Here is a 144179-nt window from a genome sequence, read left to right as displayed (position 1 = left end):
ACATACATTTGTCTCTTGTGATTGAGACAATATGCTAGCTGCCAGTAGTGCAATGCTGCTCCTTCAGCAAGTGAATTAAGTACATTTAAAAGTAGTTTTTAAAAATTGTATGTTCTATCTGAATTATGAAAGAAAAATGTGGGGCTTCCTGTCCTTTTAATGTCCTTTCTTATTCTTTAAAATCTGATGATGTGAACATAATCACTTAACCTATATTATATAAATATTAATTTCTTAAATAATTCACTAATTAATTCCTTTTTAACTTTTGTTGAACTCCCCAGTGATTGTGGTTGATAGTTTATTATTCTTTATATTCAATCCATTTTAGTATTCTAGATAAAATGAGTGGGACTTTATTTCATGAGAAATAAGCTATTAAGCTACAGGACAAGCAAGGGAGCTTAAGAATAACATTTGAAGAGCTGTTCATGCCCAGTTAATGAATAAAAAGGTCACTGTACATAAATAATAATCATAATCATAGTAGTTGTCAAAAGGCCAAACCAATCTTTACCTACAATTTTAAATGTAAATATTGCAACAAGTTGAAGGGGTTGATTTAGCAATGTGTGGGCGGACATGATCCTCTGCAGCGGATCACATCCGCCGCACATCAATAAATGCCAATGATTTGAACAGCTGATAGAATTCAAGCTCAATCCTATTGGCTGATTGGATCAGCCAATAGGATTGAAGCTCAATCCTATTGGCTGTTTGCATCAGCCAATAGGATGTTTTCACCTTTAATTCCGATTGGCTGATAGAATTCTATTAGCCAATCGGAATTCAAAGGACACCAACTCGAATGACGTCATTTAAAGGAAACTTCAGTGTACGACTGGGGCCTTATGAAGAGGATGCTCCGCGCCAGATGTCTTGAAGATGGAGCCGCTTCGCGTCGGAAGGATGAAGATAGAAGATGCCGTCTGGATGAAGACTTCTGTCCGCCTGGAGGATGACTTCTTGCCGCTTGGATGAAGACTTCTCCCGGCTTTGTTGAGGACTTCTGCCCGCTTGGATGAAGACTTCTCCTGGCTTGATGAGGATGGATATTCGGTCTTCAAAAACTGTAAGTAGTTTTTTTTAAGGGTTTATTGGGTGGGTTTTATTTTTAGATTAGGGGTTTGGGCAAAGAAAAAGAGCTAAATGCCCTTTTAAGGGCAATGCCCATCCAAATGCCCTTTTCTGGGCAATGGGGAGCTTAGGTTTTTTAAATAGGATTTTATTTGGGGGGTTTGGTTGTGTGGGTGGTGGGTTTTACTGTTGGGTGGGTTGTTTGTATTTTTTTTTACTGGTAAAAGAGCTGATTTCTTTGGGGCAATGCCCCGCAAAAAGGCCCTTTTAAGGGCTATTGGCAGTTTAGTTTAAGCTAGGAGTTTGTTTTTTTATTGGGGGGGGGGGGGCTTTTTATTTTGATAGGGCTATTAGATTATGTGTAATTAGTTTAAATATTTGATCATTTCTTTTTTATTTTGTGTAATTTAGTGTTTGTTTTTTTGGGGGAATTTAGTTAATTGTATTTAATTAATGTAATTTATTTAATTGTAGTGTAATGTTATGTGTTAGTGTAAGACAGGTTAGGTTTTATTTTACAGGTACAGTTGTATTTATTTTAACTAGGTAGTTAGTAAATAGTTAATAACTATTTACTAACTAGTCTACCTAGTTAAAATAAATACAAACTTAGCTGTGAAATAACAATAAAACCTAAGATAGCTACAATGTAACTATTAGTTATATTGTAGCTAGCTTAGGGTTTATTTTATAGATAAGTATTTAGTTTTAAATAGGAATTAGTTAGGTAATGATAGTAATTTTTATTTAGATTTATTTTAATTATATTAAAGTAAGGGTTAGGGTTAGACTTAGGTTTAGGGGTTAATATATTTATTTAGTGTTAGTGATGTAGGAGGCCAGAGGTTTAGGGGTTAATAACTTTAGTATAGTTGTGGCGGCGATGCTGGAGGCGGCAGATTAGGGGTTAATAAATTTATGTAGGTTGTGGCGACATTGGGGGCTGCAGATTAGGGGTTAATAAGTGTAGGTAAGTGGTGGCGATGTTGGGGGCGGCATATTAGGGGTTAATAAGTGTAATGTAGGTGCCGGGGATGTCGGGGACAGCAGATTAGGGGCGTTTAGACTCGGGGTTTATGTTAGGGTGTTAGGTGTAAACATAACTTTTCTTTCCCCATAGGAATCAAATGGGCTGCCTTACGGGGATTTACCCTAGTTAACTGCAGGTGTTAGGCCTTTTTTTTAGCCAGCTCTCCCCATTGATGTCTATGGGGAAATCGTGCTTGAGCATGTAAAACCAGCTCAAAGCAGCACTGGTATTTGTGTGCAGTGTGGAACTCAACGCAACCATATTGCCCGCTAACGCAGGTTTTTGGAAAACCTGTAATAGCAGCGCTATTAAAGCTGAGCGGAGGAAATAACTTGTAAGTTATTACCGAGCCAGCCATAACGCAAAACTCGCAATCTGGCAGTAAGTTAATAAATAAGTTGTAAATTAAAAGTCTTGCAAAACTAGTGATGATTTTGTCCCTCATAAATAATCTGCAATGAAGAATACCAATGGAAACAGAAACAAACTCAGAAGATTGAAATGTAAAGGTTTCTATAATATCTTCATCGTTTTAAGTACACTTGTTTTATCAACTTCAGTTTCCAGATAAGCCTTTATTAAAATATAAATATACAAAGTGAGCCTGGGGAAATCTATCTTGTAAGTGTCACATTTAAGTTGAATTATCATCTGCTTTCATTTTCTAAGTAAGAACATTACTCATCTGTCATCTAGCTACAGACAAAAGCTAAAGAATTCAAATTATAGTCAGTAGAACATATGATATAAAGACTTCTACTGAAAAGATTTAGTGACCGCACTAATTGTTGGTTATGGCGAAATGTAACAACTTCTTACATTAATAAAGAAAACATAATATTGTCATTCTCTCACTATGTATGAATACTGCAATGAATTATTTAATATATTTTGCAGTGTTTCACTGAGAATGTTGTGGCATTTAACATATTAACTATCATTATTTTTTATTATCATTGATTTTTAAAGCACTGCCAAATTTCATAGCATTGGGTACATAAACAGTGGTTAAAACAACAATAAATCATTGATAAAAAATATAAAGATTCATTAAACAGGGTAAACAAAACAAAATAATAGTGATGTTAGGCTTAATAGGGCAAAGGAGATTATAGTTAGCATAAAATAATAGGATGGTCTAGAAGGTAATTAATTGAATGTCATTGAGGTGTGGTTATGGGTAATAAGATACTAACTTCTTGTATTGATAGCTTTCTGGATATCAATTTGTTTGTAAAACTATAAGCGGCACTTATTAAGAGACAGATTACGAGTGGAGTGTAAAATATTGTTTACATGAGCACCATATTTGCGTTCCACTCAGTAATACCAGTGCCCGCAAATGCATGCAGGTATTACAAGTTAGGTGCAATGAGAACGCGACCTCGCATTTGCATTGCACAGATGCTTTGGGTTAACAAGAGCGTGCTTCCATAGGCTCCAACGGGAGCCTCATTCTCATGCCATCATACACGGCATGAGAACCTAGTGCAGCCAAGGCGGTAAGTCATGCAGTGATGGACAGCAGATTTAAATATATATACTGTATACACATATTAACACATAAACATATCTGTAAATTAGCATATACATATATATTTATAGCGAACACACAGTTCCACACAACCATTGACTATAACCCCTAAAAATACTTCATTGCGTGCCCGTAAACAGGCGAATTTGCCCATTTACGGGCATTCGATAAATTAGCGTTCCACTTGTGATCAAGCCCTAAGTCTTTACTTTAGCTTATAGGTGGTTTATTGCCCATCACAATTCATTTTAAACTGTTTATAATATGGGCAGTAAAGGGATATTGCAGCTTTCATTGAAAATACTTTCACCCACAAATAAATGTGATTTGTCAGTATGTGGCTGACGGTATTTTTCTTAAAGGGACAGTAAAGTCAAAATATTTATTTCATGATTCAGAAAAAACATTCTATTTTAAACAGCTTCCCAATTTATTTCTGTTATCATATTTGCTTTGTTCACTTGATATCATTTGTGCCGAGGTAGGCTCAGAAGCAGCAAGGCACTACTGGGAGCTAGCTGCTGATTGGTGGTTACACATAAATGCCTCTTGTCATTGACTCACCAGATGTGATCAGCTAGCTCCCAGTAGTCCATTGCTGCTCCTTCAACAAAGGATAACAAAGAATGAAGCAGAAAGTTGTATATTCTATCTGCATCATGAAAGAAAAATATTGTGTTCCAGGTCCCTTTAACATCTTTAATTGAATGGCTTGTGAGGTTAATTTGTTGCTGTGGCTGGTGTATTTTTTTGTAATTGTGGCTCACAGGCTCCCATTAGCTAAAAGATACTACATTCCAACTACTAAATACTATCATTCCATTGAAAATATTTCTATTAAGCTTTTTTTTTTTTAATAAAAAAATTAGCAGACATTATGTTATTCACAATGTATTATTGGACTCAAGTGAACATCTAATAATATCTTAACACTTTTTAAAATAAATAATGTAAATTAGGCCGCAATTTACGTTCACAGAAAAAAAACATAGGAAGGCGTCCTCAACCGTGGAAAAGCGTTTCTTGAAACCTTAAAAAAACAGGTGCTACATGCATCTTCAAAGGTGTTATATGCCAGCATTAAATTACCTGTCTGTGCTCATAGACAATTTAACTTACAACATTAATATTTTATCAAAAATGGAACTGAAATTAATAAAAGTGACATTGCCATTTTTATATAATAAGGTGCTACATTTTTTCTTGACAGACCTGTGATGTCTGGCCCTCTCCTGAAATCCTGCTTTAGTGTTGTATCTTTCAGCCAATGACAGTAGTTACAGCAGTACATAAAACATAACTACTTAATCCTTTTCCTGAAAAAAAGAAAAATAGATTTTGAAAGATAAATGTTTAAATTTTGCCCAATAAGAGCACATGAAAAAGCACTATCCAGGATTTAAAGTGATGGTAAACTTGAGACATCAGAAAAGCAGCATGTTAAAAATCTCTTTAAATTAAGTGGACTTTAACTCATATTTTTTATTTTTTTATCTATACACATTACTAATGTTACAGCTGTTCCGTGTAAATTGTTGTCTCAGTTTATCCTCCCGGTTTTGTACCAGCTTTTTTTATACTGTTTCTGCTCAGACCCAATTGAAATAAGGGCCGCTAGGCATCCATGAATGAAGCTAATATGCCCTTTTGTTAAATTGTGCATGCGCTGGTTACAGACCAGCATGGCCAAGTAAGTGCTTGTTCATGTGTGATGCATGCGTGTTGAGGTAACCTGGGAATTCCCATCTTACATCACTCTCAGCTTTACCATCATTTTTTGCCCCTAAATTGATTATAAATACATTTTAAGAAATGTAACTTTTAATTAAATGCTTGTTTAGTCATGGGGAATCACGATCACATAAACGGATTCTAAAACGTACTGATTCACAGGTTTTTTGCTCCAGCAGTAAGCAATGAATATCGTGACTCATTGTTTACATTGGAGCATATAACAGAGAATTCTGCATGTGCAAATACATACCAATGTCATACATATATTTTGGTGCCTAAATATATTTGTATATACAAGCAATATTTAATTGCAATATAATGCAACTACATAACTGCTGTACTATGTAACAGATAGTTAATCAGCTACTGTGAAAAAAATAAAATAACTCATGCTGATTCAGATAAAGAATACAATTTTAAACAGCATTCCAGTTTACTTCTATTATCTAATTTGTTTCATTCTTTAGATATCCTTTGTTGAAGAAATAGTAATGCACATGGGTGAGCCAATCACATGAGGCATCTATGGGCAGCCACCAATCAGCCGCTACTGAGCCTATTTAGATATGCTTTTCCAACAAAGAATATCAAGAGAATGAAGCAAATAAGATAATAGATAATAGAAGTACTTTGGAAAGTTGTTTAAAATTGCGTGCTCTTCCTAAATCATGGAAGAAAAAATGTGTGTTTTATGTCCCTTTAAAGCAGCATACTATGTTAAAATCTTTATTGAAAAAAATATTCACAGTAGACTAGTCTTAAAAATATTGGTTAGACATTTCATATAGATCATTTTGATTAGAGACATCATATAAACTATTGTATCTCTAAGAACAAGAAACCCCCAGCTCCTTATTAGAGGTATCAGTGTGTACTTTCCTTTACTATATTTTATGTAAAGAGCAGAATACATGGTTTTACCCAATACATATTAACTAGCTATTATTCATCAGGTTGACAACTATCTCTAAAGCCCAATAATGATCAGCAATAACAATATTTATAAAATATACAATATTTACAAGACAACAATGCCAGTCCAGATAAAAATGAAGACCTTTGGGTTACAACGTTTCCAGTGTTTAAATCCATTTGAATTAAAATTGAAGCATCATTTTTTACCTAATCTGCCCTGAAGGTGGTAGAATATGGTGAATTATCATGTATCTCAGATCAGAAAACTGGTGTCCCATATTGTTTAAATGTCATACAACAAGCGGAAGTTCCTTTTGTAATGACTGCTTTTATTGCAGCCTGGGATGTCAAGACATCCACTGTTTTCTCAACCTAGTACAGTGTAAAAGATACACTTTATTTGGTAGCATATGTTACTATATGTTGGATCCAAATGTTGCCTTTTCCCTTTTCCAGTGTTCCCAAATATGACTTGTTTCCAATGAGCCCTAAATCTTATGCAAAAATATAGTCCTCTGGTGGTAGTGCATTTTATTCAAACATATATGTCACATCATGTTATGTCCTTTTCTGCACTGAAATAGGTTCCGTGTCCTGCAAAGGGATTGATTATTTATCCATATGTAGTTAGCTTTAACCTTGAATGTTATAAAGAACTGCCTTGTGTTTTAAAGTTTGCCCTCCAATGGCATTCATGTACTAGCAACATTACTGAAACAATAATTTCCACATGACATTGTGACCAACATTATTAATGAAAATCTGCTTCTTATTTGAGAGGCATTTCATCTTTTAAATGAGGAGTATCATGTAACTTTTTATATTGTGATGAGTGAGAGATGGAATACCCATATACAATATGTTGATCTATACACATACAGTATGTAGAAGATTATTATTCTCGCTATGATTATTTGCCTAATTTTGGTGCAGAAATGGGTTCTTTTACACTTTTTTTTTATAAAAGTGTAAAATTAATTTAGTAAATATGTGATTGAGATTTTTATAATCTGAAGGCATTAGATCCTTTATCTGTAAGATGGTTACCCCCTCTTCCATATTAGAAGTGTTATGTATGCTGTATATTGTCCTTAGATGATAAAGATGCCTTTGGTGCCACTATTCCAATAATAACCCCAATAAGCCCTGAGCTCAGCTTATCCATTTCTGATCTACACACTCAAACCATTCTCTGCACACCTGAATTCCAAAAACAACAAATTCAGCACTATGTAAATATTTACAATAACATGTACACTTTTGTAAAACATATTGTTTTTATATATATATATATTTTTTTTTGTTTTGTTTTTGAGATATGTGAGAAAATAACATTTGTGTGTCATAGATTCACATCTTTCTCTTATCTCCTCACGCTAATATACTCACATATATACACCTTATCCACTGACACAAATCCAAACTCACTCCTTAATTATCAACCTTGACCACAGTTAGCATGTGCCAGGACAGTAGGAAGTGGTGCTGTATTCTTATTAATTAACATTTTCCCTACTCCTCCCATATTAATACCCAGGGCTACAGCAGTGTGTAGATTTTAAGTTTAACAGAGACAGTGGCCATTACAGCCTTGAGATTCTCTTGTTGTGTTAGCAACCTATAAGCAAAACATAATCAGTATCTAAAGGTTGTCTTCTAGATGGCTTAAGAAGAGGCTAAGAAGAAGATGATACAAGCAGCGAGCAAGGGCAGCTTACTCAAAACATGACCAGGGGAGTTGTGATGTGTTGAGAATGCCAGTCTGAAGCTGCTGTTTATATTTTAATGAATGTCTGCCAGCTTGACTCCTGTTTCGTCTTACTTAGGGCTAGGTTGCAAGTGACTTCAGTAATTGACGTGCATATTACAAGTTGAAAGTAAAGGGATTAGCACGCCTGAAGACCTAGCGTAAAGTGAAAAGGTTATAAAGGGATATGGAATATAACAATGTATTTGACTGGGAAGGGTTATAAATAAACATAAATATATATATATATATATACTGTATGTATATGTTTAAATATGTGTATGAGTAAATATATATATATATATATATATATATATACTGTATATACATGTTTGTGTATTTATATGTGTAAAAGTGTATATATATATATATACACATATAATAAATATATACACATATAAACACATATATATATATATATATATATATATATACACATGTATGAATATACTACCATAGTGGTAAAGTGTATGTATGTGTGTGTGTGTTTTATGGTGTAATGAATCAAAATATTTTACAATCCAGTGTTCTTCATTTAGAAGAAAAAGTTCTTTGTATTTTAAATATATATTTCTATATAACTGTATATATCTATACCTGTATATATTCATACAGATATATAGGTATAGGTATATATTTTAGATAAAAATACTCAGATATATATAGAAATATCTATTTAAAAATAAAATGTGAAGAACATTGGAATGTAAAATATTCATAACTGCCTTTGGCTTTAGCGCATTTGGTCTAATGCGGTGTTGGGTTAGTGTGTGAGCGATAAGTGTTTTTTTAACAGGACTCTCCACTGAAATCTATGGGAGAAAAAGTTAACATGGTCGTAATATCCAAAGTCCTGAAGTTAGCGTGCATCAAACTTTATACTTTCAACTTATAATATGCATGATAAACCGGCTATGTTAAAATTGAACTGTTAGCGCACAAGTGAAAACATTTTGTTAGCGTGCCACTTGTAATCTGGCCCTTAATGTTTATTGCACCAATGCCTACAATTTTTGTACGTAAATTAAGGAATACTTTTTTTAGTTAGTCTGTGGAACTCTTATTGCAGAGTAAAGAGGTTGTTTTTAACTTTGTGGTTCATGACCAGTGACTGAAATCATTCTCGCCTGATAGGTAGTTCCAAAATTTGTTTGCTATTAGGAAACAAGTAACTTGAACTGATCCTACTAAACATCTTTGAGAATTATTAGATGTCAAAGGAAGCTCTGTTATACACACACTTTAATATAAAACACATTGTATTGCTTTATTTACTTAGAGAAAAAGTGGCCTGTGTGTCTTAAAAAATAACCTACAATTCTCAGCAGCCATAAACAAACACCAATAATTCTCACTTCAAACAATAAATACACATCCTGAATACTTTTCTTAGTGAACACTGCAGATTTTCTCCTTCAGAGGTTTTACTTGAAGCTCATTTTATTTACACAAGGAGGTTTTATTTAGAAAGCTTGTCTAAGTAACCTCACAGTAAAAAATATATAGAGCACAAAGACTAATGGATAAATTCATCTCTCGATTTACAGGGACAACACAGGTAATATTAAGGATTTTTCAATTTATTTATTCATGTACTGTGAATCTGTGCTTATTGTTTATATGAAGCTGTTTGTACAAGATTACGTGTGCAAGATGAGTATTGAGTTTTTATCTTCTCTGTGTACCTTCCCATACACATTGTTTGTAAGAGATATTAGTTCTATATATAATAGTTAAATATCTTCTGGTTCCCTACGCTTCTCTCTTAGAGCCTAGGGATCAAAAACTTGCTGGCATGAAGAGAAATCACCATTTTTGGGGACTTTATTTTAGCTTTAAATTATAATATATCTGTCTCTCCTTCACAGCCAGAATCCTGCATATCAGGATAAACTTCTGTCAAGATAAAATGAGCATTTATAAAATTGTTTGCAGGACATTACAGTATTCATAAGACTTTTTAGATAATCTTGACACACCTGAACTTTTGTTTATCAGGCCCTAAGTCATCTAAATTGTACCAAGAAACCTTTTGATGAAAATGATTGATTGATTTAAATGAAAGATGTATAGTCTGAAATATATTATACCTGTATGCCCACTCTTCTAAATGGCTTCCCAAATAATAAACTGCTATATTAGGATATAATAATTTATAATTAGATACAACTTTTTTCTTGATGAATAACTCATGCAAAAACATTAAACCTATTTAAAGGGACACTGAACCCAAATTTTTTCTTTTAAGATTTAGAAAGAGCATGCAATTTTAAGCAATTTTCTAATTTACTCCTACTATCAAATTGTCTTCATTCTCTTGGTATCGTTATTTGAAAAAGCAAGAATGTAAGATTAGATGCTGGCCCATTTTTGGTGAACAACCTGGGTTGTCCTTGCTGATTGGACAGCACCAATAAACACGTGTTGTCCAAGGTTCTGAACCAACAATTGGCTGGCTCCTTAGCTTAGATGTCTTCTTTTTCAAATAAAGATAGCAAGAGAACAAAGAAAATTTGATAATAGGAGTAAATTAGAAAGTTATTTAAAATTTCATGCTCTATATCAATCACAAAAGAAAAAAATTGAGTTCAGTGTCCCTTTAATTCTATGAGGAATCAGAATATATATATATATATATATATATATATATATATATATATATATATATATATATATATATATATATATATATATATATATATATATATACACACACAGTATATGTGGGTAAAATATATACGGTATGTGTGTGAGTATATAACACCTCTGATAATATTTTTATTTATAACATTAGGAGGAGCAATACAAAAAACACATTAATAATTTAAATAATGAATTAATGACTTACACCTAGATTTAGAGTTTTGCGTTAGCCTTAAAAAGCAGCGTTAAGGGGTCCTAACGCTGCTTTTTAATGCCCGCTGGTATTACTAGTTTGGCAGGTACAGGTGTACCGCTCACTTTTCTTCTGCGACTCGAGGCTACCGCAAATCCCCTATCCTATCTTTTTAATGATATTTGCCTAATGCTGGTATTACAAGTCTTGGAAGAAGGGAGCGGTACAGCCTCTACCTCCAAGACTCCTACCGCATAAAAAAGTCAGTAGTTAAGAGTTTTATGGGCTAACACCGGAACATAAAGCTCTTAACTACAGTGCTACAAAGTACACTAACACCCATAAACTACCTATGAACCCCTAAACCGAGGCCCCCTCACATCGCAAACCCTTTAATAAAATTATTAAACCCCTAATCTGCCGACCGGACATCGCCGCCACCTACATTATAGCTATGAACCCCTAATCTGCTGCCCCTAACATCGCCGACACCTACCTACACTTATTAACCCCTAATCTATTTTTTAATAGCTACCTAGTTAAAATAATTACAAAATTACCTGTAAAATAAATCCTAACCTAAGTTACAAATACACCTAACACTACACTATCAATAAATTAAATAAATAAATTACCTACAATGATCTAAAATAAAATACAATTAAATAAACTAAACTATATTACAAAAAAAAAACAATCTAAGCCCCGTAATAAAATAAAAAAGCCCCCCAAAATAATAAAATTCCCTACCCTATACTAAATTACAAAAGTAATCAGCTCTTTTACCAGCCCTTAAAAGGGCTTTTTGCGGGGCATTGCCCCAAAGTAATCTACTCTTTTACCTGTAAAAAAAAATACAAGACCCCCCCAACTTTGCAACCCACCACCCACACACCCCTACTCTAAAACCCACCCGATCCCCCCTTAAAAAACCTAACACTACCCCATTGAATATCACCCTACCTTGAGCCGTCTTCAGCCAGCCGGGCACCGATGGGACAGAAGAAGACATCTGGACCAGCACAAGTCCGATTGGGGCAGAAGAGGTCCTCCATCCAGCAGAAGTCTTCATTCAGGCGGCATCTTCTATCTTTATCCATCCGGCACGGAGCGGGTCCATCTTCAAGACATCCGACGCGGAGCATCCTCTTCTGACGACGGCTAACACTGAATGAAGGTTCCTTTAAATGACGTCATCCAAGATGGCGTCCCTCGAATTCCGATTGGCTGATAGGATTCTATCAGCCAATCGGATGAAGACTTGTGCCGGTCCGTATGTCCTTTTCTGTCCAATCGGTGCCTGGCTGGCTGAAGACGGCTCAAGGTAGGGTGATCTTCAATGGGGTAGTGTTAGGTTTTTTTAAGGGGGGGATCGGGTGGATTTTAGAGTAGGGGTGTGTGGGTGGTGTTTTTTTTTTGTAATATAGTTTAGTTTATTTAATTGTATTTTATTTTAGATCATTGTAGGTAATTTATTTAATTAATTTATTGATAGTGTAGTGTTAGGTGTATTTGTAACTTAGGTTAGGATTTATTTTACAGGTAATTTTGTAATTATTTTAACTAGGTAGCTATTAAATAGTTCATAGCTATAATGTAGGTGGTGGTAGTGTCCGGAGCGGCAGATTAGGTTAATAATAAAATATAGGTGTCAGCGATAGCGGGGGCGGCAGATTAGGGGTTCATAAGTGTAAGGTTAGGGGTGTTTAGACTCAGGGTTCATGTTAGGGTGTTAGGTGTAGACTTAGAAAGTATTTCCCCATAGGAAACAATGGGGCTGCGTTAGGAGCTGAACGCTGCTTTTTTGCAGGTGTAAGTTTTTTTTTCAGCAAGCTCAGCCCCATTGTATCCTATGGGGAAATCGTGCATGAGCATGTTTTTTCACCTTACGGCTACCGTAAGCAGCGCTGGTATTGAGGGTTGAAGTGGAGCTAAATTTGCTCAACGCTCACTTTTCTGAGGCTAACGCAGCTATTTAGAAAACTCGTAATACCAGCGTTGACTTAAGGGAGCGCTGGAAAAAAAGGAGCGTTAGCCCCGCAAGTTTTTACTGACAGAACTCCAAATCTAGCAGTTAATTAATAAAAATAATTGATTAACTAACACCTAGATTACGATTTTTGCATTACGGTGGAGTGGCCAAGAATGCATATTAGGAGTCGTTTCGGTATAGCTGTATGCAAGCATTTTAGCAAGTAACACAACATCCATTCTGCACTCAAAAAGGACGTTTTTATATGGGATTTTCATAGCTACGGTATTACAGGTTTTGCGTTCAGGCTAAAAAGCTTGCATTACAGCCTATACAAACACGAGGCATACCGCCATCTGAGACCAGTAGTTATGGATTTTGTGTAACAAAAATGTTTCACAAAACTCATAACTAAACTGTTACAAAGTACACTAACACCCATAAACTACCTATTAACCCCTAAACCGCCACCCTCCCACATCGCCAACACTATATTAAACCTATTAACCCCTAATCTGCCGACCACATCACCAACACTATTTAATTATATTAACCCCTAAACTGCCGCTCCCAGACATCTCCAACACTAATAAAAGTTATTAACACCTAATCCACCGCTCTTCAATCAATGTATGTAAAAAGTCAAATTAAGGAAAGAACTGTGGGGGAGAGTAACCAATGGCGTGGCGTGCTAGCACCAATTGTTTGCTCACAAACTGTGTAAGAATATGCAGCTTGCATATATGCAGTGTTCTTTTAAAACAGTCCTGAGCTCAATTAGTAGGAGGAGTGAGGTTCCGTCCGTTCCCTTATCAGACCGGTGCCTCGTTACAACTTTCACACCGCCAAATGAGAAATGTATACATGCACAAAAGTTCACAACGAATTTGCCAAATGCAGAACTGTGGGATAAGAAGCAAACTTGTACCTTTAATCCTGTTGTTACCCACCGGGAACCGTCCTCTGTCTGCCAATTGCTGCCGTGTGATTTGTGTCTCTGCTGGTGAGAGGTGCCGTGTAGCTCCCAAGGCAACTTCCTCTATCGATGCGGTGTGCAACACCTCCTCTCCAAACGTCCCTAACAACGAGCAGGCTGTGCGGTCAGAGTATTGCGCTCACTTCCTGCCTGTGCTCTCTCCGGGAGGCCAATAGGAACAAAGTGAAAGAATATGAGGAGCACAGGTGCGAATGAGTTGCAACAAAAAGGTTTATTTGAAAAGACTTATAAAGTTACAACGCAAATGAGTGAAATAAACACACAAAGGTAAGTCAATGACTAACCAAAACAAACAGTGTGAGGGGAGAGTAGGAACATGCTCCCCAGGGTTAATACATGACAGAAAGAATCTACTGTTAGGAAGCAGACTGCAAAAATAGACAGGTATACGCGTTTCAGCAGATTGCCTTACTCATTACCTGGTTAAAAGTGTTTGTGTGTGCTCTTTAAAAAGGCTAGCAGTCAGCTTCCCATTGGTTGCTAGGGACCCACCCCTTATTGCTAAATACCAAAAGGGACCAATCAAGAAGTTCTGTTAATACACAGAAAATCAATTACAGTGTTTACATTGAAACTCCTAATGTGTTAAGTAACATACTAATAAACTAACCTCCACTGCATGAATTAAAGGGGCACAAATTTATCTGTGTTTTGTCAACTACCTAGATATAAGTAACCATATGCAGTGAGATAGAGTTGTAGGTATACAATCTTGCTATGTCTTGTGTTTCATGGATAATGCGCAGCTCACCAGTTCTCTTTCATTCTAAGTAGAACTTCTGCTTCCATGTACTCTGAAACATAATATGAAAAATTGTATAAGACATGCTATAAAGGACATTATAAAACAAGATAAAGATCATTATAAAGCAAGATAAAGAATATATACACAATGAATACACAGATTGAAAACAACATCAACAAATTATTCAAAAAATGCATGAAATTAAATTCCTATAGAGACATGAATATGTCTACACACTGATCTAACAGACAGTTGGTACTGCGTCTATAGCTTGTATACTTTATGTTACCTAGCTAATAGGATATTATTAGGGAGCTAGGAATAAAAAAGGAATGATGGTAGGAAGACATGTGAGCAATGAACCATTAAGTATTACTCCTATTCTTTCTTTCCATAGGCAAGGGTATTACTTGCTCAGATTCAGATAAGGAAACAGGGAAGGAGGAGAGGAACAGGACCTTAGGCTAGAGGAGAAAAAAGTTCAAAAAAAAGAATATGACGTTACCAAAAATTTATCAAATCATATTCAGAATTAAGGCCTTCAGGGACCCTTGTCCTCAATTTGAAGATCCAAAACACTTCTCTCTCCCCCAGCCTTCGGTTCCTGTCCTGTCCTCTTTTGAGTGGGGGAACCTTTTCTATGATGGTCCAAGAGAAGGTAGAAGTATCTTTAGAATGTGTACCCGCAAAGTGTTGTACCAGGGGGGTGGATAATACTCCAGCCCTAATATCTGCTAGATGTTCTTTTATACGGACCCTGGCCTCCCTGGTCGTGAGACCCACATATTGGAGGGAGCAGTTCCTGCAGCTGATGACATATACCACATAGGTAGATCTACAGTTGAGACATGTATCTATTTCAAATACCTGGCCAGTTGTTAATGAATTGAACTGATTTCCTATCGTCACCTTCTCGCATGCCACACAGGTGCGATGGTGGCAGCGAAAGGTGCCCTTGCAGCTCAACCATGATGACACATTTTGGCTTTGTTTTCTCAACCTGGTGGGTGCTATTAAGTTACCTATAGTTTTATTTTTCTTATAGGATACTCTCAGACCTTTCTCTACTACCTCCTTCAATCTGTCATCAGCAGACAACATACTGAAGTTTCTTTTTAAGATTTGACAAATATCATCATATTGTTTGGAGTATTCCGTTAGGAAAGTGATCTTATCATCTGCCCTCTTTTGTGGGCTCTGTCTCCCTCTTGAAGTTCTAGAGGGTCCAAGGAGTCTGTTCCTAGGTATACCCTCAACAACATTCCTAGGCTTGGAGATAACTGAATTCCTATAGCCTCTCTCTCTGAGCCTTCTCTCAAGGTCATCTGCCTGTTTACTATAAACTGCTGCATCACTGCAGTTTCTCTTAAGGCGGATGAACTGCCCTTTTGCAACTCCCCTGAATACTCCTTGCGGGTGGCAACTTTTTGCATGCAAGAGGGAATTGCCCGAGATTGGCTTTCGATAGGTTTCCGAGGCTATAGTCTGTCCTGGCTTGCCTATCAATGTTACATCTAGAAAGTTAATACTCCTACTCTGCACTTCGTGGGTAAAGTGGATTCCCATGGCCTCATCATCTAGGCTATCCAAAAAGATCTGTAAATCTGGTCTGTTGCCCCTCCATATGAACAGGAGGTCATCTATAAACCGGCCATACCAAATAATACATCCTTTGTGGGGATTGCTATCTCCAAAGACGTGGGACAGCTCCCACCAACCCATAAACAGGTTGGCATAGGAGGGGGCAAACTTCGCCCCCATCGCTGTCCCACATCTCTGGAGAAAGAAATCCCCCTCGAATTCAAAATAATTATGGCTCAGTAAAAAATGTGTGACCTCTACTACATAGTCCACAAAGGAAGAGTCTGACCCCCAGTGTCTTTCCATAAAGAAGCGGATGGCCTCCAATCCCCTCTCATGTGGGATGGAGGTATAGAGTGACTTGACGTCAGCAGTTACCCATACAAAATCTTCACCCCACTCCACACGTGAGAGGAGATTGAGAACATGCTTGGTGTCTGAGAGGAAGCTCCACAGTGAGCTCACCATTGGCTGGAGCACCTGATCAAGCCACTCTGACAGGTGCTCCAAGAGAGAGCCAATACCACTAACAATAGGCCTCCCCTGCACATTCTGGACAGACTTGTGGACTTTAGGCAGGTGATTAAAAGTAGGTATTGCTGGGTTAGACACCATCAGATAATCCCTTGTATTGTCATCTATAATACCCATTTCTACTCAATTATCTACAAGGGAGGCCAACTGCCGCCGGTATAGCCTAGTAGGGTCACCTGCCAGAGTGGCATAATCATCCGGATTACCCAGTTGTCTATATGCCTCTTCTTTGAACTTCTCTGTGTTTAGTACCACTATGGTGCCCCCCTTGTCGGCGGCCCTCACCACAATACTATCATTGTTAGCCAAGCTATCCAACGCTTTCTTGTGGTTGATAGAAATGTTACGTTTTTGACCTCTTTCAGAGCTTTAATATAACCTGGTAAGATCTTGCTCTACCCTTTGTTGGAACTTCTCAAGAATTAAACCCCTATTGTGTAGAGGATAAAAAGTTGACTTGCATTTGAGAGATGGTGCTCGTACCACCCTCCCAATAATGTGATCTCTCCCTGCTGCCCCCAATGATTCCAGGGCTCTAATGTCACAGTACTCCTGAAAATCTAGATCCCCTCCATCCCCATCCCCCCTTATTTCCAGGGGCCTATATATAGGAATGGAATCGGGACTACCATGGTCTCCAGCCTGTTGGGAGTGGTAGAACTTTTTTAATGTTAATTTTCTTATTAACTTGTTCACATCAAGCAAAGTTCTGAATAGATCAAAGTCCGCAGATGGCGTGAATGATAGTCCCAGACTGAGTACCTCCAGTTCATACTTATTTAATACCTGGTCTGACAGATTCAGAACATTCTGTAGTTGCCCCTCCATCGGCCCTTTCTCTGGGGGTACCTCCTTTGGTCTTTGAACTGGACGCTTGGTTCCATTCTTTCTCCTCCCCCCCCGTCTGGTGTTCTTTGGGGGGTCCGAAAAACCTGTTCCAATTGGGCATTCTCTGTCTCCCTGGTATCCCTTGAGGTCGCACCTGCACACCCTGGTTCTTCTCTATAGTGTGAATGTGACTGGACTGTCTGGGTCTTGAGTATAGGAGGTGGGAGTGCCGTTGCTATTGTGCTCTCTTTAGGTCTTGTTGCCTGTTCTTTGGGTGGTAGCTCTTCCCCACCTGATCCAGAGCCCTCGTCGTATGACTCCCCCTCACTCTCGTAGAAATTGACCCTTCTTCCTCTGTTTTGCCTCTGCTTATTTCTTCCCCTCTGTTGATTTGGAAAGTAAGTGTTCTTGTTATGATCCTTTTTCAATAAGTACCTGTCCCTCTTGTTCCAAATATATACCCGATTCAAGTCATAATCTGATTGATCACGCAGGTATTTGTTGTGTTTCACTTCAAGAAGTAAGGTCTTGGCCTCAGCTATAATTTGTTGTAATGTCGTATCAAACTTAATATAGCTTGTCTCTTTGCTTCTGTTATTAAGTTCCCTTTGAACTTCCTTTATTTTAGTTGCTAGTTCATCCAGTGACTTCCTCTTAAACTTACAGATCAAGTTCATCAATTTCAGTGAGCAAGTGGTCAAATGGCCATTCCAGAGGTCAATAAATACCTTATCATCCGTTACAAATGTGGGGAATTTATTTAAACGTAACCCCCTAGGAATAATACCCAGTTCTTGATATTTTATCAGGGTTTTTATGTCCCAGCTCAGTTTGTTCTCTTTAAGTAGAAGGAACTCTAATTCTTCAAACAGAGCAGCTAAGCTATAGTGAGATTTATCAGTAGAGAAAACTTTATTGTAATCCCCTTGAATGGTATCTCTTTCCTGTGCATTCCTTAGAGAAAATAACAACATTGGAGTTTCATCATTATTAACCCCTTCACTCATGCTTGACCGCTACAGCCGCTGCAATTATTGCAAAAATAGTATTCAAAAATAGATATGTAGAGACTGTGGTTACACTCCCAGGGCCCGGCCTAGACCCTTCAATCAATGTATGTAAAAAGTCAAATTAAGGAAAGAACTGTGGGGGAGAGTAACCAATGGCGTGGCGTGCTAGCACCAATTGTTTGCTCACAAACTGTGTAAGAATATGCAGCTTGCATATATGCAGTGCTCTTTTAAAACAGTCCTGAGCTCAATTAGTAGGAGGAGTGAGGTTCCGTCCGTTCCCTTATCAGACCGGTGCCTCGTTACAACTTTCACATCGCCAAATGAGAAATGTATACATGCACAAAAGTTCACAACGAATTTGCCAAATGCAGAACTGTGGGATAAGAAGCAAACTTGTACCTTTAATCCTGCTGTTACCCACCGGGAACCGTCCTCTGTCTGCCAATTGCTGCCGTGTGATTTGTGTCTCCGCTGGTGAGAGGTGCCGTGTAGCTCCCAAGGCAACTTCCTCTATCGATGCGGTGTGCAACACCTCCTCTCCAAACGTCCCTAACAACGAGCAGGCTGTGCGGTCAGAGTATTGCGCTCACTTCCTGCCTGTGCTCTCTCCGGGAGGCCAATAGGAACAAAGTGAAAGAATATGAGGAGCACAGGTGCGAATGAGTTGCAACAAAAAGGTTTATTTGAAAAGACTTATAAAGTTACAACGCAAATTAGTGAAATAAACACACAAAGGTAAGTCAATGACTAACCAAAACAAACAGTGTGAGGGGAGAGTAGGAACATGCTCCCCAGGGTTAATACATGACAGAAAGAATCTACTGTTAGGAAGCAGACTGCAAAAATAGACAGGTATACGCGTTTCAGCAGATTGCCTTACTCATTACCTGGTTAAAAGTGTTTGTGTGTGCTCTTTAAAAAGGCTAGCAGTCAGCTTTCCATTGGTTGCTAGGGACCCACCCCTTATTGCTAAATACCAAAAGGGACCAATCAAGAAGTTCTGTTAATACACAGAAAATCAATTACAGTGTTTACATTGAAACTCCTAATGTGTTAAGTAACATACTAATAAACTAACCTCCACTGCATGAATTAAAGGGGCACAAATTTATCTGTGTTTTGTCAACTACCTAGATATAAGTAACTATATGCAGTGAGATAGAGTTGTAGGTATACAATCTTGCTATGTCTTGTGTTTCATGGATAATGCGCAGTTCACCAGTTCTCTTTCATTCTAAGTAGAACTTCTGCTTCCATGTACTCTGAAACATAATATGAAAAATTGTATAAGACATGCTATAAAGGACATTATAAAACAAGATAAAGATCATTATAAAGCAAGATAAAGAATATATACACAATGAATACACAGATTGAAAACAACATCAACAAATTATTGAAAAAATGCATGAAATTAAATTCCTATAGAGACATGAATATGTCTACACAGTGTTGATGTTGTTTTCAATCTGTGTATTCATTGTGTATATATTCTTTATCTTGCTTTATAATGATCTTTATCTTGTTTTATAATGTCCTTTATAGCATGTCTTATACAATTTTTCATATTATGTTTCAGAGTACATGGAAGCAGAAGTTCTACTTAGAATGAAAGAGAACTGGTGAACTGCGCATTATCCATGAAACACAAGACATAGCAAGATTGTATACCTACAACTCTATCTCACTGCATATGGTTACTTATATCTAGGTAGTTGACAAAACACAGATACATTTGTGCCCCTTTAATTCATGCAGTGGAGGTTAGTTTATTAGTATGTTACTTAACACATTAGGAGTTTCAATGTAAACACTGTAATTGATTGTCTGTGTATTAACAGAACTTCTTGATTGGTCCCTTTTGGTATTTAGCAATAAGGGGTGGCTCCCTAGCAACCAATGGGAAGCTGACTGCTAGCCTTTTTAAAGAGCACACACAAACACTTTTAACCAGGTAATGAGTAAGGCAATCTGCTGAAACGCGTATATCTGTCTATTTTTGCAGTCTGCTTCCTAACAGTAGATTCTTTCTGTCATGTATTAACCCTGGGGAGCATGTTCCTACTCTCCCCTCACACTGTTTGTTTTGGTTAGTCATTGACTTACCTTTGTGTGTTTATTTCACTCATTTGCGTTGTAACTTTATAAGTCTTTTCAAATAAACCTTTTTGTTGCAACTTATTCGCACCTGTGCTCCTCATATTCTTTCATTTTGTTCCTATTGGCCTCCCGGAGAGAGCACAGGCAGGAAGTGAGCGCAATACTCTGACCGCACAGCCTGCTCGTTGTTAGGGATGTTTGGAGAGGAGGTGTTGCACACCGCATCGATAGAGGAAGTGTCCTTGGGAGCTACACGGCACCTCTCACCAGCGGAGACACAAATCACACGGCAGCAATTGGCAGACAGAGGACGGTTCCCGGTGGGTAACAGCAGGATTAAAGGTACAAGTTTGCTTCTTATCCCACAGTTCTGCATTTGGCAAATTCGTTGTGAACTTTTGTGCATGTATACATTTCTCTTTTTGCAGTGTGAAAGTTGTAACGAGGCACCGGTCTGATAAGGGAACGGACGGAACCTCACTCCTCCTACTAATTGAGCTCAGGACTGTTTTAAAAGAGCACTGCATATATGCAAGCTGCATATTCTTACACAGTTTGTGAGCAAACAATTGGTGCTAGCACGCCACGCCATTGGTTACTCTCCCCCACAGTTCTTTCCTTAATTTGACTTTTTACATACATTGATTGAAGGGTCTAGGCCGGGCCCTGGGAGTGTAACCACAGTCTCTACATATCTATTTTTGAATACTATTTTTACAATAATTGCAGCGGCTGTAGCGGTCAGGCATGAGTGAAGGGGTTAATAATGATGAAACTCCAATGTTGTTATTTTCTCTAAGGAATGCACAGGAAAGAGATACCATTCAAGGGGATTACAATAAAGTTTTCTCTACTGATAAATCTCACTATAGCTTAGCTGCTCTGTTTGAAGAATTAGAGTTCCTTCTACTTAAAGAGAACAAACTGAGCTGGGACATAAAAACCCTGATAAAATATCAAGAACTGGGTATTATTCCTAGGGGGTTACGTTTAAATAAATTCCCCACATTTGTAACGGATGATAAGGTATTTATTGACCTCTGGAATGGCCATTTGACCACTTGCTCACTGAAATTGATGAACTTGATCTGTGAGTTTAAGAGGAAGTCACTGGATGAACTAGCAACTAAAATAAAGGAAGTTCAAAGGGAACTTAATAACAGAAGCAAAGAGACAAGCTATATTAAGTTTGATACGACATTACAACAAATTATAGCTGAGGCCAAGACCTTACTTCTTGAAGTGAAACACAACAAATACCTGCGTGATCAATCAGATTATGACTTGAATCGGGTATATATTTGGAACAAGAGGGACAGGTACTTATTGAAAAAGGATCATAACAAGAACACTTACTTTCCGAATCAACAGAGGGGAAGAAATAAGCAGAGGCAAAACAGAGGAAGACGGGTCAATTTCTACGAGAGTGAGGGGGAGTCATACGACGAGGGCTCTGGATCAGGTGGGGAAGAGCTACCACCCAAAGAACAGGCAACAAGACCTAAAGAGAGCACAATAGCAACGGCACTCCCACCTCCTATACTCAAGACCCAGACAGTCCAGTCACATTCACACTATAGAGAAGAACCAGGGTGTGCAGGTGCGACCTCAAGGGATACCAGGGAGACAGAGAATGCCCAATTGGAACAGGTTTTTCGGACCCCCCAAAGAACACCAGACGGGGGGGGGGGAGGAGAAAGAATGGAACCAAGCGTCCAGTTCAAAGACCAAAGGAGGTACCCCCAGAGAAAGGGCCGACGGAGGGGCAACTACAGAATGTTCTGAATCTGTCAGACCAGGTATTAAATAAGTATGAACTGGAGGTACTCAGTCTGGGACTATCATTCACACCATCTGCGGACTTTGATCTATTCAGAACTTTGCTTGATGTGAACAAGTTAATAAGAAAATTAACATTAAAAAAGTTCTACCACTCCCAACAGGCTGGAGACCATGAGTGTCCCGATTCCATTCCTATATATAGGCCCCTGGAAATAAGGGGGGATGGGGATGGAGGGGATCTAGATTTTCAGGAGTACTGTGACATTAGAGCCCTGGAAACATTGGGGGCAGCAGGGGGAGATCACATTATTGGGAGGGTGGTACGAGCACCATCTCTCAAATGCAAGTCAACTTTTTATCCTCTACACAATAGGGGTTCAATTCTTGAGAAGTTCTAACAAAGGGTAGAGCAAGATCTTACCAGGTTATATTACAGCTCTGAAAGAGGTCAAAAACGTAACATTTCTATCAACCACAAGAAAGCGTTGGATAGCTTGGCTAACAATGATAGTATTGTGGTGAGGGCCGCCGACAAGGGGGGCACCATAGTGGTACTAAACACAGAGAAGTTCAAAGAAGAGGCATATAGACAACTGGGTAATCCGGATGATTATGCCACTCTGGCAGGTGACCCTACTAGGCTATACCGGCGGCAGTTGGCCTCCCTTGTAGATAATGGAGTAGAAATGGGTATTATAGATGACAATACGAGGGATTATCTGATGGTGTCTAACCCAGCAATACCTACTTTTAATCACCTGCCTAAAGTCCACAAGTCTGTCCAGAATGTGCAGGGGAGGCCTATTGTTAGTGGTATTGGCTCTCTCTTGGAGCACCTGTCAGAGTGGCTTGATCAGGTGCTCCAGCCAATGGTGAGCTCACTGTGGAGCTTCCTCTCAGACACCAAGCATGTTCTCAATCTCCTCTCACGTGTGGAGTGGGGTGAAGATTTTGTATGGGTAACTGCTGACGTCAAGTCACTCTATACCTCCATCCCACATGAGAGGGGATTGGAGGCCATCCGCTTCTTTATGGAAAGACACTGGGGGTCAGACTCTTCCTTTGTGGACTATGTAGTAGAGGTCACACATTTTTTACTGAGCCATAATTATTTTGAATTCGAGGGGGATTTCTTTCTCCAGAGATGTGGGACAGCGATGGGGGCGAAGTTTGCCCCCTCCTATGCCAACCTGTTTATGGGTTGGTGGGAGCTGTCCCACGTCTTTGGAGATAGCAATCTCCACAAAGGATGTATTATTTGGTATGGCCGGTTTATAGATGACCTCCTGTTCATATGGAGGGGCAACAGACCAGATTTACAGATCTTTTTGGATAGCCTAGATGATGAGGCCATGGGAATCCACTTTACCCACGAAGTGCAGAGTAGGAGTATTAACTTTCTAGATGTAACATTGATAGGCAAGCCAGGACAGACTATAGCCTCGGAAACCTATCGAAAGCCAATCTCGGGCAATTCCCTCTTGCATGCAAAAAGTTGCCACCCGCAAGGAGTATTCAGGGGAGTTGCAAAAGGGCAGTTCATCCGCCTTAAGAGAAACTGCAGTGATGCAGCAGTTTATAGTAAACAGGCAGATGACCTTGAGAGAAGGCTCAGAGAGAGAGGCTATAGGAATTCAGTTATCTCCAAGCCTAGGAATGTTGTTGAGGGTATACCTAGGAACAGACTCCTTGGACCCTCTAGAACTTCAAGAGGGAGACAGAGCCCACAAAAGAGGGCAGATGATAAGATCACTTTCCTAACGGAATACTCCAAACAATATGATGATATTTGTCAAATCTTAAAAAGAAACTTCAGTATGTTGTCTGCTGATGACAGATTGAAGGAGGTAGTAGAGAAAGGTCTGAGAGTATCCTATAAGAAAAATAAAACTATAGGTAACTTAATAGCACCCACCAGGTTGAGAAAACAAAGCCAAAATGTGTCATCATGGTTGAGCTGCAAGGGCACCTTTCGCTGCCACCATCGCACCTGTGTGGCATGCGAGAAGGTGACGATAGGAAATCAGTTCAATTCATTAACAACTGGCCAGGTATTTGAAATAGATACATGTCTCAACTGTAGATCTACCTATGTGGTATATGTCATCAGCTGCAGGAACTGCTCCCTCCAATATGTGGGTCTCACGACCAGGGAGGCCAGGGTCCGTATAAAAGAACATCTAGCAGATATTAGGGCTGGAGTATTATCCACCCCCCTGGTACAACACTTTGCGGGTACACATTCTAAAGATACTTCTACCTTCTCTTGGACCATCATAGAAAAGGTTCCCCCACTCAAAAGAGGACAGGACAGGAACCGAAGGCTGGGGGAGAGAGAAGTGTTTTGGATCTTCAAATTGAGGACAAGGGTCCCTGAAGGCCTTAATTCTGAATATGATTTGATAAATTTTTGGTAACGTCATATTCTTTTTTTTTAACTTATTTCTCCTCTAGCCTAAGGTCCTGTTCCTCTCCTCCTTCCCTGTTTCCTTATCTGAATCTGAGCAAGTAATACCCTTGCCTATGGAAAGAAAGAATAGGAGTAATACTTAATGGTTCATTGCTCACATGTCTTCCTATCATCATTCCTTTTTTATTCCTAGCTCCCTAATAATATCCTATTAGCTAGGTAACATAAAGTATACAAGCTATAGACGAAGTACCAACTGTCTGTTAGATCAGTGTGTAGACATATTCATGTCTCTATAGGAATTTAATTTCATGCATTTTTTCAATAATTTGTTGATGTTGTTTTCAATCTGTGTATTCATTGTGTATATATTCTTTATCTTGCTTTATAATGATCTTTATCTTGTTTTATAATGTCCTTTATAGCATGTCTTATACAATTTTTCATATTATGTTTCAGAGTACATGGAAGCAGAAGTTCTACTTAGAATGAAAGAGAACTGGTGAACTGCGCATTATCCATGAAACACAAGACATAGCAAGATTGTATACCTACAACTCTATCTCACTGCATATGGTTACTTATATCTAGGTAGTTGACAAAACACAGATACATTTGAGCCCCTTTAATTCATGCAGTGGAGGTTAGTTTATTAGTATGTTACTTAACACATTAGGAGTTTCAATGTAAACACTGTAATTGATTTTCTGTGTATTAACAGAACTTCTTGATTGGTCCCTTTTGGTATTTAGCAATAAGGGGTGGGTCCCTAGCAACCAATGGGAAGCTGACTGCTAGCCTTTTTAAAGAGCACACACAAACACTTTTAACCAGGTAATGAGTAAGGCAATCTGCTGAAACGCGTATACCTGTCTATTTTTGCAGTCTGCTTCCTAACAGTAGATTCTTTCTGTCATGTATTAACCCTGGGGAGCATGTTCCTACTCTCCCCTCACACTGTTTGTTTTGGTTAGTCATTGACTTACCTTTGTGTGTTTATTTCACTCATTTGCGTTGTAACTTTATAAGTCTTTTCAAATAAACCTTTTTGTTGCAACTCATTCGCACCTGTGCTCCTCATATTCTTTCACTTTAATCCACCGCTCCCCGACATCGCTAAACACCTCACCGACACCTAAATAAACCTATTAACCCCTAAACCGCCGGCCCCCCACATCGTCAACACTATAATAAAGTATTAACCCCTACACCTCCAGCCCCCCACTACTAAACTAAACCTATTAACCCCTAGACTTCTGGCCCCCCCAAATTGCAAAACACTAAACTATTAACCCCTAAACCTAACACCCCCCCTAACTTTAAATAAAAATTACAATATAACTATATTTAAAACTTACCTGTGAAATAAAAATAAACCTAACATTAAACTATAAATTAACCTAACATAGCTATTCTAATAAAATAGAAAAATACTACCAATTAAAAACCTAAATTACAAATTTAAAAAAACAAAGCAAAACAAATATTAAGCGCTATCTATCTAATGAGGAATTCAATATATATAATAATATAGTATATATATATATATATATATATATATACAAATACTACTTGTTTGCATATATAGCACCTGTATAATTTTAAATTACAAACTTAATAGGAAAAAAAAAACGATCCACCAGTAAATTTAGAACTGTAGCAAAAAAGAGAAGCGCAAGACACAAGATCTCTGTGCAGCGTTAAAAACACTTTTAATCAACACCTAACATAAAGTAATACACTCACAAGATAAAAAAAAATATATGTGCTTTTAGTGCATTGATGTCACAAACATATATCACCATGTATCTCGTTCTCATCCGTTCTTTTCTGGTTCTCAAAGGACCTCCAGAGTATTCCAATGGTGTCCACAATTGAATTACAGATGATAATGTTTATAAATCCCAAATGTAACAAATTATTATTATTATACTTTATTTATTAAGCGCCAACATATTCCACAGCGCTGTCCATGGATACAATTCATTTAAATAAAACAATACAAGACTTGTAAGAGACAGGACAAAATTTACAAACACATACAGGAGGGATTGAGGGCCCTATTCCCGTGGAAACTTACAATCTAGAAAGTAATACACTCACAAGATAAAAAACATATATGTGCTTTTAGTGCATTGAAGTGCACAAACATATATCACCATGTATCTGTAATTGTTCCGTAATCAGCAGAACTTTTTCAAGAGTCTGCAACTTGTAGCGTGTGCTGTGCTTTTATACCTTAGGCTCATCTTTAACACTCCCCTATCAGGTGCAAAAGAAGGTCGTCAAATTCACTATATCAAATTGGACCATGATTCACAATGTTAAAACTCTGACTCATTTGATAATAGCTCTTTTCAAAACTATCCTTATTTGTAAATAAATACTAGTATAAATATATATTAAGAGTTCTTAACTACTAGCTAAATAATTTACATCATATTTCAATTGTTACACTAGTGACTAGTAAGTAAAAAATGTATATGTAACAATGCATCCCTTCATATAAAAACATATTAAAATTTCATATTTTAAAATACAATATAAAATAAATATATATATATATACATAAAAAGTTATATCTAGGGGGCGGAGCCAACTGCCAAAGCCATTGGTTGCACATTGATGGAGCTCCTGAGCTATAATCTAATATAGTGTCATTATATGTGCATTGGAGACCTCTTTTCAGATGCTATTCTGGATTTTCACTTAGTCTATATGACTATCTATATACCGTGAGAGCAGGATTTGAGCTTCACTAATAAACAGCACCTAAAGCTGGTAACAAATATCTCAATGTAAGAGCACGAATCGCCATTTTGGAGCAGTATGGAGTCCCTATGCCGATGGGGAGATAGGACTGAACAACTACTGCAAGATTTTTTCGGGGAGTTGCAGAAGGATCTGATCGCTATAAGGGACAAGCTGGAAGCACTATTACCTCGCCGAGCACAGACGGAGGAGGCATTTGAGAAAGCAGTCCCCCCTCCTCTAAAAAGCATCATCGATGATGAGCCGGGCACTGCAATTGGGCTCATGTCTGGATCTGACCTTTGCTGGCTGGAGGAACCACTTGCACGCATAGGCAATGATCTGTTGGTCTCAGGTGAATTTGGGGAATGTACAGCAGCCCCACGCTGGCCGACCGGTGTCTGGTCTGGGATCTCCTGCGCAGAGCAGCCCGAGCGGTTCGGGTGCATCACAAAGCCACCAGGTATTCAGCTGTTCGTCAGACACTTCCACAGCCCTTATCTCTTACACAAACATGATTCCCTAGAACAGTCACTAGACCTTTGGGCCAGGAAATACTTACCTTTTGCCTACTCCCAAGATGTGTTACTTCAGAGTGCTTCCCATGCTGTCTGCCGCTTCACAGGCAATTTGAAAAAACTATGGCGGTCACTATGGGACCCAGGAAAAGATTGACATACTGGCCTCCTCCTATCTAAGTAAGCTCTACCTGTTCCTATAGCCTTCTAAGCGGCACTTTGTGGGCTTCTGTGCAACTCTCAAAACTGGAATGGACACTAGTCGGATGTCTGATTACCTTGAGAAACATGTTGGGGACCTGCAGGCTTTTAGACCCCCTAACCGCTTACACCCTTCTTTGAGCAAGCTATAGTCATCTATTACAGTCTTACGCAGAAGTATAGATTAGTAGAGGAACGGAAGCTTTTCACTGCACTAGACTTTGGGGCATCACTGTCGAAGGTAGCTCGATACCTAAACCCCTAACTTGGAACCAACATGCTATTTGTAATCTCCATTTTTATGTTCTATCTATGTAGCGCTAGGTCTGTTATATAATCTGTTCTTATAAGACTAAGTTCTCAGTTGTTATTATATGTAGTATTTAACCTAGTCAATTTTGGAAACAGCTTACTGTTTGCTGATTTAGAATTGGTCTACTTGTTCTTACATATATCCTATATTACATCCTTAATATATGCCAGTAACTTTAAACTTAAAATTTCATGCTGTTATGTACCAGGTTTATATCATATGTACTTGCATATTTATTTAGTGGACTGGAATGTAATGCAGAGTACCTCTAAAGTTTTATGTGACCTCTAAGTTACTTTAATATATATATCCAGCTTAAACCCCCTCATACGATTATGGTATAAATATATCCATAAATTATGCCCTATATCCACAAAAGATCGAGCATAGGCTAAAAAACTTTGCAGACAGCCTTCAACGATGTTGTACCCTTGGACTAGTTTTTAAAAGGGGAAACCTGCTGCACATATCAAGATTGAAGCAAGTATTGCAGAATAGACCCTGGCTGGTCAGAGACGCTCTCACTAAAGTTTTTTTTTCTTTATTGTTGACTTTATTACCTCTGTTACTGTCTCATATTGATAATGTTAAATAAGTAGTATTTTATAAGAGTAGTTTTGGATGCCTGGCATTCTTCCAAGGCGGATGACTATGTTTTGCCTTTATATACTTTTAATATTACTAACGAAAGGTACCTGCTGCGGAGGTCTTAGTTCTCACTAATATAGCCTGAAAGTTATATGTTCTTACTTGCAGACAAGCTCTCTATTCCTCTATTCCTTCTATTACCCGCTGATGCTGGTCAAACGAAGATACCTTGTTATAAGAAATAAACGGCTAGATTTAGAGTTTGGCGTTAGCCGTCAAAACCAGCGTTAGAGGCTCCTAACGCTGGTTTTGGGCTACCGCTGGTATTTAGAGTCAGTCAGGAAAGGGTCTAACGCTCACTTTGCAGCCGCGACTTTTCCATACCGCAGATCCCCTTACGTCAATTGCGTATCCTATCTTTTCAATGGGATCTTTCTAACGCCGGTATTTAGAGTCGTGGCTGAAGTGAGCGTTAGAAATCTAGTAGTTAAGAGCTTTTTGGGCTAACGCCGGTTTATAAAGCTCTTAACTACTGTGCTCTAAAGTACACTAACACCCATAAACTACCTATGTACCCCTAAACCGAGGCCCCCCCACATCGCCGCCACTCTATTAAAAATGTTTAACCCCTAATCTGCCGACCGCACACCGCCGCCACCTACGTTATCCCTATGTACCCCTAATCTGCTGCCCCTAATACCGCCGACACCTACATAATATTTATTAACCCCTAATCTGCCGCCCCCAACGTCGCCTCCACCTACCTACACTTATTAACCCCTAATCTGTCGAACGGACCTCACCGCTACTATAATAAATGTATTAACCCCTAATCCGCCTCACTCCCACCTCAATAACCCTATAAGAAATAGTATTAACCCCTAATCTGCCCTCCCTAACATCGCCGACACCTAACTTAAATTATTAACCCCTAATCTGCCGACCGGATCTCGCCGCTGCTCTAATAAATGGATTAACCCCTAAAGCTAAGTCTAACCGTAACACTAACACCCCCCTAAGTTAAATATAATTTAAATCTAACAAAATAATTTAACTCTTATTAAATAAATTATTCCTATTTAAAGCTAAATACTTACCTGTAAAATAAACCCTAATATAGCTACAATATAACGAATAATTATATTGTAGCTATTTTAGGATTAATATTTATCTTACAGGCAACTTTGTATTTATTTTAACCAGGTACAATAGCTATTAAATAGTTAAGAACTATTTAATAGCTAAAATAGTTAAAATAATTACAAAATTACCTGTAAAATAAATCCTAACCTAAGTTACAATTAAACCTAACACTACACTATCAATAAATTAATTAATTAAATACAATAGCTACAAATAACTACAATTAAATAAACTAACTAAAGTACAAAAAATAAAAAAGAACTAAGTTACAAAAATAAAAAAATATTTACAAACATTAGAAAAATATTACAACAATTTTAAACTAATTACACCTACTCTAAGCCCCCTAATAAAATAACAAAGACCCCCAAAATAAAAAAATGCCCTATCCTATTCTAAATTAAAAAAGTTCAAAGCTCTTTTACCTTACCAGCCCTGAAAAGGGCCATTTGCGGGGCATGCCCCAAATAATTCAGCTCTTTTGCCTGTAAAAAAAACATACAATACCCCCCCAACATTACAACCCACCACCCACATACCCCTAATCTAACCCAAACCCCCCTTAAATAAACCTAACACTAAGCCCCTGAAGATTTTCCTACCTTATCTTCACCATGCCAGGTTCACTGATCCGTCCTCCGAAGTCTTGATCCAAGCCTCCGAAGTCTTCATCCAAGCCCAAGCGGGGGCTGGCGATCCATAATCCGGCTGAAGTCTTCTATCAAGCGGCGGCTGAAGAGGTCCAGAAGAGGCTCCAAAGTCTTCATCCTATCCGGGAAGAAGAGGAGATCCGGACCGGCAACCATCTTGATCCAAGCGGCATCTTCTATCTTCATCTGATGACGAACGGCTCCATCTTGAAGACCTCCAGCGCGGATCCATCCTCTTCTTCCGACGTCCAACTGAAGAATGAAGGTTCCTTTAAGGGACGTGATCCAAGATGGCGTCCCTCGAATTCCGATTGGCTGATAGGATTCTATCAGCCAATCGGAATTAAGGTAGGAAAATTCAGATCAGCCAATAGAATGCGAGCTCAATCTGATTGGCTGATCCAATCAGCCAATCTGATTGAACTTGAATCTGATTGGCTGATTCCATCAGCCAATCAGAATTTTCCTACCTTAATTCCGATTGGCTGATAGAATCCTATCAGCCAATCGGAATTCGAGGGACGCCATCTCGGATCACGTCCCTTAAAGGAACCTTCATTCTTCAGTTGGACGTCGGAAAAAGAGGATGGATCCGCGCTGGAGGTCTTCAAGATGGAGCCGTTCGTCATCAGATGAAGATAAAAGATGCCGCTTGGATCAAGATGGTTGCCGGTCCGGATCTCCTCTTCTTCCCGGATAGGATGAAGACTTTGGAGCCTCTTCTGGACCTCTTCAGCCGCCGCTTGATAGAAGACTTCAGCCGGATTATGGATCGCCAGCCCCCGCTTGGGCTTGGATGAAGACTTCGGAGGCTTGGATCAAGACTTCGGAGGACGGATTGGTGAACCTCGCATGGTGAAGATAAGGTAGGAAGATCTTCAGGGGCTTAGTGTTAGGTTTATTTAAGGGGGGTTTGGGTTAGATTAGGGGTATGGGTTGTAATGTTGGGGGGGGTATTGTATGTTTTTTTTACAGGCAAAAGAGCTGAATTATTTGGGGCACCCCGCAAATGGCCCTTTTCAGGGCTGGTAAGGTAAAAGAGCTTTGAACTTTTTTAATTTAGAATAGGGTAGGGCATTTTTTTATTTTGGGGGTCTTTGTTATTTTATTAGGGGGCTTAGAGTAGGTGTAATTAGTTTAAAATTGTTGTAATATTTTTCTAATGTTTGTAAATATTTTTTTATTTTTTGTAACTTAGTTCTTTTTTATTTTTTGTACTTTAGTTAGTTTATTTAATTGTAGTTATTTGTAGGTGTTGTATTTAATTAATTTATTGATAGTGTAGTGTTAGGTTTAATTGTAACTTAGGTTAGGATTTATTTTACAGGTAATTTTGTAATTATTTTAACTATTTTAGCTATTAAATAGTTCTTAACTATTTAATAGCTATTGCACCTAGTTAAAATAAATACAACGTTGCCTGTAAAATAAATATTAATCCTAAAATAGCTACAATATAATTATTCGTTATATTGTAGCTATATTAGGGTTTATTTTACAGGTAAGTATTTAGCTTTAAATAGGAATAATTTATTTAATAAGAGTTAATTTATTTCGTTAGATTTAAATTATATTTAACTTAGGGGGGTGTTAGTGTTAGGGTTAGACTTAGCTTTAGGGGTTAATCCATTTATTAGAGTAGCGGCGAGATCCGGTCGGCAGATTAGGGGTTAATAATTGAAGTTAGGTGTCGGCGATGTTAGGGAGGGCAGATTAGGGGTTAATACTATTTCTTATAGGGTTATTGAGGCGGGAGTGAGGCGGATTAGGGGTTAATAACTTTATTATAGTAGCGGTTAGGTCCGGTCGGCAGATTAGGGGTTAATTATTGTAGGTAGCTGGCGGTGACGTTGTGGGGGGCAGATTAGGGGTTAACAAATATAATATAGGGGTTGGCGGTGTTAGGGGCAGCAGATTAGGGGTACATAGGGATAACGTAGGTTGCGGCGGTGTACGGAGCGGCAGATTAGGGGTTAATAATAAAATGCAGGGGTCAGCGATAGCGGCGGCGGCAGAATAGGGGTTAATAAGTGTAAGGTTAGGGGTGTTTAGACTCGGGGTACATGTTAGGGTGTTAGGTGCAGACTTAGGAAGTGTTTCCCCATAGGAAACAATGGGGCTGCATTAGGAGCTGAACGCTACTTTTTTGCAGGTGTTAGGTTTTTTTTTCAGCTCAATCTGTCCCATTGTTTCCTATGGGGGAATCGTGCACAAGCACGTTTTTGAAGCTGGCCGCGTCCGTAAGCACCGCTGGTATTGAGAGTTGCAGTTGCGGTAAATATGCCTGTACGCTCCTTTTTTGGAGCCTAACGCAGCCCTTCTGTGAACTCTAAATACCAGCTGTATTTAAAAGGTGCGGGGAAAAAAAAGCATGCATAGCTAACGCACCCCTTTGGCCGCAGAACTCTAAATCTAGCCGAAAGACAGAAGGCTTAGACATTAATTATTTTATTTATTCCATTTCTTTTATTATTCTCCTCCCTGAGGAACACCCAAATGTCTTGAGATGGAGATGTCAAATACTTACAAATGACCTTTTTTATTAGCGCAATGTTCTCATTCTAAAACATATCACTAGAATTGTATAATTTGTGTGGTTATCATTACAGGTGCTGTATGGTTTCCTATATGAATTGGCTCATGAGTAGCCATCGAACTAACCACTGTTAAATGCTATTAAATAAGGTATAAAACGAGATTCTCAAGCTATGGATAACTAAGTATAGTACAATTTTCACTTGCTATTATAGGTGATATAACTGTCAATTGTGTATTCACTGTGTTGTAACTGCCTACCTTGTTTGCGTATAGTACTTGTTATGCTATTTTGTTGACTCCTTTTTTGTCTCAAGAATCTCAATAAAAGATTATATATATAAAAAAAAAAGTTATATCTAAAAGTGAAAGTGATATATTCATAGAGAGATGGTTTGATGAAAATATTATAGAATAACAATAATTTATATAGATTCAAAGAGACATTGCATACGATATATAGATACCTAGAAAGACCAGTCATAGTATCCCTAACCTATATGTCCATATATCCCATTGCTTAAAAAATTAATTAAACTATTTTTTTAAAAACTCTCTAAAAATCTTTTTATATGTAAAAATAATTATTATTTCAGGTTTCCATTTATAAAATATGCACTAATCCAATTGAATTAAAACTACCCTAAAAAGCTTGTATATCTATATAAATGTTCAATCCCCTAGGAAATAGGGAATCCGATTTTTTAGATCTAAAAAGTCAATTGAAATTTTGAAGCAATTATGGGTAAATTTCAGATTATAATCATTATTAATGATTGCTCCAAAATTTCAATTGACTTTTTAGATCTAACCCTTTTTAGGAACAAGAATTTAGATAACATCGATAGCAGCAGTGAAGAATTATAGGAAAAAAACTGACCGCAATGGCTTATTGAATGCTAATAGTGAGCATCTCAAACAATGGAAGAGTAACATACCCCTAGGCCAATATCAGCTAGTAAAACGTAACTGCACTGAAAAAGATGATTATGATAAGGAGGCAGAAATTTTAATAAATACATTTAAAGAAAATTGATATGATGAGGAATTACTCAAAAACATGAAAGAAAAAGTAGATAATATGGCAAGAGCAAACCTCATCAAAAATTCAGATAAGAAGAAAAATAAGCCCCTGGAAAATAAATATGTAACTAAATTTGTAACAACATACAATGCCCAACATTATCAGATAAAAAATAAACTTAAAAAACACTGGCAGGTTTTAAGTTTTAGACCCTATCCTCAAGAAAAATCTAGGACCCCAACCAGAAATTAGATTCAGAAAAAATAAGTATATTAATTTTTTTTTAAGCACCCACGAAACTAAGGGGACTCAAAAAGGCTAAAGAACCATTACAATGGCTGGGTGCACCCCCAGGCCTTTATAAATGTAAGGTCAAGAATTGTGTTATGTGTCCTCATATTAGTAAGGATCATAAAGTTTTTAGGAATGCAGATAGATCAAAAAGTTTCCAATGTAAAAATAGATGTACCTGCACTTCCACATATGTGGTGTATCAGTTAAGCTGCTCCTACGATCTAAGTTACATAGGCAGGACTAAACGCAAGTTAAAATATAGATTGAGGGAACATCTTACAAACATCAAAAAATTGGATTCCCTATTTCCTAGGGGATTGGACATTGATATAGATATACAAGCTTTTTTAGGGTAGTTTTAATTCAATTTGATTAGTGCGTATTATATAAATGGAAACCTGAAATAATAATTATTTTTACATATAAAAAGATTTTTAGGGAGTTTTTAAAAAAAATGTTTAATTAAATTTTTAAGCAATGGGATATATGGACATACAGGTTAGGAATACTATGATTGATTTTTCTAAGTATCTATATATCTTATGCCATGTCTCTTTAAATCTATATAAATTATTGTTATTCTATAATATTTTCATCAAACCATCTCTCTATGAATAAATCACTTTTACTTTTATATATAACTTTTTATGTATATATATTTATTTTATATTGTATTTTAAAATATGAAATTTTAATATGTTTTTATATGAAGGGATGCATTGTTACATATACATTTTTTACTTACTAGTCACTAGTGCAACAATTGAAATATGATGTAAATTATTTAGCTAGTAGTTAAGAACTCTTAATATATATTTATACCAGTATTTATTTACAAATAAGGATAGTTTTGAAAAGAGCTATTATCAAATGAGTCAGAGTTTTAACATTGTGAATCATGGTCCAATTTGATATAGTGAATTTGACGACCTTCTTTTGCACCTGATAGGGGATTGTTAAAGATAAGTCTAAGGTATAAAAGCACAGCACATGCTACAAGTTGCAGACTCTTGAAAAAGTTCCGCCGATTACTGAACGAAACGCTCGTCGAGTTACAGTCAGCTGTTTCTCGGCTGTCAGGCGGAATATCTGCTTTAGGAGGAATTAGGTCCCAGTGAGGCTTCCGTACCCTACCAGTTGAATACACAGGGCACGATAAAGCTGAGGGTTACCTCTCCTCAGGAAATATATCAGTAAGTCTTTTTATTTGTTACATTTGGGACTTATAAACATTATCATCTGTAATTCAATTGTGGACACCATTGGAATACTCTGGAGGTCCTTTGAGAATCAGAAAAGAACGGATGAGAATGAGATACATGGTGATATATATTTGTGCACTTCAATGCACTAAAAGCACATATATGTTTTTTATCTTGTGAGTGTATTACTTTATGTTAGGAGTTGATTAAAAGCGTTTAACGCTGCACAGAGATCTGGTGTCTTGAGCTTCTCTTTTTTGCTACAGTTAAAAAAAACTAACACTACGAAAAAAAATAAAAAATCTAAAATTCCAAAAAATAATAAACACTAAAATACGAAGAAAAAAAAAACACTAAGCTTACAAAAAATAAACGAAATTATCAAAAATAAAAACAATTACACCTAATCTAATAGCCCTATAAAAATAAAAAATAAACCCCAAAATAAAAACACCTCAACCTACAATAAACTACCAATAGCCCTTAAAAGGGCCTTTTGTAGAGTATTGCCCTAAGTTAAACAGTTTTTTTACCTTAAAAAAATTACTAAGTCCTCCTAAAAATAACCCCCCACCAAACCAACCCCCCAAAATAAAAAAAACCTTACTCTAAAAAATCTTAAACTACCCATTGCCCCTAAAGGGGCATTTGTATGGGCATTGTCCATAAAAGGGCATTCAGCTCTTTTACAAGTGCCCATCCCTAATCTAAAATACCCCCCACAAAAAATTAACATTAACCCCATAAAATCTACTCACGGTTCCTGAAGTCCGGACATTCATCTTTATTCTGGCGGTGAGAAGTCTTCATGCAGGCGGTGACACCTTCATCCATCTCGGCGATGTCTCCTATAAGCCAATAGGATGAGAGCTACTGAAATCCTATTGGCTGATTGGAACAGCCAATATGATTTCAGTAGCTATCATCCTATTGGCTGTTTTGAACAGCCAATAGGATTTCTGAAGCTCTCATCCTATTGACTGATTTGAATTAGAAGAATCAAATCAGCCAACAGGAATGCAAGGTACGCCATTTTGAAATGGCTACCTTGCATTCAACTTCAGTGTATGGCAGTGACAGTATGAAGAGGACGCTCCATGTCGGGATGAAGATAGAAGACGCCCCCGCAATGGATGAAGACTTCTCGCTGCTTCGAAGGAGATGGATTTCTGGACTTCAGGAACTGTGAGTAGATATTCTGGGGTTAGTGTTAGTTTTTTTGAGTGGGTTTGTTTTTAGATTATGGGTGGGCACTTGTAAAAGAGCTGAATGCCCTATTAAGGAGAGTGAACAAGAGCTGAATGCCTTTTTAAAGGCAATGCCTATACAAATGGCCTTTTAAGGGCAATGGGTAGTTTAGGATTTTTTAGAGTTAGGTTTTTTTTATTTTGGGGGGTTGGGTGGGTGGTGGGTTTTACTGTTGGGGGGACTTTATATTTTTTTACAGGTAAAAGAGCTGTTTAACTTAGGGCAATGCCCTACAAAATGCCCTTTTAAGGGCTATTGGTAGTTTATTGTAGGTTAGGGGTGTTTTAATTTGGGGGGGCTTTTTATTTTTGTAGGGCTATTAGATTAGGTGTAATTGTTTTTATTTTTGATAATTTTGTTTATTATTTTTTTGTAAGCTTAGTGTTTTTAATTTTTTGTAATTGAGTGTTTAATATTTTTTGCAATTTTAATTTTTTTAAAATTTTCTGTATTAGGTTTTTTTAAATTTGTTATTTAGGTTTTTAATTGGTAGTTTTTATTTTATTTTATTAGAATAGTTATCTTAGGTTAATTTATAGTTTAATGTTAGGTTTATTTTTATTTCACAGGTACGTTTTTATTTATTTAAATATAGTTATATTGTAATTTTAATTTAAAGTTAGGGGGGTGTTAGGTTTAGGGGTTAATCGTTTAATTTAGTGTTTTGTGATGTGGGTGGTGGTAGTTTAGGGGTTAATAGGTTTATTTAGTGGAGGCAATGTGGGGGCCGGAGGTTTAGGGTTAATAGGTTTATTTAGTAGCAGCGATATGGGAGGCCAGAGGTTTAGGAGTTAATCATTTAATTTAGTGGCAGCGATGTTGAGGAGCAGCAGTTTAGGGGTTAATTGTTTTTTTTTAGTGCAACTTTTTTGGTGTTAGTTTCACACCCTGTTTAGAGCAAAGCTCGTAATTTAGGCGTAATTAATAAGACAACAGCAAATAAGCAACAAAAAATATAGAAATTAAAAGGCAATTTATGCACAAAAAGTCACTTTTACCAACATATATCTGTGAATGATACTGGTGTTATAAAAATACTTACAAAATCTTATAAAACAAATTAATACACTAACAATTGCATAATAATAAACAATGCAATAACACTGAATTTTAAATAAGCAGTAGTTTTTTTTTTATTTCAAAATGTACTTTAGTCGGCTCTCTGTATCATGTGACAGCCATCAGTCAATCATATATCTCAGAAAGTGTGCATATAAAAAGCCTGCATCATTTGATAGTGGAAGTATATTGGATAGACGCTTATAACTGCTTAATCTGAATCATTAAAGTTTAAAGGGACATTATACTGTTTGGTACATCTGCAGTAGCTGCTCACCATGCTATTGTATTTTCTTGTGTGCCTGCAACTCTCTTCAAAGCTATTCTCTTATGTTATCCCTTCAAAAGTGCTGTTAAGTGACATTCTGCTTCTTCACAATGGGCACCACCATTTTGAAATGTAAGTATCTTTGTACCTGTTGCAAAAGTGTGCACAGATCTTCTGTTTAACATGCATAATAATGAGTGGGAGCTGTACATTTAAAGTGGCTGCATTTATATTATTCCTTTTTTATATTTTGTTTTATTTGTTATGTAACATTTTACCTGTTTAAAAAAAAAAAACTACAAAAATGTAACTCTTCTGCTTTCTGTTGTGTAAGTTAATCTAAAGTGCATTGCTTCTATCCAATGATGTAACAATACGTGTGCACCAAGATGGTGGCGCCAAGTATAAAGATGCAAAGCTTTACCTACTGGCTTCTGTAAGAAAACAGCTTTCAAGGGAGATCTACGTACAGGACATGGTGAGAAGTAACTATTTTACTTTTGTACTCAGCAGTTTAATGTCCCTTTAATTTTGGTTTTAGTGTCCCTTTAATTTAGTAGAGGCAAGACCACGATATGAGATGCTTCACATAGGAAATAGGGCATTTATACATTTTGTGTGATGGTTCCAAGGATTAGGTGAAAAACCCTGAAGCCCAAGGTCAGTCACACATTGCATCACAATTTGAGATACCTCTTGTTCTATCCAGCAAGACTTCTTTTCTATAGTAAAACTGATATGAAAATATTAACAATTACAGACAATAATATTTACCTTGTTTCAAGCATGGATGGCTGGAGCCAAAGAGATATTTTATAAATGTCCATAAAGAGAGAATATTAACCATACTCTTTTACACCTGAACTTAAATTGTGGTATTAATTAAAGTAATGATAGACAGATAGGAGATAGAGAGAGAGAGAGAGAGAGAGAGAAAGAGAGAGAGAGAGAGAGAGAGATAACTAGATAGAGATAACTAGATATATTACGTTTTGAAATAGAATAAAATAATACAAACACACTGTATATAATGATAGATTAAAATTTTAAAATTATGGTTTCTTGTAAAATGTGCTAGTATAGGTTTACTAAAAGCCTTTCCAGTCTCAACAAATATATTTTTTTTTATCTATGGTACTCATTCAATAAAGAAACATAGGATTTTTTTTTTTTTTTTACTGAATATATGAGTGGATGGGAAAACATAAACATTTCCAGTGCATCTTGCTCAATGTACTTTTTTTTTGCAGAGATTTGCACATATTCCTGCAGTGCAGTCCTGTATCTTCTGCGTTTCTTAAATACATTGAAAGTATTTAATTTCAATAGGGAATTGTGGAGCCATATGCCCTTCATTAACCTTTTAACGCCGTTATGCCGTTCTATTCCGTCATATTTACACTGGGCTTTAAAGCCGTTATGACGGAATAGAACGTCATATCAAACGGCTGTCCTGAAGCCTTCTGCGCTTCAAGGACTTGATCGCGGTCTGGAGGGCGTTCCTAGGGTTGTAGGGACGCCCCCCAGATGCGATCCAATAATTGAAATCTCGCGATCGTATGCACGATCGCGTAGTTTCAATTTGTCTACATCGGAACAGGTGTTCCGATGTAGACACTTTAACCCTGTCACGAAAGGGTTAAAGTGCATATGGCAACAGTAAATACACGCTAGAAATAATGATGCATTCAAAGCAAAGATTAGCCTAGAATAATATGTATTTTTTTAGAATTATATTAGTTGTTTGAATATTGCAAGTATAAGTATAACGTTTTAGTTTCAATAGGTAAATAGTTTCAAGTACTTTATTTTCTATAAATTAATGGGCACAACCATGTTTGAACTAGTTTAATATTTATCTCTGTTTGTGCAAACAAGGCTATGTGGAAACCTTTTTAGATAACCCTATGTTCCACATAGCCTTGTGTTAACAATCTCTTTTATTTTCAATATACTATGATACCTTGTGCTAAAAAGCTTAGATTAGCAACACATAAACAGGCATTCTAAAAAACTTGTAAATATAGCGCTAAATCAAACAGATATCATGGGTGCACCAAAAAAGGTTTAATGCAACAGCATAAAATAAATAAAATATGTAAATTTACAATATATTTTTAATTAATCACAAGCAGATTCTTAATAAAATCAATGTCTTATAAAAGCCTAAATATCATGCATGATATTAAAAAATCTTTTGAAAAATGTCCAAAAACAGTTACTCATCCAAAAAAAAGCTTTCTTAACAATATCCTTTCAAGTAAAATAATGAATCCAGCAGTAAACTGGTTAAATGGTCCAGAAATGGTTATAAAAAATCAAGCGCTGCTTTGACGTAAATGTGCGCAATTTCCCCATAGACATCAATGGGGAGAGCCAGCAAAAAAAAGCCTAACACCTGCGATCGTGGAAACAAATGCTCCGTAATGCAGCCCCATTGATGTCTATGGGGAAAGAAAAAGTTATGTTTAAGCTTAACACCCTAACATAAACCACATGTCTAAACACCCCTAATCTGCTGCCCCTACATCGCCGCCACCTACATACAGTTATTAACCCCTAATCTGCTGCCCCTAACATCGCCGCCACTTACATTACAGTTATTAACCCCTAATCTGCTGCACCTAACATCGCCAATACCTAGATTACAATTATTAACCCCTAATCTGCTGCCCCTAACATCGTCACTACCTACATACACTTATTAACCCCTAATCTGCCGCCCCAATGTCGCCGCCACTATAATAAAGTTATTAACCCCTAAATCTAACCCTAACGTAAACCTAACCCTAAGCATAACCCTAACCCTAACGTAACCCTAAGCCTAAATCTAACCCTAACTCCCCCTAACTTAAATATAATTAAAATATTTAATTTAAATTTGAAGGGGCTTTTTTATTTTGATAGGGCTATTAGATTAGGAGTAATTTGTTTTTATTTTTGATAATTTCGTTTTTTATTTTTTGTAATTTAGTGTTTATTTTTTTTTGTAAGTTAGTAAATTGCATTTTATTAATTGAATTTATTTCATTTTATTGTAATGTTAGGTTTTAGTGTAAGGCAGGTTAGGTACAGGTAACTTTGTATTTATTTTAACTAGGTAGCTAGTGAAATAATAGTCTACCTAGTTAAAATAAATACAAAATTACCTGTGAAATAAAAATAAAACCTAAGATAGCTACAATATAACAGTTATATTGTAACTAGCTTAGGTTTTTTTTACAGGTAAGTTTGTATTTAGTTTTAAATAGGAATTATTTAGTTAATAATTGTAAGGTTTATTTAGATTTATTTTAATTATATTTAAGTTAGGAGGTGTTAGACTTAGGGTTACGTTTAGATTTAGGTTTAGGGTTACGTTAAGGTTAGGATTAGGGGTTAATATATTTATGTAGAGTTAGTAATGTGAGAGGTCAGAGGTTTAGTGGTTAATAATTTATTTTAATATATTTCGTTGTGGGGGGCTTGCGGTTTAGTGGTTAATAGGTTTATTAACCCCTTAATGACCACAATGTACACTGTATGTCACTGGTCGTTAAGGGTTTTTTCAGGACATAATAGCACAAGTCTAGCAAGAACACACTATTAATGCACTCCCTCCAGCAGGCTTTGTGGAATAGAGCAGTCTCAACGCTGGTGGCAAGACCGCGCTATAAAACAATCAAGTCCCAAAAAAAGGCCAGTGACATAGGGTACATTGCTGGTCCTTAAGGGGTTAAAGTGGCGGTGTGGGCGGATGGCAGATTAGGGGTTAATAATCTTTAAATAGTGTTTGCGATGCGGGAGGGCAGTGGTTTAGGAGTTAATAGGTTTATTATAGTGGCAACGATGTCGGGGAGCAGCGGAATAGGGATTAAAAAAAATGTAATAGTGGGGGCGAGGTCCGGAGCGGCAGATTAGGAGTTAATAAATTTATGATAGTGTTTGCGATGCGGGGGGGCTCGGTTTAGGGGTTAATAGGTAGTTTATGGGTGTTAGTGTACTTTTTAACACTTTAGTTATGAGTTTTATGCTACAGCTTTTTAACGTAAAACTCATAACTACTGATTTTAGATGGCTGTACGGATCTTGTCAGTATAGGGTGTACTGCTCACTTTTTGGCCTCCCAGGCAAACTCATAATACCGGCGCTATGGGAGTCCCATTGAAAAAGGACTTTTTAAAAAGTGCGGTACTGATGTTGCGTGACGGCCAAAAAGGTGTGTGGTACACCTATACCTACAAGACTTGTAATAGCAGTGTTAGGGAAAAAGCAGCGTTATGAAGCATAACGCTGCTTTTTCACTCATAACGCAAAACTCGTAATCTAGCTGATAGTGCAGTACAATCGACCAAGGGGATGCACTAAATGGAAAATACTCACAAGCAGGTGTAATAAAATGTGCCTTTATAAAAAGACAGCTGGAATCTTCTGCATGTAAAAAGACTTCCAATTAAATAAAATATTCACAAAATTGCTGAATGCAATAAAGACACTCAACCGGTTTCAGTGGACAAACCACCATTCTCAAGAGTGAATAAAATACAATTGGAACAAGTCTTTATATACCCTCCTAAAAGTCTTCCATTTAACATGGGATTTTTTTAAAATTTATTTTGTCTTTCTCACATCACATTGTCTGACATGTGTGTGTGTATATATATATATATATATATATATATATATATATATATATATATATATATATATATACATACACACAGTTGTTATCAAAATTATTCAACCCCATTGCAAATCAGGTTTATAGTCAAAATTTACAGACTTTCAGCTGTTTGCAATGGACAAATCAAACAAAGGCAATTGAAATAGCTCAACACCGCGAATGCTTCAAGTGGCTTCTCCAATTTCAACTGCAAATGCAACTTTTAATAAATTCTGTAGTCTCAAAATTATTCAACCCCCTGAATAGAATCCCTCACAACAGCACAAATATGCAAAAGAGGTGTTGTCTCAAGCAAACCTGATGCAACTAATCAAGGGCTTCATTAGATGCACCAGGTGTGCTTGAGCTAGAATGCATGAAATACCTGAACTGGCTAGGGGTTTGTTGAGTGTCACATTTGATTGCACATAAGAAATATGGCTAAATCAAAAGAATGGTCCAAAAAGTTAAGAGAAGAGATCATCGCCCTTTACAAACAAAGAACAGGGTACAAAAAGATAGCGAAGGCACTGGTTGTTCCTAGAGACACCATTGGAAGTATAGTTCGTAAGTTCAAATTTAAAGGAGTGGTTACACTACCTGGACAGGGCAGAAAAAGGAAGCTATCAACAGCTGCAACCAGATTTCTGCAACCAGATTTCTGCTAAAGCAGGTTGAAAAAAAACCTTGAGTGACTGCAAAAGACCTGCAGCAAGACTTAGTGGCAACAGGCACTGAAGTTTCAGGTAGCATAGTAAGGAGCATATAAAATGCAGAACGTTTCCATGCCAGAACTACAAAATGTACAACACTACTGAGCCCAAAGCACAAGAAAATGTGGCTCAAAATGCTCAATAAGCCACAGAAGTTTTAAGATTCTGTTCTGTGGAGCGATGAAACAAAACTGGAATTTTCCAGCCCGATGGATCAGCAGTATGTCTGTAGGAAGAAGAATGAAGCATATGCTGAAAAGAACACTCTACCAACTGTTAAGCATGGTGGTGGCTCAGTGATGCTCTGGGGCTGCTTTGCAAGATGCATTAATTGAAGTATCAAGAAATTCTAGGAAAAAAATGTCATGCCGTCTGTAAGGAAGCTGAAGCTTGGGTATCATTGGACCTTCCAACAGGACAATAAACCCAAGCATACCTCAAATTCCACCAAGGCTTGGTTGCAGAAGATGTCCTGGAAGATACTACAGTGGCCATCACAGTCACCTGACTTGAACCCCATAGAAAATCTCTGGTGGGATTTGAAGAAGGCGGTTGCAGCACACAAGCCCAAGAATATTACTGAACTGGAGGCCATTTCGCATGAGGAATGGGCTAAGCTTCGCCAGGAAGCTGGTGTCTGGCTATGTATTTTGTTTGCTATCTTGAGAAAGCCAGAGTTTGCGGGTGAAACGTGTTGATCTTTAGCCAGCTGAAGCTGTACTGCTACTTTTTATTCTTTATTGACTGAGTTTGTGGAGTTTGGCCAAACCGGTAAGAACTTGTATCATCATCTTGGAACTTTCATACCAAGCAACCCTGCGTACGTCATATACTAAGTGCAGGCAACATCACACAGGTGCAGGAATATCACGTGACGTGCACTCACATGATTGCGCATCAGAAGCAGATCGTCGGAATTCGTCCTAGGAGAAGGATGTAGGAATCTATTCGGAAGCTCATTGCTCCGGAAGGACACTGAGGCTGACAATATCAGAAAGCACAGGTAAACCGTACAAAGGTTTTTCAAGAACCAGAGGGTGAATACCGCCCATCCCTTTGCAACATTAAGACACTAAATAACCAGACATAGGTAAATGTAACATCTCACTAGGAATGGTAGTTTTGAAATTTTAACATAAGTACCCTACACATTGTGGACAAAACGACATACTACATCTGAAGAACCATTGTTCTTAGAACCTTATATCTTAGACTTTATAGGATTTGCTGTTTGGAAGTATACATTGTAATAAATCCTTTTTGGACCTTCTATATTCACAACGAGAGTATGTATTTTGGGAGACGTCCCTATTGAATCATCATATTTCCAATTGGCCCCTGGAATTAGGCTTCATTATTTTTGATCGGCTAAGTTTTTTATGGCTAGATTTAGAGTTGGGCGGTAGCCGTGAAAACCAGTGTTAGAGGCTCCTAACGCTGGTTTTTACCGCCCTCTTTTCAATGGGATCTTTCTAACGCTGGTATTTAGAGTCTTGGCTGAAGTGAGCGTTAGAAATCTAACGACAAAACTCCAGCCGCAGAAAAAAGTCAGTAGTTAGGAGCTTTCTGGGCTAACGCCGGTTTATAAAGCTCTTAACTACTGTGCTCTAAAGTACACTAACACCCATAAACTAACTATGTACCCCTAAACCGAGGTCCCCCCACATCGCCGCCACTCTATTAAAAATTTTTAACCCCTAATCTGCTGACCGCACGCCGCTGCCACCTACGTTATCCCTATGAACCCCTAATCTGCTGCCCCTAACACCGCCGACCCCTATATTATATTTATTAACCCCTAATCTGCCCCCCTCAACGTCGCCTCCACCTGCCTACACTTATTAACCCCTAATCTGCCGACCGGACCGCACCGCTATTATAACCCCTAATCCTCCTCACTCCCGCCTCAATAACCCTATAATAAATAGTATTAACCCCTAATCTGCCCTCCCTAACATCGCTGACACCTAACTTCAAGCATTAACCCCTAATCTGCCGACTGGAGCTCACCGCTACTATAATAAATGTATTAACGCTTAAAGCTAAGTCTAACCCTAACCCTAACACCCCCCTAACTTAAATATAATTTAAATCTAATTAAATAAATTAACTATTATTAAATAAATTATTCCTATTTAAAGCTAAATACTTACCTGTAAAATAAACCCTAATATAGCTACAATATAAATTATAATTATATTGTAGCTATTTTAGGATTTATATTTATTTTACAGGTAACTTTGTAATTATTTTAACCAGGTACAATAGCTATTAAATAGTTAATAACTATTTAATAGCTACCTAGTTAAAATAATTACAAAATTACCTGTAAAATAAATCCTAACCTAAGTTACAATTAAACCTAACACTACACTATCAATAAATAAATTAAATAAAATACCTACAATTACCTACAATTAAACCTAACACTACACTATCAATAAATTAATTAAATACAATACCTACAAATAAATACATTTAAATAAACTAACTAAAGTACAAAAAATAAAAAAGAACTAAGTTACAAAAAATAAAAAAATATTTACAAACATTAGAAAAATATTACAACAATTTTAAACTAATTACACCTACTCTAAGCCCCCTAATAAAATAACAAAGCCCCCAAAATAATAAAATGCCCTACCCTATTCTAAATTAAAAAAGTTCAAAGCTCTTTTACCATACCAGCCCTTAAAAGGGCCCTTTGTGGGGCATGCCCCAAAGAATTCAGCTCTTTTGCCTGTAAAAGAAAAATACAACCCCCCCCAACATTAAAACCCACCACCCACATACCCCTAATCTAACCCAAACCCCCCTTAAATAAACCTAACACTATCCCCCTGAAGATCATCCTACCTTGTCTTCACCACACCGGGTATCACACCGATCCGTCCTGGCTCCAAAGTCTTCATCCAAGCCCAAGCAGGGGCTGGCGATCCATAATCCGGCTAAAGTCTTCTATCAAGTGTCGGCTGAAGAGGTCCAGAAGAGGCTCCAAAGTCTTCATCCTATCCGGGAAGAAGAGGAGATCCGGACCGGCAACCATCTTGATCCAAGCTGCATCTTCTATCTTCATCCGATGAACGGCTCCATCCTGAAGACCTCCAGCGCGGATCTATCCTCTTCTCCCGGCGTCCAACTGAAGAATGAATGCTCCTTTAAGGGACATCATCCAAGATGGCGTCCCTCGAATTCCGATTGGCTGATAGGATTCTATCAGCCAATCGGAATTAAGGTAGGAAAATTCTGATTGGCTGATGGAATCAGCCAATCAGATTCAAGTTCAATCCGATTGGCTGATTGGATCAGCCAATCAGATTGAGCTCGCATTCTATTGGCTGTTCCGATCAGCCAATAGAATGCAAGCTCAATCTGATTGGCTGATTGGATCAGCCAATCGGATTGAACTTGAATCTGATTGGCTGATTCCATCAGCCAATCAGAATATTCCTACCTTAATTCCAATTGGCTGATAGAATCCTATCAGCCAATCGGAATTCGAGGGAAGCCATCTTGGATGACGTCATTTAAAGGAACCGTCATTCGGCGAGTAGGCGTCGCTTGAAGAGGTTGGATCCGCATCGGCTGGGAAGAAGATGGCTCCGCTCTGCTCCGGAAGAAAGAAGATTGAAGATGCGGTTTGATAGAAGACTTCATCCCGATGATGGACTTCTGACTTCAGCCCGATGATGGAGTTCTTCAGTTGCCGCTTGGATCAAGACTTCGGACCCTCTTCTGGGCCGATCGCTGAACCCGGTGAGGTGAAGACAAGGTAGGGAGATCTTCAGGGGCTTAGTGTTAGGTTTATTTAAGGGGGGTTTGGGTTAGATTAGGGGTATGTGGGTGGTGGGTTGTAATGTTGGGGGGGGTATTGTATGTTTTTTTTTACAGGCAAAAGAGCTGAATTCTTTGGGGCATGCCCCGCAAAGGGCCCTTTTCAGGGCTGGTAAGGTAAAAGAGCTTTTCTATTTTAATTTTAGAATAGGGTAGGGCATTTTTTTATTTTAGAGGCTTTGTTATTTTATTAGGGGGCTTAGAGTAGGTGTAATTAGTTTAAAATTGTTGTAATATTTTTCTAATCTTTGTAAATATTTTTTTATTTTTTGTAACTTAGTTCTTTTTTATTTTTTGTACTTTAGTTAGTTTATTTCATTGTAGTTATTTGTAGGAATTTTATTTAATTAATTTATTGATAGTGTAGTGTTAGGTTTAATTGTAACTTAGGTTAGGATTTATTTTACAGGTAATTTTGTAATTATTTTAACTATTTTAGCTATTAAATAGTTATTAACTATTTAATAGCTATTGTACCTGTTTAAAATAATTACAAAGTTGCCTGTAAAATAAATATTAATCCTAAAATAGCTACAATATAATTATTATTTATATTGTAGCTATATTAGGGTTTATTTTACAGGTAAGTATTTAGCTTTAAATAGGAATAATTTATTTAATAAGAGTTAATTTATTTAGTTAGATTTAAATTATATTTAACTTAGGGGGTGTTAGTGTTAGGGTTAGACTTAGCTTTAGGGGTTAATCCATTTATTAGACTAGCGGCGAGATCCGATCAGCAGATTAGGGGTTAATTATTGTAGGTAGCTGGCGGCGACGTTGTGGGGGGCAGATTAGGGGTTAATAAATATAATATAGGGGGTCGGCGGTGTTAGGGGCAGCAGATTAGGGGTACATAACTATAATGTATGTTGCGGCGGTATACGGAGCGGCAGATTAGGGGTTAAAAATAATATGCAGGGGTCAGCGATAGTGGGGGCGGCATATTAGGGGTTAATAAGTGTAAGGTTAGGGGTGTTTAGACTCAGGGTACATGTTAGGGTGTTAGGTGCAGACGTAGGAAGTGTTTCCCCATAGAAAACAATGTAGCTGCGTTAGAAGCTGAACGCTGCTTTTTTGCAGGTGTTAGGTTTTTTTTCAGCTCAAACTGCCCCATTGTTTTCTATGGGGGAATCGTGCATGAGCACGTTTTTGAAGCTGTCCGTGTCCGTAAGCAACGCTGGTATTTAGAGTTGCAGTGGCGGTAAATATCCTCTACGCTCCTTTTTTGGAGCCTAACGCAGCCATTCTGCGAACTCTAAATACCAGCAGCCCTTTGGCCGCAGAACTCTAAATCTAGCCGTTAGTTTTTTAAATTTGCTTTTACAAATTTTATATTGTTGCATCTTCTATTTGTGTCGCATTGTTGTAGTTTAACCATGATGTTTAGAACAGAGTAACTGGGTCCTATAACATTATTGCAGCCATTATATAATTGCTGCTCTAGTGATATAGTTTATTGATTCACTCCAAGTGCGCAAATTTATTTACTCTTATTGTGCTATATTATTTCTTGGCTCATTGATATTTATTAATGTCTCTTATATGTGTTCGTATAACTTGTATCTATTAGTGATATTATTAATTTGATATATAAGAAAATATACCATTGTGTTCCTTATTTATAAATAAATTGTACTGATTTTTTAACCAATAAGTTGCTCTTTATTCATTTTTAATTGGTACATATATATACTCCGCTTTTAGTGCCCTCCTATATATTTTCTCTTTTTGTATCTCACTTTTTGGTGTTTCACGTGGAAGGTAACACTAAGGAGAGGCAGTGAATCTTGTGGTCCAGCGATACACATCTTTTTTATTTTTATGTATTTTGTTTGCAGCAGGTCATAACAGAAAAAGGGTGCTAAGTACTAAATATGATTACCATGAAGGGGTTGAATAATTTTAAAACTGCAGAATTCATTAAAAGTTGCATTTTCAGTTGAATTTGGGGAAAGCACTTGTCGTGTTGAGCTATTTTAATTGCTTTTGTTTGATTTGTTCATTGCAAACACTGAAATTCTGTACATTTTGACAATAAATCTGATTTGCAATGAGGGTTGAATATTTTTAATTACAACTGTCTGTGTGTATATATATTTATCAAATGTTTCTCTACATACACTCTTTAATAAAAAATATATTTTTAATTCTTTGTACCTGATATTGTATAAATTCTAATACATTGCCTATTAAAACAGAAATCTGTTTTTAATATAAAAGGATCAATTAAAATATGTATACATTATTGAAACTGCATTATTATACGCACTTAAAATTTACTGCCTTAACAATTTCATATATTGAAGAACAAAATGTAAAAAGTTTTTCTTTAAAAAGGTTTTTATTTTAGATAATCTAAAAGAAATAATGTATTTCATAGGAACCTCTCATTCATAGTCTAAAGGTGATAAGTCATGTAGATAGGTTATTCTAAGAGCAATTCAAAGAAAATTAGTTAGTCTAGTCTGGGGAGTAACTAGAAACCACAGGGCCCAGATGCAAGAATCTAAGATAAACCCCCCACCCACCCCCCAAAACTTGATACATTTTTTTTCTCTCTCAACATAATAATGTCAAAATTAAACTTTCATGTTTTAGATAAAGCATGCAATTTTAAACAAATTTCTAATTTACATCTATTATCTAATTGGATTTGTTCTCTTGGCATCCTTTATTGAAAAGGCTTAGAAGCAGCAGCAGTGCACTGCTGGAACCTATGTGCTGATTGGCGGCTGTGCATATATGCCTATCATCATTGGCTCACCCAATGTGTTTATCGAGCTCACAGTAGTGCATTGCTGCTCCTTAAACAAAGGATACAAAGAGAAACAAGCAAATTTGCACTCTCACTTCCACAGAGTCAGCGACCATTGTGCCAGATCTATATATATATGTATATATATATATATATATATTTAAAACAAAGTGTATAGATATAGATATATGTATGTATAAATAGATAGATAGATGTATTTATTTTGGTTTATATTCTATATATCTATATATATATATATATATATATATATATATTTCTCTGTGTGCTGTATTAATTTGTTTTGTAATTTTCCCTATGGACCTTGCACCCAGACCTGTCTGGGTTTAACTGCCTGTGACTCTTGGGACAGTGCAGCTTCCTGAGAGTGCTATTGTGCACTCAGGGCTGTGCATTTTGCAGGGTTATGGGATGTGTACCCAGTCCGGTCTGAGAGTGCAGTCCCCTTCCATGTTTTGTATATGTCTAGGGTGACTACATAAGCCTGTGCCCCCTTCACTAGTTCCCAGTTTGTTGGATTGAGAGCTTGCATTTTGTGGCTGTTTAGGGACTCAGGTTTTGGAAGAGACCTTGACGTGGTACCTGGACTTATCCCTTTGGCCAGATGCAATAACTAACTCTTCCATTTTTGCTTTTAATCTTAGCTGTAATCTTATAAGTGAGTGCTGGACTTTCTTTGTGTGCTGTATTAATTTGTTTTGTAATTTTCCCTATGGGCCTTGCACCCAGACATGTCTGGGGTTAACTGCCTGTGACTCTGGGGACAGTGCAGCTTCCTGAGAGTGCTATTGTGCACCCAGGGCTGTGCATGTTGCAGGGTTATGGGATGTGTACCCAGTCCGGTCTGAGAGTGCAGTCCCCTTCCGTGTTTTGTATATGTCTGGGGTGATTACATAATCCTGTGCACCCTTCTCTTGTTCCCAGTTGGTTGGATTGAGAGTTTGTATTTTGTGGCATTTTAGAGACTCGAGTTTTGGAAGAGACCTTGACATGGTACCTGAGCTTGTCCCATTTGGCCAGATGCGGTAACTAACTCTTCCATTTTTGCTTTTAATCTTAGATTTGAGCTTGTAAGTGAGTGCTGGACTTTCTCTGTGTGCTGTATTAATTTTCTTTTGTAAATTTCCCTATGGGCCTTGCACCCAGACCTGTCTGGGGTTAACTGCCTGTGACTCTGACAGTGCTGCTTCCTGTGCATGTTGCAGGGTTATGGGATGTTAACCCAGTCCGGTCTGAGAGTGTAGCCCCTTTCCGTGTTTTGTATATATATACTGTATATAAATGAAAAACGGAGACGCACTCGCCAGGGTCTTATCAAATCAAGTGTTTAATACACCATACAAAGTGACATTTCGGGGTAGTTAGCCCCGTCCTCAGACCAATATATATATGGAAAAGAAGAGCACTCCACGTTTACGGACAAAAATGTCCGTCCTCAGACAAAACTTTGTCTGAGGATGGACATTTTTGTCCGAAAATGCTCACATTACAGTAAACATTATTATTGCCAAGACCTGTGGAATGCTCTTCTTTTCCATTTATATTCACATGTTTTTTGCAATCTGGGCATCAACTTAGATTCTGGAGTGCGGTCTGTATCTTATTTTATATATATATATATAAATAATATTATATCAGTCTTCTGTAACGATTCTAGAGACTAGAGTTGAAAAAAATTAGTTGCATCCGTCTAGGTTTTTTTCACATTGAACTTAGTTTTACCTTAGTGCTACTCACTGGGCATCCATGCAGGAGTACTAGGTGGCTGGCTACCTCCATGCTGACAATGTGAGTGTCTCTCCGAATTGACTAGATTCAGCATGGTCCCACTCACACAGGACCCCCAGACAGCCCTGATTCTCCACCTGGCCCACCCAGGTAGCTGCCAATATTGCCAGTGGCGTGCCTGAAAAGAGACCTGCCTCTCTGTAAAAGCCCATACTCACTGTACTACATCTGCGCCAGGCTTTTAGAATTTAAAATAAATAATAATAATATATTATGATGTGTACTGTGATGGGGGCGGGGCAGATATGGCAGCAGAGGTAGCAGAACAGCAGCATCAGCAGCCACCAGCTCTGCAAGTAAAATGTACTCACAAGCATCTCACTACTTGTCTAGCTGCTGCAACTGACTGCTGAAAGTTCTTCATGTCTGCTGCTGTGCGATGCCTGTGACTTCTGAATTCTGGGGATGGGTGGGTCCCCCTGTGTGACAGGCACGGATGATCTTCTTGTAGCATTGTGCTATAGCCTGGCTGTGTATGACTCTGATCAAGGCCTGTGCTGGAAGATCAGAGTCGCACACAGCCAGGCTATATTGTGCAAGGCTGAGTGCGCTTCACCCCCCGAGAGCCAGCCCTGCCCAGTGCCCACACTTGTACTCCTTATCCAGGTGGCAGCCTTGCAAGGTAGGACAGGGATCCTGATGTAGCCATGTAAATATGACTGCAGCAGAGCAGCATCCCATGAAGAAAAAATATGCGACCTCTGCATCCCTGGAATTTCCGGCCCTGAGTCTAGTTCATATTATAAGCACAATTCAAATTCTATTTTCTGTGTCACAAGAGCAATCAATATATTATTCTCTTATGTCACACTGCTCTCTGCTCTGCTGTGGCTGTTGCCATGGACACAGGCACTCCTCCTGTTGCTAGGGATATGGCAGTGTAACTGCAGCACAGTGATGACATCATCACCGACTACCCTGTCTTCCCTATGTAAAGGCCTCAGTCTCTCTCACCTGTGCCCAAGTATAGGTGTTACTTATTGTGCTTCTGGGTGCTGTATATCTGTATGCTAAATTGCTGTATTGATTCACTGTTGCTGAACTCTGCCTGTTTGACTATGCTGCTTGCCTTAACCCCTGAATTGCTGGACTGCTTAACTGTTGATGAACTCTGCCTGTTTTACTACGATGCTTGCCTTAACCCCTGAATTGCTGGATTGCTTTACCGTTGATGAACTCTGCCTGTTTGACTACTCTGCTTGCCTTAACCCTAAAATATTGGATTGGCATTCTGTTGCCGAACTCTGCCTGTCTGACCATTTTATTGATTTACCCTTGAACTGCCTTACCACTGGATTCCCTACCTATTGCCGTCAGAGACTATCCTGTCTGTTTCCAGTCCATCAAGTGGTTTACCCTTAAATCTATTTCCAAATATAAATCATTAGGGGTGAGCATATCCAGGTTAAAAATACATTTACTCTCCAGTTGTAACAATTGTTTCTGTATAATACCACCTCTCTATTTATCCTGTAATTTAGCAATTCCAATGTAATTGAAATGTTTCAAATTGTCCTATTACAATTTAAAAAATGTTTAGAGATAGGCAAATCTTTAGTTATCTCTTGCTCAGCATTTCCCATAGTTCACACATCTTTTCTCTTAGTGGTCTCTCTGATTCGCCTACATATTGGACCTCACATTTAATTGGATAACAGACACAACATTCTTATCAGAACAACTATGCAGTCTTTTATTTCATATAGAATAAGGGATACAAGAGAACAGAGCAAAACCAGATTCAAGGTAGATTTATTAACAATAAAAACCTACTTACTAGACATAAGTTCTTTAAAGCATTTTAAAAAACTCAAAAAGTCCCGCTTCCGATTACACCACCAACTTCCAAACGGCTGATTGATTCCATCCTTCTCAAGACATCAATACGACACCTGTAGTTGAGGACGTCTACGGAAGCCCAAACAGAACAAAAGTAGCTCAACGCGTTTCTCCCTACTATCATTTAGTAACCTGCACAGGATAGGCAGATTCTTGACACCTCCTCCACATGGGCAAGGATAACATAGGGCAGATTGACTGCTCTTGAAAAAGCCCGGGCGAATATATATATATATATATATATACGTCAGACGATGTGATATTTGAGAGACAAAAGGACTTTTAAACCTGTGGGTGTGGCTATACCGGCAAGTGGTCCGGTAGTAATCATGGAGCGGAGCACTAGAGACCGCTAAGATACAGGGTAGTAGCTGTGTGACTGTCATCTCTGCAGCTGTTAGGCTTTTGTAAGTTGTATGGAAATTCAGCTGCAGATCTGTACTGTGTATTATTTTGACACAAAAAGTGTTATTTGTTTCACTGTGACTTGTATATCTCACTGTATACGAAATACACAATAGTCAGGATGTGAGTTAATACAGAATGATGGATACGCCATCCCACAGCAGTTTGATTATGATGGTGGTGAATGTGTTAATACAACACTGGAATTGGAGTTCAACTTGTAACAATGTGACAACTTACTACCGTAAGATTGAATATGATTCTAAAGAAAAGAGGCTCTGTCTTAGCTTGCGGTAGCAGAGAATGTCGCCACCTGCATTATACTATTAACCCCTAATCTGCCGCTCCAGACACCGCCGCCACCTACATTATCCCTATGAACCCCTAATCTGTTGCCCATAACATCGCCAACACCTATATTATATTTATTAACCCCTAATCTGCCGCCAACAACGTCGCTACAACCTACCTACATTTAGTAACCCCTAATCTGCCGACCGGACATCGCCGCCACTATAATAAATGTATTAACTCCTAAACCACCGCACTCCCGCCTCGCGAACACTATAATAAATTTTATTAACCCCTAATCTGCCCTCCCTAACATCGCCGCCACCTACCTACAATTATTAACCCCTAATCTGCCTCCCCCAACGTCGCCACTACTATAATAAAGTTGTTAACCCCTAAACCTAAGTCTAACCCTAACACCCCCCCTAAGTTAAATCTATTTTTAATAAATCTAAATAAAATTACTATAATTAAAAAAAAATATTCCTATTTAAAAATAAATACTTACCTATAAAACAAACCATAAGATAGCTACAATATAACTAATAGTTACATTGTAGCTATTTTAGGATTTATATTTATTTTACAGGAACTTTGTATTTATTTTAACTAGGTACAATAGTTATTAAATAGTTAATAACTATTTAATAGCTACCTAGTTAAAATAATTACAAAATTACCTGTAAAATAAATCCTAGCCTAAGTTACAAATACACCTAACACTACACTATCAATAAATTAATTAAATAAATTAACTACAATTATCTAAACTAAAATACAATTAAATAAACTAAACTATATTACAAAAAAAACAAACAGTAAATTACACAAAATAAAAAAATATTACAAGAAGTTCTAATTACACCTAATCTAATCCCCCTAATAAAATAAAAAAGCCCCCCCCCAAAATAATAAAATTCCCTATCCTAAACTAAATTACAAATAGCCCTTAAAAGGGCCTTTTGCGGGGCATTGCCCCAAAGTAGTCAGCTCTTTTACCAGCCCTTAAAAGGGCTTTTTGCGGGGCATTGCCCCAAAGTAATCAGCTCTTTTACCTGTAAAAAAAAGAAATACAATACCCCCCCAACATTACAACCCACCACCCACATGCCTCTACTCTAAAACCCACCCGATCCCCCCTTAAAAAAACCTAACACTACCCCATTGAAGATCACCCTACCTTGAGCCGTGTTCACCCAGCCGGGCACCAATGGGGCAGAAGAGAACATCATTAATAGGAATTAACGTAGGAAAAATACGATTGGTTGATTTAATCAACCAATCAGATTGAAGTTCATCAACCAATCGGATTGAACTTCAATCCGATTGGCTTATTAAATCAACCAATCAGATTTTTCCTACCTTAATTCCGATTGGCTGATAGAATACTATCAGCCAATCGGAATTCGAGGGACGCCATCTTGGATGACGTCATTTAAAGGAACCTTCATTCAGTCATCGGCCGTGGAAAGAAGAGGATGCTCCGTGTCGGATGTCTTGAAAATGGACCCGCTCCGCGCCGGATGGATGAAGATAGAAGATGCCGATCACTTTTGTAATTTAGTATTGGGTAGGGAATTTTATTATTTTCGGGGCTTTTTATTTTATTAGGTGCTTAGATTAGGTGTAATTAGATTAAAATTCTTGTAATATTTTTTTATTTTTTGTAATTTAGTGTTTTGTTTTTTTGTAATATAGTTTAGTTTATTTAATTGTATTTTAGTTTAAATCATTGTAGGTAATTTATTTAATTAATTTATTGATAGTGTAGTGTTAGGTGTATTTGTAACTTAAGTTAGGATTAATTTTACAGGTAATTTTGTAATTATTTTAACTAGGTAGCTATTAAATAGTTATTAACTATTTAATAGATATTGTACCTAGTTAAAATAAATACAAAGTTGCCTGTAAAATAAATATAAATCCTAAAATAGCTGCAATGTAATTATTAGTTATATTGTAGCTATCTTATGGTTTATTTTACAGGTAAGTATTTATTTTTAAATAGGAATAATTTATTTAATTATAGTAAATTTATTTAGATTTATTAAAATTATATTTAAGTTAGGGAGGTGTTAGGGTTAGGGTTAGACTTAGGTTTAGGGGTTAATAACTTTATTATAGTAGCGGCGACGTTGGGGGTGGCAGATTAGGGGTTAATAAGTGTAGGTAGGTGGCGGCGATGTGGGGGGGCAGATTAGGGGTTAATAAATATAATATAGGTGTAGGCGATGTTGGGGGCAGCAGATTAGCGGTTCATAGGGATAATGTAGGTGGCTGCGGTGTCCAGAGCAGCAGATTAGGGGTTAATAATATAATGTAGGTGTCAACGACAGCGGGGGGCGGCAGATTAGAGGTTAATAAGTGTAAGGTTAGGGGTGTTTAGACTCGGGGTTCATGTTAGGGTGTTAGGTGTAGACTTAGAAAGTGTTTCCCCATAGGAAACAATGGGGCTGCGTTAAGAGCTGAACGCTGCTTTTTTGCAGGTGTTAGGTTTTTTTTCAGCCACCTCAGCCCCATTGTATCCTATGGGGAAATCGTGCACGAGCACGTTTTTCCATCTTACCGCTACCGTAAGCAACGCTGGTATTGAGGTGAGAAGTGGAGCTAAATTTTGCTCAACGCTCACTTTTCTGAGGCTAACGCAGCCATTCAGAAAACTCGTAATACCAGCGTTGTTTACTGTAAGCGCTGGAAAAAAAAGGAACGTTAGCTCCGCAGGTTTTTACCGACATAACTCGTAATCTAGCCGACTGAGTTTACAGACCCTGAATAATATAGTCTGTCCAACTTTCACACAGTAAAATACTTCAAGTGATCAGAGCAGCAGATGAGAGAAAAAGTTCACAGCTATTGGAGAGGCCAGGAAGATTCTCAACTTTTAGTCTAATGTTTATATTAAAACATTTTAGGCCATTTTATCATTCGTTTCTGAAAAAAAAAGCATTAGATTATTATCTGTGAAACATTTAGGACAGATTTCTCTTGCATGATATTCTTTTGAATGGAGGGAGTCAGAAACTGAACCTTGGAATTGATTATTAAAACAGAATTTAAGCCTACTGGTAGAAAAGAGGTGAAAAACCAACTCTCTATCAACAAATTATACATTTTAAATGCTGGTATACACAGTTTACATTGAATACACTCTCTAAAGAGATATAGAAAGGTGTTGTTAGATATAACCTTTTAATTTTAGTGACTGGACCCACTGCATGTAATCATTTATCCTGGCAAATTTTTTATGAATTGTGAAGCCCAACTGAAGGGTAACAACATTATTTCTAAGGAATGTTAACAATTTAAGATCCATTCCAGGCATAATACATGATTTAAAAATGACAAACAAAAGGGCACCCCATTGTGTAACTTGATCATACATGGGTGTGAGAGCAGTTAAATCCCCATTGGGTAACTTATATTTGGGTGAGCACTATGGGCTTAATTTATCAAGCCGTTCGCCCAGCTCCGACTACAGTTTCTCACAAGATAACCTGCAGTCAGTATTTATCGAGCAGCGGTCATCAAACTGCTGCTTCCTAGCCTGTTCTCCACCTCTTAGGTGGAGAATTTTAATCTCCCCGGTCTCGTCCACCCGGGGAGATTGACAGCTCCTGCCCGCGTGTAATTGGCTGTGCGCAGGCAGGGGGCGTTGTTGCAGAAGAGTGCAAAATAGCGCTCTTGTGCAATGCTGAATCTACGCCCCTGTCTGCCTTAACTTGATAAACTGAGCCCTAGGTGTCAAATTGTGATAATAAAACAGGGCATTAGCAGTCCCCAGCTAGCTGACCACAGCTGGTGTACGTTCCCGTTTCTTACTGGATCCGGTAAGTATCGTCTTCTCAAGATCCTCCTCTCCCAGCACGTTTATCCAGATATTGCAGGATAACAAGAATCTCTTGCTAACATCAATCTTGAGTATATAGAAGTGTAAAAATAATTTGTGCCAAAACAAAATCGGTATAAAAGTGACGAATTCTTTAATAAAATTGAAAATATTAAATGGTTGAAACATTGTAAGACAATGCAATGCATTTGTTAACTTTTTAGCAAGCTGTTTCTGTGTCTGAGGTAAAAATCTGAAAATGTATACAAACTAAACTTGGATATACCTCAGCAATTTTATTTTACAGTAATAACTTTGGTAATTAGTAAAAAGAAAATATTAAATCTGGTTAAAATAAAATGGCAGTCATTTACTAAAATAAAGTTTAAAATACAATTTGCTTAGTTTAGATGGGAATAAATAATTTTGGTGACAAGCCCACAACATTAGATAAAAATGTTATCATGTATATACTGTAAAACTATGTTATATTATAGTTTACAGTTATCTGGGAGCTCAGAAAACCAAGGTAAAAGATATATTTATTTCAGTAAAAAAAATGCAGCAGCAGGGAGACACAAGTGTGAAACTTCCCTGTCACTGTGTGTGCTGAGATGGAATGGCAGAGAGAGGAGAGGTGAAAGTGAAACTAAAATGGTGCCTATGCAAAAGACAGAGTAGATAGAGAATAATGCTAGTGTGGCAAAGATAAAATGATTGGTTGATATTGAAGCATGGGGAACAGAAAGCACCAGAGTAAAACAGATAATGAATAAATACATTGAGGGAAAGGGAATATCTGTTGAGAAATGTTGCTGGGAATACTTACAGAGCTAAGCGGAACAAACAAATCATGTAAAAACTGAAAAACAGCAAAATATTTTGATCATAAAAAGCATTGAGAAACAAATTATTATGTAAACATGTACTTATATTAGGCTAGATTATGAGTGGAGTGTTTTTTATTGCTTGTGCATTTACTCCACTAGAAGTAAGCTTTTTTCCCACGTTGGGTGCCGTGCGTATTTCAAGTTGAAACTAAACAGTATTTGCACGCAAAAAGCTGGGGTTTAAATATCGCATCCACATTAATGTATACCCTCTATGCTTCAATGGAGCACAAAAGGGATAAACAAAAACGAACACCCATACCCAAAACCTGATCGTGTTTAATCATGTGCGCTTACTCGACATGAAATATTAATATTTCACATTCTAAAGTTCTTCACATAGCAGAATATGTTCTATTTATTCTTAAATACATATTTCTATATGTATGCATTGATGTTTTGGGGTAATATATATATATATATATATATATATATATATATATATATATATATATATATATATAGACTTCTAATAGTATCTTTAGTAATCATGTAGGGACATAGACTTAGTTTGTAATTTTAACTAGATTACATGTTTTTTTCCATCTTTAAGTGTTTATGTGTAACGTTTGTTCCAGACCGGCAGAAGTCTTCATCCTATCCGGGCAGAAGAGGACATCCGGACCGGGAGAAGGCTTCATCCAAGCGGCATCTTCTATTTTCATCCATCCGACGAGGAACGGCTCCATCTTGAAGACCTCCAGCGCGGAACATCCTTCTAGGCCAACGACTAATGACAAATAAATATTCCTTTAAATTATGTCGTCCAAGATGGTGTCCCTCGAATTCCGATTGGCTGATAGGATTCTATCAGCCAATCGGAATAAAGGTAGGGAAAATCTGATTGGTTGATGCTATCAGCCAATCAGATTGAAGTTCAATCCGATTGGCTGATTAAATCAACCAATCGGATTTTTCCTACCTTAATTCCGATTGGCTGATAGAATCCTATCAGCCAATCGGAATTCGCGGGACGCCATCTTGGATGACGTCATTTAAAGGAATATTCATTAGTCGTTAGTCGTCGGCCTAGAAGGATGTTCCACGCCGGAGGTCTTCAAGATGGAGCCGTTCCTCGTTGGATGGATGACGATAGAAGATGCCGCTTGGATGAAGTCTTCTCCCGGTCCGGATGTCCTCTTCTGCTCGGATAGGATGAAGACTTCTGCCGGTCTGAATGTCCACTTCTGGCCCATCGGATAAAGACTTCTGGACGGATCGGATGACCACTGGTGCCCGGCTGGGTGAAGACGGCTCAAGGTAGGGTGATCTTCAATGGGTAGTGTTAGGTTTTTTAAGGGGGTATTGGGTGGGTTTTAGAGTAGGGGTGTGTGGGTGGGGGGTTGTAATTTTGGGGGGTATTGTATTTCTTTTTTTTTACAGGTAAAAGAGCTGATTACTTTGGGGCAATGCCCCGCAAAAAGCCCTTTTAAGGGCTGGTAAAAGAGCTGATTACTTTGGGGCAATGCCCCGCAAAAGGCCCTTTTAAGAGCTATTTGTAATTTAGTTTAGGATAGGGAATTTTATTATTTTGGGGGGGCCTTTTTTATTTTATTAGGGGGATTAGATTAGGAGCTGATTACTTTCAGGCAATGCCCCGCAAAAGGGCTATTTGTAATTGAGTGTAGGGTAGGGAATTTTATTATTTTGGGTGGCTTTTTATTTTATTAGGGGGATTAGATTAGGTGTAATTAGTTTAAAATATTGTAATTTCTTTTTTATTTTCTGTAATTTAGTGTTTGTTTTTATCCGTAATTTATTTTATTTTATTTAATTGTATTTAATTGTAGGTAGTTTAGGTAATTAATTTAATTATAGAGTAGTGTTAGGTGTAATTGTAACTTAGGTTAGGGTTTATTTTACAGGTATATTTGTATTTATTTCATCTAGGTAGTTATTAAATAGTTAATAGCTATTTAATAACTATTCTACCTAGTTAAAATAAATACAAAGTTGCCTGTAAAATAAAAATAAATCCTAAAATAGCTACAATGTAACTATTAGTTATATTGTAGCTATATTAGGGTTTATTTTATAGGTAAGTATTTAGTTTTAAATAGGAATAATTTATTTAATTATAGTAATTTTATTTAGATTTATTAAAAATAGATTTAAATTAGGGGGGTGTTAGGGTTAGACTTAGGTTTAGGGGTTAATACATTTAATATAGTAGCGGCGACGTTGGGGGCGGAAGATTAGGGGTTAATAATTGTAGGTAGGTGGCGGCGATGTTAGGGATGGCAGATTAGGGGCTAATAAAAAAATGTATAGTGTTTGCAAGGCGGGAGTGCGGCGGCTTAGAGGTTAATACATTTATTATAGTGGCGGCGATGTCCGGTCAGCAGATTAGGGGTTATTAATTGTTGGTAGGTGGCGGCGACGTTGGGGGCGGCAGATTAGAGGTTAATAAATATAATGTAGGTGTCAGCGATGTTAGGGGCAGCAGATTAGGGGTTCATAGGTACAATGTAGGTGGCGTCAGTGTCCTGAGCGGCAGATTAGGGGTTAATAATATAATGCAGGTGGCGAGGATGTCGGGGGCGGCAGATTAGGGGTTAATAAAAGTAAGGTTAGGGGTGTTTAGACTCGGGGTTCATGTTAGGGTGTTAGGTGTAGACTTGGAAAGTATTTTCCCATAGAAAACAATGGGGCTGCGTTAGGAGCTGAACACTGCTTTTTTGCAGGTGTTAGGTTTTTTTTCAGCCGTCTCAGCCCCATTTCCTATGGGGAGATCATGCACGAGCACGTTTAGCCAGCTTACCGCTACCATAAGCAACGCTGGTATTACAGTGAGAAGTGGCGCTGGTATTACAGTGAGAAGTGGAGGCTAACGCAGCCATTCAGAAAACTTGTAATACCAGAGTTGTTTAACCCCTTAATGACCGCAGCACTTTTCCATTTTCTGTCCGTTTGGGACCAAGGCTATTTTTACATTTTTGCGGTGTTTATGTTTAGCTGTAATTTTCCTCTTACTCATTTACTGTACCCACACATATTATATACCGTTTTTCTCGCCATTAAATGGACTTTCAAAAGATACCATTATTTTCATCATATCTTATAATTTACTATAAAAAACATTATAAAATATGAAGGAAAAATGGAAGAAAACACACTTTTTCTAACTTTGACCCCCAAAATCTGTTACACATCTACAACCACCAATAAACACCCATGCTAAATAGTTTCTAAATTTTGTCCTGAGTTTAGAAATACCCAATGTTTACATCTTCTTTGCTTTTTTTGCAAGTTATAGGGCCATAAATACAAGTAGCACTTTGCTATTTCCAAACCACTTTTTTTCAAAATTAGCGCTAGTTACATTGGGACACTAATATCTTTCAGGAATCCCTGAATATCTATTGACATGTATATATTTTTTTTTAGAAGACATCCCAAAGTATTGATCTAGGCCCATTTTGGTATATTTCATGCCACTATTTCACCGCCAAATGCGATCAAATAAAATTGTTCACTTTTTCACAAATTTTTTCACAAACTTTAGGTTTCTCACTGAAATTATTTACAAACAACTTATGCAATTATAGAATAAATGGTTGTAAATGCTTCTCTGGGATCCCCTTTGTTCAGAAATAGCAGACATATATGGCTTTGGATTTGCTTTTTGGTAATTAGAAGGCTGCTAAATGACACTGCGCACAATACGTGTATTATGCCCAGCATTGAAGGTGTTAATTAGGGAGCATGTAGGGAGCTTCTTGGGTTAATTTTAGCTTTAGTGTAGTGTAGTAGACAACCCCAAGTATTGATCTAGGCCCATTTTGGTATATTTCATGCCACCATTTCACCGCCAAATGCGATCAAAGTAAAAAAAAACGTAAATTTTTTCACAATTTTAGGTTTCTCACTGAAATTATTTACAAACAGCTTGTGCAATTATGGCACAAATGGTTGTAAATGCTTCTCTGGGATGCCCTTTGTTCAGAAATAGCAGACATATATGACTTTGGCGTTGCTTTATGGTAATTAGAAAGTCGCTAAATGCTGCTGCGCATCACACATGTATTATGGCTAGCAGTGAAGGGGTTAATTAGGTAGTTTGTAGGGAGCTTGCAGGGTTAATTTTAGCTTTAGTGTAGAGATCAGCCTCCCACCTGACACATCCCACCCCCTGATCCCTCCCAAACAGCTCCCTTCTCTCCCCCACCCCACAATTGTCCCCGCCATCTTAAGTACTGGCAGAAAGTCTGCCAGTACTAAAATAAAAGTTTTTTTTTTTTAAGAAAAATAAAAAGCATATTTACATATGCTGTGTTTAGGATCCCCCCCTTAACCCCCAACCTCCCTGATCCCCCCCAAAACAGCTCTCTAAGCCTCCCTCTCAGCCTTATTGGGGGCCATCTTGGGTACTGGCAGCTGTCTGCCAGTACCCATTTTGAACAATCAAATGTTTATTTTTGTTAAAAAAAAATTCTGTAGTGTAGCTCACAGAGTGGCTCTCTCTGCATCGGATGGCCGTGAAAGGTTATTGCAGGATGCCTCCATATCGAGGCATCACTGCAATAACCGGAAAGCAGCTGGAAGCGAGCAGGATCGCTTCCAGCTGCTTTCCACACCGAGGACGTGCAGGGTACGTTCTCAGGCGTTAACTGCCTTTTTTCTGAGGACGTACCCTGCACGTCCTCGGTCGTTAAGGGGTTAAAGTGAGCGCTGGAAAAAAAGGCTCGTTAGCAACTCAAGTCTTTACCGACAAAACTCGTAATCTAGCCGTTAGTTAGTTGCGGTGGGCTCCGGGAGCGGCGGGATAGGGGTAATACATTTAGTTAGTTGCGGTGGGGTCCGGGAGCAGCGGAATAGGGGTTAATAACATTATGTAGGTGGCGGTGATGTCAGGGCGGCAGATTAGGGGTGTTTAGACTCGGGGCTTATGTTAGGGTGTTCTGTGTAAACGTAAGTTTTATTCTATCATAGAAATCAATGGGATATCTGGCAGCATCAAACATAAGCTTTCGCTGCTTTCAGACTCCCTTTGATTCCTATGGTATCCTCCAGGGTGGCGGATTGAAAACCAGGTACGCTAAGCCGGAATAGTGGCGAGTGTACCTGTTAGAAGTTTGATAAATGGCAAAAGTTGTCAGATAGTGCCGAATTTGTATTCGGAACATCTGTAGTGGCATAAGCATCGATCTGTGTCGGACTGAAACCAGCGGATCATATGTTACATCACAAATTTCAACTTTTGCCAGTCTGTAGGCTTTGATAAATGGGTTGAATCAAGTTCTCCACAATTACGCTGCGGAATTCCAGCATATTTGCGGTTGACGGCTGAAAAAATAGGCCTCTAATTCTAAGAAATTAGACCTGAAATAATATACTTCTATATTTATTAAAAACATTTCTCATAAATCAGCAACTCTTATTGTATCTAATTATATACTTAACAGTACTGCTATGTAAAGAATCATGTTAGACCATCTGTTTAACAAAATGTCCCTCTCTTGTTTTTGACACATTTTCTATAGCTGAATCAGATCATTCTAAAGTATACTCTTTATTGAAGGATTTTTTAAACATTTGCTTCACCAAGAAAGTCCACATCTCTTGAACATTTCCCTGCTATTACAATGGAACTGTAACAATAGAATGTTAAACATGCACTGATAGTAGCTGCAAATGTTTTCATCTAAATATAAATTTCAGTCTGCTTTTTTGATAATTATTAAGACTGATAGTCACAGTATCACCACTAAAATGAAAAGCTAAATAAACTCAGTACTTTCATGCAACAATTTACTAGTAAACTTCAAATTTGCATTAACATTTAGGGTTTAACTTCTTAGACTTCATACCAGAGGCATAACTAGAAACCACAGGGCCCAGGTGCAAGACTCTAAGAAGGGCCCAGCCCCCCAAAAAGTGAATTTGATACATATTTTTTATTTTTTACATTTAACACAGAAAAAAAATGTGACCACAGTAGTCTGTGACATAGTCCAGCCCCCCCGTACTGTATATAGTGGTACTGTATAGTGACACTTTTTACCCCCTCCCCGCATGCTGTAGTAACAAGGTCTGTAATTTGCTGGTTCCACATACACACACACAAATACATGCATAAATACACACACAGTCACATACATACACACACACATACACACACACATAAACACCAATGGGTAAAACAGAAAGACTAATCCCTGTAGTCAGAGACACTACTGAAGCATCATGTCATACTCACACTCAGTGCAGGCAGTGGCAGGTCAATGTTTTTTATTATTTTTATTTTTTTTAAGTTGGGCCCCCACCCTTGCGACCCTCTGCTCCCCCTGTAGTTTTGCCCTTGCTTCATACCTTTCCAAATACAATTTAAAGGAATTCTAAACTCAAATTATAGGATCCAGATAGAGCATGCAATTTTAAGAAACTTTCTAATTTACTCATATTATGAATATTTATTTGTTGCTATCTGTATTTAAAAAGCAGCATTTAATGCTTAGGAGCCAGTCCATTTTAGGTCCAGCACCCTGGATTGGGCTTGCTTATTGGTGGCTACATTTCTTAAATATTTAACCCTAACCATATACAATTGTGAAAGATTATTATTCTCAACCAATTCATTTTTGAAAAATAAAAAAAATTATGTTCTAAGAAATAATTTTTCAATTCTGGCCCTCATGAATCCCTATTAGGCTAGATTTTAAGGATATCAGCTGACCATGGTAATTAAACTACTCTCACCCGAGATAATCCTTAAAACCTAGCCTATTAGAGAGGCCTGAGGACTGGGATTAATAAAACACTGATTAAAGAAAAACTTTATCCCATATATTACCTACAGTAATGATAAACTGAGAGACTACTTTTATAGAATTGAATTGATAACAATGTGGCAGAGTGTCTAACATAATGTAAAATATGTAAGTAACCATTAAACTGTCCAGGCTACCTCTTCATTAAAAGCAAATTCTTGGGCCTAAGGTTAGGGATACTAATATAATAATATGGGTCCAAAGCACCTCAGTCTAGAGCACTGGTTTTCAAACCTGTCCTAAAGGCCTCCCCAACAGACCAGATTTTCAAGATTACCTTGGATGAGAGCAGGTAAAATAGCCATGTTTAATAACCAGCTGATTATTTCACCTGTGCTCTAGTCCAGATATCCTAAAAAATTGGCCTGTTAGGAAGACCTGAAGAGATGTTTGAAAACCAGTGATCTAGAGTGTTTTATTATTAAAACTGTGTATTTTAATACAAAGAAATAAAAAAAAACAAGTAAAATGCAAAATAAAATATAAAACATTTTTGCCTTTAATGCACAGATTTGCCAATAGTATAGTTTATATTTCTTTACAGTTCCTTTGTAATTTCTTCAGTGTTCTAATTGTAATGGACTTTGAGTAAATATGAAAATTATTAATATAGTCACATTCATTAATCACATACAACTGTAACTCAATGTTTAATAGAAAGAGTGTTTCAGGGAATTATTTATACAGTGTATGCACAAACCAAGGTTTTGACAGGCTTACCTAGTGCATATTTGCATGATGACTATAAGTTTCTTGGAAACACATTTGAAGTACTGTAGCATGTTCTATTTTTCTTCAATAAAAAGAAAAACAACTACTCTTCTGGGTTCTTTAGGGAATAGAGCATTAGCTACCAGTGAACTATACTGTAAGAAAGAACTGAGATATGAGGGATGGTTGGAGAGATGAATACTAGATTTCAGAATTGTCTCTTAAATATGTACAGTGTAATAAGACTTTCATATTAACTGAACTCAATACACTCCGTGCTACAGAATATTTCACTAGTATTTTAAATGTCCATAATGTTAGGAGCAAATTAATATTATAGTATATTTATTTATTTACATTTATTTGACAATTTTACAATAATTAGATACATTTTAAGAAACAATTGATTGTCACTCATACAATTAATGGAGCAAATTTCAATATGCACATTGTTTGAGAATAGTAGTTAAATATTATAGAAAAATGCAACCAATCAGAGTAACTGAGTTATAAGAACTAATTGACTCCCCTTAAGGTTTCTCAGAATCAATATTCTACTGATCTATTGAATATCTTAGAAATTTATTTATTCCTAGCCATAACATTAAAACACAATTCTTAAACTTAAATATGTTCTATATGATACTTTAGAGACCTCTAATGTATACTGTATATGGTCTTAAGTAAAAATATTGTTTTCTCTCAGATTCAATGTTATGGCAAATGAAGTGAATCTTAATGTGATGATCATAACTTAAACCTTTAAAGGGACACAAGTCAAAATTAAAGTGAAGGTAAATTTTTCTTACTTTGAAGACGTTACTGCATCAATTAATAGTAGAAGAAGCTAATCGCTAACTTTATTTTACTATTCTTTAAATATTTTGACAGTTTTTATCTATATATAATTGCTTACGGTTTGCATGAAAACTCCTCCCAAGCACTACTTCCTGATTTTATTTGCTGTGACGTATAGAGCGGTCCCACCCGCTCTATACTGATCTCTAAAGCGCGTTCACGAGGATCGTCTCTAATGCGCATGCGCGAATCGGCTAATTCTCAAGCTACTGTGCATGCGATACTCTAAAATCCAACAATGTAATGCGGGTATTCATTAAACCGGAGCGTGCTTTGTTATCAATCTGGATACTAAATGTATAGCGCATGCGCATCTTAAAAAGGAGTCTTGTGACGTAGTTTGACGCCTCCTAACGGCCAGAATTTCAATTGGATGGTTTCAGAACGTGATCCAGGAAAAAAAAAAAGAAAAAAACGGGTTGAATTGGCTAAGCTTATTAAATAGTTTGCTTACGGCTATAACTTAATTTACAGAAAATTTCAAAAAAGTTGATGAATGAAAGTCTTATTTATTTGGGACAAAGAATGTTATTCCGGATCATCAATTAGGTAACTTTACCTTCACTTTAAATTTTCATGATTCAGATAGAGCAGGTAATTTTAAACTACTTTCCAATTTACTTCTATTAACAAAATGTGCACGGTTGTTTTACATTTACACTTTTTGAGAACTCCTACTGAGCATGAGCAAGAATTCTCAGAATATACTATATGCATTTGCAATTGGCTGATGGCTGTCACATGATACAGGAGGAGTGGAAATAGACATAACTGCAAATTGTCAGAAAAAAAATGTACTACTCATTTGAAGTTCAGACTAAGGGGCCAAATTATCAAGCTCCAGCCTTCATAACTTGCTGTGAGGCGGCAGACAGAAATCAACCCGATCGAATACAATCAGGTTGATTGACACCCCTGCTAGCGACCGATTGGCCGTGAATCTGCAGGGGGCGGTATTGCACAAGCAGTTCTGGTGAACTGCTTGTGCAATAATAAATGCCGACAGCGTATGCTGTCGGCATTTATTGATGTGTAGCAGACATGATACGCTACATTGTATCATGTCCGCTCGCACTTTGATAAATATACCCTTCAGTGCTATTGAATTGTCTTTTTATCATGCGTTTGTTAATTATGCAAATCTACTGTATGTACTAGTCCTTTGAATATAAGTAAAAAGGTAAGTGCCTCTTAAAGGGACACTGCACCCTAGATTTTTCTTTGCATACCTGTTTTGTAGATGATCTATCTATATAGCCCATCTGGGAGTGTTTTTGTAATACTGTATAGTTTTGCTTATTTTTTTATAATATTGTGCTAATTTTCAGACTCCTAACCAACCCCCAAAGATCAGAGGTAGAGCCAGGTCTACAGATTCTTGCTGCTATTGTTTGTGTAATATATATTTTCATACACAAGGGGGGGGGGGTGTATGCGCTTGCTGCTTTCCCAGCCCACTTTTACTCATCAGCAGTGCTAAACTGGGAGCTTCTAAGTAATTTTTTAAAAGGTTTTATTCTGTATTTTTAGATCAGTATCTGTGCTTATTCTTTTTTTTATAGCAGTTTCTATTACATGCAGTTAAATGAAAATTGGTATACAATGTCCCTTTGGTGCTTCTGTTGTCTCACTATACTATTATATATATATGCTAAAGGCCTAAACATTTTTAAAACAAATTAACCACTTAATGACCGGACCATTTTTCAATTTTCTTACCCTTAATGACAATGGATATTTTTAAATTTCTGCAGTGTTTGTGTTTAGCTGTAATTTTCCTCTTACTCATTTACTGTACCCACATATATTATATACCGTTTTTCTCGCCATTAAATGGACTTTCTAAAGATACCATTATTTTCATCATGTCTTATAATTTACTAAAAAAAAAAAAAAAAAAGATAAAATATGAGGAAAAAATGGAAAAAAACACACTGTTTCTAACTTTGACCCCCAAAATCTGTTACACATCTACAATCACCAAAAAACACCCATGCTAAATAGTTTCTAAATTTTGTCCTGAGTTTAGAAATACCCAATGTTTACACATTCTTTGCTTTTTTTGCAATTTATGGGGCAATAAATACAAGTAGCACTTTGCTATTTCCAAACCACTTTTTTTCAAAATTAGCGCTAGTTACATTGGAACCCCGATATCTGTCAGGAATATCCCTTGACATGTATATATTTTTTTTTAGAAGACAACACAAAGTATTGATCCATTTTGGTATATTTCATGCCACTATTTCACCGCCAAATGTGATAAAAAAAAAAGTTCACTTTTTCACAAATTTTGTCACAAACTTTAGGTTTCCCACTGAAATTATTTACAAACAGCTTCTGCAATTATGGCACAAATGGTTTTAAATGCTTCTCTGGGATCCCCTTTTTTTCAGAAATAACAGACTTATATGGCTTTGGGGTTGCTTTTTGGTAATTAGAAGGCCGCTAAATGCTGCTGCGCACCACACGTGTGTTTATGCCCAGGAGTGAAGGGGTTAATTAGGGAGCTTGTAGGGAGCTTGTAGGGTTAATTTTAGTTTTAGTGTAGTGTAGTAGACAACCCCAAGTATTGATCTAGGCCCATTTTGGTATATTTTATGCCACCATTTCACCGCCAAATGCGAGCAAATAAAAAAAAAACTTTCTCACTGAAATTATTTACAAACAGCTTGTGCTATTATGGCAGAAATTGTTGTAAAAGCTTCTCTGGGATCCCCTTTGTTCAGAAATAGCAGACTTATATGGCTTTGGCGTTGCTTTTTGGTAATTAGAAGGCCGCTAAAGGCTGCTGCACACCACACGTGAATTATGCCCAGCAGTGAAGGGGTTAAATTTGGTAGCTTGTAGGGAGCTTGCAGGGTTAATTTTAGAGATCAGCCTCCCACCTGACACATCCCACCCCCTTATCCCTCCCAAACAGCTCTCTTCCCTCCCCCACCCCACAATTGTTACCGCCATCTTAAGTACTGGCAGAAAGTCTGCCAGTACTAAATAAAAGAGTTTTTTTTTTTTTATAAAAATAATAAAATATTTTAGCTGTGATGGACCCCTGCCTTAGCCCCAACCTCCCTGATCCCCCCCCCCTCCAGCTCTCTAACCCTCTCCCCTACCTAATTACTGCCATCTTGGGTACTGGCAGCTGTCTGCCAGTACCTAGTTTGGCCCCAAAAAACAAAGTATTTTTATTTTATTTTTAACTTAACTCTTTTTGTAGTGTAGCAGCCCCCCCACAATACCCCCACCCCCCTCCCCCTCCCAGATCCATTTATATTTGAATTTGTTTATTTACTTTTCTCTCCCTTTCTGCCCTCATTGGTGTCAGTGTGGCTAATGCGCGCGCGTGCACGTGTACATGCATGCGCGCCTCGTGCACACGCCACCGTGCACATGCCCCTGTGCATGCGCACTATGTTCACGTGCACGCACACGCACCTCGTGCACGCACACGCACGCTCCCTCCCACCCGGACAACAGCACCATCGCTACCGGTGCAGAGAGGGCCACAGAGTGGCTCTCTCTGCATTGGAGGCTTGTAAAGGGGTATTGCAGGATGCCTCCATATTGAGGCATCACTGCAATACCCTCAGAGCTGCTGGAAGCGATTGTGATCGCTTCCAGCACTCTGTTAGACAACTGACGTACCAGGTACGTCCATTGTCATTAACTGTTAGTTTTTGCATGACGTACCTGGTACGTCAGTTGTCATTGAGGGGTTTATATCTTAATAATAATACCCATCTAGATTGTAAGGCCTAGATTTGGAGTTCGGCGGTAGCCGTCAAAACCAGCGTTAGAGGCTCCTAACGCTGGTTTTGGCCGCCCGCTGGTATTTGGAGTCAGTGATTAAAGGGTCTAACGCTCACTTTTCAGCCGCAACTTTTCCATACCGCAGATCCCCCTACGCCATTTGCGTAGCCTATCTTTTCAATAGGATCTTTCTAACGCCGGTATTTTGAGTCGTTTCTGAAGTGAGCGTTAGAGCTCTAACGACAAGATTCCAGCCGCCTGAAAATAGCAGGAGTTAAGAGCTTTCTGGCTAACGCCGGTTTATAAAGCTCTTAACTACTGTACCCTAAAGTACACTAACACCCATAAACTACCTATGTACCCCTAAACCGAGGTCCCCCCACATCGCCGCCACTCTATTTAAATTTTTAACCCCTAATCTGCCGACCGCCACCTACGTTATACTTATGTACCCCTAATCTGCTGCCCCTAACCCCGCCGACCCCTATATTATATTTCTTAACCCCTAACTTGCCCCCCACAACGTCGCCGCAAGCTACTTAAAATAATTAACCCCTAATCTTCCGACCGCAAATCGCCGCCACCTACGTTATCCCTATGTACCCCTAATCTGCTACCCCTAACACCGCCGACCCCTATATTATATTTATTAACCCCTAATCTGCCCTCCCTAACATCGCCGACACCTAACTTCAATTATTAACCCCTAATCTGCCGACCGGAGCTCACCGCTATTCTAATAAATGTATTAACCCCTAAAGCTAAGTCTAACCCTAACACTAACACCCCCCTAAGTTAAATATAATTTAAATCTAACGAAATAAATTAACTCTTATTAAATAAATTATTCCTATTTAAAGCTAAATACTTACCTGTAAAATAAATCCTAATATAGCTACAATATATATTATAATTATATTATAGCTATTTTAGGATTAATATTTATTTTACAGGCAACTTTGTAATTATTTTAACCAGGTACAATAGCTATTAAATAGTTAAGAACTATTTAATAGTTACCTAGTTAAAATAATAACAAATTTACCTGTAAAGTAAATCCTAACCTAAGTTATAATTAAACCTAACACTACCCTATCAATAAAATAATTAAATAAACTACCTACAATTACCTACAATTAACCTAACACTACACTATCAATAAATTAATTAAACACAATTCCTACAAATAAATACAATTAAATAAACTATCTAAGGTACAAAAAATAAAAAAGAACTAAGTTACAGAAAATAAAAAAATATTTACAAACATAAGAAAAATATTACAACAATTTTAAACTAATTACACCTACTCTAAGCCCCCTAATAAAATAACAAAGCCCCCCAAAATAAAAAATTCCCTACCCTATTCTAAATTAAAAAAGTTACAAGCTCTTTTACCTTACCAGCCCTGAACAGGGCCCTTTGCGGGGCATGCCCCAAGGATTTCAGCTCTTTTGCCTGTAAAAAAAAACATACCATACCCCCCCCCAACATTACAACCCACCACCCACATACCCCTAATCTAACCCAAACCCCCCTTAAATAAACCTAACACTAAGCCCCTGAAGATCTTCCTACCTTGTCTTCACCATACCAGGTTCACCGATCCGTCCTGGCTCCAACATCTTCATCCAACCCAAGCGGGGGTTGGCGATCCAAAATCCGGTCCAGAAGAGGCTCCAAAGTCTTCCTCCTATCCGGCAAGAAGAGGACATCCGGACCGGCAAACATCTTCTCCAAGCGGCATCTTCGATCTTCTTCCATCCGGAGCGAAGCGGCAGGATCCTGAAGACATCCAGCGCGGAACATCCATCCGGACCGACGACTGAACGACGAATGACTGTTCCTTTAAGGGACGTCATCCAAGATGGCGTCCCTCGAATTCCGATTGGCTGATAGGATTCTATCAGCCAATCGGAATTAAGGTAGGAATTTTCTGATTGGCTGATGGAATCAGCCAATCAGAATCTAGTTCAATCCGATTGGCCGATCCAATCAGCCAATCAGATTGAGCTCGCATTCTATTGGCTGATCGGAACAGCCAATAGAATGCGAGCTCAATCTGATTGGCTGATTGGATCAGCCAATCGGATTGAACTTGATTCTGATTGGCTGATTCCATCAGCCAATCAGAAAATTCCTACCTTAATTCCGATTGGCTGATAGAATCCTATCAGCCTATCGGAATTCGAGGGACGCCATCTTGGATGACGTCCCTTAAAGGAACAGTCATTCGTCGTTCAGTCGTCGGTCCGGATGGATGTTCCGCGCTGGATGTCTTCAGGATCCTGCAGCTTCGCTCCGGATGGAAGAAGATCGAAGATGCCGCTTGGAGAAGATGTTTGCCGGTCCGGATGTCCTCTTCTTGCCGGATAGGAGGAAGACTTTGGAGCCTCTTCTGGACCGGATTATGGATCGCCAACCCCCGCTTGGGTTGGATGAAGATGTTGGAGCCAGGACGGATCGGTGAACCTGGTATGGTGAAGACAAGGTAGGAAGATCTTCAGGGGCTTAGTGTTAGGTTTATTTAAGGGGGGTTTGGGTTAGATTAGGGGTATGTGGGTGGTGGGTTGTAATGTTGGGGGGGGGTATGGTATGTTTTTTTTTACAGGCAAAAGAGCTGAAATCCTTGGGGCATGCCCCGCAAAGGGCCCTGTTCAGGGCTGGTAAGGTAAAAGAGCTTGTAACTTTTTTAATTTAGAATAGGGTAGGGAATTTTTTATTTTGGGGGGCTTTGTTATTTTATTAGGGGGCTTAGAGTAGGTGTAATTAGTTTAAAATTGTTGTAATATTTTTCTTATGTTTGTAAATATTTTTTTATTTTCTGTAACTTAGTTCTTTTTTATTTTTTGTACCTTAGATAGTTTATTTAATTGTATTTATTTGTAGGAATTGTGTTTAATTAATTTATTGATAGTGTAGTGTTAGGTTAATTGTAGGTAATTGTAGGTAGTTTATTTAATTATTTTATTGATAGGGTAGTGTTAGGTTTAATTATAACTTAGGTTAGGATTTATTTTACAGGTAAATTTGTTATTATTTTAACTAGGTAACTATTAAATAGTTCTTAACTATTTAATAGCTATTGTACCTGGTTAAAATAATTACAAAGTTGCCTGTAAAATAAATATTAATCCTAAAATAGCTATAATATAATTATAATTTATATTGTAGCTATATTAGGATTTATTTTACAGGTAAGTATTTAGCTTTAAATAGGAATAATTTATTTAATAAGAGTTAATTTATTTCGTTAGATTTAAATTATATTTAACTTAGGGGGGTGTTAGTGTTAGGGTTAGACTTAGCTTTAGGGGTTAATACATTTATTAGAATAGCGGTGAGCTCCGGTCGGCAGATTAGGGGTTAATAATTGAAGTTAGGTGTCGGCGATGTTAGGGAGGGCAGATTAGGGGTTAATACTATTTATGATAGGGTTAGTGAGGCGGATTAGGGGTTAATACATTTATTATAGTAGCGCTCAGGTCCGCTCGGCAGATTAGGGGTTAATAAGTGTAGGCAGGTGTCGGCGACGTTGTGGGGGGCAGGTTAGGGGTTAATAAATATAATATAGGGGTCGGCGGTGTTAGGGGTAGCAGATTAGGGGTACATAGGGATAACGTAGGTGGCGGCGGTTTACGGAGCGGCAGATTAGGGGTTTAAAAAAATATGCAGGGGTCAGCGATAGCGGGGGCGGCAGATTAGGGGTTAATAAGTGTAAGGTTAGGGGTGTTTAGACTCGGGGTACATGTTAGAGTGTTAGGTGCAGACGTAGGAAGTGTTTCCCCATAGGAAACAATGGGGCTGCGTTAGGAGCTGAACGCTGCTTTTTTGCAGGTGTTAGGTTTTTTTTCAGCTCAAACAGCCCCATTGTTTCCTATGGGGGAATCGTGCACGAGCACGTTTTTGATGCCGGCCGCGTCCGTAAGCAACTCTGGTATCGAGAGTTGCATTTGCGGTAAAAATGCTCTACGCTCCTTTTTTGGAGCCTAACGCAGCATTTGATTAAACTCTCGATACCAGAGTTAAATTTATGGTGCGGCCAGAAAAAAGCCCGCGGAGCGTTAGCAGCCCTTTTACCGCCGAACTCCAAATCTAGGCCTAAGTTTCCACAGGAATAGGGCCCTCAATTCTTCCTGAACTTGTTTGTCAAATTTTGTTTTGTCTCTTGCAAGTTTTGCATTATTGTTTTATTTAAACAAATTTTACCCCTGGACAGCGCTACAGAATATGTTAGTGCTTAATAAATAAATAATAATAATAACAACAATCTAGTCTGCTGCAGTTGTTTTTCAACCCCCCCCCCACTTATTTGGGGGAGCCAATCTGGGCTTCAGCCTGCAGATGATAAGGCTAGCCATAGTCATAATGTTAGTATAAAGGGCCTTGTTTTGCAGCAATCTGCTCAAGCCAATTATGAAAATATATGTAGCAAATTAGCCTAGAGTAGTCTCCAAACTGCATTACTAGGTCTAAGAATTGGAAAAGCCACAATTTCAGAGTTAAATTGTATGAGAAGGGGGCACAATAAATAATGAAAGTATATAAAAAGTTGATTTACTATGCATAAATAAACATTTTATATAAAAATTTAGAGGTGTTTACTCCCCCTTTAATAGACTAGTTATATAACAACAACATTGGCTGTTCCAATCAGCCAATAGAATGCAAGCTCAATCCTATTGGCTGATTGGATCAGCCAATAGATTAAAGTTCAATCCTATTGGCTGATTGCATCAGCCAATAGGATTTTTTCTACCTTAATTCCAATTGGCTGATAGAATTTTATCAGCCAATCAGAATCTAAGGGACGCCATCTTGGACCTTCATTCAGCTTTAGTCATTGGATGAAGAGGGTGCTCCGCGTCTGATGTCTTGAAGATGGACCAGCTCCACGCCGGATGGATGAAAATAGAAGATGCCGTCTGGATGAAGACTTCTGCCCGTCTGGAGGACCACTTCGTCCGGCTTGGATGAAGACTTCTCCCGGCTTCGTTGAGGACTTCTGCCCGGCTTGGATGAAGACTTCTCCCGGTAAGTCGATCTTCAGGGGGTTAGTGTTAGGTTTTTTAAGGGTGTTTTGGGTGGGTTTTATTTTTAGGTTTGGGACTTTGGGCGGCAAAAGAGCTAACTGCCCTTTTAAGAGCAATGCCCATCCTTTTCAGCGCAATGGGGAGCTTAGGTTTTTAATGTATTTAATTATAGTGTAGTGTTAGGTGTTATTGTAACTTAGGTTAGGTTTTATTTTACAGGTAACTTTGTATTTATTTTAGCTAGGTAGTTAGTAAATAGTTAATAACTACTTAATAACTATTCTACCTAGTTAAAATAAATACAAACTTGCCTGTAAAATAAAAAATAAACCCTAAGATAGCTACAATGTAACTATTAGTTATATTGTAGCTATCTTAGGGTTTATTTTATAGGTAAGTATTTAGTTTTAAATAGGAATAATTTAGTTAATGAAAGTAATATTTATTTAGATTTATTGTAATTATATTTAAGTTAGGGGGTGTTAGGGTTAGGGTTAGACTTAGGTTTAGGGGTTAATAACTTTAATATAGTGGCGGCGACGTTGGGGTCAGCAGATTAGATGTTAATAAATGTAGGTAGGTTGCGGCGACATTGGGGATGGCAGATTAGGGGTTAATAAATATAATGTAAGTGTGGCGATGTTGGGGGCAGCAGATTAGGGGTTAATAAGTGTAAGATTAGGGGTGTTTAGGGTGTTAGGTGTAAACATAAATTTTATTTCCCCATAGGAATCAATGGGGCTGCGTTAGTGAGTTTTATGCTGCTTTTTTGCAGGTGTTAGACTTTTCTTCAGCTGGCTCTCCCCGTTGATTACTATGGGGAAATCGTGCACGAGCACGTACGACCAGCTCACTGCTGACTTAAGCAGCGCTGGTTTTGGAGTGTGCGGTAATGAGCAAAAATGTGCTTAACGCTCACTTCTTGTCTTTTAACGACGGGTAAATACCAGCTCGTAATACCAGCGCTGTATGTAATTGAGCGGTGAGGAAAAACTGCTCGTTGGCACCGCATAGCCTCTAACACAAAACTCGGAATATAGGTGATACATTTAATATTTATTACAATAAGTCAGTATCATTCTAAACCCCTGGTTCTCCATTCTGTGCCTTCCAGATACTATGGTACATAAAGGCAGGGGCGGAACTACAGCGGGTGCAGAGGTCGCAACTGCAGAGGGACCAGCTTAAAAAAAAAAAAAAATGTTTTTAATAAAAAACGTTGACCTGCCACTGCCTGCACTGATGTCATGTGAGTGTGACATGATGCTTCACTAGTGTCTCTGACTACAGGGGTTAGTGTTTCTGTTTTGCCCATTGGTGTTTATGTGTGTGTGTGTATGTATGTATGTGACTGTGTGTGTATTTATGCATATATGTGTGTGTGTATGTTTGTGGAACCAGCAAATTAAAGACCTTGTTACTACAGCATGTGGGGGCGGGGGGTAAACAGTAGCACTATACAGTACCACTATATACAGTACAGGGGGGCTTAACCATGTCACTGACTACTGTGGTCACTTTATAAATTACTGGGGTGGGTAGGGTCAGGCCAGTCATCTCACCGGCAGATTAAAGACTGTGTCACTAACTCACTATATACAGTACTGGTGGGTTAAACAGTGTCACTATATACAGTAATAGGGGGTCAGACCATCTCACAGACTGTGGGCACAGGGTACCTCCTTTTGCAGACATGTAATCTGATTCAAATGTTGTTTTCCCGTGTTAAATGTAAAAAACCCCATATGTATATATATATATATATATATATATATATATATATATGTATGTATGTATATGTATCGAATTTACCTTTTTTGGGGGGTGGGGGATGGGGGCCTTTCCAAGGCCTAGATTTAGAGTTCGGCGGTAGCCGTCAAAACCAGCGTTAGAGGCTCCTAACGCTGGTTTTGGCCGCCCGCTGGTATTTGGAGTCAGTGATTAAAGGGTCTAACGCTCACTTTACAGCCGCGACTTTTCCATACCGCAGATCCCCCTACGCCATTTGCGTAGCCTATCTTTTCAATGGGATCTTTCTAACGCTGGTATTTAGAGTCGTTTCTGCAGTGAGCGTTAGAGCTCTAACGACAAGATTCCAGCCGCCTGAAAAAAGCAGGAGTTAAGAGCTTTCTGGCTAACGCCGGTTTATAAAGCTCTTAACTACTGTACCCTAAAGTACACTAACACCCATAAACTACCTATGTACCCCTAAACCGAGGTCCCCCCACATCGCCGCCACTCGATTAAAATTTTTAACCCCTAATCTGCCGACCGCCACCTACGTTATACTTATGTACCCCTAATCTGCTGCCCCTAACCCCGCCAACCCCTATATTATATTTATTAACCCCTAACTTGCCCCCCACAACGTCGCCGCAAGCTACTTAAAATAATTAACCCCTAATCTTCCGACCGCAAAGCGCCGCCACCTACGTTATCCCTATGTACCCCTAATCTTCTGCCCCTAACATCGCCGACCCCTATGTTATATTTATTAACCCCTAATCTGCCCCCCACAACGTCGCCGACACCTACCTTCAATTATTAACCCCTAATCTGACGACCGGAGCTCACCGCTATTCTAATAAATGTATTAACCCCTAAAGCTAAGTCTAACCCTAACACTAACACCCCCCTAAGTTAAATATAATTTTTATCTAACGAAATAAATTAACTCTTATTAAATAAATGATTCCTATTTAAAGCTAAATACTTACCTGTAAAATAAATCCTAATATAGCTACAATATAAATTACATTTATATTATAGCTATTTTAGGATTAATATTTATTTTACAGGTAACTTTGTATTTATTTTAACCAGGTACAATAGCTATTAAATAGTTAAGAACTATTTAATAGTTACCTAGTTAAAATAATTACAAATTTACCTGTAAAATAAATCCTAACCTAAGATATAATTAAACCTAACACTACCCTATCAATAAAATAATTAAATAAACTACCTACAATTACCTACAATTAACCTAACACTACACTATCAATAAATTAATTAAACACAATTGCTACAAATAAATACAATTAAATAAACTATCTAAAGTACAAAAAATAAAAAAGAACTAAGTTACAGAAAATAAAAAAATATTTACAAACATAAGAAAAATCTTACAACAATTTTAAACTAATTACACCTACTCTAAGCCCCCTAATAAAATAACAAAGACCCCCAAAATAAAAAATTCCCTACCCTATTCTAAAATACAAAAATTACAAGCTCTTTTACCTTACCAGCCCTGAACAGGGCCCTTTGCGGGGCATGCCCCAAGAATTTCAGCTCTTTTGCCTGTAAAGAAAAACATACAATACCCCCCCCCCAACATTACAACCCACCACCCACATACCCCTAATCTAACCCAAACCCCCTTAAATAAACCTAACACTAATCCCCTGAAGATCTTCCTACCTTGTCTTCACCATCCAGGTATCACCGATCCGTCCTGGCTCCAAGATCTTCATCCAACCCAAGCGGGGGTTGGCGATCCATAATCCGGTGCTCCAAAGTCTTCCTCCTATCCGGCAAGAAGAGGACATCCGGACCGGCAAACATCTTCTCCAAGCGGCATCTTCTATGTTCTTCCATCCGATGACGACCGGCTCCATCTTGAAGACCTCCAGCGCGGATCCATCCTCTTCTTCCGACGACTAGACGACGAATGACGGTTCCTTTAAGGGACGTCATCCAAGATGGCGTCCCTCGAATTCCGATTGGCTGATAGGATTCTATCAGCCAATCGGAATTAAGGTAGGAATTTTCTGATTGGCTGATGGAATCAGCCAATCAGAATCAAGTTCAATCCGATTGGCTGATCCAATCAGCCAATCAGATTGAGCTCGCATTCTATTGGCTGTTCCGATCAGCCAATAGAATGCGAGCTCAATCTGATTGGCTGATTGGATCAGCCAATCGGATTGAACTTGATTCTGATTGGCTGATTCCATCAGCCAATCAGAAAATTCCTACCTTAATTCCGATTGGCTGATAGAATCCTATCAGCCAATCGGAATTCGAGGGACGCCATCTTGGATGACGTCCCTTAAAGGAACCGTCATTCGTCGTCTAGTCGTCGGAAGAAGAGGATGGATCCGCGCTGGAGGTCTTCAAGATGGAGCCGGTCGTCATCGGATGGAAGAACATAGAAGATGCCGCTTGGAGAAGATGTTTGCCGGTCCGGATGTCCTCTTCTTGCCGGATAAGAGGAAGACTTTGGAGCACCGGATTATGGATCGCCAACCCCCGCTTGGGTTGGATGAAGATCTTGGAGCCAGGACGGATCGGTGATACCTGGATGGTGAAGACAAGGTAGGAAGATCTTCAGGGGATTAGTGTTAGGTTTATTTAAGGGGGTTTGGGTTAGATTAGGGGTATGTGGGTGGTGGGTTGTAATGTTGGGGGGGGGGTATTGTATGTTTTTTTTTACAGGCAAAAGAGCTGAAATTCTTGGGGCATGCCCCGCAAAGGGCCCTGTTCAGGGCTGGTAAGGTAAAAGAGCTTGTAATTTTTGTATTTTAGAATAGGGTAGGGAATTTTTTATTTTGGGGGTCTTTGTTATTTTATTAGGGGGCTTAGAGTAGGTGTAATTAGTTTAAAATTGTTGTAAGATTTTTCTTATGTTTGTAAATATTTTTTTATTTTCTGTAACTTAGTTCTTTTTTATTTTTTGTACTTTAGATAGTTTATTTAATTGTATTTATTTGTAGCAATTGTGTTTAATTAATTTATTGATAGTGTAGTGTTAGGTTAATTGTAGGTAATTGTAGGTAGTTTATTTAATTATTTTATTGATAGGGTAGTGTTAGGTTTAATTATATCTTAGGTTAGGATTTATTTTACAGGTAAATTTGTAATTATTTTAACTAGGTAACTATTAAATAGTTCTTAACTATTTAATAGCTATTGTACCTGGTTAAAATAAATACAAAGTTACCTGTAAAATAAATATTAATCCTAAAATAGCTATAATATAAATGTAATTTATATTGTAGCTATATTAGGATTTATTTTACAGGTAAGTATTTAGCTTTAAATAGGAATCATTTATTTAATAAGAGTTAATTTATTTCGTTAGATAAAAATTATATTTAACTTAGGGGGGTGTTAGTGTTAGGGTTAGACTTAGCTTTAGGGGTTAATACATTTATTAGAATAGCGGTGAGCTCCGGTCGGCAGATTAGGGGTTAATAATTGAAGGTAGGTGTCGGCGATGTTAGGGAGGGCAGATTAGGGGTTAATACTATTTATGATAGGGTTAGTGAGGCGGATTAGGGGTTAATAACTTTATTATAGTAGCGCTCAGGTCCGCTCGGCAGATTAGGGGTTAATAAGTGTAGGTAGGTGTCGGCGACGTTGTGGGGGGCAGATTAGGGGTTAATAAATATAACATAGGGGTCGGCGATGTTAGGGCAGCAGATTAGGGGTACATAGGGATAACGTAGGTGGCGGCGGTTTACGGAGCGGCAGATTAGGGGTTAAAAGTGTAATGCAGGGGTCAGCGATAGCGGGGGCGGCAGATTAGGGGTTAATAAGTGTAAGGCTAGGGGTGTTTAGACTCGGGGTACATGTTAGAGTGTTAGGTGCAGACGTAGGAAGTGTTTCCCCATAGGAAACAATGGGGCTGCGTTAGGAGCTGAACGCTGCTTTTTTGCAGGTGTTAGGTTTTTTTTCAGCTCAAACAGCCCCATTGTTTCCTATGGGAGAATCGTGCACGAGCACGTTTTTGAGGCCGGCCGCGTCCGTAAGCAACTCTGGTATCGAGAGTTGCATTTGCGCTAAATATGCTCTACGCTCCTTTTTTGGAGCCTAACGCAGCATTTGTTTGAACTCTCGATACCAGAGTTAAATTTATGGTGCGGCCAGAAAAAAACCCGCGGAGCGTTAACAGCCCTTTTACCGCCAAACTCCAAATCTAGCCGTTAGATTCTTGCACCTGAGCCCTGTGGTTTCTAGTTAAGCCTCTGCATAAAGGGCCAGATCAGAAGTGAAGTGCTATTTAGCGCTTTCGTTTGTGCGCTAACTGCGATAGATGTAAACTTTTTGTGCACATCGGGTAAAGCTTGTATTACTTATTAAGTTGAAAGTAAAAAGTTATTGCTTACACGTTAACTCGATACACGCAGAAATCCATTCTCAATAACCTATTCCCCCATAGAAGTCAATGGAGAAAATAAACAGCCCACTCGCACACATACCCGAACACATATTCTCACATAGAATAATATGTTCTATTTATTCATAAATACATATTTCTATATATATCCCATGTTTTTGGTATATATTTAGATATAGGTATAGATATCTAAAGATATATATATATAGGAATATCTATTTTAAAATACATAGAACATATTCTGCTATTTGCAGAACATTGGAATATGAAATATTTACCGTAAATACACACTATAACACTTTATTAACCACTTAATGACCAGTGTCGTACCCTGTACAGTCACTGCAGTCCTGGGCTTCTGTCTGCCGCAATCTTGTTAAAAATAGCAAGATTGCACTATTTCTACATGCCCCACAAGTGGGTACTGCAGAAATTGAGGTGCAGAGGTACTGATGCAGAGAGTGCCGCTCTGTGGCCCTCTCTGCATTGGACAGAGGTGGTGCCGATCATTGGTGGGTGGGAGGATAAGGAGGGAGGCGGATGGGGCGCCCATCGCTGGAAGGGGCGGGGTAGGAGGTGGGAACGGGTGTGACTGCTATGCCACGCTACAGGTAATGAATAGGAAAAAAAGAGCTGCCAGTGAGGGGGAAAGAGGGAGGAGGGGTGAGCAGGGGCAATGAGGGGCATCTTATGTGGGATCCGTTGAGGGAAAGGGATCTAGGAGGGGGAAGGGGTAGGGTAATGAGGGGGGCAGCAACAAAAACAAAAAAAATGCTTTGCTATAAAACTATAGCAAAGTGGGTACTGTCAGACAGCTGCCAGTACCAAAGATGGTGGCTAATAGGTAGAGGAGGGAGAGCTGTTTGGGGGGGGGGTCAGGGAGTTAAGGGGGATACTACCCTGCAGAGAAAAAAATATATTTTTAAGAAAATAAATAAAAAATACTTAAGTGACCCTGAATCACAAGATGAGGGATCATAATCTAGCACGCAGTCCAACGCTCACTTGCTTCACTACATCACTGAATCCACAGTGAAAAAGATGTTGGCTGCAGACCAAATCTATCACTGCTGAGATCCAACGGAGTTCAGCTGTGCTGCAAAAGGATATTCCAGATATCAGAGAGAGAGTGTTTACCTTAGAGAGACAACATGATGACCTTGCCACGGACCACTCAAACTTACTCTCCTACACTGAGAATCTGGTGGACCAAATTACACAACTAGAGTTAAAATTGACAGATGTGGAGGATAGAGCTCGGAAAAACAATATCTGATTTAGAGGTATACTGGAGAGTGTGACGGCAGGAGAAATGCAAGAAACTCTCAAGGTTCTTTTCACTGCACTTCAGGGCTCCTTGGAGGGTTCCTCTCACAGTATGGAGCGAGCTCACAGGGCTCTGAGAACAAGGACAATGTCATCAGACAGACCCAGGGACGTTGTGGTATGGTTCCACCACTTTACCTTTAAAGATCGGCTGATGCAGGCCACTTTTACCAAGCCAGATATACCAGACAACCTCAAGGATATCCAACTCATCCCGGACTTGTCTTCCCATACTCTGCTACAATGTAGGCTCTATATGCCCATAACCACTCTGCTCAGAAGGGCGAATATCAAGTATAGGTGGGGCTAGCACAAAGTTAATTGTAACAAAGGATAACCAAACCCATGTGGAAACATCTCTCTCTCAGAGCAACACTCTTCTGTCTAACTGGGGCCTGCAATAAGAACAAGTGCCTCCGTCTGCTATTCACCCGACCAAACTATGGGCCTCGGCCCCAGAATGGACGATGAGAGAGCAAAGACCTAAGCGGCAGAAACCCAGCCCTCTCAATCAATCTCTAAGGCCTCAAGCCTTGCCAACCTGAAATGAAACCCACCCTGGCAGATGTGTGTCAGGTGGGAGGCTGATCTCTACACTAAAGCTAAAATTAACCCTACAAGCTACCTAATCAACCCCTTCACTGCTGGGCATAATAAAAGTGTGGTGCGCAGCTGCATATAGCGGCCTTCTAATTAGCAAAAAGCAATGCCAAAGTCAAATATGTCTGCTTTTTAGGAACAAAGGGGATCCCAGAGAAGCATTTACAACCATTTGCGCCATGATTGCAAAAGCTGTTTGTAAAATATTTAGTGAAAAAGTTAACGATTTTTTTTATTTGATCACATTTGGCAGTGAAATGGTGGCATGAAATATACTAAAATGGGCCTAGATCAATACTTAAAGTGAAGGTATACTTTGATGAATGAAAGCCCGTTTTTTAAAAATACTATTAAAAACAGGGACACTTTCATTCATCAAAGTTTACAAAGCAGCCGTTTTGATTAAAAACTTACCTCTCTTCTATGCACAGCCAGAGCAGCTTCCCCCACACGGAGATCCTCTCTTTACACATCATCAATGACTAATCCAGCTTCCTCCAATCACGATTTTCCCCCCGGGTTAGTCATTGCCTGAGGCCATGCCGTGATTGGAGGAAGCTGGATTAGTCATTGATGACGTGTGAAGAGAGGATCTCCGTGTGTGGGAAACTGCTCTGGCTTTAAAAAGAACAAAGGTAAGTTTTAAATCAAAATGGCTGCCTTCTAAACTTTGATGAATGAAAGTGCCCCTGTTTTTAATAGTATTTTAAAAAAACGGGCTTTCATTCATCAAACTTTACCTTCTTTAAGGTTGTCTGCTAAAAAAAAAATATAGTTTTGGGGCTCTATCAATTTGCGCTAGTTTGGTATCACATATACGGCGTAACCTAGAAGTTACGCTCGTATATTTCTGCCTTCGCCCGTAGTTTTTTGGGCCATAGGCAGGTATACCAAACCAGCACAGTATGGTATCCAATATACAGCGTAAGGACTTACGTGGCGAAATTGGAGAAATCTTACTACATTTTCACCTCGCCACAAAATGCAGCCGTAGTAAGCCTTACGCTGTCTATTGGAGTCCCGTAACTCCCTAAACTACCTGCTAAATAAAACCTAACACCTAACGCATGCGCAATGCCTATCTACCTGTCAACCGCGATCCCCCGCCGCAATCCCTAATAAAGTTATTAACCCATAAACCACCACTCCCGGAACCTGCCGCCACCTACATTAAAAGTATAACCCCCTAATGTGATCCCCCTTACACCGCCGCCATCTACCTTACCTACCCCCTAAAGTGAGCCCCTTACACCACCGCCATCTACCTTACCTACCCCCTAAAGTGAGCCCCTACCCCATCGCCATCTATCTTACCTACCCCCTAAAGTGAGCCCCTACCCCGCCGCCATCTATCTTACCTACCCCCTAAAGTGAGCCCCTTACACCGCCGCCATCTATTTTAAAAATATTAACCCCAATTTAATCCCCCTACACCACCGCCAGCTATATTAACCCTAATTATATTAGGGTTAATATAGTTAATATAGTTATTATATTATATATATTAACTATATTAACCCTAATTATATTAGGGTTAATATAGTTAATATCGTTATTATATTATATATATATTAAGTATAATAACCCTATCTAACTCTAACATCCCTAACTAAATTCTTATTAAAATAGATCTAATTAATATTAATATTATTAATTAAAATATTCCTATTTAAATCTAAATACTTACCTATAAAATAAACCCTAAGATAGCTACAATGTAATTAATAATTACATTGTAGCTATTTTAGGGTTTATATTTATTTTACATGTAACTTGGTATTTATTTTAACTAGGTACAATAGCTATTAAATAGTTAATAACTATTTAATAGCTACCTAGTTAAAATAATTACCAATTTACCTGTAAAATAAATCCTAACCTAAGTTACAAATACACCTACACTATCAATAAATTAAATAAACTACAAATATCTAAACTAAAATACAATTAAATAAACTAAACTAAATTACAAAAGAAAACAAACACTAAATTACAAAAAATAAAAAAAGATTACAAGATTTTTAAGCTAATTACACCTATTCAAAGCCCCCTAATAAAATAATAAAGCCCCCCAAAATAAAAAAAATTCCCTACCCTATTCTAAATTAAAAAAGTTCACAGTTCTTTTACCATACCAGCCCTTAAAAGGGCCTTTTGCGGGCCATGCCCCAAGCTCTTTTGCCTGTAAAAAACCCCCCACAATACCACCCCCCAACATTACAACCCACCACCCACATACCCCTATTCTAAACCCACCCAAACCCCCCTTAAAAAAACCTAACACTACCCCCCTGAAGATCTCCCTACCTTGTCTTCACCCAGCCGGGCAGAACTCTTCATCCGATGGCGATGTCCAATCAAGAGGCAGTGAAGTCTTCCTCCATCCGGCGATGTCTTCAATCAAGCGGCAGTGAAGTCTTCTTCCATCCGGGCGATGTCTTCAATCAATCGGCAGTGAAGTCTTCTTCCATCCGGCGATGTCTTCAAGCAAAGCGGCATCTTTAATCTTCTTTCTTCGCTCCTCCGCCGTGGAGCATCCATCCTGCACGAAGACTGAACTAGGAATGAGGTACCTTTAAATGACGTCATCCAAGATGGCGTCCGTCAAATTCCGATTGGCTGATAGGATTCTATCAGCCAATCGGAATTAAGGCAGAAAAATCTGATTGGCTGATTGAATCAGCCAATCAGATTCAAGTTCAATCCAATCTTTATCGGATCGCACCCTTGATAGGTAAATATAAAAAAGGCTCTATTTCTGTTTAAATGTAGTGATGGCAAAAATGCAAAAAAAAGCTCCGGTCTTTTGGGGAAGTTTTTGTCTGAAATGCCCGGTTAAATATGAATACTGCATAAATATGTTTTTACATGTTTTCATCTACTTGACAGCAAAAGGCTCCAATGCACTTTTATATATATATATATATATATATATATATATATATATATATATATATATATATATATATTTGTATATCAATGTATCTCTGTCATTTTTTAGCTCATGTTATATCTAACGGTATTTGTACTAACATACAAACTGTGGTTAGTTTATCCACTGCAGTGGGGCTCTACATGTGTTGTGACATTTGCATGCTAGCTTTGTTTTATTGAAAGGAATAAATATCATGGCTTTTTGAGTTAACCAAGGTGTGTCAGCAGTTTTTGTGTCTGGATACAAATGTTTCAGCCTTTCATCTGCATATCAGATCAATCAGGAGTATTTTGTGCTGAGTGCTGTATTCCCCTACTTTATACATAGTATTCTCATATAGCTCTGCTATGTCATAATATTTTTCTTTTTAAAAATATACTGAATCTATATAATTGATTTTGGGGTCTGCACCAGGCCTATGTTCAGCTAACGCTGACTAGGTATTATATTTAGCAAGACTTTTCAAATTTATAAACAATATTTACTAGGGCCTAGATTTGGAGTTTGGCGGTAGCCGTGAAAACCAGCGTTAGAGGCTCCTAACGCTGGTTTTAGGCTACCGCCGGTATTTGGAGTCAGTCAAAAAAGGGTCTAACGCTAACTTTTCAGCCGCGACTTTTCCATACCGCAGATCCTCTTACGTCAATTGCGTATCCTATCTTTTCAATGGGATCTTTCTAACTCCGGTATTTAGAGTCGTTTCTGAAGTGAGCGTTTGAATTCTAACGACAAAACTCCAGCCGCAGAAAAAAGTCAGTAGTTAAGAGCTTTCTGGGCTAACGCCGGTTCATAAAACTCTTAACTACTGTGCCCTAAAGTACACTAACACCCATAGACTACCTATGTACCCCTAAACCGAGGCCCCCCCACATCGCCGACACTCAATTAAATTTTTTTAACCCCTAATCTGCCGACCGCCACCTACGTTATCCTTATGTACCCCTAATCTGCTGCCCCTAACACCGCCGACCCCTATATTATATTTATTAACCCCTAATCTGCCGCCCCTGCTATCGCTGAACCCTGCATATTATTATTAACCCCTAATCTGCCGTCCGCACGCCGCTGCCAGCTACATTATAGCTATGTACCCCTAATCTGCTGCCCTAACATCGCCGACCCCTATATTATATTTATTAACCCCTAACCTGCCCCCCACAACGTCGCCGCCACCTACCTACAATAATTAACCCCTAATCTGCCGACCGCAAAGAGCCGCCACCTACATTATAGCTATGTACCCCTAATCTGCTGCCCCTAACACCACCGACCCCTATATTATATTTATTAACCCCTAATCTGCCCTCCCTAACATCGCCGACACCTAATTTCAATTATTAACCCCTAATCTGCCGACCGAATCTCGCCGCTATTCTAATAAATGTATTAACCCCTAAAGCAAAGTCTAACCCTAACACTAACACCCCCTAAGTTAAATATAATTTAAATCTAACAAAATAAATTAACTCTTATTTAATAAATTATTCCTATTTAAAACTAAATACTTACCTGTAAAATAAACCCTAATATAGCTACAATATAAATCATAATTATATTATAGCTATTTTAGGATTTATATTTATTTTACAGGTAACTTTGTATTTATTTTAACCAGGTACAATAGCTATTAAATAGTTAAGAACTATTTAATAGCTAAAATAGTTAAAATAATTACAAAATTACCTGTAAAATAAATCCTAACCTAAGTTACAATTAAACCTAACACTACACGATCAATAAATAAATTAAATAAAATACCTACAATTACCTACAATTAAACCCGGATCAGCCAATTGTATTGAACTTGATTCTGATTGGCTGATTCCATCAGCCAATCAGAATTTTCCTACCTTAAATCCGATTGGCTGATAGAATCCTATAAGCCAATCGGAATTCGAGGGACGCCATCTTGGATGACGTCCCTTAAAGGAACCGTCATTCTTCAGTTGGACGTCGTCGGAAGAAGATTGATCCGCGCTGGAGGTCTTCACGATGGAGCCGGTCCTCATCGGATGAAGATAGAAGATGCCGCTTGGATCAAGATGGTTGCCGGTCTGGATCGCATCTTCTTCCCGGATAGGATGAAGATTTTGGAGCCTCTTCTGGACCTCTTCAGCCGCCGGATGATGGATGTCTAGCCCCCGCTTTGGTTGGATGAAGATTTTGGAGCCAGGACCGATCGGTGATACCGGTGAGGTGAAGATAAGGTAGGAAGATCTTCAGGAGCTTAGTGTTAGGTTTATTTAAGGGGGGTTTGGGTTAGATTAGAGGTATGTGGGTGGTGGGTTGTAATGTTGGGGGGGGGTATTGTATGTGTTTTTTTTACAGGAAAAAGAGATGAATTTCTTGGGGCATGCCCCGCAAAGGGCCCTGTTCAGGGCTGGTAAGGTAAAAGAGCTTTGAACGTTTGTAATTTAGAATAGGGTAGGGCATTTTTTTATTTTGGGGGTCTTTGTTATTTTATTAGGGCGCTTAGAGTAGGTGTAATTAGTTTAAAATTGTTGTAATATTTTTCTAATGTTTGTAAATATTTTTTTATTTTTTGTAACTTAGTTCTTTTTTATTTTTTGTACTTTATTTAGTTTATTTAATTGTATATAATTTGTAGGAATTGTATTTAATTAATTTATTGATAGTGTAGTGTTAGGTTTAATTGTAACTTAGGTTAGGATTTATTTTACAGGTAATTTTGTAATTATTTTAACTATTTTAGCTATTAAATAGTTCTTAACTATTTAATAGCTATTGTACCTGGTTAAAATAAATACAAAGTTGCCTGTAAAATAAATATTAATCCTAAAATAGCTATAATATAATTATAATTTATGTTGTAGCTATATTAGGGTTTATTTTACAGGTAAGTATTTAGATTTAAATAGGAATAATTTATTTAATAAGAGTTAATTTATTTCGTTAGAATAAAATTATATTTAATTTAGGGGGGTGTTAGAGTTAGGGTTAAAATTAGCTTTAGGGGTTAAAAAATTTATTAGAGTAGCGGTGAGCTCCGGTCGGCAGATTAGGGGTTAATACTTGAAGTTAGGTGTCGGCGATGTTAGGGAGGGCAGATTAGGGGTTAATACTATTTATTATAGGGTTATTGAGGCGGGAGTGAGGCGGATTAGGGGTTAATAACTTTATTATAGTAGCGGTGCGGTCCGGTCGGCAGATTAGGGGTTAATAAGTGTAGGCAGGTGGAGGCGACGTTGAGGGGGGCAGATTAGGGGTTAATAAATATAATATAGGGGTCAGCAGTGTTAGGGGCAGCAGATTAGGGGTACATAGCTATAATGTAGCTGGCGGCGGCGTGCGGACGGCAGATTAGGGGTTAATAATAATATGCAGGGGTCAGCGATAGCGGGGGTGGCAGATTAGGGGTTAATAAATATAATATAGGGGTCGGCGGTGTTAGGGGCAACAGATTAGGGGTACATAGGGATAACGTAGTTGGCGGCAGTGTACGGAGCGGAAGATTAGGGGTTAAAACATTTTATAGAGTGGCGGCGATGTGGGGGGGGCCTCGGTTTAGGGGTACATAGGTAGTTTATGGGTGTTAGTGTACTTTAGAGCACAGTAGTTAAGAGTTTTATGAACCGGCGTTAGCCCAGAAAGCTCTTAACTACTGACTTTTTTCTGCGGCTGGAGTTTTGTCGTTAGATTTCTAACGCTCACTTCAGACACGACTCTAAATATCGGAGTTAGAAAGATCCCATTGAAAAGATAGGATACGCAATTGACGTAAGGGGATCTGCGGTATGGAAAAGTTGCGGCTGAAAAGTGAGCATTAGACCCTTTCCTGACTGACTCTAAATACCGGCGGTAGCCTAAAACCAGCGTTAGGAGCCTCTAACGCTGGTTTTGACTGCTACCGCCAAACTCTAAATCTAGGCCTAAGATAGCTACAATGTAATTAATAATTTAAGGATTTATATTCATTTTACAGGTAACTTTGTATTTATTTTAGCTAGTTAGAATAGTTATTAAATAGTTATTAACTATTTAATAACTACCTAGCTAAAAGAAATACAAAATTACCTGTAAAATAAATCCAAACCTAAGTTACAATTAAACCTAACACTACACTATCATTAAATTAATTAAATAAATTAGCTACAAATAACTACAATTAAATTCTATTAAATAAACTAACTAAAGTACAAAAAATAAAAAAGCTAAGTTACAAAAAATAAAAAAAATAAGTTACAAACATTTCAAAAATATTACAACAATTTTAAGCTACATAAACCTAATCTAAGCCCCCTAATAAAATAACAAAACTCCACAAAATAAAAAAATCCCTACCCTATTCTACATTAAAAAGTTACCAGCTATATTACCTTACCAGCCCTTAAAAGGGCCTTTTGCGGGGCATGCCCAAAAGAATTCAGCTCCTTTGCCTGTAAAAAAAAATACACTCCTACCATACCTTTTCTCCTCCACCCTCCTCTCTCCCTCTTAGAAAATCTGTTGTACGATCAGCCCTTAAGACCCCCCCCCCTGATCTCAGACTTGTCAGCCATGAATCAAGGCTCGACAGGTCGTATCTGTTCTCAGTACTTTGTAAGTGTTGAAATTTTGTTTCTATTTGTTAGACGCAGACCCCCGCTTCTCATTCTTGTAAACTTTATATTGTCAGATTGGAGCTGCGTCTCCTTGGTTTCTGTATATTTCTTTTGTTCTTACCAATAAAAATTTGTTAAACCGAAAAAAAAAAAAAAAATACAACCCCCCAACATTAAAACCCACCACCCACGGGGCGGAGCCTAGCCACGCAGGCCGATGGCAGCAAACTGAAAGAGCTCCTGAGCCCTGTGGCACAAAATGTGTAGAAACAACAATATAGTACTATAAATTTTATTTTAAAATAACATCCGCATTACTTGAGATGAGTGAGGATCATGGTCAGTGACTTTTTTACAGGATCAAACTAACAGAAGTGATTATATAGTAGCCGGGCTACTTGCGGCCTGGTAAGATCACTGCTGTGTTACATTGCAAGCAGACACCCCATACCCGACTCAGATTTACCTATTAATCTAACCGGAGACAGCAGAATACTTCAAGAGCAACCGCTTAGAGAAAAAAGAAGACGGCCGGGTTGGGCCTAGTGCAAGGACCGCACTGTGAGAACGGGATGTGTAGCCGCCGGGTGGTTGGCGATCAAGCAGGGGCACAGCTGAGCAAATAACACAGACTTACCTCCCCTGCCTGTGGCGGAGTCTCCGGTTGGACTGATCGTCATCGGGCTGCAGACACGCATGGCCTACGGAAAACAGAAGGTACTATGTAACGGAGCAGTCCGACACAGACATAGAGAGTCAGAGAGCTGGGTGGCCTATGGTAGATAGAGGACAGAGCAGACCACGCGCTTAAGCCTAGCTAATTGACCCGACCTTAGAAGTGACAGATCTCAAGGCAGCATAAATAAAGACCCCCGCATAGCAATAATCTTGGCTGCGACAGATCAGACCAGGGCACAGACACTGTGCGGTGCAGGCGAGGCGGCCATTAGCCACGTGGAGTGTTTTAATATTATCGCTACTCGCTTACTACAACACAGAATCTGCCAAGGGGAGATAATAATAATAATAAAAATAAAAAATAAAATAAAAAATAAAAATATATTCAACACAATCAAAAACAAAAAGGAAGAAGGGGACAGTATATACTCATTCTGAAAGCAGATAAAACCCTTATTTCTTTTTCTACAGTGCAGTACCCAGCGTTACTGTTAGCATACCTGCATTATCATATACACAAAGGACTTTATCTATTAACCCCCTCCTCATCATATATAGACCCAGGGGGAATTGAATTGGTTACTCTTAAGCACTGCTGAAATTTGGGATGCCCAACAAGAAACAAAATAAGGGAGAGAAGGCAAAAACCAGCAGAACACTGGGTCATTACTTAAAACCAAAGAACACTCAGGAGCCCACAAACACAAAACACGCTACAACTGAGCAACAGACAGCAATGGCAGATACCAACACTACTGAAACTCTACCCCCAAACTATGTAACCAAGGAGGACCTTAGCCATCTATCTTCTAAGGATGACATAAAGGTAGTGATGCACAAAGTGCGCACTTTATACAAAGAGCTACACAAAGATATTTCCTCGTTAAAAGACAGGATAACAGAGGTTGAAGAGGATCAAACATCCACAACCATTAATATAACACAACTCACAAGTAAAGTGACCTCACAAGACAGCATCATACAGTCCCTAAATGACAAAATAGAGGACTTAGACAACCGCAGTCACCGCAATAACTTGCGGGTGCGAGGAGTACCTGAATCTATCTCACCAACAGCAATAGAGGGGTATCTACAAAGCTTATTTAGAACCATCAAAGGAACTCCTAACTCTACGGATATCCTTATAGAAAGAGCGCACAGGGCTCTTCGGCCTAGACCGCCTCCCAAGGCCCCGCCACGCGATATCATCCTCCGACTGCTCAATTTACAAAACAAGGAAGAAATCATCCGCAACGCCAGGGCAAAACAGCCGCTGCAGCATGCAGGTATGCCTATACAAATTTTCAGTGACTTAAGCCCAGTAACTTTGCAATAGCGCAGAGCGCTATCACATATCACTACTGTTCTCCAGACACACAAGATCCTATATAGATGGGGATTTCCAGTAGCAATCATAGCCTCCAAAGATAATAAAAATGTGATCTATCGCACAGAAGAGGATTTGCCAATGTTCTGCAGAGAATTATCGATAGACGTACAGCAACCTTCATTTTCCTCAAACAGCAACACGCTCCTGAGATCCGCACCGGAGGACCCGGATAAACCTATATAAGAATACAACCTGCCTCACTCGGAGGGTGCATGGGCCCATCTCATTGGGTACATATGCACCCATAAAGACAATATCAAGACACTGTGTTCCTGTTGCAGAGGGCAGGATGAGAAGATTTGGAAATCTCCAGTTCGTAAGAACATTACCAATGACATAGAGCCCATCAGGTGATATCACTTAGAGCTTAGGCTCAATTTATGTCTTTTCTCTTGCCTTTACAGCATCTTTATAAAAATACTATGTTAAGTTTATCAGTATTTTCAGTTGAAGAATGTTATATAATTATAAGCTGCTTTGTTAGAAGTTACGAGTGCACTGGAGCCTATGCTAAGTTTGTCTTTAGAGAGGAGAAGTGGTAGCCCATGAGACTCACATACAAATGAACATTTGGACAATGGTAACATGGCTCTAACCCTCTCATGAAATCAACAGAGATAGGACGAGAATTACCTATTTGATGGAACATGACATAAAAGGAAAGAAAAGAAAGAAAAAAATGCTTAGATGAAGTCACAGAACTAGAAGAATAGCACGGTGCTCTTTAATAAATCGCATTCAGTTAAAGTTAAAGTAAAAGTTGTTAATTATAACCCAATGTTTTTTGCACCCTCTGAGTTTTATAAATTGTATACATTGACAATTATTCAAGTGGAGACACTGAACATAGAACTTCTTCTCAGCCCCTGGGGTTGCGCCTTAGATCACTTACCGATAAGTCCTTATAATAAAACGGACGTCGGATGTGGTTCGGGGCGCGACTAGGGAAGGGATAACATCAATGACATACTACTAATATTATATGCAATTGTATGACAAATTACAGATATTGTTGGTGTAATGTAATATGCTACAGTCTTTGAGAATTGTACTTGTTCTACCCTGGGCCCCCCTCATTTACTCCTTTACAAGTTTTTACACATACCAGCTACTGACCCTATAAGATTTAAAAGACGCGGAACTCTACAAGTGAATATTTCACTCTCCTATATACTACTCACGGAGGGTGGAGCCTTCTCCAGCCTCCCAAACATTTCAAAGTCTATATTTTCACTACACTAGTGTCATGGGGACACATCCCCATCGAACCCCTTTGTTGATACTTTCTCTTCTTCTTCCCTCTGTATATTACTGAGATTCTCACTCAACTACCTCTAAGACCCATTATCCCTAACCCTCACTTCCCCTCGGAACAACACTCCAGATATTAGCTGTATACTAACCCTAATCTCACACAGAGTATCCTCCCCCCTTTCACCTGAGCGCTGCACGCATAACTTAATTGATACACAATCATGCCACAATATTCAACACCTAGCAAAACCGATCACACCCTAACAATCACTACAATAAATGTCAAAGGGCTAAACAGCCCAGGGAAACGATCCATAGCCACAAAAGAAATCAATAGAATCAACCAGTCAATCATTTTCCTACAGGAAACACATTTCCAGAAGGGAAAGGAACCTAAATGGTTAAATCATAAATACTCTACTAGCTATTTTGCATCTAATACACATAAACGAAACGGAGTAGGCATACTGCTCCATAGGTCGGTCTCATTTCAGCCGCTCACGATACTTAAAGACACGGAAGGACGTTACATTCTAGTGGTGGGCCTCTTATTTGGGAGACCCATAACTCTGCTTAACATCTACGCCCCTAACACGGATCAACACCGCTTTCTCAAAAAAAATCACACGCCTATTACTGGATCACCGCAAAGGTATGGTTTTGATGGGTGGTGACTTTAATTTTTCAATTAATCCGCTACTCGATACTTCAAATATCACTACCAGTGTTCCTAGAAACGTTTTAAAGACAATCAGAACCACTATTTCAGATCTTAATCTCCATGACATATGGCGCACCTTACACCCTACGACTAGGGACTATACATACTACTCACATGTACATAAAAAGTACTCACGAATAGACTACCTGTTCACAGACTCAATAGGACTCTCCTCTATAATTAAAAGTGACATAGGCTCTATAACTTGGACAGATCACGCCCCAGTTTCATGCACATTGGTGTGGCCTGAGACTCCCCTGACTGATTTCGTTTGGAAATTAGACGACCATCTGCTACTAGACCCAATTATAAACTAAACTATAAGCAAAACTATTACTGAATTTTTTACTCACAATACCCATACAGACACATCCAATACAAATAATTGGGAAGCGCATAAGTGCGTAGTGAGAGGAGAACTAATTAAAATAAGAGCGAATAAACTGAGGGATAAAAGAGCACACTATGAAAGACTACACTCCATGATACACCACCTAGAACGTAAACACAAGATAGACCCTCTAAACCAGTCCCTCTTGTCATCCCTCACCCAAACTAGAAAAGAACTAGGAGAATTGATTACATCGGACTCACAGAGGCAGGCTTTGTATCTCCGTCAACTCTACTATGACGAGGGTAACAAACCCGGTAAAGTCCTGGCCAGGACTACTCAAAGGAAAAAATATAAATCATTTATCAATTCCCTTAAGACAGGCGATTCTGCAGACATTAGAGATAGTAGAGGTATAGGTAACACATTCCGACACTATTATCAATCTTTGTATAACTTGAACAGAACCCCTGATGTCAACACTGACCAACAGAACAACAATAAGCAAACATTAATCACCGACTACCTGAGGAATTTACCCCTCAACTCTCTATCCAGAGAGGAGTCTTCTGCCCTAGATGTGCCAATCACGGACACGGAAATTTTAAAGGCTATAGGGGAACTTCCATCTGGGAAGTGCCCTGGTCCCGATGGATTCACCCCAAAATATTACAAAACTTACAAATCCCTTCTGGTCCCACAACTCCTAACTCTCTTTAATGAGTTATCCACCACTGAGACGCTACCCCATCGAATGCTTGAGGCCCACATCTCTGTATTATCCAAACCGGGCAGACCACCCAACACTCCAAGCAATTTTCGCCCAATATCTTTACTGAATACAGATATAAAAATCTTAGCAAAGATCCTTGCCAATAGACTAAATAAAATTCTTCCCAAATTGATCTCCACTGATCAGGTGGGATTTGTCCCCGGGCGCGAGGCCAAAGACAACACCATTAGAATACAGCACATTATTAACTTTGCCAAACAACAATCAATACCACTTTCACTCTTTTCAACGGATGCCGAAAAGGCCTTTGATAGGGTCGATTGGCTTTATCTCAGACAAGTAATGACAAAGATGAACTTTGGAGAACCTTTCCTACACATGGTTTTTTTCGTTATACTCCAATCCAAACGCTAGGGTGAGAGCTAATGGTGTCTTATCAGACACATTTGATATAACAAATGGAACCCGTCAGGGATGTCCATTATCCCCCCTGCTGTTTGTTCTCTCATTTGAAGCCCTAGCCCAAAAAATACGAGTTAATGAAAAAATTACTGGTATACAGACAGGCAACGTGGATAGTAAACTCATCATGTATGCGGATGATGTATTGTTTACGTTGTCCAACATTGAGAACTCAATTCCAGAATTACTATTAGAACTTCAAAGTTATGGCCTAGTCTCTAATTTCCACCTTAACCTTTCAAAATCGGAGCTACTTAATATTTCATCACCCCCACAAGCAGTTGACCACTTGGTCAAAAAATTTCAGATAACGATAGCCAAAACCAAGCTCAAATACTTGGGAATATACTTCACAGACAACCCAAAAAACTTATTTAAATACAACTACGAACACCTGAAAAGTGAAATAGTTAAAGACCTTAACTCCTGGAATAACAAACCTCTATCATGGCTAGGCAGGATAGGTATCATAAAAATGAACATCCTTCCCCGTTTACTATACCTGTTCCAGGCTCTGCCTGTTCCCACGCCTCTAGGGTTTATCCCACAATTACAATCACTTATAGATAACTTTATAGGAAGAGGCAAAAGGAATAGAGTGCGGAGGCAGACTACGTGTCAACCTAGGGAAAGGGGCGGACTAGGCGTCCCTGACCTGGCTATCTATAAGAGAGCCATCGCCTTGCAGCACATAATAGATTGGAGCCATAATTCTGATCAGAAGGCCTGGGTGCAGATTGATAACTACATTTTGAACAGAGGCAATGTGGCAACTCTGGCATGGATAAACCCCAAGAAAAGACCAGACACAATAGTACACTACCCAACTATCTCAGAAACCTTTAGGGAGTGGGATAAGACCATAGCCACAAATTTACGCATCACATCCATAGATTCGCCCATGCTACCTATTAGAGAAAACCCAGATTTACCTATTTGTAACATAAACGCCTCCGGTAGGCAGCAGTATAGCCTAAGGGACGGCATATTACACTCTATTACCGAAGAGGGTAACATCATGACACTAGAGAAATTACAACTTTGGAACAAAACAATCTTTCCCACATGGCTCTCCCGGTCCCAACTTATTCATTTCATTCAAACACACAAACATAAAGACAAACTACAGCGCGAACTCACCCCTTATGAGAAACTATGCATACAACAAATATCGCCTAGACATTTGGTCTCACTTATATACAAAATTCTGTTACTCCCAAACACACAAACCCTGCCAACATATGTATGGGCGTGGCATGCTGAGACTGGTTCCACATTGGAACTAGGAGAATGGAATAGGTCATACCGATACGCAAAAAGGGCCTCCTCATCTGCCGTTATGCAGGAGGTTCACTTTAAATTCATTAGTAGATGGTATTTAACCCCTGCAAGGTTACACAAAACTGCCTCACATATATCGGATAGATGTTGGAGGGGATGTGGACAAAAGGGCACGATGCACCACATCTGGTGGACGTGCCCGGTTCTTACAAATTACTGGAAAACAGTATTTAGCTCCATGTCCAAAATATTAAACATAGCTATCACTCCAGACTTTAGTGCTCTAATGTTCCTAAAATTACCCAAACTGCAAAATGACATCCAAACTTCACTAATCCTCATAATGATAAATAGCGCCAAAAAATTAATCCCCAAATACAGGAAATCCAAAATAACACCTTCACTACAGGAATGGCACAATCAAAATTCAGAATTGCTTAGTCTAGAACGTTTCCATTACCTGAAAACTGATAGGTTGACAAACCATCAAGAGATGATGGACCTGTGGCATAAGCTCAAACTTTAAACTTTTAACTCTAAACAGGGTGTGCATCGCAATGCTAGACACTGATGGGCTGTTATCAATAAATTTCTTGAGAATGTAAGTAGCGCTCCCCCCCTCCCTTTCTGTTTTTGCCTCCCCCTCCCTCTTTTCCCTGTCATCTCCTATCAAAAAACACCTTAGATACCTATATGACCCCTACCCTAATTCTTTTTATTCTTCCCCTCTCTTTTACAACCAGTAGAGGGAGGACTAAACCGGATTAAACATAGTAAAAACGCTTTGTGGTTTGATAAGGTTTTCATATACTCCTATGAATATCCTGCAAAATTTCATACATTAACCTTCATGTTTAAAGATTGGAGTTAAGTAATGTATATATTACAAGGCGTTAATCAATGTATAAGATGTATAGAAAAATTGATATCTTTTCAATGTGTATAGGTGGTCTTGTATGTCCTCCTTCTATGATTCTGTACTTTTTTGATTACCAATAAAAACCGTTAAAATTAAAAAAAAAAAAAAAAAAAAAAACCACCACCCACATACCCCTAATCTAACCCAAACCCCCCTTAAATAAACCTAACACTACCCCCCTGAAGATCATCCTACCTTGAGCCGTCTTCAGCCAGCCGACCACCGATGGAACTGAAGAGGTGATCCGGAGTGGCAGAAGTCATCATCCAGGGGGCGCTGAAGAAGTCTTCCATCCGATTGAAGTCAACATCCAGGCGGCGCTGAAGAGGTTTTCTATCCAATTGAAGTCTTCATCCAAGCGGCGTCTTCAATCTTCATCCATCCGGAGCGGAGCGGAGCCATTTTCAGATGAGCAGATGTGGAGCAATCTTCTTCTTCCCGACAACTAACGACAAATGAAGGTTCCTTTAAGGTTCGTCATCCAAGATGGCGTCCCTTCAATTCCGATTGGCTGATAGGATTCTATCAGCCAATCGGAATTAAGGTAGGAGAAATCTGATTGGCTGATTGAATCAGCCAATCAGATTGAAGTTCAATCGGAGCAGCCAATAGAATGCGAGCTCAATCTGATTGGCTGATTGGATCAGCCAATCGGATTGAACTTCAATCTGATTGGCTGAATCAATCAGCCAATCAGATTTTTCCTGCCTTAATTCCGATTGGCTGATAGAATCCTATAAGCCAATCGTAATTGAAGGGACCTTCATTCGTCATTAGTCGTCGGGAAGAAGAGGATGGCTCCGCGTCAGCTCATCTGAAAATGGCTCCACTCCGGATAGATGAAGATTTAAGACGCCGCTTGGATGAAGACTTCAATCGGATGGAAGACCTCTTCAGTGCCGCCTGGATGTTGACTTCAATCGGATGGAAGACTTCTTCAGCGCCCCTTGGATGATGACTTCTGCTGCTCCGGATCTCCTCTTCAGTTCCATCGGTGGTCGGCTGGCTGAAGACAGCTCAAAATAGGATGATCTTCATGGGGGTAATGTTAGGTTTATTTAAGGGGGGTTTGGGTTAGATTGGGGTATGTGGTTGGTGGGTTTTAATGTTGAGGGGTGGTTGTATTTTTTTTTACAGGCAAAAGATGAATTCTTTGGGGCATGCCCCGCAAAAGGCCCTTTTAAGGGCTGGTAAGGTAATAGAGCTGGTAACTTTTTAATGTAGAATAGGGTAGGGAATTTTTTTTATTTTGGGGGGCTTTGATATTTTATTAGGGGACTTAGATTAGGTGTAAGTAGCTTAAAATTGTTGTAATATTTTTTAAATGTTTGTAAATTATTTATTTTATTTTTTGTAACAGCTTTTTTTATTTTTTTTATTTTAGTTAGTTTATTTAATTGAATTTAATTGTAGTTATTTGTAGCTAATTTATTTAACTAATTTAATAATAGTGTAGTGTTAGGTTTAATTGTAACTTAGGTTAGGATTTATTTTACAGGTAATTTTGTATTTCTTTTAGCTAGGTAATTATTAAATAGTTAATAACTATTTAATAACTATTCTAACTAGCTAAAATAAATACAAAGTTACCTGTAAAATAAATATAAATCCTAAAATAGCTACAATGTAATTATTAATTACATTGTAGCTATCTTAGGGTTTATTTTACAGGTAAATATTTAGTTTTAAATAGGATTAATTTATTAAAGTATAGTGTAGTGTTAGGTGTAATTGTAACTTAGGTTAGTTTTTATTTTACAGGTTAATTTCTCTTTATTTTAACTAGGTAGCTATTAAATAGTTAATAACTATTTAATAGCTATTGTACCTAGTTAAAATAAATTGAAAGTTGCCTGTAAAATAAAAATAAATCCTAAAATAGCTACAATATAATTATTATTTATATTGTAGCTATATTAGGGTTTATTTTAAAGGTAAGTATTTAGTTTTAAATAGGATTAATTTAGTTAATAAGAGAAATATTATTTAGATGTATTTAATTAATATTTAAGTTAGGCGGGTGTTAGGGTTAGTGTTAGACTTAGGTTTAGGGGTTAATAATTTTATTACAGTGGCGGCGGTGTAGGGGGTGCAGGATAGGGGTTAATAACTTTATTTTAGGTGGCAACGGTGTAGGGGGGGCAGATTAGGGGTTAATAAGTTAATATAGGTGGCGACGGGGTCCGGGATCGGCAGGATAGGGGTAAATAACTTTATTATAGGTGGCAACGGTATGGGGGGGCAGGATAGGGGTTACTAGGTATAATGTAGGTGGCGGCGGGGTCCGGGAGTGGCGATTTAGGGGTTAATACATATATTATAGTTGCGGCGGGGACCGGGAGCGGCGGTTTAGGGGTTAACATATTTATTATAGTGGTGGTGGGCTCCGGGAGCGGCGGTTTAGGGGGTAATACATTTATTTAGTTGCGGCGGCGTAGGGGGGGCAGATTAGGGGTGTTTAGACTCGGGGTACATGTTAGGGTGTTAGGCAGCATCGAACATGAACTTTCGCTATGGTCAGACTCCCATTAATTCCTATGGGATCCGCGGTTTGAAAACCAGGTACGCTGGGCCGGAAAAGTGCGAGCGTACCTGCTAATTTTTTGATAACTAGCAAAAGTAGTCAGATAGTGCCGAACTTGTGTGCAGAACTTCTGGAGTGACGTAAGAATTGATCTGTGTCGGACTGAGTCCGGCGGATCGAAGCTTACGTCACAAGATTCTACTTTTGCCGGTGTCTAGGGCTTGATAACTAAGGCGAATCAGCCTCGCCACAAATACGCTGCGGAATTCCAGCGTATTTGAGGTTGACGGCTTGATAACTAGGGGCCAGTTTAGTTTATGTTCAAGCTGTAAAGTTTACTTTCAATTTGTGAGAGCAAGTTAGCGTGGGCTCTTGTACTCTAGCCCTCTATGTTTAGCCCTTGGGGGTGTCTTTTATTCTTGTTTGGTTTGATATTTAGGCCCAGATATTCAAAGCATTGACAGACCGACGAGAAACTGCCTTTCTGGCCTTGTTGGCCTCGCAGTCCATTGATAGATTGGAATATAAAAGGGATGGACCCTCAAAGTGCCGGCAAGTGGCGATGTGTCTCCCATAGGATATAATGGGGAGCGCTACATCAGCAATTGCCACTTGTCAGCACTTTCTACTTTCTACTTTCTACTTTCTGAAGTGCAGTGCAGATATTGTGCTTACTGAAACCAAACTATCGGCCAGATTACGAGATTTGCATTAGAAAGTGTGCGGTGCTAACGAGCAGTTTTTTCTCACCGCTCACTTACCTGCAGCACTGGTATTACGGGTTTTTACAAACCCAACGTTAAAAGGCAAGAAGTGAGTGTTGAGCAAAATTGTGCTCCATACCGCACTCCAATACCAGCGCTGCTTAAGTCAGCGGTGAGCTGGTCGTACATGCTTGTGCACGATTTCCCCATAGACGTCAATGGGGAGAGCCGGCTGAGAAAAAGTCTAACACCTGCAATACAGCAGTGTAAAACTCAGTAACGCAGCCCCATTGATTCCTATGGGGAAATAAAATGTATGTTTACACCTAACACCCTAACATGAACCCCGAGTCTAAACACCCCTAATCTTACACTTATTAACCCCTAATCTGCTGCCCCCGACATCGCCGACACCTGCATTATACTTATTAACACTTAATCTGCCGCTCCAGACATCGCTGCCACTATAATAAACATATTAACCCCTAAACCACCGCACTCCGGCCTCGCAAACATTAGTTAAATATTATTAACCACTAATCTGCTGTCCCTAACATCGCCGCCATCTACCTACATTTATTAACCCCTAATCTGCCGCCCCCAATGTCGCCGCCACTATACTAAATGTATTAACCCCTAACCCTAACACCCCCTAACTTAAATATAATTACAATAAATCTAAATAAAAATGTATATTATTAATTAAATAATTCCTATTTAAAACTAAATAGTTACCTGTAAAATAAATCCTAAGATAGCTACAATATAACTAATAGTTAAAATGTATAGAGGAAGGAAGTGCTGCTACAGAAGGCGTCCGTCGGGTAAGGGAAAGGTAGGAAAGCAGACCCACTAAAGCAGGGGTGTGTGGAGCCAGCCCATAAAGCGGAGGACAGACGCAAAGGCCAAAAAAGAAAAGACAGGCGGCTGCTGAGCTACAGAAAAAAAGGTTTTTATTCCAATAAAAAATATATTATGGACAAAGGCAAAAATAAGACACAACGAACCAAAGGAGGGAGACAGCAGTCTTACATGTTTCACGCACACTTGCGCTTAATCATAGAATCTGAATGCAAGTAGGATCAGCTGTAGTACTTAAAGGGACAGCGCACCAATGAAAAAGCTCAGTCTGAAAATTGACCTAATGCACAGGTGTCACACAGATACTTAATGAAACTTAGAGGTGTGCTTCCACAGTGAATACTACAGATCAGAAAAATAAAAACATAGTTGATATACTTGTGAAGAAAGGCAAAAGCTGGCTATAAATTAAAATAAGAGAAACTGTATAACATTGCATTACAATTTCACAAAATGTAAATGAGAACCAGGGTCCACTTTGTGGAGCCCAATATGTAGGTCAGTCAACTAGAACTCTCAGAGATCGGGCGAGAGAGCACCTTACAGATATTAAAAATTTCAATAGAGATTCAGCAGTAGCTAAACATTTTAATCTTTTCCACTTCACAAATGTACCCAGGTTGAAAATCAAGGTTATAGATATAGCCAGAACCCCTTATAGAGGGGGTGACATATGCAAGGTCCTTGATAGAAAAGAATTGTTCTGGATCTATAAGTTGAAAACCAGGTCACCCTTGGGTATGAATTTAGAATGGGACATGAGATACTTTGTGGACTAGAATAGATAGTGTTTTCAATATATGGATAGTTATACATATATTTTCATATTAGTATAATTTTTACATTACATTACATTATTACATTTCTCCATGATAGCTTTTTCTCATCCTATGAAAAACCTTATATCAGAGTATATTAGAGTGTAATATGGATAGTTTCTGAATCATTGATATCCTATGAACCACTGTTTCATTACGAATTCTGACCTTTTGTTTACATTTATGTTTATATTTATATTTATATTTGTTTATTTTGCTTACTCAGTTTCATAATTCTCTTTTACGCTTCCATCTATTTATATTAACAAGAATTCTCCTATATTATGACATCTAAGGACATGAATGGTTCCTAATGTTTTGAACAGCACCTTGTTTCTCTAAATGTATAGTTGTCACTAGGTGATATAAATAGCACTGTGTTCCTTTACATGTAAAGTTGCTGCTGTCTTTTTTCAAACCTGATATTGAATTGTTAAATCCTGTTGCTGTATTTATTTTTGTAAGATTATAAGATTGAAACAATTATTTGCTTATTTGTTATTAGTTACCAACTTTACATATATGTATGTTCACACTTATATATTTTGTGAAATTGTAATACAATGTTATACAGTTTCTCTTATTTTAATTTATCGCCAGATTTTGCCTTTCTTCACAAGTATATCAACTATGTTTTTATTTTTCTGATCTGTAGTATTCACTGTGGAAGCACACCTCTAAGTTTCATTAAAGTGATACTAAACCCAATTTTTTTCTTTCATGATTCAGATAGAGCATGAGATTTTAAGCAACTTTCTAATTTACTCCTATTATCAATTTTTCTTTGTTCTCATGCTATCTTGATTTGAAAAAACAGTACTGTGAGCTTTAGAGCCAGCCCATTTTTTGTTTAGCACCTGGGTAAAACTTGCTGATTTGTGGCTAAATGTAGCAAACCAATTAGCAAGCGCTACCCAGGTTCTGAACAAAAAATGGGCCGGCTCCTAACCTTTCATTACTGCTTTTCAAATCAAGATAACATGAGATCAAAGAAAAATTGATAATAGGAGTAAATTAGAAAGTTGCTTAAAATTGCATGCTCTATCTGAATCACGAAATAAAAAATTTGGGGTTAGTATCCCTTTAAGTATCTGTGTGACACCTGTGCATTAGGTCAATTTTCAGACTGAGCTTTTTCATTGGTGCGCTGTCCCTTTAAGTACTACAGCTGATCCTACTTGCATTCAGCTTCTATGATTAAGCACAAGTGTGCGCGAAACATGTAAGACTGCTGTCTCCCTCCTTTGGTTCGTTGTGTCTTATTTTTGCCTTTGTCCATAATATATTTTTTATTGGAATAAAAACCTTTTTTTCTGTAGCTCAGCAGCCGCCTGTCTTTTCTTTAATAGTTACAATGTATCTAGCTCAGGGTTTATTTTTGAGGGTAAAAAATGGGAGTACGATTATCTTTGGGTGACATGTGATGTCACCTCTTTATACACCTGTATCCCGCACCATCTGGGTATTATAGCTTTGGCTGAAAGTCTAAATAATAATAGTAGTTTATCAACATTACAAATAGATTTAATTTTAAAAGGAATAGATTTTATTTTAAAACATAACTATTTCGAATTTAACTCTGAGTTTTATTTACAGTTACAAGGCACGGCGATGGGGACCACCTTTGCCCCATCGTATGCCAACTTATTTATGAGTTCGTTTGAGAATAAATTTATTTGGTCTAATAATCCTTATGCGAAAAATATCATCAGTTATTTTCGTTATATCGACGATATTATTATAATTTGGAAAGGCGAGGAACAACCTGTACATAATTTTATAGAACATATTAACACTAATCCCATGAACTTAAAATTTACTAGTAACATACAGAATGAAAGTATTGCATTTTTAGATTTGATTATATATATTGATACTGATAATAACATTGCTGTACGCAATTATAGAAAGCCAACTGATAAAAATGGTTTTTTGAGTGCTAACAGCGGACATTTGCCCAGGTGGAAACATAATATTCCACTTGGGCAATATCAAAGGATTAGAAGAAACTGCACATATCTGGAAAACTTTGATAAAGATTCAGAAAATCTAGATTGCAGGTTTAAGGAGAAGGATTACAAAGAGAGTCTTTGTCCTCTGTAAAAGAAAAAGTTAGTAAAATGGATAGAACAACAATGTTAATGCCTAAAATTAATAAACCAAATGGAAGCATAAGCGCCAACAAAACAATAGATAACAATATTAGGTTTATCACTACTTACAATCAGGGAAGCAAAGACATTGAACATATCCTCAAGAAGCATTGGGGAATTCTAACTTCAGATCCTATACTTGGTCATATATTACCCAATAAACCAATCATAACCTATAAGAAGAACCAGGATTTTAAAAACATTTTAGCACCTTCTAAATTTAAAACAACACATAAAGCACCATATTTAGAGAAAACACATTGGCTAACTAGAACAAATGGAACATGGCCATGTGGTATCAAGAACTGTAATATGTGCAGTAAGATTATCAGAGGGGATTCGTTTAATGATCTCAACAATTTAAAAACTTTTAAAATTAAACACCAATTTACGTGTAAATCCACCTTTGTGGTCTATCTACTCAAATGCAATTGCCAATGTTATTACATTTGGCGTACGAAAATACTTATGAGAAATAGGTTTAATGAACATTTTAACAATATAAAGAATAAAGTAGAAAACCATAGTGTCCCCCTTCATTTCCTAAATCATCATAGAGCGGACCCACTGGGATTAAAAATTATGATACTTGACTGGATACCTCCTAATAGCTCCAAGAACAGACTTAGAAGTCTTAGACAACGTGAAACTTTTTGGATTCATGAATTACAGACCCTAAATAATATTAACGAAAAAGGTCTAAATATTGACTTGGATCTACAAGCATTCATGTGATTTTACCCTATTTCTCTATATAGCTTAAATATAGTTTTATCAACAAATAGCTAATAAATCATTTCTAAATATCAATTCTGAATAGCAATCTCTAACTAGCATTCACTTTTATTCTATTTGATAGTGTATATCATTTATTTATTTAAAGTCTCTATTTATACAATTTCGAATATAAAATAAAATTAATTTTTTTATATGAACCTATATATGTATCCTTTTGTTTGAGTACGTGAACTCTCAGTGCTCTTTTAGCTTCTATCGAGAATTTTAGTATTAAATTTTCTATATTAATATCTAGTTTTATCAGACGTATCCGAGCATTCTATATATATATATATGTATATATATATGTATTTTTAGATTGATCAAGATTTTAACAATCTCCTTCTTAAAAATCTCCTTTATTGCTTGTTGTGCTATTTTTCAGTGACGTTAATGAACTGTTTCCATTGGCCCATTTTAAATGGGAGCTGTCTGGACAATGAGCGAATCACAAAGGGAAGCGTCAGCCCAATGAGAAGCTGAGATACCAGGGGCGCGCTTTTCTTTGAACATTTAAAACCACGGATTATGGGAACAACACATATCCTCTTGAGAAAGTTAAGCCGGAGCTTGACGAAACGCGTAGAGGTGTTTTCATCCGCCACAGTCAGAAGCTGTTTGGCTCAGCTACGGTCCTGCAACCATCGTAAGACCCTGAAACTTTCCGGAAAGTGTAGGAAGGAGATCACGGATTGCTATAACATCAAGACACATGCTGATGCTGACTAATCGGACTGTGGTGATATGATTGTGCCTGTTTGATTTTATATCCTGTACGTACATTACTAGCACTATTTGCATTGTGTGTTATATTAAAACATTTTTACCCTTAGAGTGGGTTGCGCTCTCTTTCTTTTCTCTTCTTTGCAGTGTATTTATTTTTATTTTACAGGCAAGTTTGTATTTATTTTAGCTAGGTAGAATAGTTACTAAATAGTTATTAGCTATTTATTAACTACTTAGCTAAAACAAATACAAACGTACCTGTAAAATAAAACCTAACCTAAGTTACGCTAACACCTAACACTACACTACAATTAAATAAATGACCTAAATTAAATACAATTAAATAAATTAAATACAATTAGCTAAAGTACAACCCCCCCACTAAATTACAGAAAATAATAAACAAATTAAAAGATTTTTAAACTAATTACACCTCATCTAATAGCCCTATCAAAATAAAAAAAGCCCCCCAAAATAAAAAAAAACCTTTGTTGTGCTGTGAATGTTAGCCTGTAATTGTGGTTTTGCATGAAGCGTCTCACTGGACACTGAACTATACTTGTAATTTATCTTCACTACGTCAGATCCATTTACTTTTATTGTGCATACACCTTACTCTGGAAGCTATCCAGGCAAGGGTTGCCGCTCAGGAGATCCACTGTTACAAGACATCACGACGGGGATCCCTTCACACAGCCAGCTGGTTTGCTGATTGAATACCAGCCTGCTTCTAATAGGCACAAGAGAGTGCCTTTACATTTGTGAGTACCCTGGATCTTGTTCAGTTTGGTTTTTGTGGTATCCATTGACCTACACATGTGGCGCCTCTGTTTATGTTTTGATTACAGTTTTCCATCTCAGAAGTTGCATCACTTGTGAAGTGAAGACCGAGAGCTGCCTTTTTCCTCATACGGACTTTTGTGGGACTGTCTACATATACCTCTCACTTTGGCCACTACCCAGTGCCACGTGTGTGTATATATATTTATATACATCCATTTGTTTATTATAATAATTCTTTTAATTATTCTTGCATTATATATTTTTTTTTTCTCCATATACCTTTTTAATTATTTGGGGTTTTTAAATGTTTATCTAACACTTGGGTAATCTTCATCATTGCTGCTTAGCGCCTCCTATAGGTAATCTGTGGTATTACCAGTACAGAGTTTCCAGTTTTATAGTAAAAAAAAAACCTAGCCTAAACTAAACTATCAATAGCAGAAAATAATAAAAAAAAAACATATTAATAATAATTAGAAAAGGACTAAACCTTCACATTGGCAGACTGTCTGCCAGTACCTAAAATGGTGGTGACTAGTGGGATTGAGGGAGGGAAGAGAGCTGTTTAGGAAAGATCAGGAAGGGATCAGTGGATGGGAGGGTAATCTCTACACTACAGCTACATTTAACCTTACAAGCAACTTAATTAACCCCTTAACTGCCAGGAATTTAAGTGTGGTGTGCAGCTGCAATCAGTGGCCTTCTAATTACCAAAAAACAATGGAAAACTGCTTTCAAACAAACAACTGAGAACCAACCAGGATGACACAGGTCTTTGTAATTTCCCTAAGCACATACAAATCACAGAAATGGCCTGCACTCTCAGACTGGACTGGGTACACATCCTAATTCACTGTATCAACCACAGTCCTGAATACTTACAGGCAGCTGTACAGCTTTCAGCAACTCAGACAGTTAAACCCTGACCAGCCTGGGTGTCAAGCTTATAGGGAAAAATACTAAAAAAAATTAGAAGCACACAGAAAGCCTAGCACTCTCAAAGTAATAGTTAAAAGTCAAAATGGGAGAGTTAGTTGCATTTGGCACCAAACGGTTTAAGCTCAGGACCACGTCAAGATCTCTTCCCTCTGGGTATCTAACCAGCAGCCAAATGCATGCTTTCAAACAAACAAACAAACAGAGAACAGTGTGACACAGGCCTTTGTAATTTCGCTAAGCACATACAAAACACAGAAATGGACTGCACTCTCAGACTGGACTGGGTCCACAACCTAAGTCAGTGTAAAAACTACAGCCCTGAATACTTACAGACAGCTGTTAAGCTTCCAGCAACTCAGGCAGCCTGGGTGACAAGCCCATAGGGAAAATTACAGAACAAAATTGTGTGTAGGTGATAGACAATTGGTAATTCCTCACACAACATATATACACAGTATGCAAACATGTATAATACATATGCCTTTAACGCACATATATGCCTTTTAAAAAAAATCGTTTCACTAAGCTGTCTGTTCTCATGGTAGTGTTTTATCTAGAAAGAGTAGGGGACACATTCCAATGAGAGACACTGCATGAGAAGCTTTCCTTGTTATGAGAAAAACTCTCAGAATATGATTGACATAACACATAGACACACTACGCTGTATATGAATGTGATGATACTACTGTCCTCCCTTGTACACTGATATTAACACATTTTTTGAAACCCGAAGACAAGTAATGTGTTTATAGATTAAAAACAGCCTTGCCTGATAAGCTGATTATTGAATGATGTTATTGCAATAAGTGCATAATAAACACTGTTGTTATTGTTATACTACAGCCAGTATCAAATTCCCTTTTTTCAGTACTATCGTGTTCCTTCAGTTGTGCTGACCAGCGCCAAGACTGAACAATATGGGTTTTACCATTTCCCAACACTCCATGGATATATCTCATGATAAGCCAATTAAGGGCCACATGATGCATATGAACTTGTGCACTAATTAATACCTGTATAGTATGAAACTGGAACAGGTTTCATGTTGCATATTTAAGTATGTGGAATATATTGCAGCTGCTTATCAGTAAATTGCTTGAAAGGTGGGCAAATAAAAAATAAATCTACATTGCATTTACTATGTGTAGCTAAATATTTAATAATACACACACATTTCCTTTTCTCCGAGAGCATTATCTCTTTAAAACCTTTATTTTTTTTAGAGATCTGCGTGCAGTCTATCTCAAGGACAAAACACTGGATTTTAAACTGAAGGGACAGATGCAAGGTCGTGCATATTGCTGGAAGCCTATTGTAGAGGAGACAACGTAAAAGGAATATGGAAATAGGAAAGAGAAGAAGATATATTCACTGAGCATAATCATTTTACATGTCTGAAAAAGGAACTGTTACATTTTATAGAAATCCATGTTTTCTTTTGATTTATGCATTATAAAGCATCTTTGGCAACATGTAAAAATATAATTGTAGTGATATATTACAGCTCAGTTCTTTCAGGCTTAAGTAGTTTTTGTTTTAGGAAAATAAGCTTAAGGATTTTTATGTACTTTGTACAACAGAAATGACATTTACCAAAAGACTCAGTTATAGATGATACGACAATGCAGTAAAAAATGTCTTTTGGGCAAAATACTTCTTTATTTGATATTATACATTTTATATATAACAGTTGACATTATTCTGAACTTTGTTTTATTGTTTTTTTATCTGAAAACTGTGTGCCAGAAGTGTGTAAACCTGCACTAATATATTTGTAAGAGTTGTTTTTTTCAGGTTTCTATTTTCATATTTATTTTTCATTTAGCTGAGAGACAAATGTTGGTATTTGTTGTTGGTATTTCTTTTTTTTGACAACTTTTTTTGTGCTAAAATAACATAAATTATGCTTAACTGATAATTTAATTTCCATTGTTATGAGGAGAGTCCACGGCTTCATTCATTACTTGTGGGAAATACATAACCTGGACAGCAGGAGGAGGCAAAGACACCCCAGCCAAAGGCTTAAATACCTCCCCCACTCCCCTCATCCCCCAGTCATTCTGCCAAGGGAACAAGGAACAGTAGGATAAATATCAGGGTATAAAAGGTGCCAGAAGAACAAACAACTAAATTTAGGTCCACCCAATGGAGAATCAGGTGGGAGCCGTGGACTCTCCTCATAATAATAAAAATTAAATTATCAGGTAAGCATAATTTATATTTTCCATATAATACGAGGAGAGTCCACGGCTTCATTCATTACTTGTGGGAAACAAATACCCAAGCTCTAGAGGACACTGAATGAAAATGGGAGGGTAAAAAGTAGGCAGACCCTATTCTGAGGGCACCAACCATGGCCTGCAAAACCTAGTTGAGTGAGCCATAATCTTCTGAGGATGCTTATGTCCCACTGTCTCATAAGCCAAACGAATCATGCTCCTCAGCTAAAAAGATAGGGAAGTAGAAGAAGTCTTCTGCCCTTTGCGCTTCCCTGAATAGACAACAAACAAGGTGGAAGTCTGTCTGACTTCGTAGTCTGAAGATATAATTTCAAGGCATGAACCACATTCAAGTTATGAAGTAACCCTTCTTTTGAAGAAGACAGTTTAGGACACAAAGAAGGAACCACAATTTCTTGATTAATGTTGCGATCAGACACAACCTTAGGAAGAAAACCCAAGCCAGTGCGAAGAACTGCCTTATCTGCATGAAAAAACAGATAAGGAGGTTCACATTACAAGGCTGCTAATTCAGACACTTTGCGTGCTGAAGCAATGGACAAAAGAAAAAGAACCTTCCAAGACAGAGTCTTGATATCAAGAGAATGCATAGATTCGAATGGAGGCCCCTGCAAGACCTTCCGAACTAAATTCAAGCTCCAAGGAGGAGCAGAATGTCTAAACACAGGCCTGATCCTGGACAGAGCCTGAACAAAAGTCTGAATATCAGGGAGCTCAGCGAGCTTCTTGTGTAATAGTACAGATAGAGCCGAAATCTGTCCCCTTAAGGAACTCACGGCAAGTCCCTTCTACAGACCATCCTGGAGGAAGGAAATAATTCTGGATACCCTGACCTTGTGCCAGGAGTATCCCCGAGATTCACACCAGAGTAAGTAGGTCCTCCACACCTTATGATAGATGCGATGGGTAACCAGCTTTCTGGCTTGAATGAGTATCAATCACCCTCTCGGAAAAAACTCTTCTAGCTAAGATTAAGCGTTCAATCTCCACGCAGTCAGCCTCAGAGAATCTAGATTCTGATGCACAAAGGGACCCTGTACCAGCAGATCCCTGGGACAGGGCAACCTCCATGGAGGGAAGGATGACATCCCCTCTAGATCCAAAAACCATGTCCTCTGCGGCCATGATGGAGCAATCAAAATAGTGGATGCTTGCTCCAGTTTGATGTGCGCCACTACACAAGGTAGAAATGGTAACAGTGAAAATATGTACAATAGGTTGAATCCCCAAGGCACTGCAAAGGCATCTATCAGTTCTGCCTGGGGATCCCTGGATTGCGACCCGTTTCTGGGTAGCTTGTAGTTGAGTCTGGATGCCATGAGATCTATTTCCGGAGTCTCCCAACTGCCGCAGATCTCCTCAAACACTTTGTGGTGAAGAGAACATTCCCCTGGATGGAAGGATTGTCTGCTGAGAAAAATCCGCTTCCCAGTTGTCCACACCCGGGATGTGGATCACTAATAACGAACATTCATGGGTCTCTGCCCACTCCGGGATTCAAGATACTTCCCTAATGGCTAGGAAGCTTCTCGTTCCCCCCTGGTGGTTGATGTAAGCCACCAAGGTAATATTGTCCGACTGTAACCTGATGGATTTGTACGAACCCAGGAGGGGCCAAGCCTCCAGAGCGTTGATGATCGCCCGAAATTCCAGGATGTTAATCAGGAGAAGAGACTCCTTCCGATTCCACCTGCCCTGTGCCTTCCTGGCACCACAAACCGCTCCCCAACCTGAGAGACTCGCATCTGTAGTCACAATCTCCCACGATGGTCTGAGTAAAGATGTCCCCTGGGACAGCTGTTCTAGAGGGAGCCACCAAGAGAGAGACTCCCTTGACCCATTGTCCAGAGAGATCAGATGAGACAGGTCTGAATGGTCACCGTTCCACTGCCTCAGCATGCACAGCTGAAGAGGCCGGATATGGAATCTGGCGAACGGGATGACATCTATAGTGGGATACCATGAGCCCAATCACCTCCATGCAGCTTGGAGGAGGATTGAAGGGCAAGACAGCTGGAGACAATCTTGCAACATCTCTTGTCTGTTAGGAATATCTTTAAGGCAACAAAATCTATTATTGTGCCCAGGAATTCTACTCTGGTACTCTGAACCAAAGAACTCTTCCCTGAGTTCACATCCAACCATGAGATTGCAGAAGAAGGAGAAGAACTCTTGAACGATCCTGACACAGCTCATTGCCTAGAGCTGTGTCAGCTCAGTATACGTGCAGACATCATCACCGCACGCTCCTGATGCCGGCCGTTCTCTTGGCGCCTTTCCAAAGGTATGTAAACGGGCAGCAAATGACCTGTCACTGCCCAAGTATAGGTGCTACTTTATGTGCTACTGGGAGTGACAGATCATTTGCTGGATTATACCTTGTTGCCAAATCCCTGCCTGTCTCACTATGCTAACTGGTTAACACCTAATCTGCTGGACTGATACTTGTTACTGAACCCTGCCAGTCTCACTATGCTAACTGGTTAACCCCTAATCTGCTGGACTGATACCTTGTTACTGAACTCTGCCTGTCTTACTACGCTACCTGGTTAACCCCTAATCTGCTGGACTGATACTTTGTTGCTTAACCCTTGCCTGTTTTACTATGCTACCTGGTTAACCCCTGAGCTACTGGTCTGATACAATGTTGCTTCCCCGTCTCACTACGTCTCCTGTTTAACCCCTGAATCGCTGGTCTGCTTTTCTTTTGCCTTATCCTGTCTGCCTAATTTTCCATGTGCTGTCCTGCCTGTGGTGATTGCCGCTCTCCTCATTTTCCTGATATTCTCTGCTATGGGATATTCCCTATCTTTCCGACTCGACGCCGGGATAACAAGACTACTGGCCGAGTTCGGTCTGATAGAGGAGTATCCCATGAGCCTCACATTATACTTGGGCCATGGAACCAGATGAGGTGGCACGAGTTGTTTATCTCCAAGGACAGATGTTGGGATCCCATACTACTCAATTGCAGAATATGGACTCCAAGCTGGAGGCTATCACCACTCAACTCTCCTTACTAGTCACTTTGAGGAGTACCACTCCTGTTGTTACACTGCCAGTCCCTGCTCCTAGTACTGTGGCTTTTTCCCTCTGCTTCTGGAAGCATACCCCGGATATCTTTGCCTGGCAAGTATGAAGGTACTACGGATTGCAGGCTGCACTTCCATAATGATCCCCACACCTTTCAGTCTCCCCAGTCAAGGGTCACTTTTATCATTTCCTTGATGAAAGACAAGGCCCTAGCCTGGGTCTCTCCTCTTCTGGAACAGGACACTCCACTCCTGCATGATGCTGATGATCACATCTCTGACTTTTCCGCTGTTTTTGGGACTTCTGGCCATACCTTTGCTGCGGAATATTCCCTCCTGGATCTTTGCTAGGGCAACAGACCCGTGGCTCAGTTTGCCGTGGAGTTTCGCACCTTGGCACTTGAAACCACTTGGGATGGCAGTGCTCTCAAGGCAGCCGTTAGGAGGGGTCTGCATGAACGCATCAAAGATTAACTCACCTATCGGGATATTCCTTCTTCTTTGGATGACTTTATAGCACTTTGTATCAGCCTGGACTCTCGCTTTCAAGAGAGACAAGCGAAGAGAGACCGAACTAGGAGGGTCCTCCCTTCCCTTCCCCCTGTTCGATCAGCTCAGATGGTATCCTCTACCCCTTCTGCAGCTCCAGTTACCTTAGTGGAGGAACCCATGGACCTCTCCTCCTTCAAACCTTCAGAGTCCGAGAGACAGAGAAGAAGGAGACTGAGACTATGCTTTTATTGTGGCTCTAACTCCCACCAACTAAAGGACTGTGACATTCGGCTGGGAAAAGCCAATGCTTAGAGGATAACACAGCGGTACCTCTAAGCATGATCTCTACCAAACCCCCTCACTCCTCTCGGATCCTGGTACCTGTTACCCTTACCTTCCTTCAGAATACTGTCCACACTAAGGCCTTCATTGATTCAGGAGCAGCTGGCAACTTCGTGGATCACCGTTTTATGATTCAAGCTGGTCTACCTCTTCTACAGAAAAGATATTGTCTCAAGATAACTACTCTGGATGGCTCCCCCCTTAGTTTAGGTTTGATCCATTTTGAGTCAGTGACCCTGACCGTCGATGTTCTTCATACCGAACAGCTCCAGTTCAAGGTCATTCATTCCCCAGCTAAGCCTGTCATCCTTGGCCTCCCTTGGCTTTGCTTACACAATCCACAGTTCGACTGGGCTGAGGGACAACTGGCTTCTTGGGGTGCCTCCTGTTATCAATCCTGCCTTGCTAAAGCCACTCCCCTGCTCCACGTTCCCATAGCCAGCATCCAGACTCCCTCCATCCTTCCTTTGATATATGCACATTTTGCTGATGTGTTTGAGAAAAAAGCAGCCGATGTGCTGCCACCCCACCATCCCTATGACTGCAAGATTGACCTCCTTCCCAGAGCCCCACTTCCTAAAGGCAGGACATATCCACTCTCCAAGGCTGAAACCAAATCCATGGAGGAGTACATCCAAGAGAACCTAGCTAAAGGTTTCATTTGCCCTTCTTCCTCTCCCTGCTGGGGCTGGCTTCTTTTTTGTTGGTAAGAAGGATGGTGGGCTCAGACCCTGCATAGACTACAGGGCCTTGAACAAAATAACCATCAAGAATCGCTATCCCATACCACTGATCACTGAATTGTATGACTCACTCCAGAATGCTTGCTTCTTCACTAAATTGGACTTACGTGGGGTATACAATTTAATTTACATTTCTCCAGGCCACGAATGGAAGACTGCCTTCAACACAAAGATCGGGGCATTATGAATACCTTGTAATGCCCTTTGGAATGTGTAATGCCCCTGCAGTCTTCCAGGCATTTGTCAACTATGTCTTTCGTGACCTCCTCAACCGCACTGTCATTGTCTACTTGAATGATATCCTTGTTTCTCTTCCACTTTAGAGGAGCATCACAGACACAGGGAGACAGGTGCTTCTTCATCTCATGGATAACTCTTTGGTAGCGAGCTAGAAGAATGTGAGTTTGATCACGTCCGGATCCAATTCCTTTGATATGTCATCTCGAAGGAGGGTTTTGCCATGGATCCTGCTAAACTCACCGCTGTACTAGAATGGTCTCAACATACCTTCTTAAAGGAATTACAGAGGTTCTTGGGATTCTCCAATTATTACCCCAAGTTCATAAAGAACTTTTCTCAAACAGTCGCTCCTCTCACTGAATTGACTAGACGGAATAAGGACTGTAAACATTGGCCACCTGAGGCCATAAATGCCTTTTCTTGTCTGAAAAATGCTTTCTGTTCTGCTCCTGTGCTCTGCAATCCCGATCCTGACCTACAGTTCACTTTAGAGGTTGATGCCTCCGAGGTAGAGGCTGGAGCAGTTCTTACCCAAATAGACCCTCTGACTTCCAAATCAAACCCTGTAACCTTTTTTTTCTAAATGTTTCACTCCTGCTGAGAGGAACTACGATGTGGGAAATCGTGAACTCTTAGCCATTAAAATGGCCTTAACCGAATGGCGTCACTGGTTGGAGGGCACCGCCAATCCTATTCAAATCCTCACCGACCATAAGAATCTGACTTACCTAGAAACTGCTCATCGACTCAACCCTCGTCAGGCCAGGTGGGCCGTGTTCCTTTCCCGTTTTTACTTTGTGGTTTCCTACCTTCCTGGGACCAAGAACAAGAAGGTGGATGCCCTTTCCCGTCAGTTCTCTCACTCAAGTGATTCCTCCGAAGCTCCTATTGAACACATCATACCCACCTCCTGTGTGATCGCTCAACTCAATACCACTCTTCTGCAAAGATTGCAACGTGCTCAGTCTAGTAAACCTCCTGGTGCCACCATGGCCTCTGATATCCTCTTTGTACCTCAGAACCTCTGTATCCCTGTGCTTGCCTGGGCTCATAATAGCAAACTCTCTGGACATCCTGGTTCAACTAGGACCTTCAGGCTTCTTCGCCAACATGTTTGGTGGCCTACTATGTAGTCTGATGCTGAGGACTACGTGAAATCCTGCACAATTTGTGCTACCAACAAGACTCCCCGATCCTTGCCTTCTGGCTTGCTCCAACCATTGTCCATTCCCAAATGACCCTGGACACGCATAACAATGGACTTCATTGGTGATCTTCCCTCTTCCGACCACCATATAGTTATCTGGGTTGTGGTGGATTGCTTTTCCAGACTGGCTCACTTTGTACTCCTAACCAAACTGCCTTCTGCGCAGGAATTGTCTTCCCTTTATCTCTTGCATGTGGTACAACTTCATGGCATTCCTGTAAACATTGTCTCTGACAGAGGTTCACAGTTCATCTCTGCCTTCTGGAGAGCCTTTTGTAAGTTGATTGGAACCACCATTTCCTTGTCGTCTGGCTACCATCCTCAGACCAATGGACTAACTGAGAGAGCAAACCCAGATCTTGAAGCCTACCTTAGAGCCTTTGTCAACACTTGCCATACCAACTGGTCTGGTTTGCTACCCCTAGCTGAACTGGCAAGAAACACTCATTGGCACTCGTCTCTTCGATGCTCTCCGTTTCAAGCTGCAGCAGTATCTCATATCTTCCCTCTTTCAGTTCGGTCCACTGGGGTTCCTGCCGCAGACCGTCACATTACTGATCTCACCACTCATTGGCAACGTATTCGCTCTCAGCTGTCTCTAGATGTAAGAAGCTTGCTGACCGTCATAGGGCTTCTGTACGTGCCAATCTGGTGGGTGAACAGGTTTGGGTCTCCACTCGTCTAGGTTTATTGGTCCTTACAAGGTCCTGAAAAGATTGTCTCCTGTTGCCTACAAAGTGGCCTTGCCGAGAACCCTATGCATACATCCAGTCTTCCACATCTCACTACTCAAACCGTACATCAAGAATAGATATTCCCAGCCTCAAACTCCTAATCCTCTACTCTTGATCCGTGGGAACCCCGAATATGAAGTGGCTAAGATTCTGGACTCCAGATACAGGTACAGACAACTGCAGTATCTGATAAATTGGAAGGGTTACTCTGTGGCAGGACTGTTCCTGGGGTCCCTGCACGCGATTTGCAATGCTCCATCTCTGGTCTCCAAATACCATGCTTGCTCACCCTTTGAAGCCGAATCTGGATCCCGGAGGGAACCCTTGAGGAGGGGGCTATGTCACGCCACGCCATTGCTAGGGGCGTGGCATCCTCTCCATGCTTGTTGCCTAGGGCTGGTGTCGGCTCAGTATGTCATCGCCGCCACGCTCCTGATGCCGGATGGTCTCTTGGCGCCTTTCCAAAGGTATGTAAATGGGCAGCAAATGACCTGTCACTGCCCAAGTATAGGTGCTACTTTGTGTGCTCCTGGGAGTGATAGGTCGTTTGCTGGATTACACCTTGTTGCCAAATCCCTACCTGTCTCCCTACCCTAACTGGTTAACCCCTAATCTGCTGGAGTGATACTTGTTACTGAACCCTGCCTGTCTCACTATGCTAACTAGTTAACCTCTTATCTGCTGGATTGATACCTTGTTACTGAACCCTGCATGTCTTAAAATGCTAACTGGTTAACCCCTATTCTGCTGGACTGATACCTTGTTACTGAACCCTGCCTGTCTTACTACACTACCTGGTTAACCCCTGAGCTACTGGTCTGTTACATTGTTGCTTCCCCGTCTCAATACATCTCCTGTTTAACCCCTGAATTGCTGATCTGCTTTTCTGTTGCTTTATCCTGTCTGCCTAATTTGCCTTGTGCTGTCCTGTCTGTGGTGAGTGTCGCTCTCCTCATTTTCCTGATATTCTCTGCTCTGGGTATTCCCTATCTTTCCGACTGGATGCCGGGATAACAAGACTACTGGCCGAGTTTGGTCTGATAGAGGAGTATCCCACGAGCCTCACAGATCCTCTGCCAACTGGTAGGATGGAGCCTGAACCAGAATGTGCATCCAGATACGGAGTCACTGCAATTCCTCTGGATCTGGCTACCATGAGCAAAGCTCCCAGAACCTTTGTGAAGATTCTTGGCGCAATAGCCAACCCGAAGGGAAGTGCTGACCCAGAAATGTGAACCTTAACAACCTAAAGTGATCCTTGTGGATTAGCACATGAAGGAAAGCGTCCTACAGGTCTATCATGGTCATAAACTGACCCTCTTGAACTAGGGGCAGTATTGACCTTATCGTATCCATTTTGAATGATGGAACAGACAGAAACTTGTTTAAGCACTTTAAGTCCAGAATTGGGCGAAACGTGCCCTCTTTCTTTGCTACCATGAAAAGGTTTGAATAGTACCCTAGACCCCTTTCTGCTAGAGGCACTGATACAATTACTCCTAGAGAGGAGAGATCCCTCACACACTCTAGAAAAGCATTCCTTTTTTCTGGATTTGGTGATAGATTTGAAGAGAGGAACCTGCCTCTGGGAGTATGGGTCTTGAAACCTATCCTGTAACCCTGGGCAACAACTTCCGAACCCAAGGATCCTGAACATCTGTCACCAAGCTTCCAGGAAAAGATAGGAGTCTACCCCTACTAGATCCAGAGACGGATCGGGGGCCGCCCATTCATGCCGGTTTTGTCTCTACAGGCTTCTTGCTCTGTTTGGATGTATTCCAAGACTGAGAAGGTTACCAAGATCCCTTGGATGGCTTGGGCTTCACGGTGGGTTGCTGTAGTTTGGAGTTGTCCAAACGAAAGGGACAAAAAATTTGGACCCTTAAGTTTAATCTTTTTATCCTGCAGAAGGAAGGCACCCTTGCCCCCCGTGAACGTGGATATGATCAGTCCAGTCCTGGACCGAAGAGAATCTTTCCCTTAAAAGGAAGGGACAGCAATATAGATTTGGACATCATGTCAGTAAACCACAACTTCAACCATAGAGCCCTCAGGGCCAAAACAGAAAAGCCTGATGTCTTAGCATACAAGCCAATAATCTGCATGTTAGCATCACAAATAAACAAATTAGCCACCCTCAGTGCCCTTGATTCGTTCTTGTATCTCATCGAGTGAAGTTGCCCACCTTGACCATCTCAGCCAGAGAGTCGCACCAAAACATAGCGGCTCCCACAACTGCAGCCACAGTGGCTGCAGGTTGAAAAATGATCCCTGTGTGCTGAAACATTTTTCTTAACAGGGTTTCCAATTTTTTTATCCATGGTTCCTTACTGATGAACTATCCTCAAGCGGGATGGGTGGTGCGTTTAACAAGCGTGGAAATAGCTCCATCTACCTTGGGGACAGATCCACCACAGTTCTAGCTGCGCACCCTGGAACTGGAAACAATTTTTTAACAAATAATAATATTCACCATCTTTACGGGAACCGGGAAAGTCTGTGGCACAAACAATGTCCTCATAAACCTTATCAAGCTTAGGAATAGAAGGTTCCTCCGGTAACTTTCGTGTCAGGGTGCCAGGAATCAAACTGAGACGAGAAGTGCAAAAATAATCACACCTTTATTAATAGCAAAAAATAATAAAAAGCCCACAAGTCAAATAACAAGCCAGGAGTCAAAACCAGAGCTGGTAGTCAGACGAGCCGAGTCAGGAGCCAAAGCAAATAGTCAGACGAGCCGGAATCAGGAACAAGGAAAAACAGCAGAGTCAGGAACAAGCCAGGGATCAGGAACCAGGAAGGATGTCAGGCAGCCAGGTAATACACAGGAACTCTCACAAACAGGTTTGAGACAATGCAAAGGCAAAGCATACGGAACAGAGGGCCCTTTAAATAATAAGTGATGACATCACAATGCTGAGATTGCATCCTGTCACACGTGGATGATGCACACCAGTCTGGCCATAAAAGGAAGTGCAGGAATTGAGCAGCATCCCCCACATTGCACCATAATCAGAGAAGAGAGGTGAGTAAAATGGCTGCCAGCAGCACATGGCAACACAACAGGGAAAAAACCCTGACAGTACCCTCCCCTCAACAACCCCTCCCCCTGCGGGAGGACAAAAGGCTTGTTGTGGAAACGGGCATGGAAGGCATGGAGGAGGGCGGGAGCATGAACATCAGAGGAGGGAACCCAAGATGCTCCTCTGGACCGTAGCCTCTCCAGTGAACCAAATACTGTACATGGCCCCTGGACATACAAGAGTCAATAATGCTACTGACCCTCATACTCCTCATGGTTGTCAACAAAGATAGGACGGGGGACGAGGCAACACAGTGTTAACCTATTACAAACCAATGGTTTCAAGAGGGAGACATGAAAAACATTGGAGATGCGCATAGCAGGAGGAAGGTCAAGAGCGTAGGCCACAGGATTAACCCGTCGGAATATTCCAAAAGGACCAACATAACAGGGAGCCAATTATTGGAAGGCACATGAAGGTTCAAGTTGCTGGAGGACAGCCAAACTCTCTCACCAACCTGGTAGGAAGGTGCGGGCAGACGCCTACAATCAGCCTGGAACTTTTGGTGCTGCATAGAACGATGAAGGCAATCCTGAATCTGCACCCACGTGGAACGGAGTTGCCAGAGATGCTCCTCCAAAGCCTGAATACCCTGAGACATGAATGAATCGGGCAACAAGGATGGTTGAAACCCATAAATCGCCATGAACGGGGATATCTTGGAGGAAGCATTAATAGCACTATTACGAGCAAACTCTGCCCAAGGTAACAGTTCAGACCAATTATTGTGGTGATCTGAGCCATAGCAACGGAGGAACTGTTCCAGAGCTTGATTAGACCGTTCCGCAGCCCCATTGGATTGAGGGTGATGGAAAGCTGGATCCCCATTTGAGCACAAATGGAACGCCAAAATCTAGAGACAAACTGGCTACCCCGGTCCGACACTATCCTCCTTGGGTAACCCATGTAAAAGGAAGACTCCCGGGCAAAAATTGAAGCAAGCTCCTGAGCGGTAGGCAGCCTCATCCAAAGGAATGCAATGTTGACATTTTAGGAAAAACGATCAACCCCCATAAGGATAACAGTATTGCCCATTGGAAACAGGGAGCTTGACAATGAAGTCCTTGGAAAGATTGTGTCAAAGGACGCTCACCATTAGCAATAGGTTGAAGAAGACCGTTAGAGAAAGGAGGTGTATAACCTGCGCAAAAAACAGATAGGGGAAGGGGGATGGGGGATACCTCTAGCTCTCCTCAATGGGTACCCTAGCGTGCCCGATGTGTAAAGATATATATAAGGTAGAGGTGAGCGCCAAAGGAAGGCTGAGGATAGGGAAGGGAGCGCCAAAATAGGCTATGATAAGCTGGTTAGAATATGAAATTAAAATTATTTAGTCCACACAATAATTAAAATACTAAAAGAACAATATACACTGGTGGTTGTTCATGGATCCATGTTACAAATGATAGTAAATTACAGTGTTTGATAAAATACAATGCAATATAATAATAAAAACAATGCAATATAATAATAAAAACAATTAATATACTAGTAGAATCAATATGGCTGATGATATAGCCTTATAGGCTGAGTGTCTGTTAAGTGATTAGCGCCTTAGTTGAGTCCAGTAAGTGTAAGATGCTCCTGGTGGGTAGTATAGGGTTAGTTGTAGTCCAAAATGTGCAGGAGGAAAAATGGCAAAGGTTTGAGTGTTATCAGTGTCCAGTACAAAAATATGTAAGATTAGAAAAAATGAAAAAATGCAAAAAATACAAAAATACAAAATACACAAAATGCAAAAATGCAAAAATGAAAAAATGTTTTTCATTTTTTTCATCGTTATATCACATAGAGTGAACACAATTTTTTCACTATTTTTTGTATTTTTGTATTTTTTGCATTTTTTTCATTTTTTTTCTAATCTTACATATTTTTGCAACCCACAATAGAGGCAGAGCCCCTCCTCCTACTAAAGGCCCTCTCCGCCGTGGAGAGATGCATGAATCCCAACCGCATCGGCTCAGCAGTACCTGGTGACTCAGGACCAGGAGGCATGGGAGGAGAGGGAGGAATGGGTGGGAACGAACACATAGGAGACAACGGAACAGGAGGCTTCCGCAAGCTCTCCTTGAAAGAGGGCCTCTCTCTGAGTCTGATGTCAATTAGGATCAAAAAAGACACCAATTCCTCGAGATCCTCTGGTAAATCTCTGGCAGCAACTTCATCTTTAATCGCATCAGAGAGCCCATGAAAGAAGGCGGCAACAAGGGCTTCATTGTTCCAACCTACCTCTGCTGCAAGCATACGGAACTCAATAGCATACTGAGCAACAGATCTTGTACCTTGCTGAATGGACATGAGTCGTTTAGCAGCAGAGGAGGAGCCGGAACATCAAATACCCTTCGAAATGAGGCCACAATTCAGGGTAATTTGAAATCACAGGTTTATTAGTCTCCCACAAGGGATTAGCCCAGGCAAGAGCTGTGTCAGAGAGTAACGAGATGAGAAATCCCACATTAGCTCTGTCAGAGGGAAACGCCTGAGGTAACATCTCAAAGTAAATGCCCACCTGGTTCAAAAACCCTCTGCACTGAATAGGATCGCCTCCATATCGCTGAGGAAGAGGTGCAGAACCGGACATGCTCCTGGTAGGCATAGGTGCAGCAGCGGAAACAGGAGCAGCAATAACTTGCGGACACTTTGGTCCAATGTGCAGTGCGAGTCAGCAGGGTTTGCAGGGTTAATGCAAAATTGATCCAAGCGGTGATCCTCTACATCCATCCTGGAAATGATGGCAGGTAAAGGTGGATTATTAGCACCATCAGGATTCATGGCCTTTTGCGTAATGTCAGGGTGCCAGGAATCAAAACTGAGACGAGAAGTGCAAAAATAATCACACCTTTATTAATAGCAATAAAAAATAAAAAGTCCACAAGTCAAAATAACAAGCCGGAGTCAAAACCAGAGCTGGTAGTCATACGAGCCGAGTCAGGAGCCAAAGCGAATAGTCAGACGAGCCGGATCAGAAACAAGGAAAACAGCAGAGTCAGGAACAAGCCAGGGATCAGGAACCAGGAAGGACGTCAGGCAGCCAGGTAATACACAGGAACTTCCACAAACAGGTTTGAGACAAACGCAAAGGTAAAGTATACTGAACAGAGGCCCTTTAAATAATAAGTGATGACATCACAATTCTGAGACTGCATCCTGTCACACATGGATGATGCACACCAGTCTGGCCATAAAAGGAAGTGCAGGAATTGAGCAGCATCCCCCCACAATGCACCATAATCAGGAAGAGAGGTGAGTAAAATGGCTGTCATCAGCACATTGGCAAACACAACAGGGAAAAAACCCTGACACTTCATTTCCGGAACCTCTAGAGTCGCTAACACCTCTCTTAATAAAAAGCGTAAGTTTTCCATCCTAAACCTAAAGTCTGTTCCTTAGAAGCCAGAGGTTTAGAGGCTCCGACCCAGAGAGAGAGTCCTCCAAAGTATCGGAATACTCTGCATCGGGAATAATCTATTCTCAGATACATCCAATGGATTAGATGACCCCTGGGAAGGACCACAATGTTTAACCTTTCGCTTGTGCTTGGCCTGGCGAGGGTAAAGCACTTATGACCGCAGTTCTGCAAAGTCGGACAGCAACAAGGCCCTCCCGCAGGAGGATTAGAAGTGTACTGGGGAGCTGCATGTGTAATCAAGAGATGAATGTAGGGAACACACCTCACGGGACGGAGACCCCTCAGAGGTGGACGGTTCAGTGGCACTAAACATTTTATTTCTTTTAGATATCACTATTTTATCAAAGCATGAATATAGTTGAGGCAGGCAGGTATACCGAAACCTCCTCACATCAACACAGGCAATAGACTTAGGTAAAGAGGGAGTCCCCTCTAACATATGAGTCCTCCATAGCTTGCGCTTTAATTAGAATCATATAAAACGTTTTAAATGGAACCTTTATACTCCAATGGCCGGGGGAATCTCACCACCTCCTATGAACCAGGCCCACAGAGAAAACTCATTTCGACTCCTGCAACCAACATTAAGAAAGGAAGAGAAAGAGGCCACACCTGGTCACATGGAGTATCGTGCAGGACCGCCCCTGCAGCCAGGAAAATGTGCACCAACTAAACAGGCTGCGCAGTAATCGAGGACAGGAAAACCTGATTGTTCACAATGCCAGAGCCTCATCTCACACATGTCGCACACACAATAAAGCAGTCATGTGTACATCCCCCCCCTGTTCAAATAATCACCTTCTGGAGATATTAACCCTTGATTCTAAACAGATAAAGGAGCCACACTGTGGCCCTGTCTTCTTAAGTTATCATACAGATATAAAATAAAATGATCTTACCAGAATCAACACCGTGGAACAGGAACATGGCCCCTCAAGTTTGACAGTGTGTTGCATCGCTCCTGACATGGACCTGAGTGAAGAAAGCAGGCAGTTAAACTCTTCCACACTAATTGCTTAAGAACTGTTAATACAAGTCTGGATGGTTTCGCAGAAAGACTCTCCCTGCATCTCCAGACCCTAACATTCTTCAATGCTCTCACTAAGAGGCTGACAAGACTACTTAAAACTCCAGCCCCATTCTGAAGAGTACTACCCTCCATAAGAGACTAGTCCCAAAATCTTCCAACAGTTCTCTGGCCATCCTCCTGTGACGAAAGGCAAAGAATGACTGGGGGATGAGGGGAGTGGGGGAGGTATTTAGGCCCTTGGCTGGGGTGACTTTGACTCCTCCTGGTGGCTAGGATGAAGCAGTGGACTCATCACGTATTAAATGATAAAAAGGGAAACTACATACATAAAAAGAAAAACACTCACAGGAAGGAACAACCGGCTCAATACAGTTGTTAGCCTGTTCTCTGGCGATTTACCACCTGGGTGCAGCTTCTTTTTAGCCCAGTAATGCTTTTCACAGAGTAGAACTTTCCTGTAGTATATCAGTCTGATTCGCCTATTACGGTTAGTCCAGCGCCAAAATACTAGGCAATTCCTCTCTGAACAAGGAACACAGCAACCCCAGACAATCGTTTCGGCCTTCATTGGGCCTTGTCAGTGAGGTGTAGCCATATTCCTCTAAGCACACTGAGCAATATGTCCACGTCTGGTTGCCCCTTTTTCTCTTAGTGAGACTACATACATAAAGAGAGAAGACACACTCACAGGAACGAAAAACCGGCTCAATACCATTGTTAGCCTGTTCTCTGGTGATTTACCACTGGAGTAGCTTCTTTTTAGCCCAGTAATGCTTTTTACAGAGTAAAACTTTCCTGTAGTATATCAGTCTGATCCCGCCTATTACGGTCAGTCCAGCACCGAAATACCAGGCAATTCCTCTCTGAACAAGGAACACAGCAACCCCTGATGATCGTTTCAGCCTTCATTGGGTCTCGTCAGTGAGCTGTATCCATATTCCTCTAAGCACACTGAGCAAGGAGTCCAGGTCTGGTTGCCCATAGGAGGCCGAAACGATCGTCTGGGGTTGTCATGTTCCTTGTTCAGGGGAGAATTGCCTAGTATTTCGGGGCTGGACTGACCTTACTTGGCGGGATCAGACTGATATACTACAGGGAAGTTTTACTCTGTGAAAAGCACACTGTTGTAAAAAAAGGCTGCTTCTGGGTGGTATAATCACCATAGAACTAGCTGATGAGCTGTTGTCTGTTCCTGGTAGAGTGTGTCTCTCTTTGTATGCAAATTAATATGACCCTAGTAAGGTCTCCCTACCAGACGTGAACTCCTTGTCCAGTGTGCTTAAAGGAATGTGGCTGCACCTCACTGACGAGGCCCAGAGGAGGTGGAAACGATTATCTGGGGTTGTCATGTTTCTTGTTCAGGGGAGAATTGCCAGGTATTTTGGGGCTGGACTGACCATTACTTGGCGGGATCAGACTGATATACTACAGGAAAGCATTCCTCTGGGAAAAGCACACAGGTCTAAAAGAGGCTGCTACTAGGTGGCAAATTGCCATAGAACTAGCTGATGAGGGGGCGGAGCCAGGCCACGCTGGGAGATGGCCGCATTTTGAAAGGGCTCCTATCTCCTTTGCAAGCAATAACCGCTGAAATATGGCAAGAACCCTAACTAACCCACACTCTTTAACAGTATAAGGCTGAGGGGAGATTGAGGCAAAAATCCTGACCCGCTGGAGCAGGGAGGAGGACCCGACAACGGCAGAATAAGAGCCCGCTCATACCCATTGCAGCTTGAGGGGACTGAGCAGTGAAGGGCGCAGCTACGCACCTGAGGCCGTCTCAGCTTGGTAAGCTCACACCGGGGTACACTTACAGTTTGAGCCCGCTTCCCCTCCAGACCACTAACAACATAGATCGGCAAAGGGAATAAGCGGAGGCTGACAGGGACATCCCGTGACTGCGTCTGTCTCAGAGTGGAACGCTTGCAAGGTAATACCCGCTCCATATAGCGGCAGCTGGTCACTCTGTTGTTTGCCCTTAGGGAGGTCCGGTGGTATGCGTGCAGAGGGGCTAAACATATAACACTGTGGGATCAGCCTTTTCTGCCTAATAATAAGCGACCGCAACAAGCGCTGCCTAAAGGGACAGGGTGTATCAGTTAGGCCATAACACAACAAAGGGATCTGCTTCTCAGGCCTGGTGCTCACGTGGCAACTTTTCACCTCATATAACGCAGCAAGCCCCTAATCTGCACCGCAGCCCGCAGAGATCTCATTATAACTGGGATATTAACATTACCATCTCAATCCTTGAATCCCTATTACTCAATATAGGAGAACGGGCTTTTTTCACGTTGTACCCCCTCCCTGCCACTAACACAGGGCCCAACATAAAACAGAACTTTACTTTTTATTTTTCTCTCCAGTGCTCCTGCTTGATGTAATGCCTTGTAAGAGACAGAGTAAACCAGGGACACCTGGGCCCACTAACTCCCTTAACCAATTTCTAAAACCTATTGAACCCAGGTTAGACAACTGCAGAGACAGCATGGCTGGCAAGCAAGATGTCGCACCAGCACTGGACAGCCAAAATGGTACGCCTCAGTCACCCTATATCACTAGAACAGACATATTGCACCTCTCCTCTAAAGAAGATATTCAGAGTGTTCTTACTGAAATGAGGTCACTTTTCGGAGACCTGAGGAAGGATATAGTGCACTAGTCACAGAGTCCTGAAGATGGAGGAACAGCACAGCTCCAATAAAGAAAAAATCAAACATAATTCAGAAGACCTGTGCAGCCAGTCAGAACAAATCTTCTACTTAACAGATAAAATGGAGGACTGGATAACCATTGGCAGACGCAATAACTTAAGGATCAGGGGTATTTCGGAAACCATCCACCCCCCTGCAATTGAGGGCTACCTGCAAGCTCTGTTTAGGGTGATAAAGGATGACCCTACAGCTAAGGAAATCCCACTTGAAGGGCCCACAGGGCTCTTCGGCCTAAGCCACCTCCTAAAGCTCCACCCAGAGACATTATAGTGAATGTTTTTGAGTTTCAAAGACAAAGTGGATATCCTAAAAAGTGCAAGATCAAAACTTACAATACTACATGCTGGTTGAGAAATTCAGATTTTCACTGACCTGTCTCTGGTTACTTTACAGAAACGCAGGGATCTCTCACATATAAAGTCTCACCCTCCGCAGGAATAAAACTCAATATCGCTGGGGTTTCCCGGTATCTATCATCGTGATGCACAAACAACAAAACTTTTATTTACAGACTGGGCTCTGACCCCCAACTATTCTACAAGGACCTAGACCTGCCAGGGAGCATGGATGTAGGTCCACAAACTTCCTCCTATCTTCGCCTCCCCCTGTATTTTTTCCAACTTCTCCCCCTCCGCCCCCCTCCCCCCTCCTCCCCCTCCTAGTCCTCCTCCTCCTCCTCGTATTCTTCTTCCCCTCTGTCCCCCTTTTATCCTACATCCACTCTCTTCTCCCCCTTTCAGGGGCTACTCTTCCTGACGCCTCTTGTCTCTTAATATTTCTCATACCCTTCCTTTCCTCTTACCCAATCTTCTCTTGCCCCCTCGGTCTTCCCTCTACTTTACTCCTCCCAGTCCCTTCCTAGGCATTCACTCTGCACCCTTTCCACCCTCACCATCATTCCCATTACACCTTGTCCCACAGGATTGAAGCACTTTCTTGTCAATACAAATACCCTATGTTTCCCTTTTTCCCCTTTCATCCTTTCCTTTTTCCCCTCTCCTCATACTATTTTGTCTTCCAGCTCCCTCCCAAACCCCTGGCCCGAAGCTCACTTACCTCAATCACTTCCTTCACCCTGCCCTGGTCTACCCCTCAGCTCTTTCTATATGAGGGCTCTTGCCTTGTAACACAAGAAATGATAATGTTTGTTGTTTGCTTAGCATTGGAGTACTACCCCTAATTGCTATAGTTCTTGTTATTGTTATAGGTTGATACATTTTTAAAAGCTTATCGGAACCTACTAATATAAACTTGTTCTTTACTATCCAGAACCAAAAAAGGTTCTGCTTTGCTACCTCTACCCCCCCCCACCCTTTGTCTATCCTACCTCCTTCTAGATCTGTTTCGTCCCCCCCTTTTTTTTTTCTTCTCTCTCGGGTTACCCTATAACCCAACCTCTCACCCCCCCTTCCCTTTTTTTTTTCCATCCTCCCCCTACTGCCTCTATAATCATGCAGCTAGGATTCAGTAAATTCCAGGATCACACATTACAAATCACCACCATTAACGCCAAGGGATTAAAACAACCCCGGGAAAAGGTCCATTGCCTTTAGGGAACTTAATAAGCTTAATAGTCAGATACTTATGATTCAGGAAACCCATTTCCAAAAGGTAAAAGAACCAAAATTGCACAATAGACAGTACCCGACAGCACACTTTGCCTCAGGCCCAAATAAAAGAGCTGGTGTGGGTGTCTTGTTTAACAGATCCCTACCCATTCAAATTTTACACACCGAAAAAGATGCTGCAGGCAGATACATTTTGTTAAGGGGCCTTCTATATGGTCATTCAATTACAATCATCAATGTCTATGCCCCTAACCAGGCACAAACTGTCTTTTCAAAAAAATAGCTAACTTAATCCTAGACCACTCACAGGGGGATAGTCTTCCTGGCCGGAGATTTCAACACAGCTTTAGACCCACAACTAGACTCTTCAGAGGGTCTTCTTGTATAACAGCCAAGAGAACTTAAAAGTAATTAAGAAACATATTCCACAACCTCACACTCCATGACGTATGGAGGACCTTACACCCCTCAGATAGGGATTACACTTTTTATTCCAATCCCCACAATTGTTACACCCGGATAGATCACATATTCACTGATTCGCAGGGCCTTTCCATCACCGGGGACTGCATCATTGGCCCCATAACCTGGTCGGCCCATGCCCAGTGACCTGCAGAGTACTTTGGCCCGACATCCCGGTCTCACAAAAAGTGTGGAGACTAGAGGATTCTCTATTAAATGACACACCATTCCTGGACCTAGTCCAAAAAGAAATCACTGACTATTCGCTTTAAATTCCCGAACATCCTCTTCTCGACAACTAGAATGGGAAGCGCATAAATCCGTGCTCAGAGGAATAATAATAAAACAGAAATCTAAATTGAAATCGAATATCCAGAGACAAGCACTCCAAACTCTTACAAATGATAGTTCACTAGAGAAAGCTCACAAACAGGACCCTTCCAATGATCAAATCTTGTCCGACCTTACAGATAACAGATTGGTGCTTAAACCACCATTTGACAGAATCCTATCAACGCAAGGCGTTATATCTTAAACAATACTATTATGAGGGGGTAAACAAACCAGGTAAAATACTAGCTAGAAACATAAAGAGGAAGACAAATAAACACCTATGTCCACTCTCTAGTCACCCTAGAAGGTAAAACGGTAAAGGATAGTGTGGGGATAGCTGACACTTTTTGTGACTATTATGACAACTTATATAACCTAGAGAGCCAGGAGGCCCGAGATACCTTAATACCGAAGATAGATTAGATCAATACTTTAGACACGTTCAACTCCCTACAATTGACAATCAGCTGACTCTCTATCCACTGATATATAACGCTTAGAGGAGCTCCAATTAGCTATAAAAGATATCCCTTCTGGGAAAAGCCCCGGTCCCGGATGGACTTACCTCTGCTTACTTTACAAGATGTGTGGGAGTGCTAGCCCCTCACATGTTGCAACTATTTAACAATCTCAAAGAAGACCCAGTATTAACGAGATCTCTGTTAGAAGCCCACATAACCGTTTTTACCTAAAACAGGCAGACAGGCCACGAACCCAAGTAACTTTAGGCCCATTTCATTAATCAACACGGACATGAAGATTTTGGCCAAGATATTAGCAAATAGACTGAATAAACTTCTACTAGAATTGATAGACAGGGACCAAGTTGGCTTCATCCCCGGGAGAGAAGCGAGAGATAATATAACCAAAGTGATTCAATTAATTAACTATGCGAAGGTGACAGGTACCCCTATGGTCTTGTTCACAACAGATGCGGAAAAGGCCTTCGATAGGGTAGGATGGTCCCTTTTTTTGCAGAGGGCAATGAGGGCGATGGGTCTCCCACAAGCCTTCCTAATATGACAACAGCATTATATTCTGCACCGAACGCGAGGGTCCGAGTTAAACGGGACCTTATCTGACACTCTATATTAATAATGGGACTAGGCAGGGTTGCCCACTCTCACCGTTACTGTTCGCCATCTCCATGGAAAGTCCTTGGCACAAAAAGTCAGATCAAAACGATAAAATCACAGGTATAAGGGCGGGAGATATGGAGTGTAAACAAGCACTACTACGCAGATGATGCGCTCTTTACATTAACTAAAGCCGAAACCTCGGTCCCGGAATTATTGAAAGAATTAGACGCTTATGGAGAGGTATCCAATTTCCGCCCTTAACTTAAATTAGTCGGAACTATTAAACATAAATACCCCCCTCCCATCATTTAACCTCCTTACATACCCAATACCATATACCGCTGGCGCAGCAAAAACTTAAGTACCTAGGGATACACTTAACACCATGTGTACATGATCTTATTAAGCACAATTTCATCCCCTGAAAAAACGATATTAGTCAGGGATCTATCTAGATGGAAGAATAAACCTATTTCCTGGCTAGGGAGGATAGGGGTATGTAAAATGAACATTCTCCCTAGAGTTCTTTATTTCTTGCAAGCACTACCTATTCCTCTAAACGAGGGTTATATTAAGCAACTACAATCTATAATAGAGAATTATATATGGGCAAACATCAGACCTAGGGTTCCAAAAAAAACTATGTACCTGTCAAGGGATAGGGGGGGCCTTGGGTTACCAAATTTAGCTGCATATAGAAGAGCGATTCTTCTACAGAGAATAGCAGAATGGTCCCACAACAACCCGGATAAAGCATGGCTGCACCTAGACAGACAAATATTCTCACTAAATAACTTGGGTACACTGCATGGATCTCCCCCCCACTTAGGCCGAAACAATTGCATAAATATATTATAACATCAGAGACGCTAACAGAATGGGATAAGATCCTGGCAACTAGCACACATATCTCATCTAAACACTCACCCCTAACACCAATAAACGAAAACCCTGGGCTTCCATACTGGAGATTAGGGTTTCGTGTCACTCAGCCTTACTGCCTCAGGGTGTGATCAATGCAGTTCCTTAAAGAAAACAATTCTTTTAAAACACAGGCCCAAATGGCAGAGATCCATGGGGACATTTTCTCCCCTTGACTTAACTTTCATCAACTACTTCATTATATCTCCCACCATAAAAACAGGTCCGAGATGGGTATGAACCCTCACGCCCCTTTGAGGAACTATGTGTTCTACCCTAAGATACCCAGGTACCTTATATCACTCCTATATAAAATCACTTCCTCTGAGGGACAAAAACGTCCCTTCCCTTGTATGTCTCCACTTGGAACAAAGAACTAACTCAAGAGATAGATATGGAATCATGGTTGAAAGCTTTCGCACCTAGCAAAAAGATCTTCTGTATAATGGAAACACACTTCAAGCTTATTAGTAGGTGGTATCTTACACCTGCTAGGCTGCACAAGATGTTTCCCACTCTGAGCAGTACTTGTTGGAGGGGCTGTGGTGGAGAAGGCTCCCTCTCCCATATTTGGTGGTCATGCCCTAAACTTAAATGCTTACTGGGCTGATATTTTCACGATAGCATCAGGTTTACTGAATATACACTTAAACTGCACCTTTGAGAGCATTCTGTTTTGCTCCCTGCCCATAGTCAAAGACCCGGCCAAACTAGCACACTCCCTGTTGATTATGATACAGGAGCTAAAAAACTCATTCCTAAAAAATGGAAATCCCAAGTAGTCCCAACTGTAGCGGAGTGGAGGAGGGAGGTTTCAGATCTCCTTGCATTGGATATACCATTACCTTAAAATAGATACATTGGATACACATGAGATGATACTGGCTGTATGGAATGGCACCATATAGTAAAAGATCCTTTCCTTCCCCCCCCCTTTTTTTTTTTTTCTTCCCCCTTCCCTCACCCTCTTTTCTTCTCTATACTAATAATTATTTTTCCCCTTCCCACACTATTTGATCCGCCAACCTTATATCTCTATCCTCAATGTTTAACAGTATAAAGGTTTTTAGAGACCGTTGCTAAGTTATTATTTCGCTTTTATTGTTTATCACTCCATTCATGTAGACAGGGAAGTCGTAATCTTTGTCATATAGAAATAATTCCAATATTGTCTAACCTAAAAAACAGAGAGCTTTGAAATATTGTATACATAGATTCTTGCAGTAACTAGACAATTTCGTGCTGAACTGAACTATTGTTAACTTGCAAATTTCTTAATAAAGCTCTTTTTAAAAAAAAAAAAAAAAGCTGTTCTTCTTTCCTGGTAGAGCACTTCTCTCTTTTTATGCATAATAAAAAGGGAACTCTTAATGGCATAGTTCACAAAAAATTGACCCACAAAATCTGGAAATTTGTACTCTACCAGAACATCATTCTTCATGGGGAATATATGACTAACTCAATCTGTGCAGTCTAATTATTTTCTGAACAAGTCCATTTGGGTAAATACATCTAGGGATGATTCTCATACATCCAAAAGTTTTTAATTTGTTTTATTTTCATTTAAATATATTTTATTTTCCAAATAAAGATACAAACGGTGTATCATTGGTGTACACAACAACACAGAAAGATCATGCAAATAACAAATACATTGCACTCAGTACTCACTTATATCAATACAAAAAGGGAATTAAACCTTGGTTTGGTAAATGGAGCGTTCTATTTCATAGGAAGGTAAGTGGAGTTGGGAATGGGGGATGACTGGGTAACGGTAAAAACTTGCTGTACCAGGATAGTGCGGTACAGATTTGTGAAATGACGAGTTTATTAAGAATAAGGTAGGGTGAGAGGGGGAAGAGTCAGGTAAGGAATGAAGGGGGGCCTTGCTATGTGTCTAGATTAGGTAGCCAATGTGTGTTAAACATAGTTTTCCAGTCTGCCCAAATCAGTTCAAAAAGGTCAGACTTTTCTAAGGAATAGAACACATTTTTTACATAGAATAGATATATGCCATAACATTAACTATTTTCTGGCCAGGAGGAGAGGGGAGGTATTCTTTTCCATGCTCTGGCGATGGACAGTTTTATAGCTGAGAAAAGGTAGATGCACAAGTATCCCTTAGTACCTGGGTAAGCTGTAAGAGCCAAAATGAAATAGGGGCCGCTTCCAGCATTTAAGGAGAGGGATATCCCCAATCTGGACAAAGTGGTGAAACAAGTGCCCCCACAAAGGCTTGAGTTTAGGGCAGCCCCACCATATATACATCTGATAAAAGATTAAAATGCACATCTCTATCCATCCCCCAAATAGTGCCGGGCTCAGTCGGTAGTATAATCGTGCTGTAGTGCATACTTTTCGTTCGCTGGATATTACCAATATTGCAGGTATAGAAAACTAACCAGGTTGGGGAGCGTGAGCGTGGGGGATTAACAGAAAGTGCCCTCGGCTTTTCATCAATAGGAGTCCTCCTTATGATACACATATTGCACGTGATACCAGAGGTCCTACTGCAGCCTCATAGGGTCAATCAGGAGCAAAATGTTCTAAGCATTTCATCCCAGTCAGAGGGACTATTTCACCTAGATTAGTTATACGCGCTATAGGGAAATTAACAAACACAACAAAAGTTGCGTTATTTAACCCTCTATAGCGCTGTCATTACAAGTTTTGAAACAGTCGGCTTGTGCGTGCGATATGGCTGCGTTGAGCTCCATACTGAACACCATTCAAGCACTGTTTTGACGTGCTCCGTGCACGCTTTCCCCATAGACATCAAAGGGGAGACTGGGCTAAAAAAAACTAACACCTGAGATTGCGGAATACAAAGTTCCGTAACGCAGCTCCATTGATGTCTATGGGGAAAACAAAAGATACATTTTAACCTTACACCCTAACATAAACCCCACGTCTAAACACACCCTAATCTGCTGCCCCTGACATCACCGTCACCTACATAATGGTATTAACCCCTAATCTTGCCGCTCCCGATGTAGCCGCCACTATACTAAAGTTATTAACCCCTATTCCCCTGCACCCCAACATCACCCACACTATATAATAGAGGACAGCACAATGATGGAGGGGTGCACGCAGGATCTGAGGGCACTGCCAAGTCCCCAAACGATATGTGAACACAAGTGAGGAAATCCTCAGCACTCCAGTAATCTTTTATGGCAATTCATTGATACAAAGTAGCGACGTTTCAAGGTTACAGCCCCTTGTTCATGCTTGATCATTGTCCCGCTTGAATGATCTTCATCCAGGCAGCGAAGTTCTTATCCAGGTGGTGAGAAGTCTTCATCCAGGCAGCCTCTTCTATCTTCATCCAGGGGGTGAAGTCCTCATCCAGGCGGCGAGAAGTCTTCATCCAGGCAGCCTCTTCTATCTCTATCCCGTAGCGCGGAGAGGGGCCATCCTGAAAACATTCGGCATGGAGCATCCTCTTCATACAGTTGCCGCCGTACACTGAATCTTCAATGCAAGGTACGCAATTCCAAGATGGCATCCCTTGCATTCCTATTGGCTCATTTGATTTGGAAATTCAAATTAGCCAACTGAAGCAGCCAATAGAATTTCAGTAGCTCTCATCCTATTGGCTGATTTGAATTTCCAAAATCAAATCAACCAATAGGATGCAAGGGACGCCATATTGAATCACGTACCTTGCATTGAAGATTCAGTATACGGCGGCAACCGTATGAAGAGGATACTCTGCGCCGGATGTCTTCAGTATGGACCCGCTCTGCGCCGCCGGGATGAAGATAGAAGAGGCCGCCTGGATGAAGACTTCTCGCCACCTGGATGAGGACTTCGCTGCCTGGATGAAGATCATTCAAGTGTGACTTCAAAAACTGTAAGTGGATCGTCGGGGTTAGTGTTAGGGTTTTTTTTAAGTTTTTTTTAGGTTGGATTCTTTTAGTTTAGGGTTTGGGCTTTCGTAAAAGAGTTAAATGCCCTTTTCAAGGCAAAGCAAAAGAGCTAAATGCCATTTTAAGGGCAATGCCTATACAAATGCCCTTTTCAGGGCAAGGGGTAGCTTAGATTTTTTTATAGAGTTAGTTTTTTTTATTTTGGAGGGGTTGGTTGGGTGTGGGTGGGTTTTACTGTTGGGGGTCTTTGTATTTTCTTTTACAGGTAAAAGAGCTGTTTAACTTAGGGGCAATTCCCTACAAAAGGCCCTTTTAAGGGCTATTGGTAGTTTATTGTAGGCTAAGGTTTTCTTTGTTTTGGGTGGGCCTTTTCATTTTTATAGGGCTATTTGATTAGGTGTAATTCTTTTTTTATTTTGGATAATTTCCTTAGTTATTTTTTCATAATTTAGTGTTTGTTATTTTTTGTAATTTAGTAACATAGTAACATAGTAGATGAGGTTGAAAAAAGACCGAAGTCCATCAAGTTCAACCTATACAAATCTAAAATATATACAAAAAGCTCAAGTTAAGCTTAAATAATCCCACTAAAAGGTGACCCCATTTAATACTAGCAATCATATCCATGAATTTTGTTTATAGACAGAAATGTATCCAAATAATGTTTAATTGTATCTAGGGTATTGGCATTTCACTACCTCCTTTGGTAATGAGTTCCAAAATGTTATTGCTCTTACAGTGAAAAAAACGTTTCCGTTGCAGGAGATTAAATCTCCTTTTTCTCCAACCCTTAAATTGTGACATCTGGCCACAAACAATTTTCTTGGAAATAAACAGGGCTTCTGCCATCTCTGTATATAGGCCATGAATATATTTATATAAAGTAATCATGTCATCTCTTAAGCGCCTTTTTTTCTAAGAAAACAGACCCAGTTTGGCTAGCCTCTTCTCATAGGTTAAATTCTCCAATCCCCTTATTAGATTTGTGGCCCTTCTCTGAACTTTTTCTAGTTCTGCAATATCTTTTTTTGTATTTTTTATTTTTTGTAATTAGATAGTTTGGTAATTTTTATAGTAGTGTTAGGATTTTTTTATTGTGTATTTAGTTTAATTTAATTGGTAGTTAGTTTAATGTTAGTTTAATAGTTATATTAGTTTAATTGTTAGTTTAAACTTAGTTTTTTTAATTTGACAGGTAAGTTTCAATTTAATTTAAGATAGGGAAATTGTAATTTTAATCTAAAATTAGAGGGGGCGTTAGGTTTAGGGGTTACTTAGTTTTTTGCAATGTGTGGGGCTTTAGTTTAGAGGGGTTAATAGTTTAAATTAGTATATTTAAGTTGTGGGGGGCTTGCGGTTTAAGGGGTTAATAGGTTTATTATAGGTGGTGGCGATGTAGAGTTTAATAACTTTAGTATAAGAGGGGGCGATGTGAGCGGATTACATATTAGGGGGTTAATAATATTTAAATAGTGTTTGCGATGTGGGAGGGCGTGGTTTAGGGGATGATAACTTTATTATAGGAGGTTACGATGTTGGGGAGAGGCGGAATAGGGGTTTAAGTAAATTTTATAGTGGCGTGCGATGTTTGAGAGTGGCAGGATTAGGGGTTAATAACTTATAAGATAGTAGTTGCAATGCTGGAGGGCCTCGGGTTAGGGGGTTAATAGGTAGTTTTATTGGGTGTTTTGTGTACTTTGTACAGTTTAGTTATGACTTTTTATGTAACAGTTTTGTTGCGTAAAACTCATAACTACTGCTCTCAGATTGCGAAACGGATCTTGTTGGGTATAGGCTGCAACACAAGCTTTTTAGCCTCACTGCAAAACTTGTAATGGCAGCACTATGAAAGTCCCATGAAAAAACGTCATTTTTACGTGTGCGGGGACTGACATTACATTACAGGCTAAAAGGCTGCGGTGCTGTTTTAACGCTGAAATTACCATTTATTCAGCGTTAGAACACGAACGCACAACTCGTAATCTGGCTGATTGTGTGTTAAAAAAGCCTGAGGAGGACATATGCAAGATTATACTTTAAGTCAAATTAGCTTTCCACCTGACAGCTTGTTTACTTGATGGGGGGGGATGTTGGGGTATCGGTGAAAGCTAGAAGACCTGGGTACCAGGGAATGGATATATCGGTGTAAGTAGTCCACCAAAGTGGAAGCCTGATGTGGCTCTAAGTTTGGGGGGGAGCAAGCACAATTTGAAGTGGAGCTGATTTAGTCCAGTCATGCTCTCGGTGCAGACATATTAATGTAAACTAACAATTCTAACTAAACTTGATATAACAAGACATAAAGAAAACAACGGTTATAGCATAGTTTGCTTATACCTTATAGTTCCCACATCAAGGGTGGGTTTCATTTCAGGTTGGCAAGGCTTGAGGCCTTAGAGATTGATTGAGAGGGCTGGGTTTCTGCCGCTTAGGTCTTTGCTCTCTCATTGTCCATTCTGGGGCCGAGGCCCATAGTTTGGTCGGGTGAGTAGCAGACGGAGGCACTTGTTCTTATTGCAGGCCCCAGTTAGACAGGAGAGTGTTGCTCTGAGAGAGAGATGTTTCCACATGGGTTTGGTTATCCTTTGTTACAATTAACTTTGTGCTAGCCCCACCTATACTTGATATTCACCCTTCTGAGCAGAGTGGTTATGGGCATATAGAGCCTACATTGTAGCAGAGTATGGGAAGACAAGTCCGGGATGAGTTGGATATCCTTGAGGTTGTCTGGTATATCTGGCTTGGTAAAAGTGGCCTGCATCAGCCGATCTTTAAAGGTAAAGTGGGTGGAACCATACCACAACGTCCCCTGGGTCTGTCTGATGACATTGTCCCTTGTTCTCAGAGCCCTGTGAGCTCACTCCATAGTGTGAGAGGAACCCTCCAAGGAGCCCTGAAGTGCAGTGAAAAGAACCTTGAGAGTTTCTTGCATTTCTCCTGCCGTCACACTCTCCAGTATACCTCTAAATCAGATATTGTTTTTCCGAGCTCTATCCTCCACATCTGTCAATTTTAACTCTAGTTGTGTAATTTGGTCCACCAGATTCTCAGTGTAGGAGAGTAAGTTTGAGTGGTCCGTGGCAAGGTCATCATGTTGTCTCTCTAAGGTAAACACTCTCTCTCTGATATCTGGAATATTCTTTTGCAGCACAGCTGAACTCCGTTGGATCTCAGCAGTGATAGATTTGGTCTGCAGCCAACATCTTTTTCATTGTGGATTCAGTGATGTAGTGAAGCAAGTGAGCGTTGGACTGCGTGCTAGATTATGATCCCTCATCTTGTGATTCAGGGTCACTTAAGTCTCTTCTAGTTGGGTCTGGGTTCTTTAACTGTTGAGAGAAATGGTCAAAAACAGTCTTTTTAACCATCACTGGAGTTCTGGGGTGCCTTCTTGATGTATGCGGCATATTTAAAGAAGTAGTGGTCAACCACAAAATGTGGCAACGATAACCCAATCAGGTCTCACTAATGCCAAAGGAGATAATAAACTGTCTGACTATCTGAAAATTGCTAGTACATACAAAATAACATAGGTGCGAGCGGGCTAACCTCAGTCTGCTCTCTGGGGCTACACCACCTCCATCGTGAATAGTGGCGTGCCTAGGGATAAGTCAACCCCAACACATAAGGCAATGGGAAACTTCCTCTTCAGAGGGGGGGAAAAGGTAGATGGCGGTGACTCACCCAGATTAGCTGGGTGGGAAAGGGTGAGGTGAGAGGGTGTGTCCGACCCCAGACACACCAGAGATAAGGCGACAAAAAGCCTTCTGAATCTATACTAGGAGGTCAAAATAAACAAACCTAGCGCAGCCCCAGTAAGACAGAGTGCAGGGCAAAATAAAAATACAATCTCAAAATATGGTTTGTGTTATGCCAGTATACCCTTAATAGACACTTAAAAAGAATCAAAATTACAGAGACAAATTACAGATCTGTTCCCTCTCCTCAGAGATTGTGGGATACTTCCTCACAAGAGGGGGAAAAAGGAGTGTGGAGGTGACCCGCCTAGACAAGCTAGACGGGAAAGGCAGAGGAGAGGGGGCAAACCAACACAAGTTGCTTAATGAACAAACATGCAGGTGTCAGACAATGTTATTACAGCTCACTTTACACAATAATTGGTGGTCCTAGATTTGCAGTGTTAGTCTCAGCAGCGTAGGGGTAGGCCCAGTATAAAAATTCATGCAATGCATTTAATGAGGTTCAAGGCCTGGAGCCCTGATAAACTTGCCAACCAGGCCTCTATACACCCACTATAATGTGTTTCCACTTATCTCCCAAAGAGGAGGAGGCCGGTCAGGCCAGGTGCAGAGTCAATACTTGCAAATATCAGTTCTGTTTTGTTTTAATTGTGGACTCAGGTGCGCTGCCTATGTAAACGCCCAATTTGGGGCACTGATGCATAGTTCCCTAGGCAGGGGTGATTTTAGTCCCGGGTTTATAGGGTCTACCTCCCTCAGTGTAAGAAAGTCCTAAGAGTATGCAGGGGGGCTTGTAAGGGGTTGTAGGTCATGTAAATCGCCACCTATATCATGTGTGTAGTGTGGATCTCACCCATGTGGCAGTAGACGATAGCCTTCTGAAGTCTATAGCTGCCCATGGGGCTCCAGCCACAGGAAGTAAGACAGGACAGCCTCCTGGATTCCGGTGGAAAGGATCGAGGGTGCTCACTCACTGTAGGTTTGTGTCCAGCCATTTCGGCTTTCTTTGAGGGCCACAAGATGGCTGCTGTTCGCGCCAATGTACTTCTCTGCTGCACCCGCAGCCCCTTTTGGTGCAGTATTCACCTGGTGGCTCCCAATCACTCCTGCTACCGGTCTCCATCCTCCTGGGCTGTATCTCTGGTCCGGAGTGCTCCACGGAGCAAGATCAGCTCTGGATAGGCGTCACTCCCAGCAAGCCTCCAATGAAAGGCGTTTGGCTGGTCTCCAACACTTTGAGCCTCCCAGCTCTCTCCTCTCTGCTTTTTGCTCTCCACCACTCCGGAGTGGATCCCCGACCCTCCGGAGCTGCAGTCTGGGTGGATACTGACGCCACCGATGAGTAAGCTGTAATATGGCTGCCCCGCCCTAATGTCTAGGATGCTGCCAAAGTTGGCACATAAACTTCAACCAGGTATAAGCTGGGCTATGCAGGCCGCACAGCTCTTTCCTCTCTGCTTTTTGCTCTCCACCACTCCGGAGCGGATCCCCGACCCTCCGGAGCTGCAGTCTGGGTGGATAATGACGCCACCGATGAGTAAGCTGTAATTTGGCTGCCCGCCCTAATGTCTAGGATGCTGCCAAAATTGACACATAAACTTCAACCAGGTATAAGCTGGGCTATGCAGGCCGCACAAACAGTTCACACAACGCTGCAAAAAGGATTGTTTGCCAAAGAAATAGGCTTAATATAGGGTGTTTAGACGGTTGAAGCCTGGAGCTCTATGCCGGTCTATGCACTGCATGTCGGTTAGCTCCGCCCCCAAAAGTTTATTTTAAGGAGTATGGAACTTAAACCTTCAGTTCAGAATCAAGACTATCAAAGCATACACATTCTATATAGGCCATGCTACCTCTGCTAGTATGAGTTTGCCCTGGAGACTGTAAGGCAAATGGAAACAACACTTCCTTAACTTTAAAAGACTCACCACCTGTTTTATTTTTGGTAGGCAATAAAACTGGAGCTTGAAGAAATAAAAAGCTGTAGATGATATCACTGACTATCATGGGTCATCTTGACACTTTGGACTTTGACACCATAGACTTTGGCATTTTAACCTACAAGATATTTGTGGGCTAAGTAGTACAGTTCAAATTATTTCTGTCTGACAGAACCCAGAGAGTGTCATCTGGAGTATGCTGCACTTGTCCCCTTGGTGTGTGGAGTCCCACAGGGTTCCATCTAATCTCCCATGTTGTTTGCAGTATATATGCTTCCAATGGGAGATACTAAAATGCAGCATAGCCTCAGCTACCACTGTTATGCAGATGACACCCAAATATATGTACTGTACATCTTGCAAGCCAAACTCAAATCTTACGGTAGAAACAGTAAAGTAAATGTAAACAATAAAGTAAATGTCTTGCTGATCACTTGCGCCTGACCTACCTAGGTATATTTTAAACAAAGAATACCAGTAGAACAAAGCAAGTTAGATATTTAGAAATAATTGGTAAAGTTGTTTAAAATTACATGCTCTATCATTAGTTTTGACTTTACTATACCTTTAAATAAATAAAAAAAAATCAAAATCACCTTTATTACCAAATGTAATAATATTAATGTAATGTTCTGTAGTCATTGTTTCTTGAAATGCATAGCTAGGTAGGTTCACGTGTC

Source organism: Bombina bombina, chromosome 1 (genome assembly GCF_027579735.1).
Source record: "Bombina bombina isolate aBomBom1 chromosome 1, aBomBom1.pri, whole genome shotgun sequence".
Taxonomy (NCBI): Eukaryota; Metazoa; Chordata; class Amphibia; order Anura; family Bombinatoridae; genus Bombina; species Bombina bombina.
This window is presented reverse-complemented; position numbering follows the sequence as displayed.